At 42.6% G+C, this 144179-nt stretch overlaps 3 protein-coding genes across 6 annotated transcripts; 2 read left to right on the forward strand and 1 right to left on the reverse strand.

Moving 5' to 3' along the window:
- Positions 1-810: 810 nt before the first annotated feature.
- Positions 811-36499, reverse strand: CHST10 (carbohydrate sulfotransferase 10). 4 transcript variants are annotated; one of them, XM_027621040.2, is made up of 8 exons: positions 36481-36499; positions 28645-28717; positions 19809-19902; positions 19121-19252; positions 12285-12376; positions 6568-6802; positions 4163-4268; positions 811-2683 (listed from the first exon to the last, which is right to left on the reverse strand). In XM_027621040.2, the coding sequence occupies exons 3-8, from the start codon at positions 19879-19881 to the stop codon at positions 2146-2148; spliced, it is 1176 nt and encodes a 391-aa protein (XP_027476841.2). In that variant the 5' UTR covers positions 19882-19902; positions 28645-28717; positions 36481-36499; the 3' UTR covers positions 811-2145. The 4 variants fall into 4 exon arrangements, with proteins under 4 accessions (XP_027476841.2, XP_027476840.2, XP_027476842.2 ...); XM_027621039.2 differs by lacking the exon at positions 36481-36499 and adding an exon at positions 30655-30857; XM_027621041.2 differs by lacking the exons at positions 19809-19902; positions 36481-36499 and adding an exon at positions 30655-30858.
- On the forward strand, positions 30592-76908 carry NMS (neuromedin S). Its single transcript, XM_027623861.2, has 12 exons — positions 30592-30994; positions 31202-31325; positions 65164-65279; positions 67495-67553; positions 67860-67898; positions 71305-71328; positions 71420-71473; positions 72783-72917; positions 74112-74147; positions 74710-74751; positions 75851-75900; positions 76760-76908. Exons 1-11 carry the CDS (start codon positions 30592-30594, stop codon positions 75887-75889), a joined length of 1071 nt encoding a protein of 356 aa, XP_027479662.2. The 3' UTR covers positions 75890-75900; positions 76760-76908.
- A 36816-nt stretch (positions 76909-113724) lies between these two features.
- PDCL3 (phosducin like 3) lies at positions 113725-123316 on the forward strand. Its single transcript, XM_027623986.1, has 6 exons — positions 113725-113879; positions 115962-116091; positions 118176-118266; positions 118528-118671; positions 119457-119665; positions 122166-123316. Exons 1-6 carry the CDS (start codon positions 113874-113876, stop codon positions 122306-122308), a joined length of 723 nt encoding a protein of 240 aa, XP_027479787.1. The 5' UTR covers positions 113725-113873; the 3' UTR covers positions 122309-123316.
- The last annotated feature ends 20863 nt before the right edge of the window (positions 123317-144179 follow it).

The raw sequence follows: 144179 nt of genomic DNA on the forward strand, positions 1-144179 counted from the left end.
GCTGCCAGTAAGGACACCAGGAAGGACGCAGCCAGGTTTGCTCCAGGTTGCTTCCGTAAAGCTCCCCCTGAGGAGCAGAGTGTGGTAAAAAAACTTCTTCAGGAGACAGAGGCATGGACACCTGCTCACGCCCAGAAGGGAGGCAGTGAGTTCTGGAAGTGGAAGGAAGTCAGATGACCTCGGTAGGAGGTAAGGGGCCGCATGATTCCAGGGGGCCGCCATGCAGGGTCAGGAGCCCTGGTGGGTAGGGATGGCTGTGGGAACACAGGTTTTGGACACACTGCGGAATGCCCAGATGTTGTGGTGGCAGTCTCCACTCATTTGGCAAAATGTTAGGAAAACGAACCAAATGCTAGAGAAAAATGACCTAAATCTAAATGCCAGAAGCAGTGGGCAGGGAGGGTGGGGGCTGGCACCCCAGTGTCCAATCTTTTGTTTCTGAAAGTGCTATCTTTTTAAATTAGGACTAACTTTAAGGCCTTAAATTCACATACATTATTCAGACTATTACGTTTCAAATAGAGAAGAGGTAATCAGCTAGGTAGGAAATGATTTTAACAAGACTTTGCTAAAACTTTATAGAAAAATAACTCGTTACATCCTTTGTGTGTCAGCTGAGGATGAAAGGCTACCACACTGGCCGCCCTTCGTCATCGCTGCCAACCATCACATTTGAGCCTTGCTTCGCCTCTGCAGTCCTGGCACCAGCAGCCAGCTAAGCAGGCCTGGGCCGCCCCTCCCTGTCACCGGGCCTCGGGGGGCCATGCGTGGCCACAGAGCACCTTCCCTGGAACTGCAGCACATGGCAGGTTTGGCACATATTTTTTATTTTCTTTTACTTTCACATTTACAAACTCAGGGAGCCATTTGGAGAACGGGGCGGTTGAGGCTGCTTAGAAGAAAAGCTGGGCTCGTGGGCACCGCGCAGTCGGGCACTTCGGACTTCTCACTGGGAAACCTGGCCTATATCTCAAGAGCCCTCACTGTCAGGCGACAACTGAAATAGTAGCTGTGGCCTGTTCCTCTGTGCCTGGAAGATGCCTCCGCCCAGGATTTTATTGCTGGTGAACATGATTATCCAACTTAGAGACCAGGATGATGGCATTACCAGAAATGGATCCAGCGGTGAGCATTTTGCGGAGATGAAAGGAAACTGTCATGAGTACACCACACTGATCCTGCTGGGCCGGCCTGTGAGGCCCGAGCTTGCCTCTGGCTGTGGGGGTGGGCCCCAGAGATGGGCCCCAAGATGGGCGTTGTCCATCCCGATGGGACAAAGAGGTGAACAATCATGAGTGGACGTGCTCAAACCCACAGCAGCTGGCGCGCCAGAACCCAACCAGCTCTCCCTTTCCCCATGCTACATGTCCCTTTAAGACCCCCCAAGATGTTCCCTCTCTCAGGTGGAAAGAAATGTACACTCCCCTCTTTCCAAAGTTGCATCTCTTGGACTGAGGGAGACAACTGTTTGGCAGGCGGTTCAGAAATATGGACTAGAGGCACCTAGGCAGAGATCCTGGAACGATGGACTGCCGAAAAGTACCCTCGGGTTACCTCTGAGTTTCACAAGAACAAAATCATCCTGGAAAGAATGGTTTGCCTCTGATCATAGCAGCGTCAAGATGAAAGCCAGAGGTATGATTTTATTACTCAGATCCTATGTTAGCCCTGTGCGATTTTTGCAGACCATTAGCTTCTCCATCTCTCCTCAAAGTGCTGGGTGCCATTCTTGCAATCCTCAGTGACAGGCGAGAACCCCCCCCCCCGCCCCCCGCCAGGGGAGCCGCCAGTGGATCTATCTCTTTGACAACTGAGGGAAATGACTCCTCCACCATGTAATTTTTCTTCGCGGACTATCAGACTACAAATGTTTAGTCCCTTTCCCCTTCTGAGGAGAGTGAAGGCCTAAAGGCATTGATAGAAATGGGACCAAGGAGGGATCTGCCAGGGCCCTCAGTGCACCTTATGTCCAAACTAAGTTGTAATGGTCAGGGTCCAGCTTCATAGGCCAAGGCATGTCCAGGTCCATGGGAGGCTGCGGAATCTCCAGAAAGAGTGGAATGGAGGACAGGTCATTTCTGTGCTCACATCTCCCACCTGGTTAGCCTCTGGTCTAACAGATATTTGAACTCACAGTTCTACACATTAGTTTAGCAAAAAATCTGGCTTCTGATACCCAAAGAGCTTAAAGTCCCCTTCAAAACGTGCATATAGGCGCCGGATGTCTCGTTTGCTGATGCCTAGAAAGTAGCGCTCCACCTTGGTTTTATTGTACATGGTAATGCCCGGAGGAATGGTGGGGTAGGACACCAGGTGGTCTATGCCGGCTTCCTTTAAGATGTAGGGGGCATCGTCCTCCAGGGTCTCATGGTGACCGATCACACTGTACTTTATCTCGCAGGGTGCGCACAATTCAACGTACGTCACCCAGTGAATAATGTGGTCCCCAAACTGAAGGTCCAGCCATCTGTGGTTTGGATCGCCCAGGTACCGTACAAAATCTTCGAACTGGATGCCCCTGGTCTCCGTGCGGTTCCGCCTGTATTTCCTAATGATGCCTGGGGCAATCTCATGCCTGTACCATGGCTCAAAGCGGGGATTGTGAACAAACTTATCCTTAAACGCAGAAATCAGTCTTTCGAAAGGATCTCTTACGATAAAAAACTTGAAGTATGTTTTCAAGCTAGGGAGAAAAATGAGGAGAAACAAGCAGTTAGGCCGATGCCCACCGGTGGCAACCTGGGTGAGGTGGTACAAGGGTAGAGTGCCTGCTGGAGCAGCAGCGGCCACGGCGGCTGGAACGCGCCCTCCTGGGAGGAGCGAGTTCCACGCACTTCTGAATCCATACAGCCGCCTCTGGAAGCAGAGTCTGTTACCAGCCCATCTCACAGGGAGGAAAGAGAGCCTCAGAAACCGTAAATGTCCCCGGCCACAGGACTCATCATCCCAGAGGGCCACCGTGAAGACACATACTTAGCTCAACAGATACTCAAACATTTCAAAACTTCAAGGGCATCTGAAAGTCTTGTTCTCGGGCAGGAACTCTGAGCAAGGTAGAAGTGGAGGCCAGAGGAATTTACTTTAGGGGACCTCTGTATACATTCAGTTCGCAGTTGCCAGGGGAGGGCCAAGCCAGAGCAGGGGGCAGGTAAGAGAAAAGGGGGGCGAGGTTGCAGCTCCAGCTGGTGGGACGGTGGCCTGGGGGAGCTGCCAGCAGTGGCAGGGGTGGCGCAGTGACAGCCACGTGACCAGCCGGTAACGGTGCTGACAGAACAATGGTTACATGGGCCACCGTAATTCCGGGGCCTACTCCACGCCAGAAACCAGCTCAGGGCCCTGCACACCTGAACTTGTCTTCTCTCACAAAAGCCCCCATGAGATCAGTGCTCAGGTGGGCAGCAGGACCGCACTTGCCTGGGAGGCTCTCTGATCCCGCACCTAACACCTGCGTTCTACAGGTTTCGCACAAACTGGGAAGACTAGTTAACCAGCACCAGAAGTAATGAGAGAATCAAATGGCTGAAAAGCAAGGGAGGTCAAAGTTCATCTGGTGCGCTGACATCTACTTGATGCTCATGCCTTCGGATTCCTTCTGAGCCTTGTTCTGCAGGGTAACTTCACAGCTAATAGAAAAGAATTTTCAATTTACTAGCTAAGTCATTCTTAACATGCCCAGGGGCCACCCTTGCTGTGATCAGTGAGGTCTGACTCTGCCTATGTTAGGTCCAGTCCCCACCACCTCTCCCCCCAGGCAGCTACCATGAAAGAAGGTGTAAGGCCTCTGGAAGAAAATAAAAAACTAAGTGGGGTTTCCCTGTAATCCACATCCCTTTCCTATGACCTAAAGGTCATATTCAGTAAGGAATCCATAAAACTTAACAGAACCAAAGCAGAACAAAAATGACTACTCATTTCTATTAAGAAAATTATGTAACCTTTGTTTTAATGGACTGAATGAAGGTAAGGGTGAAGACGTTCTGAAATTCTCATAAAGGTTTGTGAATTTAAATGCACTGAACACTGGGCGTATGCTTGGCTGCGTCTTGCCAATGTAAATCCAAAGCCCCCAGTAGTCTTTGCAGCAATTTGAGACGGATGGTAAGGACAGAACTGAGCCCTGGGTTTTACCAAAATTCCCCTCCCCTTAGGAACCTACTCCTACCGCTTCTGTATTTCTGCATCGCTGAAGGAAGAGAGACGAGGGAGGCCATTCTTCTCATGGTCATGAACCACATTTTCAGGGATCTCTTCAATGGAAGGAAAAGCCCCTGGGAAGGAAACAAGGGAGGACAGGTTGGCTGCCTCAATGCTACCCTTAAAGGAAGATGCCTGGTCTCTTAACTTGGGCCCTAAGTTCCCCACAAGCCCATCCCTTAAATCCCAGTTTAGGTCTTTGAATTCCAACTGCTTCTGCCAGCAGGATGAGAGAGTGAAGAAAAGCTTCTGGTAATCCATAAGCCAACTAGAGGAAACTGACGAGCAGGGAACAAGGGGGAGAAACACTGCCAATACCTACCCTGGCAACACACTTAAATTGGTGAAATCTGACATTTCAAAAAAGATCCCTGCATGCAGAAAGGATTCCTAAAATGAGCAATACTCATCCTACTCTGAAAATGGGGGAAAATGCTAGAGGAGCAGGACCGTGAAACATACTGCTGGCTGATGCCCCACTGGGGGCCCATCGCCCCCAGTGGGCTTGGCTCTCCCAGCTCCACATCCCTAAGCCTAAGGTGGTTCCTAGGCAACCTCACCACATCGCAGACTGGCAAGTGGCAAAGCCGACTGGTGCCGGGAAACCCTGGCGAATGCTGTGGGAACAGTGTGATATAGCTGAGGCAGGGGACAGGAGGACCAAGGTGTCTAGGAAGGCAGGGCAGGATCAATGCCACAGCACCCAAGTCGGGGCTGCTGAATAGAGCCTTGGGTGCACCCCATCCTCAGGCTGGTGGACTGGGCAGGTTTTTCATTCTCTTCTCAAGACAAATAGACACAAAGCATCATTACCCATGGAGGTTCTAGCCAAGACTCCGTAAACCTTCCCATCCATCATGGTGTTAATCCTGTCATGTTAGAGTCCGGCAGGGAAGGATCTCTGCTGGGCCATCTACTCAGTGGCCACTGGCTTGACTGTTTGATTTATCCCTTTCCCAAATGTAAGCACCAGTCCAGAACTCTGTGCTAAGTGCTGCGGATGGCCAGGAAATAAGCAAGATGAACATCTGCTCTCGAGGGGATATTGAAAGAACCAGCTCTGAAGATGTGTACCTGGACCTACTCAAGCACCTGTCCCCGTGCAGGTGTTTCTAGGGATGACTGAAGACAGCCACAAGGACCATCCTCTAGTCTACAGGCTGGTAAACCTGCCCCCATTTTTATCCTGCGCTTGTAAATTGGTGTTTACTTCTTTAAAGTCTGATGCTTTGTACTGTACAGATTTTTGCTATGTACAGATTCGTAAGACTTTTGTGTATTTATTGTTTTAGATTTGATTTGTGACCTCATTCTTTGATGTCAAAAATCCAACATACTGTCAGATTACTCAAGAAGCACATTAATTATACACCGTAAGATGAGGCAAGTGTCTCCTTTTTTTTTCCTCCAACCACGAAAAGGCCAAATGAAGCAACCGTGAAAAGGCCCATTGACCACCAACTCTGAGAACAGCAGTAGGAGTGGTGGGCTGGAGGACAGAGACCGCAGGGCCACCTCCCAGAGCTCTGAGGGCTGATTCCTGGTCCTGGAGTCACACTGCTGTTGACTGGAATTATGTTCCTTTTGAAGCTGAAGTTAACAGACAGAGCCCATAATTATCTTGGACCAATTCAGGGTAATTGGAGTTTAAACAAACAAACATGGGATCTGAAAAGAGCAGTGAGTAATCAAAACCTGTAGAGTATGAGGTCACTTTTCAATGATCTAATTTGTTCCCAAATAAACATCCGATTTCCTGAACCAAGTCAATTCAATCCTCTGAATATGGAAGCTCAGTGTAAAACAGGGATGCCTTCTTTCTAGCCAAGTGGCACAGAATACTTCATCTGTGGGTGAAGGGGCCCCCAGGCCCATCTGGCAGGGTTCCCCTCCCTGGCATGGGTGCAGGTGCTTCCCCTATAAAGGAGCAGCCAGGAGGCTAGTGACTGGAACCTCAACTTACCAGGACAGAGCTAACAACCAGGAAGACACAAGGCAATGCATCTGAAGAGAAGGAAAGGGATCAGCCCAGGGGTGGGGGGGGGGGGGCGAAGGGGAGGGCAGGCTGCCTGAGACAGGGATTCCGCTCTGGAAAGTGAGGAGAGGAGATTCTGACCACAGGTAGGGCCCTCTGAGAACCTCAGTATCTAATACTTTTAAGCTACCAGACTTTAAAGTATACCACCAACAGGGGAAACACAACAGAGAACAGTCTACAAGGTTACCAGCCCTTCCACCACAACTGTCCCTGCCTTTGGCTCCTCTCTGCTGCCTCTCTCCACCTCCCCTGCCCAGGCCACACCCGTCCCCCCAACCCCCAAGGCAAACCCTGCTGTCCACCGACCACAGACATCCACCAGGTGCTGCACGCACCATTTAACACGATCAGCACTTTCTTCCACTGGGTGTTGCCCACTTTAGGAGTCTGGCAGAAAAGAATCTTGTGCTTGTCACAGACAAATATCCGGTCCAGGACAAACTTGGAGACCGCAGTGTGCGAGAGATTCTTCAGGGCTTCATCCCTGCAGACGTTTCTGATGAGTTCCAGGCGCTCCATATAGACCAGGGGTTGAATAAGCCGGCTATCTGAAAGCACCTTCCCAGTAGGCTGCAAGTAACAAGGAGGCAGAAGGGGCACAAGGGCTTTGTCAAGAAAAAACAGGAGTGAGCCCCAAAGGAGCCACCCGGGGAGGCCCTGCCCCCTGACCCGGTGCTGCGTGCTGACACGCAGAGGGCGAGAACCAGAGCTGCCTCACAGGAAGGGCAGGACTCTGAGTGCACCATGCACCTTCAGGGGCCTGGGATTCATGCTACATGGATGGGCTGGACCAAAGCTCAGCCAGAGACGTGAGGATGTTTCTTCATCCTCAGCCGCTCAGACCAAGGTGACTGCCACTTTGCTGACAGAGGGCATTAGGGCCCAGAGCATCCTGGACACAGCAGGATGCTTTGTGTTCTGGGATTTTAGTGAAGGCCAGTTTCGGCCCCCTTCCTTCTCCCTAGCATTACCCTCCACATAATTCTGAGTGTACATATGTGGACGATACCTGAGGACCAGTCATCTAAACACGTGCTGTTCCAAAGATACTCTGGTATATGGGTAGAATGGTTTATTAACAAGAAAAACATACCTTAGGTCATTCAGTATGGGTTTTAAAAATGTCAAAGCCATTACTCCATCTCCTCAGTGACAAGCACGTGGTCACACTTCTCTGTCATGCAGTTTAAGGAGAGGGGAACGGGCGCTGCGTGGTAGTGGTGTCCGTCATGCTGGAAGTGTGGCCACTGTGGGAAAGCGCTGGAGCACGTCGGCGCTGGTTTCTGCCTGAGTCCTCCCACCAGGCGGGAAAGTCCACGTGAGCGCTGGGCAAAGGCTCTGATCCAGAAACCCCTGCCTGCCAGGAGAGTGGGCTCCCTGGAAGCGAGCAGACGAGGACCACGGAGGGCCCGGCCTCCAGCTGGTTTCTGAGGTTGGGGTGCAGGCTGCACAGGGACACCGCTGCGGCTGCTTTTACCCTGTGACGTCGCAGTTCTGAAGTGTTTGTTTCGATCACCTCCGAGTTATCTGGAACTGGTCTCTCAGTCGTTTTCCCCCTCAAAAACTGTGTAATTTCCAATGTGTGTGTAGCTACGACGGTTCCCGTAGCCTTCACCTATGGAATACGACTCAAGTGCGACTCGAGTCGTCGCTCTCCCTACGATGGCTCCAGCTGGCACGGAACATTGCGGAAAAGTCCACAGCCCTCCCACCCCCGCCCCAACTGCCATTCTTTGTAGGCAACTCATTTTTAATACCTGGGTGCTGGTCATTTTTTTCAGTCATGTTCCAGCACACTACAAATTTTGCCAGGGTAAGTTAGTGTGGGTTTTTCTGCTGATTTGCCTGGGAGGCAGGGAGCCCTTTCTACCTGCATCCTCGGCTCAGAAAATGTCCTTTTTCCTCAGGACACAGGCAGGGGTGGAGCTCATGTGCCACAGTGGGTGGAAGTCATTTGAGGTTAGGAGGTGGGCAGGGGTTTCTGGGTCAGAGCGCCCCGCGGCTCACATAGATTTTGCCACCTGGTGGGAGGACTCCCTAGAACAGAAACCAGCACCGATGTGCCCCAGCATTTGCTCACAGTGGCTACACTTACGTTCGACAGACACCACTATGAGGTAGAACCCGTCCCCTCTGCTTACAAATAGTTTAAGAGGCATAATTATGCGCTTACTCAGGAAATGGGAGTCTTATACCATCTATTTGTTATACCTCAGTGAATGTCTTTAAAAAAGGAAACATACAAAAGTTCTGACGGTGGTTGAAGAGAGTTATGGATTGCGATGGGCTGTAGTTGTTTTTTTCCTTTTAATGCTGGATATTTCTTTAAAATACACGAGTATATCTTCCTTCTTCATAAAAAACTTGATTTAAAAATATTGGCTGGTTGGGGGGGGGAGCACCTAGAAAGACTTCTAGAAAGTTCTAGAAAACTGTACCAAGTCCTCTGTGGATGATTTCTACCAAATCTGGGTACTTTCTATATGCAAAGGTGGCTCTGCAAACACAGCACATTTTTGTCTCTCTTCCTTCACAACTCTGCCAAAACCCTCTGAATTTCCTTCCAGGGCGCACCTGTCCCTTTCTTACCAGCCATGGGCCCCTTCTCATCTTTCCTTCCCCCCCTTTTCTACAGAGTGACAGCCACTATTTCCAGCCACTTCCTGAAGCAGCCTCAGGGCCTTTCCACTGCCCAATAAATCAGAAATGAGTCAGTATGGTTGGCAAGGAAAGTAGACACAAAATGGGTTCATCTGACTTTCCTTCCTACAAGAAAGTCGACTTAAAAAAACAAAAAAAGATGAAAAAGCTCAAGTTCCAAATCATGACACATAGTCTTTGGGACTGCTTTATAACCTAAAACAATGAAAAGAGCTTTTGTTAACACTCTATTCAAAATTCTACTGTCACTTGGCAGAATGAACTGTTTGACAAATATTTACCAAGTCTTTACTCTGTGCTTGGATACAGCTGCAAGTGTTCTGTGGGGACACCGAGAAAGCCTCAGCTGAGGAAGAATGTGTGTGGCACTGTCCATGTACGTGTGTGTGTGTCTGTGTACACGCAGAGGTGGGGGGGGTAGGAGGTGAGGGAGACAGAGCAGGCAGCAGGAGTCCTCAGTGACTTACTAACCCCTCCCTACTCACATCACGGTGGAATGTCTGCCCACAGAGATCTCCCGGCTTTCCAAGAAGCAACCCAAAAGGCAGTTCTGAATAAAGAGTCTGTTCCTCCAACCCCACTCCTTTGGCCAACTCTAGTTGTGGCCCTTTTCCTCAGCATTTTGAAATGTTTCTGCTGCTGTTTATTGTCTATTCATTCCCTTTAAGTTACACAGAACTTCTTCCCAAGAGTTCAAACCAGACAGTCCCCTAACTTAACTTTACAGAATGGACCACAATGCCCTTTTATCTGTTAAAATGCACCAGAGTTTCCAGGTAATCCATTTATGGGGCAATTGTAAAACCAGTCCTCCCACAGGGAATGGATCAGTTACAAAATGGGGAAAAGGATATGGCCTTCCAGAACACACGAGAACACGAACACTGGAAATACTGGGACGATAGAGGTTTCCACACCACCACTCAGCTCCCTGCTCTTCCCTCATGGATCTGCCATAACCAAACTCCCTGACACAACTTCTCACGTGTTTGACTGAATTTCCTGGGTTTCCCTGGTGAAGGGAAGTGTCTCGAGAATTCCTAAGGGCTACTTCCTGAGGTCAACATATTCTGGAAGTGAGAGTGGGCACCTGCAGACTTACTCAGCTCTGATCCTTCCTCCCCAGGAAGCATGAGCACAAGCCTGCCACACTGGCCCTTAAGCTTTTCTGCTTTCATAAATCGAGTCTAATTTAACCTCATTCCTTCCCTGACCCCAACTCTTGCTCACTTATCGACATGGTCTCTCTCTCCTCTCCTCACTCTACTCCAATTGCTTCAAACCTCAGATCTAACCTGGATTGCGGATGATACTCAAGAGGTGTGAATCACAGGGCAGTATCTACCTCCAAACAAGTTCTCTTGAGAGACTGCAGAAAAATCTCCCTCATTCTCAAACCTGTTTTTCTTCAAGCTTAAGCGCTGTATATAAAGAAAAACCATTTCTCATCTAATTGTGCATATGGACTGGCATGGCTTTGTTTTCTTCCTTTGCAAATATACTAAACCAATTTTAATGACTGATACTGTTTTCCATTATTTTCCATTCAAATATTCAGCTATATTATGTACAAAATAAACTTTCTTTTGCAGTTTTTAAAAACTGAAGTATAAGCAAAACATATTAGTTTCAGGTGTACAAACATATTGATTCAAGAGCTGCACAAAATAAACTTTAAAAGGTAAGCTACACAACCTGATCACATTTATAAGTCACCTTCCTTTTGGGAAGACAGATGCTGAGTTTAAACATCTAATGACTCCTGGTTTCAGAGAATCATGTCTGACCACTGTTTCCCACTCCCTTTATCTTGCATCTGAGTTTCATGAGCATCAAGGAGGCAGGGTAGCAAGAACAGGGGACAGAGGACATGTAATTGAAAGTCCCAGCCCACTACTTGCTGTCCCTGACATACTGGCTCTGTTCCTTGAGCCTCACACTTTCCAAATGCAAAATGAGAGTAAAAATACTTACAGCTCAGAGGGCTGTTTTTGAGGACCAGTAAGATTAAAACCCAGCAAAGTCTTCTGTAGACCGCAAGGCATGTTCTGGTGCAGTATTTCCAACCATGATTACTCCCGCAGGCCCATGGTGTTGGCGGGAAGAGTGCTCCTCCGTCCCTCAAGAGTGCCCCCTGGGATGGTCACTTTTGTTCCTCCCGAGTCTTGGCATTCTAGCAGCACCCTGGTCTCAGAGCAGTGCATTCCTCTTACAAAACTCTCCCCCCACCTCCGTGGTATTCCTGATCCCAGTAACATATATTTCCTTACCTCCTTCTAGTAAGGCCACCCTCCTACTTCCTACAGGTTTTTCTGGTTTCCTGTCTCTGGGGTCCATCCACTCTCTTTCCTTGCCCCGGAAAGCCTCAACCTAAAAGCAACATTCCAGGCCTGCTTCAGGGAGTTCTGCAGACTTGACCCATCAATCAGTGTCTTGCAACCTGTAAACTCCAAGAGCACTTCACTCTGACCAGGTGCACACTTTCTAGACTTTGTTGGGTTCTAATCTGTTGTCCTTACCCTGCAAATCAAGGACAGGAACTGTCTCTTTCTCTATGGCTTAATGCTGGGCTGATAAATGTCTTACAGCTTGGTCTATCCATTTCATTCCTGTAGGCATACCTGCAACCCAAACTTTCCAGACCCAGAATGGGGGTTAGCAAGTGAGAGGGGGAATCTCAAGAGTGTGCCCCCATCACGGCTGGGGAGCGATTAGGAATTTTTGTGTAAAAGGAACCTGAGGAGAAAAAGTCAGAACATCAAGGAAGGTGAGCACCAGGTAAAAGTCGGCAGCCTTGGGCCCTGCCACTAACTCCCACACGATTTGGGATGATTAGCCTTTTCCCTAAACTCTGTTCTCTCATCCATGCCATCCAGAGGTGAGATTAGCTGCTCTTCTGTCCAAGAACCCTTCTAACTTTAAAAGTCCATGATTCTGGGTCACAGACCTTTCCCCACCCCCTTAGTTTTCTCCTGACCTAGCCCAACATCCTTCATTCCCCTGGCAAGGCTCCTTCTCCGCGGGTCAGGAATCCAACACAATCAACATTTACAGAGGATCCATGATGTACAAAGCGCTGTGAGGAACATAAAAATCGATGTGACCATGTCACCTCCAAAGAGAAGCTAAAAAGATGGCGGAAATGTGCCGAAGTGACACAAGCCACAACTCACAGCAGCAGAATGGGATGGTCAGAGGACACCAGCTGATATGAGCACAGACAGAAGGGAGGCTAGTTCCATGGGATGGGGGTACCCACTGGGGCCAGAGGGGGTGGGGAGGGGCCACCACAGCTCAATCGGGAAGCAGCAGCTCTGCTCCCTGCCCCGCCCCCACGCCCCGCAGCTGACCGTGTCACAGGGGACAGTGCCCTCTGCCTTGCCGGGCCCACCTTCAGTTCCTCAGGAAAGTGCTTCTCTCCGGGCAACTTCCCCGCATCTGGCACGGCTGTCAGGAACAGGAACTCCTGTTTGGCGCTGTATGCTAGGAGACAGAGAGGTTAAAGCGTCTCCTCATGGAGGAACAGACACACAGATCAGCGGGACAGAACAGAGGCCCCAGAAATAAGCCCACACAAATATGCCAGACAGACATTTGACAAAGGTGCCAAATCAGTTCAGTGGAGGACAGTCTTTTCAACAAATGGTGCTCTAACAACTAGACATCTATAGAGAAAAAGAAAAAAGGAACCTTTACCTGACCTCACATTTTATTCAAGAACAAACTCAAAATGGATCGGCACTTCAATGTAATAAAACTTTAAAAAACATAGGAGAAAACCTTTGGAAAATATTTCCTTGTTTTCCTGACTAATCAAAATTTAAAACTTTTTACTCTGCAAAAGACCCTATGAAGAGGATGGAAAGACAAGCTACATGCTGGGGGAAAATATTTGCAAATCAAATATCTGACAAAGGACTAGTACCTAGAATATGTAAAGAATTCTCAAAACTTTACAGGAAAAAGAAAAAAAAAACCAATCCATTTAGAAAATGGGTAAGACATGAACTTACATTTCACCAAAGAGGATCTACAGATGGCAAATAAACACATGAAAAGATATTCAATGTCATTAGTCATCAGGCAAATACAAACGAAAACCACAATGAGATACCACTACACACAAAATAGCTAAAATAAAATATAGTGAAAACTCCAAATGCTAATGAGGACGCAGAGAAACTGAAGAACTTACACGGCTGGTGGGAATGCAAAATGGAATGGCCACTCTAGAAAATGGTTTAGTAGTTTCTTCAAAAACTAAGCATTTAACTACCATATGGACGTAGTAATTGCATTCCTGGGCATTTATCCAAGGAAAATGAAAATTTATATCCACACAAAAACCTATACACAAATGTTTATAGCAACTTCATTTGTAATAGCCCTAAACTGGAAAAAAAACCCAGATGTCCTTCAACAGGTGAATGGATAAACACCACTGGGCCATCCATATGATGGAATACTACTCAGCAATAAAAAGGAACAAAGTATTGATACGCACAGTAATAGCTAGATGAATCTCGAGGAAATTATGTTGAATAAACAAAGCCAAGGCCAAAAGGTCATATACTGTATATAATATTCTTAAAAAAAAATTATGGAGAGAACAGCTTAGTGGTTTCCAAGGGGGGTAGGTAGGGGCCAGGGAGGGGAGGTAGGTGTGGCTATGGGGCACCTGGGTGGCTTAGTCGGTTGGGTGTCTGCCTTCGGCTTGGGTCATGGTCCCAGAGTCCTGGGATCAGGCCCTGTATTGGCTCCCTGCTCAGCAGGAGTCTGCTCCTGCCTCTCCCTCTGCCTCCCTCCTCATGCTGTCTCTCAAATAAACAAATAAATATTAAAAAAAAAAAAAAAAGGCAACCCAGGGCTCCTTGTGGTGATGGAGATGTTCTGCATCTTAACTTTATCAATGTCAATATTGTGATTCCAACTCTGCATTATAGTTCTGGAACATGTTACTATTGGGGTAAACTGAGTAAAGGGTACATAGAAATCTGCATTCTCACAACTGCATATGATTCTACAGTGATCTCAAAATTAAAGGTGTAATTTTAAAAAACCAAGTTAGGGGCGCCTGGGTGCCTTAGTCAGTTAAGTGTCTGACTCTTGGTTTTGGCTCAGGTCATGATCTCAGAGTTGTGAGATGCGCTCATCGCAGAGTCTGCCTGAGATTCTCTTCCTCTGCCCCTCCCCCACTCCTCCCTCTCTCTCTCTCCCGCTCTCTTGCTCAAATAAATAAAATCTAAAACAACCACAACAAAAAACCCAAGTTAGCAGTCAAGTTAGTATTTACACATTAGCTTAAAAATTCATGGGAAGTGAGATGAGACCAGACCAATCTTACAAAATGCTAGTCCAGAGTAATAATTTACAAAAAACTGCTTTGGGAGAAACCCTTGGGTAGAATTTGAAGATAATTTTCAGATCTCTAAGATCAAAGAAACATTTACTTTCAAAATTCTGCAAAGTCTAAAAACATAATTAGAAAAAGTAGATAGCAAAAAAAGCATAAAAATCAGCATAATGAAGCATAAACAAAGGCACATTTATTTCATTTAAAAAACAATCAAAACCTCCTCTTGGATCAAGAATAGCAACAGCACACACACTGGACTGCAGCCTTTCACCTACACAGGTTTGCTACACGCTGCCCGCCCCCCCCTCCCCGCCCCGCCGCCCGGGCCCAGCCGGCATGCTGTTAGTGCGCACCATGGCCTGGTGTCCTCCAAGTACAGACGACACTAATAATCCCATCTCCCCATCTGTTATACACTTTTGAGTTATCGGACTCCAATATAAACCTCTTTGCCACACACCTTTAGTAATGCCACTGAAATCTTTGGTCCAGTCTATGTGTGATTTAAAACGCCATCCTAACCAAAGCTGTGCGCAAGAGCTGTTCTGTACTTGCAACAAGGTCAGAGAGCCCTGTCTACAGTATGAAACAAAGCATCAGTGCCCTTGGCCCCAGAGCTCTTGAATACACTCTGAGGACTCCAAGAGACCACCCCCTGCCCATCCTCCTCCTCTGTAACTGTCACCTTTGAGCACTCACATGCTAACAAGAAAATGCACATTCTATGCTTGTCTGGTCACCTCGTGTTCTGACGGTGTCTTCTAAGATGAGCACTGCAATGCTTAGCTCTGCCCCAGGCTGAATGGGTTTTGCAGAATTCTAAGCTTCCTTAATAACATTTTAGATGGGACAATGTATCCTGAATTCTAAACAGCTGCCTTACCAATGAATTTCTGAAGCAACCTGTTTCCCATATTCAGAAGCACAGAGAACAGGCTTTGGCAGCCATGAAACATCTCATCTTCCAACACGACACACATCAGACAGTCATCCACCAATTTTTATCATTTTTATGATTTTAAACTTCTTGGTATTTGCTTCCCCCCATCCCCTGGGCCCTAATTCAAGTAGCTTCAAGTAAAACTGGTAACACAGTTTACGTTTGGTTTTCTTTTTTTTCTGTTGCTCTGCTGACAACCATTTATTTTCAGCAGATGTTATTACCCCCACTATGATCAAAGCACAGTCTCTTTCCCCACCCAGACCCTTTAGGAGCAAGCCTCCAGCCCCAGGATCAAGGATTCTGAGCCTATAGGTATCAGATCACTTTTGTTACAGGCATCGCTATATTTACAGTGCTTTATAAAACGTCTTTACATTTGCCAAGTGATGTACCACCTTGTTCTTCTAGAAGCGAACACATCCGCGAATCTCCCTGACCACACTGTGCATCAGTCCCCAATGCCAGTCACCTCCCCATCACACGCTAGGCATAAGGCAGGCAAAGACATTCAAGGCATGGGCTCTGCCCTCAAGTAGCTTACAGCCAAGGTGAGGGGCTGAGTGGAGGCAAAAGTTTGGAAGAGGAAGCTGAACTAAGCCGAGATGAAAAATCAGTGTCTACACATACATACCGGATTCACAAGGATGTCGTTTTTCATTTCTATTCTCACCATACTATGCCATCAAATTCCCATCACTGAATGGGCTTTATTTCCCTGTGATACAGTCTAGTTATAACACCTGAACCTGGTTCCACATGACACTGAGGTTTGTTAACCAAGGATGAGTCACTGCTACAAATATCTCTATGGCTTCATTGCTGAGCTGAAGACAGACCATAACACTACTTAAAGAAAAAAAAAAAGGTAAGTGAGGTTTCAAACAGCATTTCAAGACAAATCTCTTCCTGTCAGTGTAAGTGGCAGGGAAATCATTAGGAACAGGTAGGTGAAAAGAAAACACACACGCCCAGCGACAGACTGGAACAGAGCTCTGCTTCCCAGAGGTCAGAGCCGGAAGGAGCAGCCCCACAGACACTGGAGTTACAATCGGCTCCCTGAACGCTGAGACCAACGATCTGCCATCTGCTTTACAGGAAATGGAACTTCATCTTTAGGAGACCGCTGTGTTGTCAGTTACTTCTTTGTGATGACACTTCATACTGGGCTTTTGGTTCAAAAACCAAAACACTGTGAACATGAGTGAAATAAATCTCAGCACCTGAGAAAAATCTCTTCCAGCCACATGTTTACAAACCTCTTTCAGTTTCCTGTACAGCTCCAAGATCCACCAGGGGGGTTTAAATGCATTCCTAGACAAAGGGGGCCCCCTAAGGCTAAGTGACTGTAGCCACCAAACCACAGCCCTAGAGGGGCAGGCAATGCCCTCTCGGACGGCCTCCTCGAAGGCTGTGTGTTTAACTTCTCATGGGTGCTCCATCCCTGCTCTGTCACCCAGATTGGCAAGACACCCTGCATGGGAGCTTGTTTCCTTCATTCAGAACTCAGCCAGTGAACATCCATCTTCGTGATCCCAACCAAGAACTTAGGGACAATTAGATACTTTCTGTGTGCTCAAGAAAGGCTGGGTTACATTTGAGCCTGACAATAAAGGGTTCTCACTCTAAGTTTCCTGCACAGTGTGGGACTGACACTGTCCTCACCGGTGGCTCCCACTTCCTGGAGGTAGGAGAGGGGCAGTGGGGCCAAGCGTGCTCTGAGGTTCCCACCAGAAGTTGTCTGCACCACTGTGCTCCCATTCACTAACCACAGCAACCACACCAAACATCCAAGAGTGTAAGAGCTATTTGGTGAGCAGCACCTAAGACGACCACAGATCTTTCCGCCAGGTTTAAAATCGTAAAGCTTTTCATCTTTCCCTGTAGGTTTCATCCTCTATCCCTTTTAACTGTTTGCTCCACACTTCACAAAACCCTCTAGAGCTTCTACACTTCCCCAAAAGTGTTCAGCTTAAAACTTGCCACAACCTAGCAGAATGACACGTTGCTTATCAGATACCACTGAGGAATGCCATGCTCTTCAGAGGCTATTCTGCCAGAGAACACTACAATTCAAAGGGCACACATCTCAATTATTTTTGGTGGAAGTCTTGTAAAATACATTAGCTATACTCCTAGTTTTTGAAAGAAAGTAAACCATTAACCATTTAACCTCATGACTTGCCTTTGAAGTGCCTTCCTTACCAGGAGGTGACATTTAAGGGAAGCATGAGTAAAACGTGTGGACTTGTTGTAACAACAGATTCATATTCTCAGCAGCTGCAGCTCTTTCTATGTTTCTGGTTCTCTAGAGGTGCGCTCCTAGAGATTCTAACTCACTTGGTCTCTGGTCGGGCCAGCAGAGAAAGGTTTACAAAGTCCCACAGATAGTTCTAGAGTGCCACAGGGTGAGAACCACTGCTCTTACTCTTGAGGAGGGACCTCCATCAGAGGTAAGTGGAACTGGACTGGAGCAGCTGGAGAAACAGCTAAATGGTCAAGCGGAAATCACAGACTCCAACGACCCCCTAGATTCGGTGCCTGCTGTCCTGACAGAGGTCCCAGTGCCTGGTGGGAGCCAGGTGGGAGCCATGATTGTCTGTGATTACCCACAGTGCTCTGTGATGCTCCTGCAGTTAATGCCGCCATCCCGAGGCTGTAAGAACCCCTCAGGTCCTCATAAGAGCTCCTGGAAGGTGGGGGTGGTACCTGTAATGACGGCCTGTTGGGCCCGAGCATGGAGGAGCTGAGTTACTGAGTGGAAACCCTGGAGCTGAGAACTAGCTCTTGGGGTTCATTTCAGGGCCTCCCTCTTTGGCCTGCACATCTGCCTTCCAGCCTTGTTGTTCCTCTACAGACAGCATGGAGGAGGGAGAGAGAATGAACGGAGCATTCGGCCCCCAGGGTGGGGTGCTGCACAGCCTGACAGCAGGGAGTATCTGGGCTGCAGTGGAGCCCAGAGCCTGCTGGCCACTCACAGGGCACCGTTCATGCAGCTGCTGGGAGAAAGTGGGGAAAACTCCTGGAACGGATGGACACTCTCCTGATCCCCCCTTCCTAAGGGCCGCTGCCTGCAGGAGAATGTGTGAAGGGTTGTACAGAGTTAAGATGCTGTGCACACCCACATTCACAAGCATCCTATTAGGCAGACGTCGTCAGGCCAACCTGAAGCTGCTCATGAGCCTTTTCAATATCTCCCGTTTGTCTTGCCTCACTTTGCCATGGAAGGAGTTGCCTCAGGGTTCCAGGTGCACCTCCTTACATACGCCAGCAACCTCACAGATCAGAGACCCTCACTGTACTCAGGTCAATCTTGGAGCTGTCAGAGCATGTCTCTCTTGCAGGAAAAAAACCACTAACGCGTAGGTAAGCAAAGGTCAAGGGCATAAACTAAAATAAGTTCTTCTGAATCTGGGTTTGGTGCTCTTTGTACATCTTCATCTGAACACCTACATCATCAAGTCAAGGGGAGTTACCTCAAAGACTACCAGACACAATATTTAAATCACCTTCCTCCCGGTGAACCGAAGGTGACTTTCAAACGCACGGCTAACAGCATGCAGCACCAACTAGAACACAGGGATGCTGGTCAATCATGGCAGCGTCTCATGATGACACCAAGCAGGGCAAAATCCCAAGCCTGGAGCCTAGGAGATGACCTAGCAAATAGTATTGCTGGTAAGAGGCCACCAAAGAAGCCCACAGAGAAAGCACGCTCCACCCGCCCCCAAGGGAGATGCAGGGAAGACACCTTTGTCCTTTCCCACCTCCCCTTCTGCACCTCTGTAACATGAAGGAATTGGACGCCATAACCTTCGAGGTTAATGTTCCTTCGAATGTGTGACAAAGGTCATCCGTGCATATACCCAGAAACAATACCACAGCATTGTCTGGATTAGCTGAAATCCATTCCACAAGGAAGCATACCTACCATCGGGGTCTTTAAAGGTCAACGTGATAAATTTGCTAGCCACCATGAACATGAAAATCACCCAAAAGCATGCGGCCAACAGAAGCCACTGGTGGTGCATGTTGTCAAATGTCAGCCATTCAGTAATTCTTCCTGGAAAACAAAAGTGAGATGCCCCTGGCACTTATAAATACATCAATTAAACATAAAGTAATAAAAAGAACAGGTGGTTTTAGTTAACAGCAACAATATGAATATTTGAAAAAAATTTTCTATTGATACAGGGGTTTGTTGACTTAGTACTTAAATTTTATTCTTAATTAATAATATGAAGTTGTCAATCTGGTAATTCAAACAGATTTAAAACACTCTAATGGAGAGGAGACATTTCTGTTTGTTTTGGGAATACACGATAAGATTTTGCTTTTGTAGATTTGCCTCATAACTCCTTTCTGGCCCAAGCGAACATCAAAACATACTCCTGGTACCCAGCAATAGCCAGTGCCTGGAAGCAGGAGGGCAGAAGGAGTCCGCCAAGGGTCAGACCTTGGCTGTGGTAATTTGTGGAGGGCAGAAGCCATATTGAGGCAATTACAAGCAGGCCTTGCGTAAAATCCTGACATGCTGACAAGATAGATGTAGCCACACCTACAGAATCTCTAAAACAGGACAAATGAACACCAGGGCTTCTCTGTCTCCATTCACTTGCCTGCAAGAGTCTGCGCAGAACCTTGGGGGTGGGTGTTTTTCATGCTGTCACTGCCCGGAGTGATGCAGGGCATGTCAGTCCTCAGCAGGTCATGCTGCAGGGGACACATAAAGAGCCAGGAAGTCACAGTCAGTTCTTGGCAAGTGAGACAAAAAAAGAGTGTGTTTCATTTCACCTTTAACAAAGTGCTTCTTCAAGCCAAACCAAACCACTTAAAGAGGCCATGCTGGGCTGGGTTGGTTTCCACTAGCTGACTGAGGCCATCCATCACTCCTGGGCAGCAGGGAGAACTGGTCCCCTCAACGAGGTGCTGATGACATATGATTTCAGACAGCTTCTGAATGCTGGATGGGACAGAGCTCAGCGGGGACCCAGGTAATCAACTTTCCTCCTTGTCTCAACAACAATTACCTCCTAGAATCTCAATGGAACCAGGCATCTGAAACCTGAATTCCCTCCACCAAGTGGTTATCCAGCCTATACTTAAATCTATCCTTTAATGGGGAGATGCAGCCTGTGCATTTACTGGGTGGTTTGGGAACTACCCTCGGTCACCTCATGTGCTCACCCATTAGACCCAGTGTGTTTCCTGGGGTCTTCAAACAGGGTTGCCAGATTAACTAAATAAAAATGTAGGACACCCAGTTATATTTGAATTTCAGATAAACAATACAGTAGTCTCCCTTATCCACTGGGGATCCTTTCCAAGACTCCCAGTAGGTGCCTGAAACCACAGATAGTACCGAACCCTGTAGACTGTGCTTTTTCCTATACATACTATGGGAAAGTTTAATTTATAAATTAGGCACAGTAAGAGATTAACAATGATAACTAATAATAAAATAGAACCATTGTAACAACATACCATAACAAAAGTTATGTAAATGTGGACTCTCTCTCTTATTGTGCTGTACTTACCCTTCCTGTGATGATGTGAGATGGGAAACTGCTTATGAGATGAGCTGCAGGGAGGGCAATGACATGGGCACAGTGGCATAGCATTAGGCTACTACCAACCTTCTGACCATTCGTCAGAAGGAGGATCATCTGCTTCCGGACCGCGGCTGACCGCGGGTAACTGAAACTATGGAGAGTGAAATCGCAGATAAGGGGGGACTACTGTGAATGATGTCTTAGTAGAAGTATGTCCCAAATATTATAAGGCACATACTTACACTTTAAAGAGTGATTTGTTGTTTCTGAGTTTCAAATGTCACTGGGAGTCCTGTATTCTCTCTGGCCGCACTGCCCAACACGGGGCATACGCACTCCTCTCGAGCTGCCTGAAGCTGGCCTGAGTTGAGTCTTCCTTTCTCCCTCAGTCCTGCTCGTCTGAGGCAGCACGGCACAAAGGAGAGCACCGAGACGGCCCCACCACTCACCAGCTCTGTGACTCAGCACGTCACTTAACCTCCCTAAACCTTGATTTCCCAACACTGAGACAAGGCCCTCCTCCTTCCAGGGTGGTTTCGAGGATTAAAGGGCCTGTAGCCGTGACCCTATAAACATAAACCGACCCTCTCTGACTTTCCAGTTTGATCTGCAAATAGCCTTCTAAGTCTAGTGGCCAGAAATGAATGCGACAGCATGGTCTGCCCCAAGAAGAGGGGAAACGAAAGGCAGACTCATCCCAGGGGGCTCAAGTTCCTAATTCTTGTCTTCCAGAGACAAGTGAGGCAAGACTGTGCCTGGCAGCATAGGGATACTGAGAGACAGTGATACTCAGAGGGGGTCCATCCCCATGGGTCACAGTGGGAGCACTCCACTGAGAAACCCCAACTGCAGGCCTTTTCTAGCAGAAGGGCAGAAGGGCAGAGGTACCAGTGTGGGCAGGGGAGGGAGTAAAGAGAAAGGAGACAAGTACCAGGCAGGAGGTACGCAGCCAGAAGAGAGGGGTATTTGTTCCTTTGGACCAGTTTTCAGGAAGCCTTAGAGGCTGAGGAACACTCTGGGTGCTGAGTGGCCTGGGTCTTGCAACCCGTGCTTTGCTAAGAGAAGTGCTGTGGACAAGCGAATACGGATGAGGGGAGCCACCTGAGGCTGCCTCCCTCACACATGCTTATTCTGCAGAGCCAGAAAACCTCTCGGCGCTGCTTGCTCACGGTGCCCTGCTCTGCTCAGACCTAGGCTTCCAGCCCCTAAGCACCCTCCTGGGCATCAAGGTGGCACTTGGGAGGGTTTTATGGCTTAAGAATCTAATCTTTACAGTGGGAACTAGTCTTCTGAAGGGATCTAATTTGAGTGTGCCCACTGAGCTCACCTCTACATAAAAGTAGGGAGATGATGAATAAACAGCCTTAACATGAAAATGAAGGGTTGTATCATCTGCTCTTCAGGAAGCCAAGTGGCTCAGGGATAGGATTTCTGCATCTGGGCTCGTTGAGATGTGAGAGCTGCATTATCCTGAGGCCATGCCTGCCTTCCTAAGGCTTGGATTTTAATTCCAAGCCAGGAATGCTTTACTTTTTCACCCAGGCCTGGGGTCAGGGGGTGGGGGTCTAATTCTCTTCTCCCAGAAAATCTTCCCAATTTTCACATCTGTAAGGATAAAACCACCACTGCATACCTACCAGTGTGTTGTGAGGTCCCCGTGAGACAGAGCCTGCCAAAGTACCTCCTCTACAACTTACAATCCACCAGCCAATGTCTTCTTTCCGATGGGGAATTTTACTTCAAACACGTTCAACTTGGAAGTGACTTCAATTAAACCCCTATTGAACTAGGACATCTAGAGTGCCCCTTCCTGCTCGGAGCCTGGCCGCTGCACTAAGTCGCGAGAAGGGAGGTCTGCAAGGCCCCTACCTCCCTCTCATCCCCGTCACAGCCCACCTGGACTGGGCAGGGACAGCCCAAGACACCTGGGGACCCTGATGAGGGCTGCAGATGTGGAAAGGTTCATGTGCGTAAGCCCTAGGCCCTGCTAAAAATGTTCTCTCGAGGAGTATAAAGTCACAGACCTCACCAGTGTCTTGGGTAGAGCCGCCCAGACTAGACTGAGGTCTGACAATGACCCTGTGCCCTGCTGCAGGTCCCTTTGCGGCCACAGAGCCTAAGAGAGGTCACTGTGAAAGGCAGCTCGGGAGGGAGCGCTCTCTGCCGGCCATTGGGCTTCTGTAAATGGGAGGTAAGCAGAGCTGGCTTCCCTCCCATGCACAGCAGAGGAAGAGTCAGCTCTCCCTGATGCCCACTCTGTTGGAAACCCCCAAAGCCTCTGTCCATCACCCCACCTAGTTTCATATCCTGCACTGCAACTACCACAGCCTGTTTTCACTCATTCACCATCTGCCCCCCTAGTAGAATGTAAGTGCCCTCGAGTACACCAAGGACTAGAATAGTGCCCGGCATTCAGTAAGACAACAACCATTATTTGCTGAATGCCTCCATCCACCTAGAAACTTATTAGGAAAACTCAGGAGAGATGAAAGGTACTTCTGAAGGTACCTGTCCCAACCTTCTACCCAAGAGTTCCCAAACTCTTTACAGGATGAGGCCCCCAATTTCAACAACCTCAAAATATTTCTCCAGTATCCACATGAGAGTAGTTATGTATTTGATACCTATTACCTGAGACTAGAAAACAATTAAAAGTTACTAGGACTTCAGTATTACTTGAAAATAAAATTATATTTTATAAATTACAGCACTTAACACGCATTTGAACAGATATACAACTTAAATATACTGACTCAGGGGGGTGGTTAAGAAATCTCACTGGAGTCCAAAAATTTTTTTTAAATTTTAAATAAAACTCTGTGCTGAAGGGCAAGCCAATTACAGAGATCCAAAATGTCAATTTATATCTGTAAACAAAAAGGGCAAGTTGCAAAATTGAATGTATGATCCTCTCTGTAAAAAAGTTATATATGTGAATGTACGTGATCATACATATATCCAAACACATACATGCATGTAATGCACAGACTACAATCTTGAGATGATGAAAGCAGTTATTTTTTGCTTTGTACACTTACATATTAAAAAAACTTTTGCAAGTTTTTTTATAGTAAAAACTAATTTTATACCATTTTATAGTAAAAACTAATAAAATATAAAAGATGCCACTTACTTACATGCCCCCTGGTGGTATTTATTTCTGTTTATTTTTTCTACCTGACCACTACTGATTGCAGTTTCCTTACCACTTGGCAAAGTGTGGGAAAGGATGGTAAATACTTTTCTAGCCGGGAAAAAATGGTTAAGTGACAAAATCAACATGTATCTGAATATTTAATAAATACACCTCTGTCTTCATTTGTTTTAGTTTTTTTTTTAAGATTTTATTTATTTGAGAGAGAGAGAGAGAGAGAGCGGGAGAGGACGTGCGGGGTGAGGGGCGGAGGGAGAAGCAGACTCCCCGCCGAGCAGGGAACCCGATGTGGGGCTTGATCCCCAGGATCATGACCTGAGCTGAAGGCAGATGCTTAACCGACTGAGCCACCCAGGCGCCCCTGTCTACATTAGTTTTTATTTAGCTTTTAAAAATGATTTAATATTTAAAACAAAGTGCAGAGACTAATATAAGAAAGATTCTTGGCTCTAATAGTTTTGCTGTACTTACTTGAGTGTTTTTAAAGGAAAGGAAGTGTTAGAAAAATAAGGCTGGAGCCCCTCTCTGCCCCCACCTGGCTCTAATGGCCCTGCACCCCAGACTTATTCCTCCATCAGGGAGGAGTCTTCTGACAGAAGTGGCAGCAGCGGTTTGGAAGGCGGTCTTCCCTGCACAGAGGAAGGCAGGGCCAGCTGCAGAAGAAGGTGGGAAAGCATGTTCACCCAGGGCCTGAAAGGAAACAGTGCATTACATATGGGTGCTTTCTAGGGAGGCCCCTGCTGGGCAGGGAAAGCCTGGGGTGGAGAGATGCACTATTTTTAAGCGCCTACCTTTTTTTCCTCGTGGTCTGTAGTGAAGAAATTCACAAATTACACACAGACTTAGGAGAAAAAAGCTGTTGAGGTGAAAATTTAGATAAACCAGGACTTGTTCTCTGAGTCGTGCTATGTGTGCCAACCAGAACCAGTAAGACTAAAGCTTGGTCCCTCTCAAGTACCCCTCCCCTCAGGCCCAGTATCTCTACAGTTCATAACATATGACACACAAACACAAGTAGATGTATATCAGCATATACTTTTAAGGACACAAAAACCTAAAAATAATTATTTGCCAACTTCATCACGAAAAGGTATATTCATCCATCCAACAAAATAGGTGCCAGGGATACGACCCTGAGTCCCAAACCAAACACATATGCACAGTTTATGTCCTCATAGAGCTTGCCATCTAACCCACATGCATCAAAGAGTCTATCCCAGAAGTGGTGTGAGGTGGAGACAAGGCTCTATGAGAGGAAAATACAAAAGGACAGAACCTGGGTGGAGAGGTCAGGGACAGCAGTTATGTAAGGAGGTCCCCGGGGCCAGGGAACCAGCAGGGAATGGAGGCCCCGGGGGTTAGGCAGGAGAAGTCAGGGGCCCTTGAGTAACTAAAGGAAGCCCCAGTGGCTGGAGTTTCCAGATCAACGTTAGAGATGAGCAAAAGCAGCTATGGTCAGAGAACACTGCATCTTATAGAGCATTTATGGAATTTAGCTTCACCTTGTCAGCAATGGAAAGCCACTAAAGAGAGTTTTCCATGAGAAGAGAGGTAGCAGTGTCATGATTTGATTTAAATTTTGAAGCTATTCTTCCGACAGCACAGTCAAAGATGTAAAGCACTATCCACTTGGCAATTCCCCAGCCTCGACATCATTTCCACAAGTGCAGCAGGAATGTTCTAACACAACTAAGTGTTCTGCATCACCACCTAGACCTACCCTCCTAGATGATGACGACCACCACCGCCACCATAATCATCATCTCCATTAAGGAGATCTAAAAACCAGCACATAAATGCGTAAGATCCACAATATCTGACAGGTTGGGTTTTCACGAAAACTGAAGATGAGGGGTTCCAGTTAGCCATAGCATAGCATGCTTCTGCTTTGGAAGTTCATGCACTCTGAATCTAGGTATGCACCTAATGATGGCTGACTTTACGTTTAGGGCGGTGCTTCCACCCCTGGGTGTACATTAGAATCACCTGGGGCGCTTTTAAAAAATACAGCAATGCCCTGGGCCCCAAGAACACTGAACCCAAGACAACACATATCGCTGGAGATGGATCCAGGGCTTGCTCTAAAAGCTCTGCACAGGATTCTCATGAGCAGCCAGGGCTAAGAACTGTTGGTCCAAGCCCCCAGCCCTTTAAAATGCAGATTCTAGGCATGCTGACATAGTAGCCATTCTCCTACCACCTCCTTCCATTAAAGAATGAAAACTAGCAGCAAAAAACTGTCAATGAGCATCCACTGATGCTTTGAAAAATCAGCTTAAAGAGGTTTAATTAGAATCAAAGACCTCCAGCATTGCTCCCACTTACTCTTCTTTCCAGCCTTCCTACCTATAGGTAATTAGACTCTGTAGAATTAGGATTTGGTCTGACCTTGGAAAAATTACAGTAATTTGCCCTATTTGTTTAAACAAAATGAAAGGCATTCCAAATTCCCTTAGGCCCAGGTCCTCTAAGCCCACCCCACTATCTGCACTGTTTCCCTGAATATACCAATTCTCCACGGGGTTTGCCTCCTGTACAAGGATGACACCCTCAAGGCTCACGACTTCTGTGTGCAAAGAGACTGGGGCCTGAAATCAACAGTCCTTCCTCCATGGCTCTGCCAAGGGCCACTGCTCTCTCCCTGTAGCCCGGTGACAAATGGCCTTTAAAAAGCCTGACATTTTCTGTAATTAACTCTCCTTTGTTCAAGGAGCCAAGGCAACTTCCCAAGTTGCCTCTTGCAGCTAATGGTGGCAAATCTGAGTGTGCCCCAGGCCCCCGGTGGTCACGGTATGCTGCCCTGAAGTGAGCCCCTGGGCCCCCAGGAGTCAGCATACTCATTTTCAGAGCTTTCCTATTTCCAGTCATTAAAGGAGATTTTCACTTGCAGATGTCAGGTTCTGAAACCAAGCCAGAGTTGAACTCTTAGAAAACCCACAAATCAGAACTGGTGGTTAAGGTGACTTCCCTTCTTATGGGGAAAGCAGGGTTAGGAAAGCAAAAACACAGCTGAATCTACCAGAAACCTCAGTCTTTTTTATTTTTTTTTTCCTCTAAACTAAAAGAAAGACAGCACACATTTTACATGTTTGTAATGACTAACAATGGGTTTGGTATTATTACCATCTTCTGGTACAAATTCTCTCTCCCCTGCGTTTTCAGAAAGATGCTCGTAAATCCATTTTGGTCAGCTGCCAATAATATTCCTGCCAGTGGCTTTTCCCTGTGTTTAAGCTGTCCTCCAAAAGCACAAAACCTTTCTGGGTTTGTGTGGAAGAGCTTGACTTCCACCTGCCTTGTTCTACTTTTGCTATGCATACTGACTTATTAAAGGTTCTGAAAAGTCCTGTGGTAAATAAGCCCCTTTAACTCTGTTTAAATAGCTTTTTTCCAAATGTCTTTCATTCATTCAGCAATACTGACCAAGTGCCCACTTTGAGCCAGGACAAATAGAGCTATTAATATATATGATAATACCAAGTGTGAAGGGCCACGGTTAATAACAAAGAAGGGTAAGGGGAATCTTGAGAAGAAACAGAACAGAGTGAGGGAAATCATGCAGCACCTGAGCCAACAGCTCAGGCGTCCCAGTGTCCCAAAAGCAGTGTCCCAAAAGGTGTCGGTGTCCCAGTGTCCCAAAAGCAGCAAGAAGACAGTGTCCCTCATGCTGAGTGAGCTAGAGGTCTAGGAAGTAGCCCAGATAAAGAATCCTTTCAAGGGTCCTTTATGGAGCTGGAAACTCCTGGATCCCCCACCCCCATCACATACATACCCCAGAGAAAGGACATGTCCAGTGTTCAGTTTTTAACATTCATTCAAAACATAGCCAGGCACTAAAGGAAACTTCACAAAAAAAAGACTGGTAATGCACAAGGAGCTGGTAGCCCTGGGGGGGATTAAGAGGAAGAAGGGAAACTCTGTAGCTAAGGGCTGGAGCAACCGGAGACATTCTACAATCAAACCTTCCATATCTTTGGATTTTGAACTAAAATGTTATCACCTAATCAGTAAAATTACTAAGTTACAACGTAATAAAATATTGCACACAAATTTATAATATATATAAAGTGCCATGACAGTCACGGTGATTTTTAAATTCACAGGGTTTCTCTCAATCTAAGTTCAGAAACGTCCTTTGTCTACTTGGTCATAATCATTACAATTTGCTGTCTTAGAATGACTGATCATCCTTAGTTACCAGCATGAAAACACACTCCTTACTCTGTCCAACTGAAGAATGTATCTGAGGTTAAGACAGATTCTCATGGGGGCGCCTGGGTGGCTCAGTCGGTTGAGCATTTGCTTTCAGCTCAGGTCATGATCTCAGGATCCTGGGCTCAAGCCCCATATCAGGATCCCTGCTCAGCGGGGAGTCTCCTTGTCCCTCTCCTTCTACCCCTCTCCCCAACTTGTGTTCTCTCTTTCTGCTCTCTCTCTCAAATGAATAAATAAAATCTTAAAAAAAAAAACCAGATTCTCACTAGTAACAATAATGAACAGCAAACACCTGCCTAGGGTTATCTACATGTCAGGCACTGCTCTTAGCAAACCAAACTCACCTAATCCCCAGCCTGGGAGGGTTCTTCTACCATTATATTTAAGAAAACATCTCTAAGTATAAGTGTACACACTCCTATTTAAGAGTTTTAAATTTCATTAAATCTCCATACGAGCAAGAGAAGAGACAATGAGATTAGTAAATGACATGAATCTCAAGTAACTAGTGAGCTCACACTCTCCTTCACATACCTTCTGAGGCCTGGGATCCACACTTGCTTGCAGCAGTATTTGCTTTGCCTGAGATTCTTGGTTCCTCCTATCACTGTACAGGATAATTAAAAAAACAATAAGCACCATTAGAAGTGACAAAATCGACTTATTTAGTACAAATTGGTTTATACTTGGGAAATAGTTAACCACTTTCATTATTCAAGTACATTTTGCACAACAGGTCTCTTACAGAGGTGGGTATATTTGGAATTCCTGGCAAATGAATAAGTATTCTAAATGTGCCAAAAAAGGTAGCTGTTTAAAAGACTGTTCCCTGTAACTTCAAAGGAAAAATGAAGTTTTGTAGCAAAAAGAATCAAATCCTATTATACCTATTTTATATGTTTGACATTGGGTAAAGGATTCCTGCAGAGGATGATGAAATGATGAAATCTTCCAATGCAAGATCTTCTCTGGATTTTGCATTTCTTTAGGCTTTAACACCCTGGCAAATTCTAGCCAAATGACACATCATGAATGAATAACTGGAAACAAGCCGAACTCGTGGAATTAGAGAGATTACAGATTTAATAGTGTTGGCTGGCAAAATAAACATACAACTCATTTAACACATAATATAGCCCAAACTGCCTGGGATGCATATAGCACACTCTAGCTGTGTTTCCTTTTACTCTGAAGAGCTCAACGTTAAAACTAAAAGCAATTTGATGTTATACAGATGGAAAGATTAAGCTTTATGTACTCACATCCAGATTCTTCCAGACCTGTATCAGAAGAAAACAGACTTCGTTTCTGCAATCTTGAAGGTCCTGAATCCACCTCTCTCCCATTTCTATTTCTGGCTCTCTCCCACCTTTTTATTGTCTAACCTCAAGCATTTGAACATTGATCTGACTATACCTGCAAATTGCCTGGGATATTTCCTGATTCTTTCCCTCCTTTGTTCAGTTTTGCAAACACTCCAGTTTTCATTTTGGGAAAGGAAAGAATTTTTCTCTCAGGTATTTCGTTGAGATTCTATTCTTCAGGGTGAAAAGCAAAGGAAAGATTTTTCTTTCCATCTTGAAATTCCAATTTTGAGCCAAGATGGACTCATCATTACGATGGTAGAAAAGGGAGACTATTTTCTCTCTTTCTGTCTTTTCTTTTTCACCCTGTCACTGAAAATTTCAGTGTGAATAGGTACTGGAGATCAGCAAGCCGGTCGGACCCAAGCTGAGCTGCCTAATTTTAAGACTGTCTGAGACATTTCTCACCCTGGCAGTTAAAACTGACCAATACCCAACTCTTTACAGCCCAAAGGCCCAGACTCTGGGTGTTTCAGAGAAAAAAAGCCCTTTATGAGTCCTCCCCCTTAGCTAACCAGACAGAACCTGGCTGCACTGCTTTCTATTCACTGACTGGCCCTTTCCTGCCTTTAGAGACTTGGAAAACAAAAACGACAGCTTTTGGAAAACCTGGTTCATCTTCCCAGCCAGAAGTGCAGAAATTTATACTTCAAGCTCCAACTTCTGACCGGCCTCTCCACTGTCAAAATCAGGGCTGAGCGCACTCTGCAGCCTATCAGGCAGGAAACATGCATTTCCAACCATCCTTTCCCCTCTCACCCACCAAAGATATACTTAACTGTGCACTTAGGAAAGGGTGCACATGTTCCTTCTTCCCTGCCCTCTCTCTCTGCATGTTCCCTGCACCCAAGTTGGAACATTTTCTTTCTCTTTGCACCCAATCACAAATGCAAATTCTCAGCCAAAGATGAAAGAAGTAAATTATAGATCACCAAGTATCAATCATTCCACTGGTCACACCATCCCGCAGCAAGGACGCCGCCTTATTGCATAATTAACGTGATGGAGGTTCTTCTCATTAATCCCACCAACTAGAGAGGTCCTCAAGTCACCAAAACACCCTAGGATGGTGCTCACAAAGAAACACCGGTTCGCCCCGTCTTCCCATCCACCCGGGATGGGGGTGGGGGTCGGGGCCCCGGGGTCTACGAAACCCACACCCGCCGGTCCCAGAGCTCACCCACTGTGCAGCCGGAGCTCGCCGGGGTCCTCGGGCCCTTCCGAGCCGCTGGCGACTAAGCTCAGCCTCGCGGGCCTGGGGGCGAAGCGCGCGGAGTCCCCGCGTGCCGGGAGCGCGGGAGGCCCGCCCCGCCCGGAGGCCTCGGCGCCGCCACCGGCGGCCTCCGCGCCGCGGCCCGCCCGGCCCGGAATGTGGCGGCGGCGCGCCGGAAGAAGAAAGCCGGGCGCGCGAGGCCCTCTCCGGGGGGCGAGCCCGCCGCCGCCCCACGCGGCCCCCGCCCGTCCCCGCGCGCCGCCTGGCCGGCTGTGCGCGCACCCGCTGCCGTCCCGCGCGCGGGGCGGTGCGGGGCGGTGCGGGGCGGTGCGGGGCGGCGCGGGGCGGCGCGGGGCGGCGCGGGGCGGCGCGGGGCGGGGCGGCGCGGGGCGGCGCGGCGCGGCGCGGCGCGGGGCGGGGCGGCGCGGGGCGGGGCGGGGCGGGGCGGGGCGGCCGAGGGGCCCCAGGACCTGGTCTACCCCGGCGCGTCGCCGCGGTCTGATCCGGCGCGCAGACTTTGCGCCTCCCGTCTCTTCCCCCCGCCCCCCCCCCTCCCCCCGGGAAAGAAACTCCATCCCAGGAAATTACAGAGACTTGCGGCCGAACCAGATCCCGCCAGCTCTCCATCCAGAAAACAGGTATGATGTTTGAGAAGGGGGAAAGAAAAAAACGCCCAAACTTGGAAAAAAATGAAGAAAAAAAAATCCAAACTTGGAAAAAGGCAAAACCGGTTGAGTTTGGGGTACCGCCCAGCATTTTCTGATCACCCTTCCTAGTAAAAGCAGGACCTTCTGTTCTTTGCAGAGCCCTCTCGGCTGACAGTCTGGGGGATGTAACTTTGTTGTCTTAGGTGTAGCTGATTAATGCACAACTGATGGAAGCCACAACAGTTTACTGCCCTATAGCCCTGTGCCTTCTTAACCTGCAGAAGTGAGTAAGACGTTGGGGTTTTAGAGCCTGGTAGAGAAGTCAGTCCCAAAGCTGTTGGGGAGTTTATTACCCTGGAAAAGGTAAACTAGTTTTGTTTTGATCTAACCTACATGCTTGTTAAGTACCTAGCTGTATCTGTATCTCTTTAGCAAACAAAGTAATATAGATACGTGTGCACACACATGCATACACATGCACACATAAAACTTAAGCTTTCAAGGAACCAGGGGTTTTTGTTTTGTTTTGTTTGTTTTTTGTTTTTTGGGTTTTTTGTTTGTTTGTTTTTGCTTACCCTGTTGGTTCCCTTAAGGAGTTAAACATAATATGGATGGGGCTGGCCATTTCAGAATTTCACTTTTAACATGATTACTAACCCTTGTGGCTTCAAGATGGCAAGGTGGTTTACTTGGTCTTTTGGTCACTCATCCTGATATTTATTAAGCCCTTTCTTTGGGCACTATGGTTGACATGAGACCATCTCCTTTGTCCTTGAGGATTTGAATGGATACACAGACACGGGAGCAACACAATTAGTAAATTTGGACCTCAGATGAGACATAGAACATAATGCAGGGTTGAAGGGTCCAAGCTCTGGGAATTAGGCCTTGCAGGTTCAAATCTTTACTGCACCACATACAGCTTGTGACCCTGTCAAATTCTTTTATTGTTCTGTGCCCCATTTTCTTCATCTTTAAAATGAGGATATGGTATTAGAGAATATTGGAGATAATGCATTTAAAATGCATAGCACAATTCTCCCCCAGTGGTAAATATTATGATAAACTCCTTTCATTGTTATTATTTATTAATTGCATTCCTAAGTTGCTGTTCAAATATTAAAAAATATAGTTCTTTTTAGGGGCTTACACATTGGTGACTAAAGTGAGTATTTTTCTTTATTTTTTCTTTCTTTTTTTTTTTAAGATTTTATTTATTTGACACAGAGAGAGAGAGCAAGCACAAGCAGGGGGAGCAGCAGGCAGGCTCCCTGCTGAGCAAGGAGCTCAATGCCGGGCTTGATCCCAGGACCCTGGGATCATGACCTGAGCCAAACGCAGCCGCTTAACCAACTGAGCCACCCAGGCGCCCCTAACTGAGTATTCTTCTTAGGGTATTTCCCAAATTATTCTAGTTCTTTTTGTTTCTATAAATGGACTTCAGGAAAGTATTAATGTTTAGTCTTTATAACAGGAGGATAGTTTGAAATGTAGTGGTTCTCAAAGTGTGATCCTTGGACCCCTACGTTTGTAATGTCAAGACTGTTTTCCCAGTAATGCTAGGACATTGGTTATCTTTATTTGTCCTGATGGCACAAAAGTAATGGTGGGTAAAATTGATGACACTTAGCATGAATCTAGGCAGTGGAGTAAAACGGGATTGGTGGGCATTGCGTATGTCACCATGTCACCACCAAAAACTTGCAGTAAAAACAAACCAAAAATGTCACTGAAGAATGTCCTCCATTTAGCAGTCATACCATTTGGAATGGTATGGGAAGTGCACACAAGGCCTCTTGCTGTATACCAAAAGTATGGCCATTGTCTGGAGGCAAAGCTCTTGGGTGATGATTTGTGATGCTTTTTTTTTTCATGGAACAACACCATTTTTACTTGAAAGAAGAAATGACAGACAAACTGTGGTTACACAGACTTGGGTATTTGGCAGACATTTTCTCCAAAATGAATGAAATGAGCCTGTCACTTCAGCAAAACAACTGATGGTATCTTTTGCCAATGATAAAATTCAGGCTTTCAAGTGAAAATTCAAACTTTTGGAAAACCTGTGTCTGCCACTAGGAATTTGACAGCATCCCAATATTTAAAAATTCTTCTGATGAAATCAGTGGTGTTGCTAACAACCTTTTCTTTCATTCTGTTTTTCTTTCTTTCTTGGTATATGCTGATAGATTGTGGCTCAATAAGAAATATATATATATATTTAATATATATTTGGCCTTTTCCCGGGTTCCTGACGCAGAGCTTCTAAAACCTTGGTAATTTCCTGAATGATAGGGGTGAAAGGAGAATCTTTTGTTCTAATAGGTAGCTTTTGTTTCTGGTTCCTGACACAAAGCTGCTAAAACCTTTGGAATTTCCTGGGTGATACGAGCATCTTTTGTTCTAATGAGGCAACTCTAGCTAGCTTCAGATGGAGACGGGTCACTGCAAAGACCAAACTTTGATTAGAAGCCTAGGACTTTCAGCCCTACATCCCCCAACCTCTGGGAAGAGATGAGGGGCTGGAGAATGAGTTAATAATCGATCCTGCTGACGTGATGAAACCTCCATAAAAACAGTCGGTTAAGCAGCTGCCTTCGGCCCGGGTCATGATCCCGGGGTCCTGGGATCGAGTCCCACATCGGGCTCCTTGCTCAGCGGGGAGCCTGCTTCTCCCTTTCTCTCCCTCTGCTTGTGCTCTCTCTGTCAAATAAATAAAATCTTAAAAAAAAAAAAAACACTTAAATGACAGAGTTTGGAGAGCTTCCACATTGGTAAGCTCACTGAGGTGCTGAAAGGGTGGCCATGTAGAAAGGGCATGGAAGCTCTGTGCGCACAGCCCCCCGTAACTTGGCCTAGGAATCTCTTCCATTTGACTGTTCTGAGTTGTGTCCTTTATAATAAATCAGGAATAATAAGTAAGCTGTTTCCCTGTGTTTTGTGAGCCATTCTAGTATAATCAAAACCGAGGAGAGGGCGTCGTGGGAACCTCTGATTTGTAGCCATGTCAGACAGAGTGTAGGTAACTTGGGGACCCAATATTTGTGACTGGCGTCTGAAGTGGGAGCTCCTTGTGGGACTGAGCCCTTAATCCTGTGGAGTTTGACGCTAACTCCAGGGAGTGTCAAAATAAAATTGAATTGTAGGACATTCAGTTAGTGTCTGGAGAATCAGAGAATTGGTTTTTGTTGTTAGAAAACACCTAGGCTGATGAATTTTAATGTCACAGAGTATGAAAGTTCATTGACAGGGTTTTAGATTCCACACTGTACTAAACTTTAAGAAACTACAACTTACTGAGTTCGGGTTTAGTATTAAAGAAAAACACCCAAAATTATCTGAAAAGATTATTAAAATACTTCTTCCTTTTCTACTTCTCTGCATGAAGAAGGATGTTCTTCATATTCTCTGACCAAAATAATATTGCAACAGATTGATGCAGAAACAAGTATATGAATCCAGCTATCTTCTATTAAGCGAGACATTAAAGAGATTGGCAAAAAGATAAACAATGCTAAATTTTTGTTTTAGAAAATATAGCTATTTTTCTTTAAAATATGTTATCTATGGTACCAAATAATGGGATTGTTATTATTTTCAAGTGAATTAATAAATACATGTTTTAAATTTCTCAGTTTTCATTACTGAATCTGTACGTTTAGGTAGATATCCAGATTAACAAAAGCTCTTTGCATTCCTTGATAATTTTTAAGAGTGTAAATGAATCCTTAGACCAAAATGTTTGAGAACTCCTGTTCTAAAAGAAACCCAAATTCTTAATGGTAAAAGAAAAATGTACCAGATTCTTTCACCTTCCACAACTGCCAGGTGTATATCTTTAAAGTCAAGGCCGGAGAGGATACTATGAAACAATGAAAGTTAACCACTGACCCAAAATAGTGCCATCTGTTTGAACCAAACCAGTGGAATAAGCAAATAGATACATCTAGAGAAACCTAGGTGCCCTTATGGGGATACGGGTTATATATGAAGAACCATCCTATGAGAGTAAGCATTTGCCAGTTCCTCTGAGCATTCTATGGTAATAAGATTTTATAAATTTCTCTCCAGTACTTCGTTTTGACCTAAGCACAAGTGGACTTGGGGGTCCAAGTGTCAGATACCTTGTTTTTCTTCTTGCCACTTCCGGGTCTCCTCACTATGCCACATGCATTCTCCATGTCAGCCCAGGCAGGAGACAATTCCCACAATACTCGCTATCCCATTCCTGAACTCTCATCTCTGTCTTCACAATTGACACCAGCCACTCACAGACTTCTTTGGGCTTTCTTTAAAAGAATGTGGACTGTATTTTTTCTCAGCCACCCTGGACTGTAAAGGCAATGGGAAATTGCATACAGAGAGCACATATCCCAGTTCCTTTTCCCGAGCCCACTGAAAAATTGCACTTGGCTCTCTTGGTGGATATATGAAGAGAGTCGAAATGAGATTTTTTAAACAGAGTCGAAGTGAGATTTTTGTCCCCCAGGTTGAGGCTTTAGAAGAGCTATAGTGGCCACAACCAGGCATCTCTATGTAGTCTTAGAACTGTGAAATGTTCAGTTACTTAGAGGGTTCTTCTCAGTAGACATGTTGTAGAGAGGTAGGGATTATACAGATGCACACAAGCTGATGTCCCTTTCCAATTTATAGATGGCCCTGTGATTCAAAGGTTTTTCATTCGTTTGTTTGTTTACCAGGAGACAGTGGAGTGAAATAGGCTGGATTCCATGCTCTGACCCTCAGAAAACCTCCAATGAGTTTATTACGATCTTCATGGGGGGTTGTTTTGTTTTGTTAATAACTTCTCCTAAATTAGCTAAAATATGATAGGGCTTCACATTAGGAAAAATTCGCCAAGAGGATTTATTTCGTATTTTAATTCTGAGGCATTTTTAAGACCCACATTTTGAATTGTTGAAAATATATTTTAAATATGATTAAAATGAGGAAAGCCAAAGAGGTGCTGGGCTCTTGAGATGGGAAGGCACACCCCACTGTCAGGTTAGAATACATTCTCCATGTAATTGACTAAAGGATAGAAAATTATATTGGAAGTAAGGTGGCCACACAGAGTAGGTTTGGGCCATGTGACTAGGCCAATGGGATGTACACAGAAGTGATCTAAGCCATGCATAGGGCTCACCATTAAGAATATGCCAGATGATCCTGAAGTTTTCTTCCCCTAACATGTGCCCTGGAAGGCAGGCACACAAAATAGAAGCAGCTGTGATCCCTGAGTCACCATTTGGAGGAGAGTTGCAGTACCTGAATAGAATAAGATGAGCACAAAATCAGTATTCATTGTGGTAAGCCAAGAATAGCTCAGGGTGTATGCCTTATGTAGCACAGCCTATCCTAATATAATATTCTAGTTATGTGACAAGAACATTGAACTGAAAGGAGACTTAAGTTGTGTGAGGCTGAACTATATGAAATTGCTAATTGTTAGTTTTTGATGTTCAAGAATGGCAGTTTCACATGATTCACCCTAGTATTTCCACTTCTGTGATCAGATAGGTATGCAACATTGAGTAATCCACTAATCCCTTCTGTATCTCATTTTTCTCATCAAACATCAGACCTCATAGACATCTCTGAAACACTCCACCCAATAACCGCAGAATACACATTTGTCTCAAGGAACACAGAACATTCTCCAGGATATATATGCTATATGCTAAGCTATAAAATAATCCTCAATAAATTTAAAAGGGTTAAATTTATACAAAGAAAGTTCTCTAACCACAATGGAATTAAATTAGAAGTCAATAACAGGAGGAAATTTGAGAAATACACAAAATTAAATAACTCAATTACCACTGGGTCAAAGAAGAAATCAGAAAATACTTTCAAATGAATGAAAATAAAAGCACAGCATATCCAAACTTATGGAATACACTGAAAGCAGTACACAGAAATTTATAACTATAAATGAGAACATGAAAAAAGAAAAAAAGATCTCAAATTTAACCTTTCACCTGATGAAACTAGCAAAAGAACAGCAAACTAAACCCAAAGCAAGAAAAAGGAAGGGAATAATAAATATTAAAATGAAAATAAATGAAAGAGAAAATAGAAAAACAATGGAGAGAATAACAAAACAAAAAATTGGTTTCTTTGAAAAGATCAACAAAATTGATACACCTTTTTCTTGACTGACCAAGAAAAAAGGAGAGAGGAATAAAATTACTAAAATTAGGAATGAGAGGGGGAACATTACTATAAAACTTAGAGAAATATAAAGGATTATAAGTGAATACTTGAACAGTTGTAGGTCAACAAATTAGATAACCTCACGTAATGGACAGATTCCTAAAGAGACACAAACTACCTAAAATTGACTCAAGAAGAAAATCTGAATGGACCTATGACAAGTAAGAGATTGAATTAGTAGTTTTAAAACTTCTACAAAGAAAAATCCACGCCCAGGTGATTTTACTGTTGAATTCTACATTTAAAGAAGAATTAATGCCAATCCTTCATAATTTCTTCCAAAAAATAGAAGAGGATGGAATACATCTCAACTCATTCTCAGGCCAGTATTACCCTGATACCAAAACTAGACATAGGCATCACAAGAAAACTACAGACCAATATCTCTTACAACTATAGACACACAAATCCTCAACAAAATACAAGCAAACTGAATCCAGCAACGTATATAAAGGATTGTACACCATGACCAAGTGGGATATAGCTTAGGAATGCAAGATCACCTTAACATCTGAAAGTGAATCAATGTAAGACACCGTGTCAATAGAATAAAGACAAATCACATGACTAACTAGAAGCAGAAAAAGCATTTGACAAAATTCAACTCCGTTTATGAGAAATGCATGCAATAAATTAGGGAGAGAAAGGAACTTCTTTAGCCTGATAAATGGCATCTACAAAACCCCACAGATAGCATCATACTTAATGGTGAAAGACTGAAAGCTTTCCCCCAAGATCAGGAACAAGACAAGATGTCTGCTTTTATTTCTACTCAATATTTTGCTGGAGGTTTTGGGTAGGACAGCTAGGCAAGAAGAAGACATAGATCTATCTGTATTGGAAAGGGATAAGCAAAGCTATTTCTATTTTAGGTGACCTATCTTGCATGCAGAAAATCCTAAGGATTTCACTAAACTATTAGAACTAATAAATGAGTTGAACAGAGTTACAGTGTATAAGACCAACCTACACAAATCAATTGTATTTTTATAGACTAGCAATGAGCAACCCAAAAATGAAATCAAGAAAATTCCATTTGTAATAGCATCTAAAGTAATATAAGTCTTAGGGTTAAATTTAACAAAAGAGGTATAAAACTTAAACTCTGAAAACTGTGAACATTTCTGAAAGGAATTAAAGAAGACCTAAGTAAGTATAGAGACATCCCATGTTCATGTATCAGAAGATTTAATACAGTTAAGATGGCAATACTCTCCAAGTTGACCTACAGATTCATTGCAATCCTCATCAAAATTCCAGCTGGCTTCTTTGCAAAAATTGCCAGTGTGACCCTAAAATTCTCATGGGAATTCAAGAAATTCAGAGTAGCCAAAACAATCTTGAAAAATAAAATCAAAGTCAGAGGAATCACTTCGCAATATTAAAACTTACTACAAAGCTACAGTAATCAAGAGAGTGTGGTACCAGCTTAAGAAGAGACATAAAGATCAATGGAGTAGAATTGAGAGTCCAGAAATAAACCCTCACATTTATGGTCAATAGATTTATGACAAAGTTGCTAAGAAAATTAACACAGAATTTTCTTTTCTACCAATGGTGTCAGGATGACTGGATATCCATATGGAAAAGAATGGATTTAAACACCTCCATCATAACATATTCAGAAATTAACTCAAAATGGACCATAGACCTAACTGCAAGAGCTAAAACTAAAAAACAAGCAGAAAAATAGGCATAAATCTTTGTAACTGTGAGTTAGACGATGATTTCTTAGGTATGACACCAAGAGCCCAAGGTCAAAAAAAGAATAGCTAAGTTGCATTTCATCGAAAGTGAAAAGTGTTGTGCTTTAAAGAACACTATCAAGAAAGTGAAAAGACAATCCATAGAATGGGAAAAATTTTTGCAAATCATGTATCTGATTAGGGACTAGTATTTAGAATATATACAGAACTTCTACAATTCCATAACAAAAAGACAAAAAACTCAATAAAAATGGGCAAAGGATCTGAATAGATATCACTCCAAGAAGATATGCAAATGGCCAATAAGCACATGAAAAGGTTCTCCATATCACTAATCAGTAGGGAAATGAAAATCAAAGTCATAAGGAGACACCACTTTATACCAACTAGAATGGCTAAAATCAAAAAAGATGAAAACAAAGAGTTGTGGAGAAATGCAACACTCATACATTGCTGGTAAGAATATAAAATGGTGTTGTTGTTTCAGAAAACTTGGCAGTTCCTCAAATGTTAGACAGGCTTACCATATAATCTACCAATTTCATTCCGAGGTGTATACCTGAGAGAAATGAAGACTTAAGTGTCCACAAAAACTTATATGTAAATGTTCACATCACTATTTATAATAGCCTAAGAGTGGAAACAAATGTCCATCAAATGATGAATGAATAAACAAAATGTGGTATATCCATACAGTGGAATATGACTTAGGAAAAAAAAAAAGGAATGACATGGATGAACATTGAAAACATTATGCTAATTGAAAGAAGTCAGATACAAAGGACCACATACCCTATGACTCTATATGAAATGTCCAAAATAAGCAAGTCTATAGTGACAGAAAGTAAAATAGTAAAATAGTGGTTGCCTGGAGGCTGGAGTAGAGGTCAGGAATTGGGAGTGACTATTAATAGATACAGGTGATGAAAATATTCCGAAATTAGATTGTGGTGATTGCTGCACAACTCTGTGAACATACTAAAAGCCATTGAAGTTTAAATGGGTGAGTTTTGGGGTATGTGAATTATATCTCAATAAAAGTGTTAATTAAAAATGTGGATGTGTAGTGATTTAGAAAAATACCCTCACATGTATTGTGGTTCACTTCATTGTATGTATCTGTTGAACAGAATGGTAGGTAGAAAAATGCTCCACTAATACTTAGGAGATGTGATTTCCAATCTGACTTTCGTGTAAAGTCTGGTAAATCACTTTACTTCTGAGCCCCAATTTTCTAATAGGAAATCAATATGTTACTTTGAATGACTTCTCTGTTCCCCTCCAGCTCTAATAGCCATTTATTCTATGGAAGCTAGATCTGAATCTGTGCAGAGTTGTTGTGGGGGATGTACATTTACATCTGGGTTTAAGTCCTATAATGAAAATAGCAAAGTGTGGAAGGAAAAATTTCAGAAACATTGATCTAAGAAGAAAATAATATGGAGAAATAAGGAGAAGAAAAAAACAAGTAAGTAAATTTTTTGTGTATGCGGCATACGGTTACATAATTAACTATCCATTCAGCTGGTTGAAAATATAATTACTATTTTCTTTTCAATCATGGCAAGATGGGACCTACTTTTACGTCTCTTACTTATGATAAGAAAACTGCCCATTAAAATAAAGTTACTATTATCTTTTTTCATACAGGCAGTGAGTCTCAGAAGGCAACATGGTTAAGTAATGTAGTGCTAGGGTGGCCCTTTGAAAAATTGGCCCTCACTTCTGATATTGAGTTCACAAAGCATGGAAAATGTATTCTTCTCAGATAAGATGTGTTAATAACAAAGCGTGAATAGACTGTAAGTATCAAGTGATGATACTTATGACTAAAGATCGTTTTAGGATTGTTATCACAAAAACTCTACACCAGGTGGAAAGTTGGAAATTCACCACACATATGCTTTATTTTCATTACCATCCAAATCTTCCATAAGTAAGAAGTTAGAGAGGTATGTTGATTGATTCTTCAGACCAGGAGAGTACTACTTGGTTCCCATCTACAATTGATTCTCAAATCTGGCTGATCATCAGGGAAATGTGTAAAGATAATGCAGATTCGTGGCTCTGTTCCCTAGAGATTCTTTCTCAATAGGTCCAGGTAAAGCCTGGAGACCCTAATTTTAAAAGCTCCTCAGATGACTATGATTTTTTTCCTGTTAATCTGTGTCAAGTCAACTTGATTCTTAGTCCAGGTAGAAGGGTCTTGAAGGGCAGAGGAAATTCTTCCTCCTCAACAACAGTAAGAATTGTTTCATAAAACTTTTATTTCATATACATATACACTCACACATCTATGCCCATATAAATACATATCAAATGTATTTCCTATTGTTTTGGTCAAAACGGTTTAAAAGCCACTCGTCTAGAACATTATTACTAGAAGCATTAATATGCATTACTTATGGATTCAATTTTTAAACAGATATATATAAGCCTATTCAGAATTTTTATTTTCTTTTATGTAAGTTGGGTTGGTTATCTTTTGGTTGGTTTAGTTTTGTGGGGGGAATTTTCCATTTCATCTAAGTTTTCAAATTTATTTGCTTGAAGTTATCCATAGTATCTTATCTTGTTTTAATATCTGTGGAATCTACATTAATGTCTCCCTTTTCATTCCTGATACTGGTCATTTGTGTTTTCTTTTTTTTCTTGCCCAGTTTTGCTAATGTTTATAATTTATTATTAATTTCTAAAAATGTATTGATTTAGTGATATTGATTTCCTCTGTTGCATGTCTGCTTTCTATTTTATTGATTTCTGCTTTTATCTTTTTTCTTATCTTTTTATTTATTTGCTGTTCTTTTGAAGATAGAAGCTTAGATCATTTATTTTCAACCTTTCTCTTTTCTAATATTTACATTTAAAGCTGTAAATATCCCTCTAAGTACAACTTTGGTTACATTCTAAAAGTTTGTAGGTATTCCCAGTCATAATGAGACAGAGAAACTGAAGGACTCCTGCTTTTTCCTCCTTTTCCTGCTTCTATTCTTGCTGGGACCTGCACCCCCACTTTACACATGCCTCATAATGCAAATAGTGTATGTTCTCTTTGTAAGGGACAAGGAGTTAATGATTTCTATAGAATAGATAACATCTAAGGAGGGCCAGGTGAGAATGACTGGACAAAGCCATCATATGTGTATTCTAGACTACTGAATGTGTATTCAGTGCCAAGACTCCCTGTCTCCAAAGAGTAACACCCGGGCCCCTGTTTTTGTTCTAACCAGCTCCTGGATGCCTGAGAGGACACCTAAACCAGTCTATAGTCCTCAATAAAAAGTCCCAGACCCCAAACAAAGATCAGACTCATGCTCCTTTCCTTTCCAAATCTCCTGGATGCTCCATCTATATCTGCTCTCTTTATGTGTTCAATTAACTCTACTCTCACTTCCTGCTTGCTTGTGTTTGATTTCCACCCTCTGTGAAGCCAAGGACCCTCTTGGCTGGTCCTGCAGGATCCCCTCTGACCTGGCCTGCTGGCATCAATAACTCAATGCTTGTTCTGTTTGATTTGTTCTATTTAATTTCTTTCATCTTGGGGAGTATGGCAGCATAATTTTGTGACCATCAGAACAATATTCACACAATTTCCCAAATCATTTTTTACTGAAAATATATCTAACAAAACATGTTTGGCATTGAATCTTAGGAAATGGCTTTGATCGGGAGAGTGTGGGGTGACCCAATTGAGTGGAGGCCAGTAGCATGGGCAGTGAAAGAATTCACCCAAAGCAGAACAAAGGATATAGGAGTTTATTGAATACACTGTAAGGGAGCAGGGGGCAGGACAGCAAAGAAGAGACTCTCCCAGGAAGCAGTGGTGGAGGGGCTGTATTATGGGAGGGAGTGAGGAGTTATGGGAACCTATGGAATTTTACGTTTTTGGTAACTATGCCCAGTTGTAAGTAACCCATTGGTCAGCTAGGACCTGTGGCTATTTTGAGGTGGGTCACCTAATGAACCTGTTTGCATTCAGCTTAGTGGTCACTGGGGACCCTATTAGGTTTCCACTGCTCAAGCCTGCTGCCTAAAAGTAGCCTCTACAAAGAGCACATTTTGATTCTTCCCTGCTTCTATAAAATCTATGAGAAATAGCATCTCAAAACTTTTTTAAAAATATGAACTATTAAGTGTTGCTTCTTCTTAACCTCTTAGGGCAAATAAGGACATGACAATGATCCTCTTTTGTCTGAATTAATCAAACCCAATGTATTTAAACTTCCCAGAAAATGGAAATGCTAAATATTATAGTCAGGGCAAAACATTATTAAGATAACCCATTGGAATTACATACTTTTTGATATAAAAGCTTACTCTCATGGTAACAATTTCTGAAGTCCAGTTACATCTGTAAGAACAGCTTCTTTTTAAGATTTATTTATTTGAGAGAGGGAGTGTGCACGCATGAGTAGGGGGAAGGGCAGAGGGAGAGAGAATCCTTACGCAGACTCCCTGCTGAGCGCAGGGCCTGCCATGGGGCTGAATCCTAGGACCCTGAGATTATGATCTGAGCCAAAATCAAGAGTCAGATACTTAACCAATTGAGCCACCCAAGCGCCCCTGTCAGAACAGTTTTATTATGCAAAACAATCTGTTTATCCAGAGGTGGGAGACAAATAAGATGCTTTCTTCTTTTCTTCCTGCAATGTCTCTCACCCACCGCTAGAAGGACCTGCATTCTCAAGGCTAAACACTGGAATTACATTAGTACTGAGAAAAAGGCAAGCCCTGGAGACTCAAAATTTAAAATATGAAAAGAGGGCAGAATAGAATTATTAGCAAATGGAATGTGGAGCTGGTTTGTTTTGCGTCTATAATTCTAAGTCATTATTTCACATATGGAACGTCCCGTAAAGAATAATTTTACCTCTAATAAGGATACTGGAGGATAGTCAGAAAAAAGGCTGGCAGGGGCAAGGGGCGCCCTGTCCTAAGAGGAAACTACCTTTAAAAGGAAAAAGACCCCATCCTATTAGCCTGCACCACCCTGAAAGAAGCCCTCCACCCTTTCCCACGTGAACAACTACCTCATAGGTAAATGAGCGCGTGGACAAAAATCTGATTGGGTGACAGCCGATGGAGGGTTAATCAGATTAAAACAGGCCATCAGCAATCTCATAAAAACCCTAGACTTAGAAACTCTAACCCATTCGAGTCCCCTCCCTCTTCTGGAGCCTTCTATCACTCAATAAACTTTGCATTGCTTCCTACCACTCTTCGTCTGGTCTACCTCTTCATTCTTCAAAGCGGCGTGACCAAGAACCGCGGGCACCAAAGGAAATACTGAAACAACAGACATTACTTGACTCAAGGAACCAGTGGGATAAAAACTGGCCCAGTTAACTGAAGTACAAAGTCTTTAGGAAGGAGCAGGACATGGTTTTGGTTGTTGGAAGTCAGAAAATTTGCTTCAGAAGATAACATTTTGCAGTCCCTTGATTCAGCAATTCCATATCTAGGGATTTGGTCTAAGGAAATAACTATTTATGTGTGTGAAGATTTAGCTATAAGGATGTCCATGATAATGTTGCTTAGAATTCTATAAGAACTGCAAAAAGTCTAGGTATTCTCAATTAGGTAAGAGAAGTTCATTATATTGGAATATGACAAAGCCAAAAATGATGCTTCTGATGAACATTTCATGATATATAAAACATTCATACTATATTTTAAAGAGAAAAATATATATGATGTAATTCATTTTTTATTATTTTAAATATATGGTATATTATATACTCTAGGCATTGATAAAATACCAGAAGGGATAAATACCCAATGTTGACAGTGGTTATCTCTTAGACTGGGTACTATAGCGGATTATATTTTCTTTTGGCTTCTCCGCAGCTTAAAATAACTTAAAAAGTCCATGCTTTATGTTTGTGATATTGAAAAACAGAAGCTATTGCTTTATAAATTGCTTTAGAGCAACTGAAAAATAAATGAATATGGACCCTTGCTGTGAGAATTTCCAGATATCTGACATTGAGTGACATTTAAAAAAGTGTTTAATTCCTTCTTTTTTTTTCTTTTAGAGAGAGAGAGCATACACGAATGGGTGGGGTGTGGGGCAGAGGAGCAGAGAGGGAATCCCAAGCGGACTCTGCACTGAGCACAGAGCCTGATGCAGGGCTCAATCTCATGACCTTGAGATCATGACCTGAGCTGAAACCAAGAGTCGACCCTTAACTGACTGAGCACCTAGGCACCCCAAGCATTCAATTCTTTTTGAATTACCTCATCTGTAGGCCTAGATAGGAAGGTATTTGACAGAATGTTAACCATGATTATGGTTATGAAAGGTGGAAAAATCTGGGTATTTCCATCAGAATTCAATCAGAGCAGCACACCAGGAGGAGCAATAGAGAATATGGGATTTATTATAGGAATTTGGCCTTACACAATTGTGGGAACTATTTAAACAGCTTATATACAGAGGTTGCCTCTGTATCCGGAGCTGGGCCTCATGTTAGTAGGGAAGGCCACCAGGAAAGAAAGGGCATGAAATGAGAGAGAGCAGGGACAAACTGGAACCTGCAAGAATGAACTAAAACCCGTATCAGCCTCTCACTGCCTTCATTCCTCTGACTTCAGTGATGACCTGAAGAAGATACTTGTGCCTGTTGTCACAAAGCTGATGGGCACCTGGCAGGAGGTAGAAGGCCTGGAAGCCTGAGGAGGAATGCAGCTAGAGCTGGAAGAGTTGTGGGTCTGGCTGCTGCCTCACACCAAGGTGGGGCCCGATCCACAGTCTCAGTCATGGTCTGCAACCACACTGGCCTCTCTACAAACCGGGTAGAGACACACAGTTGACCCTTGAACAACATGAGTTTGAACCGCATGGATCCACCTACATGTGGATTCTTTTACAGTACAGAACTGTAAATGTATTTTCTCTTCCTTATGAGTTTCTTAATAACATTTTCTTTTGTCTAGCTTCCTTTATTATAAGAATACAGTATGTAATACACATAACATACAAAATATGTGTTAAACAATGGTTTATGTTATCAGTAATGCTTCTGGTCAACAGTAGGCTATTAGTAGTTAAGTTTTGGGGGAGTCAAAAGTTATATGCAGATTTTTGACCACATGGGATGTAGGAGGGAGTATTAGTGCCCCTGATCCCTGTGTTGTTCAAGGGTCAACTGGTATACCCAAATGGAGTAGATGTATACTTCTGCATATAAATAGGCATGGCTTCTGCTTTACTTCAAGCCCACACAAGACTGTCCTGTGCCACACAGGAAAGGGAAGTCTAGCCACATAGCTGAACTAAGTTGATATAGTACAGGCTACTGTGGCCTCTATTTGCTACTAACCCACTGGAGGACCATGAACAAGTTAGCTGTCCTGTGTGGCTCTCCAAACCTCTCCAAGATAATAATGATAATAATAATAAAACAGCACTAGCCCCTTTTTGCTTTGTGTGTGTGTATGTGTATATATATATATGTATATACATATATATATATAGATATATATAGGGGGAGAAAGACTAAACTTATAAAATTATTGGGTGAATGTTAGGATTAATTTTGTATCATCATTAAGTTGTTTTATGTTCACTGTTCTCTGACATAGACCTTCCTATGGATGTACTGCTTACTGTTAAGCCAACTATTAAAACACATAAAATATTAAGATTCAGTAGACAGAAGCACATGTATGTAAGCTGAGAATAGCTCATAAGGGTATGTCAATATTCCTGACAAGCAAATGAATACCTTGAGGTTTTCTCTTTCCAGTGGGAAAGAAGGATAATATGTCTCTTAACTGTGTACTAAAACAATAACTCACAACTCTCTCCTCCACTGACTGCAAATATATAGCAAGCAGACTGTCTTTTATAGTAATGCTGCCCACTGAGCCTAAATACTACCTGTTGTCATGTATTGAGTCACTACTATGTGTCATGCCCTGCCCCTTTAATACATAATATTTAATTTTCTCACTAACTCTGCAAGATAAGTATTCACATTTCTATTTTACAGATGAGAAAATGGAGCCTCAGAAAAGTTAAGTGATTTCCCCAAGGCCACAAAACTCGTAAGTTGTATAGCTAGAATCTGGACAGTTCTGTCTGGGGCCCAAACCTCGGCTTTATCTTCAGGACTCAAGTGTGGTCCACACACCAGCAGCACCAGCATCCAAGAGCTGTTGGAAATGTGGAATCTTAGGTCCTACCCAGACCTACTGGATCAAAATCTACAATTCAACAAGATCAGCAAGTAATCTGCATGCGCCTTAAAGTTTGAGAAGCACTGTTACACAGACATTGCTATTCTCCACAAAATGGTGTTGGGAGATCAAATACTCTTATACTCAGTATTGAAACTAGTCATTTGCTAGGCTTGATAGGAAGGTGGCTTTGTTGATTTTCAGTGATTAACCTAAGCTTCCAGAACAGCATCTCTTTCCCCTGGGTGCTCTGAATAGCATACCTATAACACAAATTTATGTTGAGTTTACATGATTGAAGATTCCACAGACATAAGCAACGCAGTGATTGAATTTCCTTTTAGAGAGCTGTCTGTGATCTTTTTCTTACCTATTAATATGATGGATTATCGAAGAACTTGCAAATGGAACAGGTCACTGTGGAAAAGAATTGGTCAAAGAAGATAAAGCCTCACTCAAGAAATTATTTAACCCACCATCCCTCCAATCCCAAACTCCTGAGGGTGTTTGCATTTTAAAAGAGGAGCTGGGAAATCAAATGAATTTATAACAGGTTGATTATTTGCTGCAGCATATATTTTTTGAGAAGATGGATACATATTCTTTGTGTCCTTAGCTTGCCTCCATTAGCTCCAGGCTCCACATTTTATCTGCCATTAGAGCAATAGGATCAGCGACTGGCACCTCTCTTCTCAAAGTTTAAGAGTAGCCTAAGAGTAGAAGGTCCGTTTAGTTTGCTACTGTGGAATAGTTACCAAAGGAAGTTATTTTCATATATAACCAGCCTAGGTCATGCCAACTTTAACACAAGGAGCACATTGCTAACTCCTATCTGTACAGTCCTCCGGGCTCTGGCTCCACCCCATCTTTCCAGCCTCACTTCCTTGGTTTGGCATTTCCTTGTCATTTTCCTTTTTCATCCTGGCTGCACCAGCCCACATGAACCCTCTACGCTGTCCTAATTCCAAGGTTTGCTTCTGATTCTCTTTCCGTCTGAAATGTCCTCTCCCACATTTCCTCTTGCCCCAAACCTACTCATTCTTCATGTCAAATGTCAGCCATGACACAACATCTTTCTTGGCACAGGTTTGCTAGAAACTCTAAACCCCAAAGGGTTTATTTTCTCTCTAGTGGGACCCTTACCACTTTCTATCTTTACGTAGAAAATCTTTATTTGAGACTTTCCCTGCCCTGGTGGACTGTGAAGACCCTGAAAGAAGGATCCTTGTCCTAGTATCTGAGCATTCCCCACAGATGCCTCATACAATACCTGCCACATCAGTCCTCAGTAAACAGTTCCTTTCTTCCTTCTGGCTGATGATGTTAAACACCTTTCATGTGCTTGATTGGCATCTGTATACTTCTTCACTGAAATGACTCTTCAAATCTTTTGCCCATTTTCTAACTGAATTTTTTTATTGTTGAGTTTTGCGTGTCCTATATATATGTTAGATCTTTTGTTATAGTCTCACAGATCCCTGAGGCTCTGCTCATTTTTTTTTTCAGCCTGTTTTCTTTCTGTTGTTCTGATTGGGTAATTTCTATTGTTATATTTTTCAGTTCACTGATTCTTTCCTTTTTCCCCTCCATCCATTGAGTTTTCAATTTTGGTTATCACATTTTTCAGTTCTAAAATTTCTATTTACCTCCTGTATATATCTTCTATTTCTCTTTTGAGACTTCCTATTTCTTACTTGAGATTCTGTTTTTTTTCATTTGTTTTAAGTGTGTTAACTATTATTAATTCATAACATATATATTAATTTGTATTTGGATATAAATTCCCATCTGTTCTGTTATAAATATGTTCTCTCTGACATGGCTTATCTTTAAACTTAACTTACAAGTTTATAAATCTCCTGACCAGGAGATCATGACCTGAGTCAAAACCACAAGTCGGATGCTCAACTGACTGAGCCAGCCAGGCACCTCATCTGCAGTCATTATAAAGAAATCATCTTTCTCTCAAATAACAAAATGTTAAGACATACTTTCTTCCAGCTGTTTTAAAATTTTGAATTTCACATTTAGATATTTAACCTCCCTGGAGTTTATTTTGTTATGGTGTCAGGAAGTATACATCTAATTTGTTTCCATGTAGAAAGCTGAGTGAGGCCAGACCACAAGTGCTGGTATAGGACTGGTGAGAGTGGTGACCTCACTTAGCTTGGGTTACTTTCTCTCTTGTTTACTACTGAGCCAGTCAACAACCAGGACAAAGGAACACAGGAGGTTAAGGGCATGCTTTCGAGGAAACAGCTCTCCAAAATCTCCTTTGTCGGTGTGGAAGTGCGTCTGAATATTTGGGGTTCTCAGCAGCCTGTGGGGAGAGAAAAGTGCCAGAGGCTGCAGAATCAAGGCAGCCTGCCTTTTACATAAGCGTGGAGGTTGAGAAGGCTTTGGTGGGGCGTGTCACATCAACACTTAAGGATGACCCTGTGATCTCATACAGATACTGGTACAACGCACACCTATTCCTTATCTAACTGGGCCTCCTTGAGCTTTCCATGCCATGAGACCACACCCAGCTTCATTTATTGACCAGTCCTTCCCCATGACTGGTAACATTTCCCACACCAAATACCCCTAAAAGCTAATGTCTCTCCATGAATACAATAGCTATATAATAGCTAATATACTAGTATAATACAATAGCTAATGTTTATGTAAAACAGACAACTTCAAATGTTGGCCGTCTTGATTGTGGTTTGTGGATTCTAAATGTTCAAAGTCCAAATGCTTCAGAGCTGGAGTGAAAGAAAACTAAATCCTCATTTTCCTTTTGATGACACATTCCAGTTTTTAAAGATTCATGACACCATCCAGAGCCTTTTTATACAGATGCCTAATGGTATGACATGGGCTCAGGACTTGGATTTGTGCCTTCTGATAAATACGGTGGTGTCAGATATTATAGCTGGGTAATTATAATTGCAATAATTGTGTAGCCTTCCCACAGTAGGGAACTAAGTCAGTCCATGAATTGGTTAGCAAACTCTCCCCATAGAAAATTATTAACATGAGAAGTGGAGGAATAAATGTGTGGTTATAGTGCAGTTTAATTTCCTGTGAACCGACTGCCTCCTTGGTAGAGGTCAATATGTGCCTCAATGCCTTCTGGGAAGCATGCTGCTATGGTGTCATGATGGATAATAAAAACACAGAATCCTGAGGAAGAACATCACTACACGGTATTAAAATATGGCTCTGGGATGAAAAAAAAATGAGCTTGTGACATCTGACTAATAGGGAGATGGAGCATAGTGAGAATTATTCATAGTGGGTCATAAAATGGAAAGGCCAGGATGCCCACCAAGCGGAGCAGCCAGCAATACTCAGGTGTTTGCATACTGCTTCTCTCAATGACAAATTGTAGTCATCAAAGGCTTCTTGAAACTTTCCATTCACCAGGGCTGCTTAGGCAAGTGCACAAATGATATTTTTACATGTACAGATGGCTGTGCACAGATCATATGGACGCCAGCAGCTGTGGCAGGGCCGGGCTGTGGCACCGATCACCCAAGACAGTCCATGTGGCTCCCAGGGAGTCCTCTCTATGACTCATTTATTTGGGGCATAAGGTTTATCTTCGTAAGTGTTTCTCAGGGACCAATATACAAATACCTTTGCATGTCCTGAGCATCTCTAAGGTGATGGAGAGAGGAGAGTCCAGGTTCATGCTGGCTAGAGACAATGCAGAAAGAGCCCAAAATGGGCTGAGAATGAGCTCTTGAGCAAACGAGAAAATACCTAGTTCTGCTGAACTGAGATTCTCAACCTAGAGTCTGAACCCGCAGGCAGGAGTTCTCAAACTCAAACTCAGAATCCCCAGGGAAGTTTTTTACAATGCAGATTCCTATGTCCCACACCCAGGGATTCAGATTCAGAGAGTCTGGAATGGGATCTAGAAACCTGTGCATCCCAGGTGCTTCTGAAATATGTGGTCTGAAGACTATATTCTACTGCTCGTGGGTGGTTGGTTGTGGGGGTTCATGAAAAAGGACTATGGAAAAGAATCATGCACCCAGACCCCCCAAAATGCTATGCAACTTGGGCATCTAGATATGCCTGTGCATTTTTCAGAGATGAAAATCCATACCTTTCCTCACATATTTGGAAGGATTCCTGTCCCCTCAGAAGTTACAAACCATGATAGCATACAGTGTCCACAAAGCTAACGATTGGATCTCTATTTCCACAGAAGGTATTTAACTTCTCTCTACCTCCAGCCTCAGATAACTCCCCCAAACCCATCCAGCATCTCACAGAATTATGAACATACTTGGCCCTCAGAGGGTTCTGGTCAGAGAGAATGGCCGGGTCCCTGTGATTCTGTTGTCACTATTGGGAAAGTGACTCAAAGGGGCATCCTACGGAGAGGGATAAGCAGCTTGTCTCTGCAAACAAAGATAGTTCAGTTCTGTGCACCAGACCGCCTTGCTAATGGCTTCTAAAGATAGCCAGAGGAGCATGGAGCTCCCCCAGGAGCTGGTTCTCCTCAGTCAGGGCCTGGGAAAAGACCCTCAGAGTCAAAGGTCTGATTAGAAAGAGGTCTTTCCAGTCCTCTGGCTTCAGTTCCAGAACCCCCTCCACAGCTCCGTGAGCTTCCAGAACCTTCCTCTCCTGTCCCTCAGGCTATGTAAAACTGCAAAGAACAGCCCACAGTTACACAGGGGCTCCCCATTGACCATGCTAACCTTAACTCTGCCCTTAGACTTTTTTTTTCATTTACCACATGACTTCTCAAGCATTTATTACTGTTAATTTACATGAATTATTCTTTCGAACTCTGTTTAAACAAGATAAAAGAATCAGTTAGTTTTATTATTATTATTATTGTTATTTTCTTACCTTTGCACAAATGAGAGATGAGAGGAGTGTCCATAACCCTCTTCTGACTTAGGAGACTCACAAATATGTATGCCTTTCAGAAAAACGTGTCTCAAATGGAACATTACCAGAACCACACGTTTTTAAACAAGACCAATGAGGATCACCACCTTCCTGGAAGCTAGTTACATCTATCTACAAGCCATAGCAACAACCTCTGAAATTCAGATGTTTTATTACTCCTGAGTTAGAAATAACATTGACAAGTGTAAAGACGTCAAAGAATATGTCTCTGCGTTTTCATTTTGTTTGTTTCAGCTAGAAGATATATTTTCTTCTTAACTAGCTGAGATTTCTCTCACCCGCAATTAGAAGGGTCTGTTATTTCAGGACTTAAGATTTCCTTTACTTAGCACTGTGAGAAATAATGCAGACCTGCTTTATTAATATATTTAAAAACTTAAAATACAGGGGCACCTGGGTGGCTCAGTCATTTAAGCGTCTGCCTTCGGCTCAGGTCATGATCTCAGGGTCCTGGGATGGAGTCCCCCATCAGGCTCTCGGCTCAGCAGGAAGTCTGCTTCTCCCTCTGCCCCTCCCCCGGCTCATGCTCGCTCTCGCGCGCTCTCTCTCTCAAATAAATAAATAAAATCTTAAAAAAAAACCTTAAAATATAGGGCAGGAAAAAGTACAATGAGAATTCAACAAACTGGATATGAAGCATGTGAGTTTTAGCAGCTAGCTTACCCTTTCCGGCTCCCTGCTTCTTCCCGCCAGCCTCCAACTAGGTAATGTAGCCTCTTCTTTACATAGAAAGGAGAAGTTCCCCGTCATGTGACCTGCTCAAATTCTTTCCTACCACCTCCAGATCTGAGTGTGTCTTTACCTCCCTCCCTCCTGTTTCAGGGGTAGAAGACTCATTCTTCCTCTTGGCTTGTCATTATATCCCTCTCGATTACTCCATGACTTTGGTTCCTCAGTTTCCTTTCTCTTCCCTGTCTCCCCCACTTCCTCTCCTTTGCCTATCTACACGTTCACATCTCCCTCACCCTGCATTTATTATAAAGCCTCTCTCGTTCCCAAGCCCTTCACCTTCTGTCCTTCCAGAAGGAATGGAGGAACATAAGGAAAAATGGTGTTCACAGAGCCCAGGTTCCTTGGCCACTAAGACTAATGGGGTCTCTATTAGAACTGCTGTTTCAATTATCACCTCCGCTTCTCCCCAGGAAGCCAGGAGCATGCACTCTCATTACACCACAGGACTTGGGGAGTGTGAAGTCATGTGTAAGTGTTGCTGTTTGTGGAGTGCTCGTGGAGCCCAGGAGAGCTGCCTCTGCTGGACGTACCACCCAAAGCGGGGAAAAACAACAACAACATTTGCAAATGACATATCAGATAAAGGGCTGGTATCTGCCTCCTCTGCACACCCTCAACCAGGCCCCTACCAAAGCTGCTCACCAGTGACAACCTCGCCGCTAAACCTACTCCTCTCCTGCAGGGCGCTTTCCCTGACAATTTGCTCCTGGCTTCCTCTGCTCAAGCCTTGATATTCACCAGGGTGTCCTATTCTTTCACTCTCTGCATTTTCCCAAAGCGATCTCATCTTCTCTAGTGATGTCAGCCACCACACATGTGTTCCTGATGATTAAATCTATACACGTGACTTCAGTTTCCTTCTTAAGCACGAGCCACTCATCTCCAGCTACATCCTGGACACCTCCATTTGTGTCCTCCACAGGCACATGTCCCACACATCAACCCGCTGCTTTCTCCCCGTTTTCAGTCTTGTGAAGACGGTCACTCTCTGCTCTTGCATCACGGGCCAGACCCTTGGAGGCCTCTCTGGCTCCTTCCTTTCCTTTAGCCTCCGGATACTCATCCCCAATTCTTGCCAGTTCTCCGGTTAAAATGTCTGAGTCCTCCCCCGCCTTTCTGTTCCAGCTGACAGTACCTTGGGTCTGGTCCTCACTATTTTTCACTTGCAGATGCTCCCTGGTAGATTTCCATGTAAGCTTTCTCACATAACCGTCTCTCTGTAGCCACAGCTGGGTTAGATCCCAACACCCCCTGCTTTTAATCCTTGATGACTTCCTGATACCTACACAATACATCCGACTCCTGAAATGGCATATCAGGCTCTCCAGTACAGCATTCCATGTCTCTAACCAGTGTGATTCTCTCCTTCTCGCTTCCCTTCCCCATCAGAAGGGAGGCCAAGTTCTAATATCAGAGGTACCCAGCTGGTGGTAGGCACTCCATTTGCAGATGGGGAGAGTAAGCTTATAAAAATGACACCATTCATTTCCTTTTCTCTCTACAAGTCTGCAACTTGACAGCCTGCTTCTATTTCACCCTTCCTTCTGTTTCCCTTAATATCTTTGTCATTGTTGTAAGATCCTCCCTAAAGATGCCACAACTATCTCTCCTCCCACTCCAGCCATCAATCATGCTTCGGTCCCAGCCTCTGGAAACACCAAACTTCACTTTTGTCTGATATTTTCCCACCTGTGTGCCTTTCATATGGCTACTGCCTCTCTTCTGCCCGCTCTGCTTGGCAAACTCACTTGGTCTCTAAACCCCCTGTCGAAGCCAGCTCCACTGTAGAGTCTTCCCTGTCTCCCCTGTAATGGATACCCTTCTGTGCTCTCGTAGGGAATTATAGGTGTGTTTCCCTTTCCTGCTACACCACGAACTCCTTGAGCTCAGAGATTCTTTCTTTTCTTTTCTTTTCTTTTTAGATTTTATTTATTTATTTGACAGAGAGAGAGACAGCGAGAGAGGGAACACAAGCAGGGGGAGTGGGAGAGGGAGAAGCAGTCTTCCCACTGAGCAGGGAGCCCGATGTGGGGCTCGACCCCAGGACCCTGGGATCATGACCTGAACCAAAGGCAGACGCTCAACGACTGAGCCATCCAGGTGCCCCAGAGATTCTTTCTTACTCATCTTCCTATCCCTGGTGACTGGCATATAGTTGGAGCTCAGTAAATGTATGAAGAAATGAATGAATAAGTGAGTTAGTGAGTGAGTGAATGACTATCATTGTTTCAGGTGCCAGGGACAGACAAAGCAGTGGAATTAACTAATAAATGGTGAGGTTGAGAGGAGTAGGCACTGTTTCAGGTTGCTCCACGTTCCAAGCAAGAGTCATCTCTTCTTTCCCACTCTGGTAGTCCCCCCTTCTCCTACAGCTCCTGAAATCAGGCTAGATGGTCCCGTGTACCTGCCCACAGCAAATTAACTCATCCCACCCACCCTCTCCAGTCACCTGTCCAGACGGCACAGGCTTGGAGGACCACTAGAGCCAGTGCCTATGTCACGGTCAGATCCACTGTTCTGATCTCCTGAGGCTGCCCTGGGGCATGTGGGCTGATTGTTTCTGTTTTCTTGTGTTCAGTTATTTTAATTGGCCCCCATGAAACCCCTCCTTCTTATTCAAATCTGTCCTTATGTAGAACTCCACTCAACATAAGCCATTATCTTTTTTATTGATTGCCATTCTTATTTACTCTTTCTTGCTTGCTAAATTACTGATTCTCATCTCTACTCTTCCATTATTTAGTCTCCATTTCCAAACACTAGCAATTTACTCTTCTCTGTTAAATGTTTCCCATCCAGGGCGCCTGGGTGGCTCAGTCGTTGGGCATCTGCCTTAGGCTCCGGTCATGATCCCGGGGTCCTGGAATCGAGCCCCGCATCGGGCTCCCTGCTCAGCAGGAAGCCTGTTTCTCCCTCTCCCACTCCCCCTGCTTGTGTTCCCTCTCTCTCTGTCAAATAAATAAATAAAATCTTTTAAAAAAATGTTTCCCATCCAATACCTCTGAACCTTCCCCCTATGTGTTTGCTAGAGATTCTTTCTTGCTTCCCTCCTGTGCCTACACTTCAAAGAGATCCTTTATATTCTCATTTCATCCTAGTCTCTGCCTGCTGAGACATGAGTCTTGATTTTTCATCCTTTCATAACCCTGAGAGCTTTCCTCTCAATAAGTTATTCATTCATTCATTCATTCATTTAATACATATTGAATGTTCAGTCACTAAATTTTTGTGTTGAATCAGCATCCAACTAGAAAAAAAAGAAATCATTCTAGGTATTGTAAACAGAGGAATTTAATTTAGAGAATTGGTTACAAAAATGTTGGAAAGAGTAGAATGGCTAAAGTTAAAAACATTAACCATATCAACTGTTGACAAGGATATAGAGCAATTGGAATTCTCATGTACTGCTGGTGGGAATGTAAAATAATACTATGGAAAATTACTTTGCTCGCTCTTTCTTTCCTTTTTTATTTTTACTTTGCTGTTTCTTTTTTTTTAATTTTTTTATTGTTATGTTAATCACCGTACATCACATCATTTGTGTTTGATGTAGTGTTCCATGATTCATTGTTTGTGCATAACACCCAGTGCTCCACGTAGAATGTGCCCTCTTTAATACCCATCACCAGGCTAACCCATCCCCCCACGCTCCTCCCCTCTAGAACCCTCAGTTTGTTTTTCAGAGTCCATCATCTCTCATGGTTCGTCTCCCCCTCCAACTTACTCCCCTTCATTCTTCCCCTCCTGCTATCTTCTTCTTTTTCTTTTTTCTTAACATATGTTGCATTATTTGTCTCAGAAGTACAGATCTGTGATTCAACAGTCTTGCACAATTCACAGCACTCGCCATAGCACATACCCTCCCCAATGTCTATCACCCAGCCACCCCATCCCTCCCACCCCCCACCACTCCAGCAACACTCAGTTTGTTTCCTGAGATTAAGAATTCCTCATATCAGGGAGGTCATATGATACATGTCTTTCTCTGATTGACTTATTTCACTCAGCATAACACCCTCCAGTTCCATCCACGTCGTTGCAAATGGCAAGATCTCATTCCTTTTGATGGCTGCATAATATTCCATTGTGTATATATACCACATCTTCTTTATCCATTCATCTGTTGATGGACATCTTGGCTCTTTCCACAGTTTGGCTATTGTGGACATTGCTGCTATAAACATGGGGGTGCACGTACCCCTTCGGATCCCTACATTTGTATCTTTGTGGTAAATACCCAGTAGTGCAATTGCTGGATCATACCTCTATTTTCAACTGTTTGAGGAACCTCCATACTGTTTTCCAGAGTGGTTGCACCAGCTTGCATTCCCACCAACAGTGTAGGAGGGTTCCCCTTTCTCCACATCCCTGCCAACATCTGTCGTTTCCTGACTTGTTAATTTTAGCCATTCTGACTGGTGTGAGGTAGTATCTCATTGAGGTTTTGATTTGGATTTCCCTGATGCTGAGCAATGTGGAGCACTTTTTCATGTGTCTGTTGGTCATTTGGTATCTTCTTTGGAAAAATGTCTGTTCATGTCTTCTGCCCATTTCTCGATTGGATTATTTGTTCTTTGGGTGTTGAGTTTGATAAGTTCTTTATAGATTTTGGATGCCAGCCCTTTATCTGATATGTCATTTGCAAATATTTTCTCCCATTCTGTCGGTTGTCTTTTGGTTTTGTTACTTTGCTGTTTCTTAAAAAGTGAGACTTACTACTACCCTATAATCCAGTCATTTCACACTTAGGTGTTTCCCTAAGAGAACTGAAATCAGATATTCATCCACAGACTTTTACACAAATGATCATAGCTGCTTTATTTGTAATAGCTCAAAACTGGAAACAAAAGTCCATCAAAAGGTGAATGAAGGGGTGCCTGGATGGCTCAGTCCGTTGAGTGTCCATTGATTTCTGCTCAGGTGATGATCTCAGGGTCATGAGATCGAGTCCCATGCGGAGCTCCATGCTGGGTATGGAGCCTGCTTAAGATTTTCTCTCTCCCTCTCCCTCTGCCCCCACCCCTGCAGGTACATGCTCTCTCTCTATCTATTAAAAAAAAAATTGGCGAATGAAAACACAAACTGTGATATATATATACAACTGAATACTATCAGCAACAAAAAAGGAATGAATGATTAAAATATGCAATGTGGGTCAGTTCAATTATGCTGATTAAAAGAATTTAAATAAAAAAAGAAGTACATACTCTATGAATCCATTCATATAAAATTCTAGAAAACACAAGCTATGATGACAGCAGATCTGTGGTGGGGGAAGAAGAGGGAGAGATTACAAAGGAGCATGAGAAACTTTGGGGGCATGAGAAATAACATGTGTTATTTTTATTGTGATGATGGTATCACAGCATATATTTATATTAAAGTTTATCAGATTATATAGTTTAAATACATGTGATATATCTCAACAAAACTGTATATAAATAATCTCAAAAGGAGACTGGAATTGAAAAGTGGTGACATTACCCAGAGATTAGCAACTGCAGAGAGCCCCCATCTACCCCTAGCATTGGAGGAACATAAGGAAAAATGGTGTTCACAGAGCCCATGTTCCTTGGCCACTAAGACTAATGGGGTCTCTATTAGAACTGCTGTTTCAATTATCACCTCCACTTCTCCCCAGGAAGCCAGGAGCACACACTCTCATTACACCACAGGACTTGGGGAGTGTGAAGTCATGTGTAAGTGTTGCTGTTTGTGGAGTGCTCGTGGAGCCCAGGAGAGCTGCCTCTGCTGGACGTACCACCCAAAGCGGGGAAAAACAACAACAACAAAAAAATGGCTCTCACTTCCATCTTCCAAACTCTTTCCATCCTCTTCTCTCATTGACAGAAACTACTGGGAAGCCAGTTGGGAAGAGAGTTTATTTTGTAGGTTTCTAGTTCTTCATGATCAGAGGGGAATAATAAGGAAAGGCATTTATGGAGCTGAAGGCCAATGGACAAGTAACTGGCCCAACTGTCTGATATACTACTCTGGGCAAAGGAAAATATACACTAAGTAAAGCCACAGTTCTTAATTTAATGGATATCGTCTATTAGCATATCCTGGTTCTCCTGAGATTACACAGCTCTCCCATCCTCTGCCTCCACTAAGTAGCCCACCATAAGAGCAGATGTAAAGGCCAAGAGAAAAGCACAGGATACAGGCTCAGAAGCTGGGAGGATAAGAGAAGGTATATTCAGGTGAAGGGGCGACAGTGATAGCAGATGTGGGAAGCTGGCCTTTTCTGTCACCAAACAGCTTTTTGGGGATTTAACAGCCTGCCTCTCCAATAAACCTGTCACTACTTTCTGTGAAACCCTGCTAGGGATAGAAGCCCTCAAACATTAATCTGCATACCTGCATCTTCACTTGCTGTAGACTCAGAGCATTCTTGAAGGACTTTGGGATGCCACTGAAAAACTCAGAAAGTTGTGCTTTGAATACAGAAACTTATAATCAATTTTGAAATTACATTTTTTAAATGTCTTATAGATTAAAGTCCAGTTCCTTAAAAGTCTGTTGAGTTTTTTTGTAATAACCACTTAGAAAGCGGGAGCTAATTTGATGTGGGAAGGAGGAGGAATTTTTAGTGTAATTATCAGCATTCAGTTCTGTTTCAAATGGTGTGGGAGCTCCACAGGGTGAGTTCATGTATTTAAAAAAAAAAGATATCTAATTAAATTGGCTTGGCACTGACAAATCCACTGGTCACAACCTTTTCAATAATGCCTAACAAAGGAAACACTTTGGAAAAATAAATGTAATGGAATAAAGAAGTTGCTCTTTCATACATGTAAGTTCAGATGTTTAAATATGAACCCATATACTCATAATTGTGTTTGGAGTTTATTACATTTTTAAAATTAAGTTTTACTTATACAGGTAATTCATAGGTAGCCAATGTGATAATTCAAAAGTCCAGATAATATAAAAGATTTTTATGACCCCCTCACAATCCTGTTTCTCTAGAACCACCGTTATTTGTGTATCTGTGTGACATCCTAACCTTTTTTCTTTGTGTTACCTACGTATGCACTCGTGGATTGCATTGGCTATTTTGAAAAAACTTGTACAGAAATGGATATCCATAGATAGCAAAATTGGCTGTATACTTTTCACCTACTTTCATTGAGAGATGGAGGTTTTTTTCCCACCCCTTGACTCCAGCTAGCCTTGTGACTTGCTTTGACCAATATAATGCAGAAGTGATGTTGTGTCAGTTCCAAACCTAGAGGCCTCCTAGCTTCTAGTCTCACTGCCTTGGAACTCTGAAACCAGCATGGGAACAAACCTAGACCAGCCATCTGGAGACCGGAAGACCACATGGGAAGTGGTCCCACCCCAGTCTATTTACCAGATGAATGTAAATGTCTAAGCGAGCCTACCTGAGACTAGCTGAGCCCCGCCTAAACCATAAGAATTACCCAGTTGAGTCCAGCCTGAATTACTGACCTGCATAATTTTGAGCTAAATAAATGGTTGTTTTAAACAACTAAGTGTGGGGACTGGTTGTATTATGAGCAAAAGCAAACTGATACTAGACCATATAGTATGTAGTTCTATAACTTTTCTTTCTTTACTATGTTACAAAGCATTTGACTTGTCAATGCATAAAGATCCATCTTATTCTTTTTAAGAGTTACATGAGGGGCGCCTGGGTGGCTCAGTCATTAAGCGTCTGCCTTCGGCTCAGGTCATGATCCTGGGGTCCTCAGATCGAGTCCCCGCATCAGGCTCCCTGCTCGGCAGAAGACTGCCTCTCCCTCTCCCACTCCCCCTGCTTGTGTTCCCTCTCTTGCTGTGTCTCTCTCTGTCAAATAAATAAAATCTTAAAAAAAAAAAGAGTTAAATGAATTTCCATATTATGGATATTCTACAGTTTAATATTTTCTCTATGCCAGACATTTAGGTTGTGCCTACCTGCCTCTGTCCTTCTCTCCATCTCCTGTATTATAAGTATCTCTATAGTTTCTGTATACTTCCCCTACTCTGTCTTTTCTCTGCTAATATGGGTTATCTTTTTCATAGACATTTTAAAAAATATAATAAAATGTATCGATCTTTCCCTTAGTGGCTTTCCTATTCTAAATTTTGCTCAAGAGCAATTTTCCAACCATATATATACTCTATTTCTTTCTAATACAGAATTTTATGTAAGTGCCTATGTGTATGTGTGGGTGTGTTAGATTTAACTCATCAATCCTCTGAAATTTATTTGAATTTATGGTGTGAAATAGTGAATATTTTTGTCAACTGGATAGCCAAATGTTCTAAACACCATTTAGAGTAGTTCAATCATTTGCAGTGATTTGAAATACCATCTCCACTCTGCGTTTAGATTATCTGCTTCAAGACTCTAATCTGTTCCATTGATCTATTTATTTGCTTGTTACCAGATCAGTGACAAAATGACCACTGCAATATAACAATAACTACTGCTTTATAGGACGTTTTGACACTGGCAAAGTATCTTTTCTTTCTTTCAAAAATGTCTTGAATATTCTTCAATATTTTCTCTTTCAAAATAATTTGAGTCAGTTTTAAAAATCCATGAAAAAGTCATTTTGGAATTTTAATAAGGCTTACATTAACTTTGTAGATTAATTTGCCATCAGTTGAACTTTTAACAACCTTGAATTTTGTTGTCAATGATCATGATATGCCTTTTCACTTATTTCCTATGTCCTTTGGTAAAATTTTATAGTTTTCTTTTTTAATATATTACATGCTTATTCTTTGGTTTAGTTCTCAGAATTACATGTTTTTTTAAGCTATTTACATTTTCTAACACATTTTAAAATTCATTTTTGCTCATGTTTGAGAAAATTTTCCCTGAAAATAGTTTTCTTTAAATTTGACCATTTTGGTAAACTCATTCATTCTAAGAATTTGTCACTTGATTCCTTTGGATTTTCTGGGTAGATAATCATATAATTTAAAATGATGAGAGTTCCTAACTTTTATTTTACCTTTCATTTCATTATTTTACTTTTTTTTTTCCTGGTCCTGAATTGGCTAAAACCCTCTGTGTGTTCGTATTAGTCAGCTCAGGCTGTCATAACTGAAGAGTAGAGTCTGGGTGACTTAAACAACAAAAATTTATTTTTTCACAGTTTAGAGTCTGGAAGTCCCAGATGAAGGTGCCAGCAAGATGGTTTCTGATGAGACCTCACTCCTCAGCTTACAGACAGTGCCTTCTCGCTGTGTCCTCTCCAGCCCTTTCTTTGTGTGCGCTCATAGAGGGAGCTCTGGGGTCTCTTTTCCTCTTCTTGGAAAGACACCAATCCTCACAGATTGGGGCCCCATCCTTATGCTTCATTTAACCTTCATTATCTCCTTAAAGGCCAAATCTCCAAACACAGTCACACTGGGGATCAGATCTTCAACATATTCCATTTCTGGGATATCAATATAATCCCATTTCTGAATTAGCATTAAAAATAATATTTTTAGGGGTGACTGGCCAGCTCAGTGGGTGGTGAGGCATGTGACTCTTGATCTTGGGGTTGTGAGTTTGAGCTCCATGTTGGATGTAGAGATTATTTAGAAATAAAATCTTTTTTAAAAAATGTCTTAAAAAATAATACTTCTATTTTCTATTCTGAATATCTGAGAAATAATGTGTGCAAAATGTGCAAAAGAAACAAAACCAAATTGATACAGAGTTATCACATAGGTTTATTTGAAAAATGTATGTTTGTGCATAGAGCACCTAGTTCATGGTGGAGACAGAACAAATGTTTAAAAAATATTTATTGACTGACAGTAGAACTGCCACAAACCTTTGCTATTATGTGTGTGTTGTGTCTAAAATATCCATAAGTAATTGTGTTTAATACTGTATAGATAGGTGGTTTATGTTCAAAAAACAATCATTCATTTTTTCCTATTCATTTAGTAAAGACTTGGAGTTGGACAGTGGGTGCATTTCAACACAAAGACATCATCTCTTCCTGGTGTTTGAAGACCTTAGGTTATTCTCCTTGAACTAAAGTGGTAAATACTGTAATAAATAGAAATCTCTATTTCTTGCTATCTCAAGGAAGTCAACAAAATATTATGGTGATCCAGTAATCTATAATTCCCAGTCCCTTATGAATTAGAATTTTTTTGGCAAAATATCACATTTTAAGTAATAAATAAATAGTCTATTCTGAGCAACTCCCACCCAAAATTATTTTTAAAACTTTCATTCATTGAAAAAAAAAGACATAAGATGACTTAGGTAAAGGATTAATATGTTTTAAGCACGTTGTAAACTTTTATTTTTTGTATAGATTTTATTTATTTATTTGACAGAGACAAAGCGAGAGAAGGGAACACAAGCAGGGGGAGTAGGAGAGGGAGAAGCAGGCTTCCTGCTGAGCAGGGAGCCCGATGCAGGGCTCAATCCCAGGACCCTGGGATCATGACCTGAGCCGAAGGCCAACACTTAACGACTGAGACACGCAGGCGCCCCTAAGCACATTGTAAATTTTCAACAATTGTTAGTTACCTCCTAATCCTTAAAAGAGCAAAAATTAAAGATATGCATGATGATAAAAGGATATTTATTTGATATATGCCTTATATAGGTTACCCTTTCTGCAAGACAGAAGACTTCATTCTTTCTCCTTTCTATTCCATATCTAATCTCAAGGAGGCTCTTTAACATTTTTTTTATTATTGAAGTAGAGTTGACACACAATATTATATTAGTTTCAGGTGTACAACATAGTGATTTGACAACTTTATACCTTACACAATGTTCACCATGGTACAATCTGTCACCATATGACATTATTACAATATTATTCCCTGTATTCCTTATGCTATACTTTTCATCCTATGACTTACTTGTTTTGTAACTGGAAGTTTGTGCCTCTTAATTCCCTTTACCTGTTTCTCCCATTCCTTAACCCTCCCCGCTTCTGGCAACCACCAGTTTGTTCTCTGTATTTATGGTATTTATGAGTCTATCTCTTTCTGGGTTTTGTTGTCGTTGTTGTTTGTTTGTTTTGTTTTATAGATTTCACATATAAGTGAAATTATATAGTCTTTGTCTTTGTCTGACTTATTTCACTTAGCATAATATCCTATTGTTAAAATGTCCATACCATGCAAAGCAATCTACAGATTGAATGAATTCCCTATCAAGGAGGGTCTTTTTACAAAAAAATGAACATATTGACTAAAAATCCCACACTTTTACAGACATGACTGGGCTCAGATACCCTTAAGTATCCAAATCCCTGCTCTGCATCCATTATGGCTTGGTGACCTTGGCAAGTTCCTTATTCTCTCTCATCCTCAATTTTCCCATTCATAAAATTAGGATAATAATTTAGGAATAATAATGATAATAAGTTAGGAATAATAATATATTCCTTATGGATTTTCTGTGAGAAGTACTTGAATTAGCTTATGTGAAATCCTAAATAGGAGCTCAGTAGATGAAATATTATTATTATTAATAAACACTCATATTTTCTTGCATCCTGATTTAATTTGAAATATTTAACTTGTTCATGGAAATGAGTGTGGAGAAACCTTAAGGAGTCTAATTTCCAACCATGATTTTAAAAAAATCTACTTGAATTTCTGAGTTTCTTGTAATATTATATCTAGGACTCCAAATTTTGTTCTCAGATGCATCAAAGACTATAAAACGTCCTTTGTTAATGGTGGAAAATAAACAGCTTCTTAGGAAATAAGACTTCATCATGCAAGAATATATAGATTTATGTCCAGTTCTTTGATTAGAAAAAGAGAAAAAGCCTTTCCAGAGTCAGAAATGTTTCTCAAACCACTATAGAATAACAATTATGAGTCTCCACTTTTTATTTTTATTGCTGGATTGAAAAAGATGACTCTCTACAATGCCTACACCAGGAGGATATTATTCTACAAGTAAGGGCCCAGCGTGACATTTATGAGAAAGCCAGGGTTCTTCTGCACAAAACTGATTGGTGCTCAGCCAATGGGCTCTGGGGCATTGCAAATAACGGTACGTTCTCCACTGGGCCTGATCAGAAGCTGGGCGGAGTGTTGCCTCTGCCTGTGGAACTTCAGGAAATGCTCAACTCCTGTCCTAGCAGACTACATCTGTGGCCAGCAAAGAGAAACTGGGCTTTGAAGATGAAACACCTTGTTCCTCAATTCCCTTCCGTCTTGGCCATCTATTGCTTCTGCATGCTACAGATTCCCTCTTCAGGTAAGGTGACCCCTTCATCAGACCCCCAGCTAGCCTGAGCTCTAAGGAAGACTGAGACAGACCTTGATCCTTCAGGGTAGTTCTGGAGGGAGTCAAATTTAATCCCTTCACCTACCCCCATTTCCACCCTTTTGAAATGGCTTCCCATTTGCCTCTAACATTTAAGAGAAGGTGGACAGAATTAGATGCTGCAGCCTTTTACCAAAGGAGGCGACTTTCCCTTGTGGAACTCTCTTTAAACAATTCTGGACTCAGGGCTGTCCCAAAGATGTGCCGCTAAAACTGTGAGAGATATGAGTTGAGGACCCCAGTGTCTTAGCCATCTGTACTCCGGGAACTCTGAAGAGAAGAGAACAGAGACGGTGAAACTGAGTTTACAGACCCAAAGACCGAGGATTGAGGGACAGTTGGAAAGGGGCGGGGAGGGAGCAGAAACAGGAAGAAGGGAATATTTTCATAGCCTTTCTGTGGGGTCGCAGGAGGCAGGATCCCAGACAGACCTGCGGGGCAACCCCCGCCCGAGTCTTCCTGGGCTTGGGCGCTGTCCGAGGTGCTGACTGGACGCGGGTGTCTCTTCACTAACTTCTAAGAACCCGCAAGATTGCAGGGAACCAGGGGTGGGGTATAGGGTCAGTAGTCAGAATGCGTTACCCATTTCAAGGTAGTTGCCAAATGATGCAGGGAAGCATGTGGTGGTAGCTCCAATTGAAAGCAGGGACTATTTCAAAATTTCAGATTTTGCCATTAGAATTTTGATCTCGGGGTGTAGAAAATCTTTGAAAATATATTCAAACAGAAAATATATTTCAAATAGTGTCTTTGTTTTGCTATGTCCTGTAGTGTAATCACAAAACCTAGGCATTGCAAGGAACCTTGAAAGTCATCTAACCTTTCATGGAGAGCAGGGATCTATGATTTCCCTATTTGATTACTTTCAGTGACACCCAACTCAATACCAGCTTAAGAGAGCCAGTAGCTGCCTCTTCTGGGCTCCAACAGCATCTGTTTGTGTTACACTTTTGGGACTTTGTTATTACTTTTTATCTGTCTATATATTTATATCCACCTCCCCCTTTCCCTCTTTGATTTTATGTTTCCTGAGGGTAGGTCCCTATGGTCTTTATCATTGTACTGTTAACACAGAACCTCTTAATAAATCCTTATAGGATTGGTTCAAATTACTTTGCATTTTTGAATGGCTCCAATCATCAAAATTTTCTTTACACTAAACTGAAATCTGATCACATGTAACTTCTAACCATAACGAGCCCTACTTCTATCCTTTGGGAATACAGAATAGGACTAATATCTCTTATGACAGTTCTCAAAATAATTGAAGGCAGTTAGCATACACTTCCTAATTTTCCTCTTTGCCAAAGAAAACTATTCTTAGTACCTCTAACTCAACTACATATTCTATCATTTCAAGTAGGATTATTACCTTTCAAGGCTTGGGCACTATTATTTCTGTATAGCACAAGATTGCCTTAGCTTTTTCTTGGCTCATAGAGAGATTACAGGAAGCAAAATATCAGTATTTAAATATATATATATATATATATATATATATATATATATATATATATACTATTCTTGAGCCAGATATTCCCCGTCCTACATTTAAAAAATCTAAGTTCAGGGTTTTACATTCATCCCATTTAATTTCATCTATCCAATTGGTTCCTTCAATTGCTGTATTAGCTATTCTCCCAAGTATTGTATCACGCCCAAATGAGATGAAGACTTCATTTAGGCCAGCTAAAGATTGACTGACATAGGGTGCCACCACATGCTGGTAACAACCTTGCCTAGAACCCACCCCTGAAGAGTCTGATGAGGCACAGAGATGAGTATCTGAATTTCTTAAAATTTCCAAGAGTGATTTTGATGCACATACTTTTTTGACACCATTTCCTGATATCCTATCTTCATAAATTCCATCAAAATACAAATTGAGTTGTTACCCGGGTATCATTTCCCTCTTTCTTGAGTTACTAACTCTTATACTGCTAACTCCTTGTAAATAAAAAAACACTGTTTTTAACTAATTTTGGTACAAATCTCAACTTACTGTTGGTAGGTAGAAGTGTGTTTTCTTTGTAAATCCTTTTAAAAATATTGTATTTCTAGAATCTCTGTATGTTTTTCATGGTAAAGATTTAAAAGTTAATGCTATGACCTTCCCCCCCAATTATTTTTATGGTTTCTTTCACAGTAGGATTTCCTCGACCTCTAGCTGATCCCCCAGATGGCTTGGATGTCATGCAGCTTGAGGTACACTGCTGTTCAGTAATGTGAGATTTTTATTTAGTCTTGGCCTTGAAAATATCATGTGAATAATGTTCACTTGAAACTATTTTAAGATCTGATTCTTGGCTGCAGCAGGAATTCATGTTGCCATTTTCATGGCCTCATTTAAGGCATCCTGAGAGTTGTGTTGAAATTCACTGCCACTGTGTGAGAAGATAATGCAAGGTTCATAAATGGCACAATTTTATAATTTTATATGTGTGTTAATAGATTGCTATTGACTAAGGAATTTATTCTGATCTTTGATTCATTTTTCATATTTTTCTTTAGCGTCTGGCATATTGGGCAACTCTTTCTAGGCAACTTAAGGTAAAAAAAGTATATATACAATAATTCTTTTATTTTTATCTTTATTTTTTTCAAGATTAATTTATTTATTTGAGAGAGAGAGAGAGTCAGCGCACCTGTGCGTGGGGGGAGGCGCAGAGGGAGAGAATCTCAAGCAGACTCCCCATTGAGCCTGGAGCCTGACTGCAGGGCTCCATCTCACAACCCTGAGATCATGACCTGAGCTGAAATTAAGAGTCAGGCACTTAACTGACTGAACCACCCAGGCACCCCCGTATAATAATTCTTTTAGTTATAAGTGCACATGTTTATACCATAATGGATATCTGTAATAAGCTACCTACAGGAGAAGTCTATGTGAACATCTAAGTCCATGGTTAAGAATGTAGTTTTAGGAAATAACAGGTGAACCTCTCAAATATAAAATACCATAAAATATTGGTAGTTCATGTATATTCTTAGAATTATCATAATAATGTATACATGTGTAATTACATTAATTATGTATGTTATGATATATCATGACATACATTACAATTGATATACTATAATATAATAGTTCTTCAAAACAACAGATCTGGTGTAAAGGACCTAACACTGATAGCACTGATAGTAACCACAACAGAAATGTTTCAGTGGATACAAAGTAAATGCTGATTCAATCAAGAGTGCAAGAGGGTGGTATTACGGTGGAGTCTGTGATTCTTAAGCATAAACTGAATGTTTTCATGTTTAACGTGTTTTCATCTTGAGCTATATCTTTTCTTCCACCTTCCCCTCTCCCAAGCCACAGCATACTGCGTCCTGGCTACATTGAACTTCTCATTATTCCCCAAAAGCATCAGGCCCTTATATCTTTGCACAGGTGTTTTCTTAGCCAAAAGTGCCTTTGCAGGCTGTGTTAACAGCTCAGACTCTAAAACCAAAGTACCTGGGTTCAAAAACTAGATCTCCTTAACTTGGGCAAATCTCTTAATCTCTCTGTGTCTTGGTTTCCCCATCTATAATACGGAAATGATAGTTATACTAGCCTCATAATGTTATTGTGAGGATTGAGTGCTTGAATCCTTGTGAAGTGTTTTCAACAGTGTCTAGAACACAGTAAATGACAGCTAATTAAGTACCATCTGCTACCATTGTCCCTGATGCAACCAATGGCCATTCCTCAAGACTCAAACATTACTTTCTCTTTTTTTAATTTTTTTTAAAGATTTTATTTATTTATTTGAGAGAGAGTAAGAGAGCACAATCAGGGGGAACAGCAGAGGGAAAGGAAGAAGCAGGCTGCCCGCTGAGCAGGGAGCCCGATGCGGCACTCTATCCCAGGACCCTGGGACCATAACCTGAGCCAAAGGCAGATGCTTAATGGACTGAACCACCCAGGCGCCCTTACTTTCTATCTTAAACTTCACAAATATATCATGCCTATTTCTCCTTATTTTCAGTTTATCCTTATGCACATGTCTGAAGACAATTGTCCTCCCTGATTTTTAGAACTAATCTTTACAGCCTTGCTACCCAGAGCAAAAATTCAGGGCGAAAATTCAAAGTTTTCCATCTCCTTGCCACTGCCTCTTCACTTCACACAGAATGGGCTTCCCTGTACCCCACATGAAGGCTGTGAGGGTGTCCCCTGAAGGGGCAGAAGTGGAGTGGAGCTGTCACATGGGCCACCTACAGTAGTTAATTGGGTTGTGGGTTTCCCCGAGAGCAAGGGCCCACCTGGAATGAATTTCTGTCCACTTTCTCCATTTTCCCAAAGCTGATCCTCTTCACCATTTCCAGTCATAGAAGAGCAAAGGGTTGTTCAGTGAACAAAACTATCACTATTTTAAATCTATTAACAGAGACACTGTGGCTCTTCCTGGTCTTGCCGCTGCATTAAAATAGGACCTTTGGCATGTCACCTCCTCTCCTGGGGCTCTGGTTCCCTCAACTATCCCATGTCCGGATGAGCCACCTGGGCTCTAAGTCCACTACCAGTTCTGGTCTCCAGAAAAGCCAGCTCTCTGTCTCCAGGGCACTTTTATCTTTAAGCAATTCAGAAAGCAGAGTTACATTCTACAAATAATGACACCTGCAAAAAGTCTTCCTGTTTTGTGTTCCTGGTGAGAGCAGAAGTTTAGATAGGAAAGGGGGCAATAGATTCTTGTGAACACATTTCTACTATTCATCCATTCAAAAAATATATATTTATTGAGAGCATGCCATGTGTTAAGTGCTAAAGATGCAGTAGTGATCAAAACAGACAAAACTACCTGCTCTCATGAAACTTCAGTTCTAGTTGGGGAAATAAATAATAAGTTAGATAGGTAAGTATATTTTTTTCTGTAAAAAGAAAAAATTGAAGCAAAGAAGGTGCATATGAAAGGTTGAGAGTGGTGTTTGAGCACCTGGAAAAGCATCTTCATATTCCTTGTTATGTTTTGGCTTGAAACATAATAGTATAAAGCTGATGAATACGGTACATAAAATCAATTGTTTGACCAATGCGTGCCCAGGAAACACACATACACTCACACATACACGACAGGGCAAGTGTGTGTGTGTGTGTGTGCACGTGTGTGTAGTATACATAAGCATGGGCTGCTTCCCATTAGAAACTCTTCACAGTTTGTAGGAAGATGTACTTGTATCAACAGCAACAAATTAAAAGTGTTATTAACAACTTTCATTTCTGTCTTGATTGAAGTTTGAGCTGATTCAAAAAGGTTTCAGTGTGATTGAGATGTGAATGAGCAATATTACCCAGATCAGCAGATTTAAAATATCATTCACAGTAATTATTTCAAGCAATTTTATAAAATGCAGACATGGAAAACTTATTTATTATTTTATAAGATGTCTTTTTCATAACAAGATCCTGAAGTGGAATATGCTGCAAATACAACCATCCCCACCTGTCATCCATGTAAACAAGGGCAAGGTGGTGCTCTAACAAGGATTTAGAAATGAAATTTGGGCTTTCTGCAAGAGTGGAGATTCATGTAGAAAGCTTTTTGCGGGGGCGGGAGGGAGAGTTTGGTCTATTTGAAACAACCCCCCAAAAAAGTGAATTCTAGAGTACACCCAGGAAAAAATTAAAAGTTGCAATCATTAATTTTATTCCAATTCTTTGATGGTTATCTGGGAATTAATTAGAGGATTGCTTTTTTGCACCAGAGAGCATGTTTTTCTCCCCAAGATTGGAAAGGTAAAATGAGATTCAGTCTTAAAATAATGACGTATTGCTGGCAACTTGCTTTTTTGTAAGACTCTTCATCAACTATAGTCTTATTAAGTTTGGATTTCTTTTTAGACTGCCAATTTATTTCATAATATTCAGATAAATTCAATAAGGTCCATGGTGTAACTTATACTGAAAATCTCATCAATTGCCTACCCCAGTAAAATTCTATGTAACTTACCCTCACAACTCTCTTTCTAGGATAATCAAGACATATACAAAAGGGTGAGTACCACCCAGTCAGCAATGCAGGCATGTAAATTTCACATTTATACCAAGTGACGCTTGTACTAAACTCGACTTTTTTTTTATTCAGTTTTTATTTCACTACTCCAGAACTCAGAAGCTGACACAGCCAGTTAAAAGTGGGGTCAGTATTTTACCATACTCATCTTTCTGTAAAAGTGACTCTCCTCTGCTTGTCTTTTACCCCGTCCTAATTAATATGTGCAGATAAGTGGAAAAGCAGGGAGCCTGCAGACACTGTGTAATAGCTTTCTAAGAGCTTTTTCCTGTGGCTTCAGGGATTCTCTGTCCCAGTCTGGGCTGGGGTGGTAGGAGGCTGACAAGTCTGAAAAGTTAGAGACTATATTCTAGAAAAGGAAAAATAAGTGAGGAGTAACTCTTTATTATGCACTTCAACAGACGTTTGAAAAAGACCTGATAAATACTGAGCTCAATTTACATTTATCATATTACCTTTTTTTTTTTTAATTTTAAAAAGTGCTTCGTGAAGTGTAAAGTGCCATATCCCCAATAGTGATCCATGCAGGTGCACCTTCTATAAGCATCACTGTGTATATGTGCTATGGGAATAACATGCATCACCTCTAACTTTGTTATTAGAAACTTGAGTTACCCTCAGAAGCAGGTTGTGTAAGTGTATTTCTGCAGAGCATGATTTGAGGAATTTAGGAAGGTCATAGCATAAAATTTTTAATTCAGGGGTTCTGTTATAGTAACTGAAATTCTACCATTAGAAAGTCACTTACTTATATAATCAAGACTTCCCACGTCTTCAAGAAAAATACCTTAAAAAAATACCCAGTGAAGTGTTTTTTCCCTAAGAGGCAAAGACTCATCTGTAGTATAGGTTTAGGAATGAGGATCAGGTGAGGTTAAGGATAGTATCAGGAAGGGCCAAGGGCACTACAAAGGGGAAAAAGACAATGGAAGGAGAAAGATGAACTCTGGGACACGAATGAACCTTTACTCTAAGCCAAAATACTCAGGGAGGATTCACAAAGACTAGGTATAAGACACGGGTATGTATGTCTGAGTGTGTGCCCCAGCCACAGACAAGAAGTTCAGGAAAATCAAACGCATTAGGGAGAGGGGACTGAAACTCCTGTTCCATGGATGGAAACTCTGTCCTTCCACCTCCTCCACTGGACTAGGAGAGGCACCTAGAGCGAAAAAGGACCATGCACTCCACCCTAAGAAGACAGAACGCCTGGGGATAAGGCAGAGAAAAGTCTGATTTACCCTAAGGGAATAGTTATAAGTGAGGTGTTGGAATTGTAACCTGCTATAAAGGCAAGCAGTTCTTTATTGAAAACCTAAGGCGTGGACATGGATTTTATTCTGGAGAGGGAGTGGAGAGGACAGCGTAGCCTGGGCTGCGTCCCGGCGGTTGTCCGAACCGCCCCCACCCCCCGCCCCCGCGCCCTCTGTTGCAGATTCCTCCCGTGCACCCGTTAATGCGCCTGGCCGCGCAGCTCGCAGACCGGAGGGTGGAAAGATTTCCGCAACAGCGCGTAGGTGCTTTTCTCTTGGGCCCTCTTTTTATGCCACCCCAAGTTCACTTAACCGTGGTAAATGCGTGTGGTCGCTGGGGGGATGAGGGGACTAGGGGGAAGGGGAGGCTCATTTGCATGCTATCTTTGAATCTCAGCCTCCACCTTGGGAAGGAGAGCTGGCCCTACCTTGCGCCACAGTCCCCTTCCTTGAACCGCACAGCGTGGCTGCAGGGCCCGGGCACGCCCGGAGGGCAAAGCCGTCCCCTTCCGCTCTCCTTCCTATGTTTCCTTTTAGTTTCCGTGCTGTTTTTACACTTTCCCGACCCTTCCTCTTCCTCCTGACATGGACATTGCCTTGGTGATCCCCTGGGCTCCCCGTTGTTGCTCCACCTGCCCTTTTGTCCTATCTCAGAACTTTGTTTCTTTAAACATAGTTTTTGTTTTGTTTTGTTTTTTGGGTTTAGAAATTACTAGCTTCAGTAATAGGTATAGTTGTTCGAAATGCTAATTGAAGTTTTATTACATGGTAGCGAAAGAAAGAAGAAAGAGAGAGAGAGAAGGAAAGAAAGAAAGAGAGAGAGAGAGAAAGAGAGAGAGAGAGAGAGAGAAAGAAAGAAAGAAAGAAAGAAAGAAAGAAAGAAAGAAAGAAAGAAAGAAAGAAAGAAAGAGAAAGAAAGAAAGAAAGAAAGAAAGAAAGAAAGAAAGAAAGAAAGAAAGAAAGAAAGAAAGAAAGAAAGAAAGAAAACATTTTCTTTCGAATGCTGAATTTCATCCTGGTTTGCCCAGGACGTTCCTGGTTTTAGCTCTGAAAATCCCAAGAGCCCCAGGAAGCTGCTCAGTTCCTGGGAAATGGGTTGGTCATCTTAAGCACTGGCAGCAGTGTGTCTTGTCTGATCCCGCTGCTCCCCAAAGCCTTCCAGATTGAGTCTGATCTGTTGTTAGGCCAGACCCACAAGCAAAGACAAGCTGAAGAAGCTGCCAGGGCATACCCTTGGATGGGGGTCAATTTCAAGTTGACGCCATTGGGAAGAGCAAGCCAATTTAACATTGTTCTGGACACAAATGGTACCTCAATCAAGAACATGCCTATCTTCTGGAACAGGCAATTATAATTGGTTACATAGTTGGCCCTTCCCCTAAACTGCTTTTTTGTCCCCGATTTCTGGTACCTGAGGATGGAGCCAGGGAGGCACAGGGTCACAGTGGAATGACTGCAAGCCTGGGGGATGCGGTTCTTGTTACGTTAACCTGTGCCTCGTTCCCTCCCAGGATTCAGGGACTGCCACAGTGGATTTCACCAAGAAGGTATGGAAGCTCTGTGGAGAAGTGCTTGGAGATGGGCAATCTTGTCACCTCTTTAGATCATTTCTGGAAAGAACTGGTCTCACAGTATGCCCCTAAAATCTTCTCTGAGGCTGAGCATTTAATTTCAGGTTTTCCTGAGCTTGTCCTGAGGCAGAGAGGACTCCCAGAGCAATGCTTCTGGCTGTTTATATTTCATCTCCAGCCTTGCAGATGAGTCACCTGGACCCATCTGTTCCTGAGGATTTGCTTGATGTGGCTCAGGGGCCCACGTGGCAGTTGTACAAACTTGGGGAGAGGTACTGTGAGTGCATAAGCCCCGTATACCAGCTCTTCTCCAAGTTGACCATGAGTCATCCATACCTTGGGATGTTGTTAAGATTCAGATGGCTAGGCCCCAACTCCAGGTAGTCAGTGGGGACCTGAGAATTTGCATTTCTAACCAAGTCTCAGGTGTCGTTGATGCTTTTGGTCTGGGGACCACACTTTGAAAACTGCGGTCATAGACATCGTCAGACCTTTGGCACAAACTGGTTGCATAATAGTTTGTGTTTTTATGTTGCAGGATCACATTGCCACCCGGGGACGACCATTTTTCCTTTTCAGGGTATAGCATTTCTTTTTCTCTGTTTTTAACCGCAGTTCCCTCCTGCCACACAATTATGGATTCTCCAGAATAAGCACAGCCCAGCACCCCATGGCAAACTAGTGAATAATTATGGGGACTCTCTCATCCTTTCCTGAGGGGTGAATTTCAAAGTCTCCTCCTAGAAACCTGATGTTTATAAAAGAAAGGGTGCCGAAGGACATAGGCTGAGAGAACCAGAGCTCTAGGAGCGTGGGTGGGAGGCAGGAATGCTGCTCATGGACACCCACGGGGGCCAGCCAGAATTGGCATCTGTGTCCCTGGGCATGGAGGTCCAGGATACATGCCCCCAAATAGTGTAGGCGCCATCCCCTCCTCCTTCCCTGGGGTCTCCGAGCCTCCTGCAAAGGTCACAGAATCAGAAACTCTTAGTTTGTGATCCGCCACTCACTAGCTATGCTTCATCCCCTCGATCCTCAAGGGTTTGCATCCAAAATATCAGACCATGAATCAGACAGATTCCTGCCCCTCAAACTATTCTGTGGGTCACTGGTGCAAAGATCAGACAAGCTTGGGAAACACTGCACCCAACACTCTCGAAGGTTCACAGTGCACACCGGCATGTCCTGCAGGAACTATATAAGAAAGCTGTGGGAAACATAGTTTCCACCGTGTTTGATCATGGAAGTTCTTCCACTCCATGCTGCCTGTATGACCTATTAGTGGTTGTTCTCTAGAAAGTACTTTGAGAAACAGTGGGTCTCCATGATGTCTTCAGGGTGAGAAGTCCTTTGATAAATGGTTTGAAGACCGTCCTGCTGCATCCAGTGGAGACGGGGGTGGGGGAGGGTGGGGGGTGGGGTGGGGAGAGGAGGTGGGGAAGAGGAGGGGTCAGTGTCAGGGCTGGAGGAACAGCAAGGGTCCTGGGGCACTGCCACAGGGGATCTACATCCTTGCCCTGGGCGAGGGCTTCCCAGGTGAACTCCCAAGGAGGCCGCTGACATCCCAGCTAGAACGAGGCCTTAGGGCCCAGGTGGGGAAGGATCTGAAGCCCAGAAACAGGTTCCAGGCAGTTTTGTCTCAGTATCTGTAAGCTGCTTCTTTTTTTTTTTTTTCCCAGCCAAGGAACGGAAGAAACATGGACGATAACTCCCGGTAGGATACTCCAAGGTCAGTGCCATTGCAACTGTTCTCCTCTAAGCAAACGTTGTGTCTGACTGAGGGGGAGTGAGAGCCAGCCAGAGGGGTGGCAGTTCAAGAGCATGGGGGCCACCTGGAACCTCGGAGTGTCCTCCACCCCCTCCCTTCCCTGCTCTGCACACCACAGAGACCCCCACCCGGCACACAATGCAGCTTTTGCCCCCATGCTGGCTCTTTGCAAGCGTCTCCGGCAGGGGCTGTGAGGGAATGAGAGCCCCCCTTGGCCCAGCTGATCCTCAGGATTTCTCACCTGACCCTTCTGATGAGGGAAAAGCTCCTCCCGCCCCCCCCCCCCCCCCCCCCGGGCAGGCTTGGCACGAGAGGGGGAGCACTTGAGAGCGGGAACATCTCGGAGTACTGCCAGGCCAGCCCACTCCCTCCCATTCAACAGTGTTCTGAGACCCAGAGTTTAAATCCAAGGAGATTCCTTGGTCTTCAGGCCTGTGGAGGTGAAGTCCATGTACAAGGGCAGCTCTGGGCCTCCTCCGTCTCTCATGATGGTGTGCTCCCTGGGGCCTGATGCTGACCTGCTGACAGCAGCTGGGGCCTGGGCAGGCCAGGGTGCCAGAGAAAGCTGCCCAGATGCTGGGAGACAGAACGCCATGGGTGAAAGCCGGGGAAGAGGTTCCCTGAGGCCACAGCACTCACACAGCCTGAATGGCCCAATTAAATACTGCAAAAATAAATAAGTACCGATTTGGGGAATTTATGACTTGTCAAACTGAGGCGTAATTTTTAAAATACGTTGTGCAATAACATGCCCACAGGCCTTGTCTCGATTCTGATAATGATTTGATCCAAGCAGTGCATTTTTCTCTTCTTTTTTCAGAATTCGGTGGCAAAGAGAAACTGGATCAGATAAAGAAACCGAGCAATTATTTTGAACACGTGTCAACTTTCTTTCTGTGAACAATAAAAGATAATTCTCTTGCTCTATATTCACTAGAATATTCAGTTGCATAAAAAATAAAGCAGCATGGACACAATATTTTCATTTCTTATTGGGAAGTCTTGCAGGAGGGATTAGATATATTTTTAAAATAATAAGATTTTAAATAATAATGTGCTGGGTTTGGCATTGTTTTAGCCTGCCACAGATACCTTGTTATTATTGATAATCGAGGGCCCAGGCTAGGGAGAGACTGGCTGGCTTCATGTTCTGATTCTTTCACCTTTTAGCTGGGGGTCGGTGGGCCAGTCACTTCCCATCCCTGTGCCTCATTCTCCTCCATGGTAAAATAGGGTTGGTAATAATAGTACCTTCACAGAGTTTTTGTGAGAACGGAGGAGACCATCTATGAAAGGGCTTAGCATGGTTGTACATAGGGAATGCTTGATAAGCCTTGGCTCTGTGACACCTCAAAGATGATTTTCATGATGCAAATACTACCAGAGCGACTTGCCGTAACGACACTGCTTCTATCTCACTGACCGGGGACTTGAGGTTACAACACCAAGTTAACATATAACAATTCCAGGAAACCAGGATGCTTAGCCCTTTTACCTTCTCAGGCTCCTCCTCTGTAAACAGTATTTGACTTCCAGATCTCCCCAGATCATTCGAAGGAGTAGATGACGCAGAAGATGGGCAGTAACACAAGGAGGGACCCTAGTGATAGATGCAATGAACCTAAGCTGCATTGAAACATCCTTCTTTTAAGCTTCTCCTCAAATTTAAAAGTCCTCCTTTTAAGATATAACGTAGATGTCACACTTTGGGATTCGTTTTTATTTTTAGCATTTATACGCTCTTGGAATAAGTCTCAAGCCTATTCTCCCAAATAGGGTATTTTAAGCCCCCTCAGTAGATCTTACCTGCAGAGATGAGTAGAACAAACCTGACTCTGTGTGACATTTTGCTGAGCACAGGTTGCAGGTGGAGGGATCAAGGCACTGGTCTGAGACCCTGCAGTAGGTAGGAGACAGGGCAGGTTTGGCCTCCTGGTGCATCCCAAATCCTCGGAGCACAGGCCACGCTGACTCAACCTCATGCCTCTCTAATAGTGTGAGCAGAGCACAGCGGTGGTGCGTAATGCTCCAGTACAAGTCTGCAGGAACAGTCTCGACATTTTCAAGTGACCAAGGATGGCTGTTTCTGCCCCAAACCAAGCCCTAGAATCCTCCTCACTCAATCAGTGTTAATTGACTCCACCCCAGTGGAGGATCATACACTTGGCACAGGCCTGCCAAGGGCCAGCCAGGAAAACGATGTTTATGGGGGCGAGGGATGGGCAAAGAGGGCCACCGCTTCTAAGAAACACCGTTTGAGCTAAAAACTCTTCCTTTGCCCAAGCCAGTCTCTGATGATGGGAAGATAGACACAGACTCTGCAATCTCAGACATCACCTCACTCCTTTCCCCCACAGCAGTGACCAGTGATGCTCCACCAGTGCCAATAAATCCAGAGAGGAAGCAGACTGTGATTTAACCTTCAGCCTCCACACTGACAACTGGTTCTCCCTCTGTACGGTGCTGGGCAATTTGTAGCCTGGCGTCCTGTGAAAAGGAGCCTTATGATATGATTCTATCCAGGTGTCCCATCAAATAAGACCAAATCCTAGGCCCAATGTTGGTCTCTAGAGGGAGGATGCCTGCCTTCTTAGCCCTGATGGTCACTTCGTAGGGAGAGGCCATGCCTCAGCCCATTGTCCAGGCCCCTGAGAGCCTCAGGAAGATCAGGGGTCTGAGGCTAGCCAGAACAGAATTTGAAAGGAACTCTCAGAACGTTGGAGTGGGCAGAGGCCTCTGATCATTCAGGCCCACCTTCTCGCGGGCTGCTGAGGAAAGCACCCCAGAGAGGCCAAGTGACTTACTCACGGCCACAAGGCTACTGGCAAGCATGTCCAGAACAAAGCTCACATCTTTCAATTAACATCTAATTGCTGGGGCACCTGGGTGGCTCAGTTGGTTAAGCATCTGCCTCGGCTCAAATCATGATCCCAGGGTCCTGGGATCGAGCCCTGCGTTGGGCTCCCTGCTCAGCGGATTGTCTTCTTCTCCCTCTCCCTCTGCCACTCCCCCTGCTTGTGGTCTCTCTCTCTCTCAAATAAATAAATAAAATATATTAAAAAAAATAAAGCCTAATTACTTTCTTCACTCTGACTTTACTATCCCATATTAGTTTTCTAGGACGGCCATAACAAATTTTCTCAAGCTTATTGACTTCAAGCAACAGAAATGTATTCTCTTATTGTTCTAGAGGCCAAAAGTCCAACATAAGGGGATCATTAAGGCCATGCCCCGTCTGAAGACCTTAGTAGAGAATCCTTTCTTGCCTTTTCTAGCCTCTGGTGGCTCCAGATGTTCCTGTTGGTTGTGCAGCTTCACTCAAATCTCTGCCCCTATCATGTGGCCTGTCCCCTTTGTCTTCTCCCTTTCTCATCTCTTACACAGATACTTTCTAAACACTGATATTGACACACACTTTCTTACTCTTTTTTCTCCAATCACATTTATATTAGTTCTTTTCACTGCAAGCTATAGACCTCCCATATTGTTTTGTCAGTCTGGTGTACATTATGGATATTTTCTTTTGATCTATCTTCCAGTTCACTTAATCTCTATTCAGCTGTGTCTCTTATGTTATTAAAGCCACCACCTGAGTTCTTACTTTGGTTATTACATTTGTCAGTTCCAGATTTTCTATTTCCTAATTTCATTATTTTCTAGCTTTCTGATGAGATTCTCAATCTTGTCATTTTTCTCCTTTAACATAGTAAGAACAGATATTTTTAGAATCTTTCTAATGAGTAAATTATCTAGGTTCCCTTTATGTCTGTTTCACTGTTTGATATTTATCTCGATTTTTGCTTGTTATCCATCTTTGCTCTGACAGTATGGTTCTTTGGGGCCCTGATGAAATAGCTGAGAGTTTTTCATGGGCTCCTCCATTGCACACCCTAGACTCCGGTTTTTGTCCCCTGGTCCTTGGAGGGTGACAAAGACTGCTGCCCAGTTTTTCAGTCTCACAGTTGCCTTCCTGAAGCCTTGAGATATTCATATAAGAAACTAGCCACCAAGGCTTATTTTACCTTTCTGGGTTTACATCTTAATCAACTCTTGGCCCTATAAGTCTTAAACTGCCACGTTATCCTTCCTGATACCTATTTACCAGAGAAAGTCTTCAAAGTCCATGAGGACACAGATGTGAGTGTAGACATGGTTTCTTAGAGCAAAAGAATCGGAAAGAACCCAGGTGTCCCATTAACAAGAGAAGAAAGAAATATTACAATGTTCATATAAATGACATTTATATAGCAACAAAAAATGAATGAACCACTTGCATAAAATTAGAAGAGTCTTAAAATCATGATGTTGAGTGAAACAAGCAAGATGCTTTTTATAGCAAGATAACATTTATATAAGTTGAATACTATGGCAAGAACAAATACCAAATTTTGGAGACCAGTGATTCCTGAGGGTAGGAAGACTGACACAAACTAGGAGGGCCACAGTGGGACTTCAACTGTATTGGTAATCTTTATGTTGGGTATTTAAAAGAGTAAAATTAATAATTTATAAATGTATTTATGTGGAAGCACATAATTTATAAAATTTAAATTTTAGTAAAAAGTAATAATTTATAAATGAATTTATGTGGAAGCACAGAGAAGGAAGAGATTGTTTGTGTCCAGGAAAATCAAGGAGAGAGGTGGTTCTTGAATTGGTTCTTGAAGCATCTGTAGGATTGCTATAGATGGCAATGGAAAAGAACATCCCTGACCGAAAGAATAACAAACATAGGTGGGAAAGTGCATGTTCAAGGGACTGCAAGTAGCAGGATGGTATCTTCCTGCTCTCCCACCCCAGCCCACACACATGAACAACCTTCCTGTTAGGCTAGGTATCACTTGTTGAAACTGGGGTGAGGTGAGATTTCAAGCAACTGGGATGTCAGGATATGACCCATGTTGAGGAGCTATGACAAGCCATAGTTCAGTTATATGGGTGGTGTGCATGGCCTGGCAGCCGGACTGCCTGGGTTCAAATTCCACATTTGCCTCTCACTATTTGTGTATCTTTGTTCATTACCTCACCATGCTGTGCCTCAGTTTCTCTATCATCAATGTGAACACAATAATAGAACCTATCCTGTATGGTTGTTCTGAGTATTAAATGAGTTAATACTTGTAAAGAATTTAGAACAGTGAGTGCCTGATATCTCATAGGTATTCTGTTGGTATTTGTTATTTATCTTCATTGTTGTTATTACAGCACAAGCAAAGGAGACTGTCTGAGGCCTGTTGCCAGGGAAGTCACCCTGACTGGGCTCTAAAATCTCTCTCTCTCTCCTACATCAAATTAGTGATTAGCTTTTGTGTACCCTATAGATTTCTCCTTTCTGAATTTAAAAAAATAGAGTAACTGAGAACTGGGTTAAGGGCTCAGCTCTGTCATTGGCTACTCCCTGTGTATAATATCTTCTTACGGTCTTAGATAACTTACTTAACTTCTCAGAGCCTTAGTTTATTCATCTGTAAAATGGGACAAATGATAGAACCTACTATATAATAGTGCTGTTATGACTAAACATAAGAATGAACGTAAGGTCTCAGTAAGTGTGGTGCATGCACAATTTACAAACACGTATCTACATGCTAATGCTATATCATAGATACTGTGCAGTGTGTTTCCATTTGTGGAGACCTGAAATAGTTATATTTTCCGAGTATGCACTTTTTCAGGCATTATGGTGGGTAATTTATATTAATCTTCACAGTCCTGCAAAATAGTGTATTAGAGAAATGTTAGTTACTGCCACAGAAAAATCTTATACTCTTGCTGGCTTAATTCAGTAGAATTTCACTTCCAATTCTTAGCTAGTCCACTGCAGGTGCTCCTTATTATTGGACTCTTCCAGGTTTCTCCTCCACTATAGGCTCTGTCTAGGATGAGCTCAAGGGCCTCTAGGCCTATTCTGTGGGTAGATGGGGAAAGATAAGAGGCTTTCAGGGGGGAGGATTTTTAGAGGCCAGAGCACTCCTTTTAGTAGAACTCAGTCATGTGACCATGCCTGACTGGAAAGGAGCCTGGAAATGTAATCTAGCTTAGTGGCCTGGAAGACGGAGAGACAGATTTGGTAAACAGCTGCTCAGTTTCTGCTGTAGTAAAAGCATTATCTCTAGGGCATGAGAAAACTGATACTCATAGATATTAAATACTTGCCCAAGGTCTTTGACTCAATGGCAGAGTCAGAATTCAAACCCAGGTATAACTAGCTCCAATATCCATAGCTCATGACTCACCATTGCTGGCTGTCTCTCAGGGACACAGTATTAGACCTTGGCTGGGTGCAGGAGTGGGTGGGTTTAGGGTAGAGGGTTTAATTGTATATGAAGTTACAAAGTTATAATCGCTGCTACCTCAGTCTTTGACTTGCTAGGTAGAGATGATGTGCCTTGTGCAAGAATGGAGTGAAGCTAGAGTCCACCGTAGCCAAGGAATTCCAGGGCCATGTCTGATTAGGGGTTGAGAGAGGGATCTGGATGAATTGGGGGAGGTCGAGCAGGGACCTCCCCACCTCGTCTTGGGCTCTCAAATTCTTTCCCAATTCAAGATGTTTAGAGACTCTGGCTTTATTAGTCTATAAAGTTATTTTTCTTGTGTATCTCAATCCCTGAAAGAAACAGATGTGCCTGGCCCAAACAAACCCCTTAAGAGAGTTGGAAAAATTCCACTTCTGGACAATTTTATTTTTTTGTTCAATTCTCTCATCTCTTTGCTGACTCTTGGCATTTCAGTTTAATATTAAAACCATCAATTTGCCTCAAGAGATTAAGTCACAATCAATAGAAACCCTGAAGGAGAAGGTAATAGGATTTAACATTACTTATACTCTTAGTCTTTGTCTTCCAGACATTGGCGAAATGGAACTTAGGAAATTGCTGTAATAAAGCAGAGCCCAGGAGAAGAGGCTTGCACTGCAAAGCAGCTACAGGGATGCTGGAGCACGGGGCAGTGGGCTGCAGACTCAGAAAGAGAGGTGGCCAAAGGGAAAAGTTGCCACTTTTCACCATTTCCCAGGGAAAACTCACCATGACCTCAAGCAGTGGAAGAAGTGTGAGGAACATTTATGGGAAGGAGAGACTCAGGAGAGTAGATTTTATGCTTGATTGGTGCTTCAGCGATGGATAGCCCTGCAAAATTTACCTTTTTATCAGGGGATAGGGACCCCTCCCACTGAACTAGAATACAGGGACCTTTGGGTAATGAGACTTGTTTTACTTAGAGTGAGAGACCCAACAATACTGTGGTTTGAAGAGCAAGTAAGATTTTTCTCTCTAGCTTACCATCTCAAAGTGGATGACCCAGATCTGTGGAGCAGCTCTGTTCTGTGAGCCATTCAGAGATACAAGGCCCTGAAAATCACTGCCCCACTATCCCGTGCATTATCGAAGCTGAGTTGCCACCAGTCTGTGCTCCAGCTTGGTGAGGCGCATCACAATGTGTTAACAGCTAGGCCTGGAAATGACAAACACTGCTTCCCTCCCTTGGAGAGAAATCAGCAACAGAGCCTCCCTCAGGGGATGTAGTCCATACCTGGGTGGCCGTGTCCCACGGCAACCCTGCTACCTTAGATTTAGAAAAAGAGAAGAAGGGTGCCTGGTGGGCAAACCAGCTGACTAACACAGGACCCAATGTTGAGGAAAGGGAAGTGATTCTTTTAGCAAAGTACTAATACGTGAGGGGGGAAGACGAAGTTGATAGTGCAAAAGCCTGTCACGGGCTGGTAGATGCTCTACCAGCAGGACCCAACGTGTCTCTTCTCCACCTCACTGAGTGGAATTTGATGAACTTAATGGCTGTCTATGGAAATTGGAGGTCAAGGAGAAGAGGTGGGATTCTGCAGCCCAGACCACCCAGGAGAGGGAAGAGAGAGGATGTAAAGGGGAGGGGTCAGTGACCCAGTGGCTGCAAGAAGGGGTGGCTGTGTGGAGCTGCCCCAGAAGTGAAGTGAAAGCTGTGTCTGTTGAAGAGATACCTGGTGAGAGAAGGTAAGTTGAATGGTAAGAAGATTCTATCCCCAAACATTCCTGTGAATATTCTCCCAAAGGATGAGAAGGCATGACTGGAACCTGAAGTGAAAAATTGAAATCCTTCTGGACTCTGAGTGATTTATTTAGGGATGGACTGTTCCATTCTCTTCTACTGTGGTGGGGGTGGGGGGAGCAGGTGCGGGACTATGCCTCTCCAGCTTGGTGAGAAAGTTCTTTACAGGGACTCTGTTGGTCCACACAAGGCATATTTTCTTTGACATTCTCCTCTAGTAAGCTGTGCTTCACCCTTGAACCATTCATTACTCATAATTCCTGATTTAATGTGTGTTCTCATCCAGATATTAAAACACCATGAGGGCCCGAGGGGTGGGCATGGACCCCAACTGTTTAGGTCTATGCTATACATACAGTTCCTAATACATGTTCAACACATAGGAGGTGCTCAATTAATAACTGAACTGAGTTTCTTCCAGGCCCTATGGCTTGTTGCCAAACAGGGGAAGGGCTTGTAACAATATAAATGGAGGGACTACAGTTCAATGCAGTTGAGATCCCTCCCAGGGATTCAGAGCCACCTCTGGCATCTGCCTACATCAACCTCAGGACATTAAACAGGGTACTTGACCTACTGAGGCCTTGAGCACCCACCCAGGCCAGTTACCGCTAGCTGCTCATGACTGCTCAGCCCAGTTTCTCAGCCATTAGGATCTCTCAGAGCAGCCCAACCCAATGGACCCATTCACTCCCCACATACGTGGTCTCTGCACATGCTGCCATTTGCCTTCACAGAGGAGGAGACAAGCATCACGCTGCCCTGGATTTTCTCCCAGCCATCTCCCCATTGCCTCCCTGTCTCCCAGGGCCACCACTCCCTCTGGGCTCTTTGGACCTTTGCACCAGGATAAAAAGCCCTCTTAATCCACAATCTCTTCCCCAAATTCTGTACTTCCATTTCCTTTCTCTTCCTTGAGGACTTCCTGGGCAGGGGATGGGGTGGGAGAGGCTGCTCAGTGTCCAGCACCAGGTTTTCCAGGATGCCCCCAGGGGAGGTCCTCCTCACTACCTTAAGAATTCCAGACCAGTTGTCCTCCATCCTCCCCTAAAACTCAGCACTTCTTGGCAGCTCATTTGTTCCAGCGAAGCCAACCCGCCCCTCCTCAGTTCTGTCATCTACAGATATCCTGGCTGCACTTTTCTCTTCTCTTGAGGGATACAGGAATTTGTTCCTGGTCTCCCTCCCCACCTCTTGTCCTGTGTCGTCCTCAAAGCCCCTGTGAACATCTGACACTCAGGACTTGGATTTCTTGACCTCTTCCTCCACAGAGCTGATAATATTAGATCTTTGTGTGGGACTGTTACAAGAAAATACTATTGATAAGGGGAGGCAGAGGTAGGGTCTAATCTGAAATGTGATGAGAAGTCATCATGGACAATTTCAGTCCTCTGGCTTCCTTTCTGTGACCTGGGATCTAAAATTGGGAATGAAGTCAAATAAAACAAACAAACAAACATCACAGCACCCCCTCCCCCAAATACAGGGCCAAGCTTCCATTAAAGCTTCATCAGACAAAGACCTCCAGGGACAAGCCAACGAAATCGGATTTATCGACGTGAGGCAGTGAAGGAGGAAATTCAAAGGAGCTGTGAAGTCTGCTCAATAGGAGGGGTGAGGTTTATAAGGTCAAGACTCTTGCTGGAGAGTCTAAAGGAAGTGGGGAGCATGTCTGTGCTGGTTGTGGTTTCTGAGGCAGAATTAGGAGAAAGTAGAATTAAGCAGGGGTTGGGTACCATGGTGAGCAAAGATGGCTTGGTGTCTGGATGTCCCTAGTAAAAGATGGGGGTAATAAAGCAAATTGGGGGGCATCGCTGGTAAGAAAGCAGTGGCCATTCAAAGCAAGGGTTGTTATGGCATTTTACAGCTACAGCCAAACTTTGGAAGAAATGTGGTTTTCTGTGAACTTTGCATTTGGCTTTATCTGGGTCTGATATGCCAGCCTGGAGAACAACAGAGCTGCTTTTCCATTTTTTCAGCCTGAGCTTATCTTCATTCTTTTAGGCCTGGATATGTTTTAACTCTTTCAGTTAATTGGATTTTGCTCATTGAAATATTCTCTTTTAAATCATGCTAAAGTCAGATATCCACATTTCCCTCTGCCACGATGACCACCAACCACACACAGGATCAAAGGCCCCGCAAAGCCTGATGTGGCCATGTGCAGGGCAATTGCAGGATGCTTCATTAAAACAAGTGGAGTCAAATAAAACTCAGGTTCAAATCAGAGGAGACTTATTCCCAGCAAAAAAGGGAGCGAGCTATCTACTTGCTGTAGCACAATCAATTTCCCTTGACTGGTATCAGGGAACAGTTATTTCTAATAAGGCCCTAAAGCATTTGCTCAGAGAAAGTGTTTATTAGCTCATTATCTCCCACTTCTTTTAAGAAAAAAAAAAGGGGGAAAAAAGGAAAACCACTTAGAATCTGGACACAAGAGGAGCCCAGCTATCGTGGCTGATGAAAAACAACTCATATTCCAGTGGTCCTTAGACTTTAATATGCTTCAGAAACATCTGTGGGCTTGCTGAAACCCAGACTGTGTAGATTCTGATTCAATAGGGCCCAAGAATTCACGTTGTTAACAGGCTCCCAGGTGATACTGATGGTGCTGGTGCAGGGACCACATTTGAGAAGCACTTCTCTCCCCTAGAGCTTCCTTAGTACTTCAACCTTCCACACGTTTGCACTTTCTGTTCTTCCTGCTTGAAATGCTTTCCTGCTCTCCATCTAACTGATTGCTTGTCTTGATTTGTTATACCTCTTTCTTGGCCATCGTTATCAGTTATCTATTGCTGCGTGACAAATGACCCCCGTGAGGACCTCTGGAATGGTAGGATGAGGTGTTTAGGGCAACCATTCCCTGACAGAGACCCTTACTAAGCTAGTCAAAATTAATACAGGCAAACTCTCTGGAGATGGAGGGGTTTACAACAAATGGAGAAACATTAATTCAACAACATCTGTGGAAACTTAGCAGGAACAGTAGAAATCCATGGTATGTAGGCCCATCTTCCCACAGCTCTGCCTTATGGAAGAAGTGTTCCAGTGAGCGCAGCAATCACATGGCAGTTCATGTCTCCCCCCGCTCTCTGGGTTGGAACAGCTATTCCCAGTGCTTTTGGCAGATAATGAACATGGGCAGATTCCATTTTCTATATTTCTATGCTTTTGAAGGCCTATAGCAAGTGAGTGGTGGCAGTTAGGTGGCATCCATTTCCTTACTCTAACTTCTACTACATAGAGAAGATCCTGGCAGGGAAGCTACTGAAGATAAAACCCGCCTTGGGACGGCTGGGTGGCTCAGTTGATTAAGTATCTGCCTTTGGCTCAGGTAATGATCCCAGGGTCCTGGGATCGAGTCCCATATTGGGCTCCCTGCTCAGTAGGGAGTCTGCTTCTCCCTCTGCCTGCCATTTCCCCACTTCTGCTTGCTCTCTCACACTCTCTCTCTGACAAAAAAAAAAAAAAAAAAAAAAAAAAAAATCTTAAAAGAAAAAAAGAGTAAGACCTGCCTTTCCAACATAGCTCTATGTTGCAGAAGAGATGCTTTGGTGGGCTCAGCAGATGCATGATAGTTCCCATCTTCCTTAGCTTCCCAGGGCTGAAGACCTATTCTGGGTAGATTTGGCAACCAGTAAATTTCAGATCTCGTCCTCTTTGGACCTGTGTTGCAGGAAATCCACACTGGGGACAAACGTGGGAATGGCAGCAGCCTAGCATGGGACCACTTTCCAGCATTCACTCCCCACTGTCAGGAAACACAGCTCCTGCTCCATAAGGAGGGTCCAGGTGGAGCAGTCAGTCAAGAGTGAGTTCCCCAATAACAAGACCTGAAATACCTTTTTTAATTGCCCATAGAATATTCACCAAGATTGACCATATCCTGGATCATAAAACAAACCTTAACAAATTTTAAAAATCTGAAATTATACAGAGTATATTCTATCCATAGTGGAATCAAACTAAAAATAAATAATAAAAAGACACTTGAAAATCTCCAAACACTTGAAAAATTAACAGCACGTGTTTACCAAACTCAAACTTAATCTGTGCACCTGATGTAAGTAAGGCAATGTCTGAGATACCGGTTTTGAAGCAGAGAAAGATTTACTATCAGAAGAGCAGCCCAGTGAGAAGGCAGGGAATCGTCCCCAAAGCTGCCTTGCCCTGTTGAGCCTATGCACAGCTTATATACATGAGAGAAAGGTAAGGGATTTCTTGAAACTGGGGACGAGGGGAGCAGTTTGAAAGAGTCTGGAGGTAAACATTCTTTTGGACAATGGGGCACAATTTAGGACCTGGTACAATCAGGTATGTCAAGACAAATGATACCATCCTGTTCCCATTAGCTTTCTACAACTACTGGGTACATGAGTAGGGGTAATGATTGATCAAACATGAGGTTAAGAGGTGCATAGAACATAATTAAGTAGGGAACAAAACAGAATGTGGAGCTAAGTTACTAATGCAACTAATATAGCCATAGTTCTGATTATGCTTTCAAAACAGGTCCAGGAACCAAGTTTCTGACCTCAGCACTTCTTAATAATCAATGGTGGTGTGTCTGGTTGGCTCAGTCAGTGCAGCATACAACTCAGGATTTCAGAGTCATGAGTTCAGGCCCCACATTGGGCATGTAGCCTACTTAAAAAAAATCATCAATGGGTCAAAGAAGAAGTTTCAAAAGAAATAAAAAGGTAAATAGAACCGAATGACAATGAAAACATATCAAAATTTCTTAAGATGCATTTAAGCAAGGCTAACAAGAAAATTTATAGCACTAAATGCTTAGATTAGAAGAGAGAAATGCCTCAAGTCAATAATTTAAGTTTCTACTTTAAGAAAGTCAGAAAATTAGTGAAAGAAGAGAAAAATAAGCCCAAATCAAGCAGAAAGAAGAAAATGATAAAGGATAGGTGTCATGGAATTGAAAACAGAAAAACAGAGAAAATTAATGAAACAAAAAGCTGTCTCTTTAAAAAAAAAAAAAAAAGCGTTGCCATTGATGAACTTCTAAAATCACTGAAAAAAATCTAGTCTGGGAATTGGAATTTTTTAAAAATTTCCCAGGGAAGTCAATGTGCACCCAGGGTTGAAAACCACAGGTAAAGGAGTTCAGATCAGCTTCTGTTGGCTGTTCGGAGTGATGAAAGCAGAGATCAGGGTGCAGAGAAAACACTCTACATATCCAACAGGTCCACCCTTGCTAAAATACGGAGCCTTCTCCGTGACCATGACACCAGTTAAATCTGAGATATGCTTACAGTTCATTCCTCTCTGGGCCTCCATTCCCTTCCTGTAAAATGGAGATAATCATCCTTATCTTGAAGGACTATTGTGAGGCTTAAATTATATGATGTGTACAAAGTATCCAGTCCAGTGCTTGACAGATAAACATTTTTGGCTGTCAAGTAGCAGAAAACCTAACACAAGGACATTTATTGTCTCACAGAAGAGCAGTCCTAAAGGTTAACCTGAAGGACCCAGGATCTTTGGGTTCTTCCATCCTTAGTGTGTTGAGACTTACCTTTTGGGTTTACAAGATGGCATCAAAAGCAGATAGGACAATGTTGAGCTGAAGAACAGTCTTTCCTCCCCTGTGTTGTCAAGACCAAAACCCTACCCCAAACCACCCAGCTCTTTGTGTCTCGTGGGTCAGAATGGAATCCTACCTTGTGTCCAAATCAATGCCTGGGAAGGGAGATGACATCACCATAAACAGCTTAGAAGAGGGGCAGATTTAAAAACAGAAACAGAAAAAGGATATGCAGGTCCTACTCCCAGAGGTTGAGTAAATTGACTGGGGATGAGCCTGAACACAGGTGGATTTTCAATGCTCTGAGGTGACTTCAGTGTGCAGTCATTCCTGAGAATCACTGGCTTCGACTCCCCTGTGAATAATGTCATCATTCCTTTGGCGAGACACTGCAGTGAAGAGCCCACACTGGTTGCCATAGTCACTTTGTGTTAGATCCTCCACTCCTGAAGGAGTGGAGATCGGCTCTGCAGTCAGAGTTTGCATTTTAACACCATCCCCAAGTAAGTCTCATGACCTTTTAAGTGTGAGAAGTGCTAGTATAAAAGACACTTCTGCATGATCTTCCTGTCTGAAACCTGCAGCTACATCTCCAAATCTTTCTACAGTCTTACCTCCAGCTCCTCCCTGGGTTCATGTAAGTATGACTTCCAATGCCTTACTACCGGGGGACAGACAGCTCCTGTCTCGCTTTGCCAGATAGACTGAGTCTTTAGAGAATCTGGGGTGAGACTCCAACAGGTGATAGACTGCAGGTGAGAATAATGTTGTTATTGTCTTGATAAACATGTGACACTTCCTTCCACAGGTCAAGGCCCTTCCAGGGTGCTTTGAGGAGTCAGAATTGAATAATGCATGGCCTTTCTCACCAAGCTTGCCAAGTAGAAGGGCCAAATAACAAAGCACAACAACAACAAATGCACTTACAGAACTTTAAACCTACAAGATGCCTTTACATCTATATGTTCCTTGCAAAAACAGGCTTAAAGAAGTTACCTGGTTGTTCAAGCCCATACATCTAGGTGAGTGGTAAGTTTGGCTCTGAGAACTAGGACTTTTGACTCCAAACCAGGATTGCCAGGTAAAATACAGGACACTCAGTTAAATTTTAACTTCAGTGGATAATTTTTAGTGTAAGTATGTCAAGTGCAATGTTTGAGACACACTTATTCCAAAAAAATATTTATTATATCTGAAATTAAAATATAAGTGAGCATCCTATATTTTTATCTGGAAACCTTATTTCACAACCCTCTTTCCTCTATGTAGCAGAATGTGATGGGTGCTAGTTACTTTCATCTACTAAATTCCTTTCCTTCCTCCATGATCCTAGTACTCAGCAAAGCCATTATAGTATATTATAGAAGTGGCTGAGGCATGAAGTAGCTGCCATTACCAGCCTGAAGCTGTGAAATGGAAAGTCTGTAGAGCCTTTCAATGTGACACCCCTCCTCTCTGTCCTTGGGGCATCACCATGAGGAAGGTCCCCAAGATTTGGGGACCACATTGGGCTTTCACTGATGCTCCAGACCCAGGCCTACAAAACAGTCAAGAGCATGATGCTTCCTGTTGAGGGAGCATGGGTCAACATATACATTTCTCTATTTCCCTCATAAGTTCTGAACCAATTGAGAGAAAGACAGACACAGAAGTTAAGCAGGTAGAGGTCAAAATAATCATCTTGAACACACACTTAGCATTTGCCATTCTGTGTTCAGATGGGGGATACTGAAGGTGTGAATCCAAGGGACTGATTTCTGAAACAATCTACTGTGGACCTGACATTTTAACTTTTTTTTTTAAAGATTTTTATTTTATTTATTTGAGAGAGAGAGAGAGAGAGAGCACAGGAGGGGGTAGAGTCAGAGGAAGAAGCAGACTCCCTGCCAAGCAAGGAGCCTGATGTCGGACTCGATTCCAGGACTCCGGGATCATGACCTGAGCTGAAGGCAGTCGTTTAACCAACTGAGCCACCCAGGCGCCCCTGACATTTTAACTTTATAACCAAACCCTTTAGAAGTTATTTTGTGCCTCAACCATCTCTTAGGATTATCATGCTCCCTAGTTCATCAGCGGTGGTTTTACTCTATTTTAGACTGTAGTCCAAACTCCCTGATCTCTCTTCCTACCTACTCTGCACCCGGCTGTCAGCCTCATCTGCTTTAAGCCTTGTTTCAGTAATACCACTTCCCATCTCAAAAACCTTCAATGGATCCCTGTTTTCAATTCTTCACATCTCAGTTCTGCCTGCCCCTTCAAATCTCCCCATCATCTGTTCTAGTCCCACACCTGACTCCCTCTCCCCTCCATGCCCCTCTGCTCTGCATTCTCATTCACTGAACTCACCCCCACCTTAAACCCACTCTACTTATACTTCTCCTCCCTTGGACAGCCTCTTCTCTCGAACTTCCACACTTTCCCTGTCTCCGAAAACTCAGCTCCAGTCCATTGATTTCCTTCTGCTTTAAACCCAAATGGCAAGTTTTCATTTTGAGAAACATATCAGCCCCTTTGTGCCATCATTTATCACTCACTGTTTCCTTTCTCCCCCAGTAAATCTCCCAGAGTAGAGACCACCTCTTCTGAAACTTCTATATCCCCCATTGCACAAGCCCATTGTGGAGAGCTCCTAGAGATCCCTAACTTGCTTGGTTGATTATCCAAAAACTTATCTCTCTAAGCTCAGGATTAGGATTTGATGAACACACCTAGATTCTCCCTATTCCTTGCTTCCCGATATGTAAACATTTGTCTCAACATCATACAGTTTTAATGAAAGCTGTTATCATTTATTTGTGTCAACTATGTACTAGAATCATGCTGGGCACTCTATATTTATTGATTCCTCAGGACACACTGCTATTAAGCAACAGAATCTGACCTGAATCCAGATATACCTGCCCCAAAGGCCATGATTTTAACCATGATGTATATTTGCAGTCATTATTACAGTGTGAAGAGACTAGTCTCTTTGATGCATCATTTCTCAAAGTGTAACTTTTGGAGTCCTAATAGATTTTTATGTGAAACCAAGATTCCACTGCTAAATCAATTTGGCAAGTACTGCATAGAACAAGAGTGGTTTCTTTTATTGAAGAGGAGCTTGGCACTTTTAATGGACTGAAATACATTATGAATAGTCAGAAAAAGAATATGGCCCACAGGGTTCCAAATGTATTTGACTTGGGATTTTTTTCATACAACATCTCAAGGGCCCAGTGCATTCTGGAATGTGTTTTGGAAATATGGCTTGACAGCATGCTTACATGTCAGCTTATTTCCCTTTTCTGGATTTACTTCATTTCCATGATGTTTCTCTGAAGGGGAGTACCCAGCACCCCATTAAGCATTTTTATTATTAAGGTTTTTGACCAAGGTAGGATGACAATTATCTCTGATTTTTAATATCTTTCTGGGTGATAGACATAGTGTCAATTATTGACCTGTTGGGGAAAGTTGCACACTTGGGATCAAAGTCATTGGACAACATGAATCTCCAGCTACCACTCCCAGTCATCCCTGGTGCCCTATACTCATTTTCCCCTGAGTGCTATGTACCTAAAGGAGCTGGGGGCCTGGATGTGCAAGGGGACACAATGTCTGCTGCAGAGCAGCAGAAGACAGACAGCAGATCAATCTGCCTGTGATGAGCAGTGAGATAGGGTGAACAAATTGCTGGGAAAGGAAACTAGAAAGGCTTTAAGGGCAAGATCAACATTTATTTATTCTAAATCAATTAAGTTATTCTTGCCCCAGTTGGACCTCCTTGGATAACTTCATGTGCACGCACTCATTCTCAGTTTTTCCTAGAAGAACAGCTGGAGCACAGGACCCTAATTGTTTCCCTGGGACTCAGTTCCTGAGAAGACATATCTTCAGAGCCTTAGATTGCCCCTGCCCCATTTGTCCTGCAGGTCAGGCAGTTTCCCATCCAGAAATAAAATTTCTGTTTTTATTCTGTTGATTCCTTCTTGACTGACATTGTTGAATGAGCTTTGATGTTTAGCTTTGGAATAGACTTACTCATGTATTTAGTCATTTGTTCAAAATATTTACTGAACACCTATTCGATGCCAAGCTCTATGCTTTGTGTTTGAAGAACAAACAGGAGCCCAGTCTTATCCCAAATTAATTCCCATTGCAGTTTGGGAGACAGATACATACTGTATTGCAATGATGCAGAGATAAGATGTACACACAAAGCACAGTCTCAACTTGAGTGGAAGCTTCTGGAAGAGTGGGCCAGTTGGAAAGGAGTTGACCAAGCAAAGGTGGAGAAGGTGAGCAGCAGGGTATTTGGGAGCTGAGGAAGGGATTCCTGATAGCAAGGTCAAAATGAGCCTAGTGTGGAGGTGAAAAGTAGAACAGACTCATTCAGCTTTAGTAAATCATTTACAGCTCCCACTCACATACACATTTTTAAGGAAAGCCTGGAAGTAGAGAGATGGGCTCCCAGCATTGCATTATCTTCTGTTGCCCCTATCTCTTTTCTGGGTCTTAACTATCAAGACATAATCACAGGGTCCCCAGTGATCTTGCAGTTTTCTCAGGTTCCATGATGGATTTTTTTTCCTCCTCCACTCACAGATTAATGCAGCCTCAGAGCTGAGTTCAGACCATGTCTGTGGTTAATGCTGGGGAGAAGGTCTCATTTCAGCAGATAAGAACAACAGTGTCATTTTTCAGGGCCATGTGCTTGAGGTGAATCAAAGTGCCTCCATTAATAAAGTAAGTCCCAGCAGCCTAAAAAATGCTCTACCACTTCAAGAAACGCTGGACAATGAAATATACCTGCTGTGGTAGTCAAGGCAAGTTAATACATTTATTTCTTTTTTTCAGATGTTAAATGGTAGGCACTAGGCCCATGTTTTCACCAAGGCTCTTAAGAAGGAATAACTCTTCCACAGTAAAGTCAAGTTGCTTCTTGAAAATCATATTCTTTTTCTTTGATGTTAATAGAATTACAATTCTTACCACAATCCTGAGAAATTTCTAGACACAATGTAGATTGGAGTATATGTGTTGCAAAAACAGAAATAAAACATAGCTAATGATAGCCCCAAATCCTGTGATCTATCATTTTAAACAGTGTTAGAGGTGATGAGAAGTCCTTTCTGATAAACATGAATTAAATTAACATATTTATGGACCCCTAGCATGTTTAGGTACCAAAGGAAAGGTGGGATGGTAGAATGGCAAAGGCCCATATTTTTTGTTGTATGTGTTCCCAGCTTTATTGAGACATAATTGATAGATAATGCTGTGTAAGTGTAAGGTGTTCAATGTGATGATTTAGTACATGCATATATTGTGAAATGTTTACCACAATAAGGTTAGGTAACATACTTCACCTGACAGAATTGCTCTTTTGTTGTTGTTATGGTGAGAACATTAAAACAATACTCTCCTAGCAACTTTAAAATATAAAACACCATATTGTCAACTATAGTCATCATGCAGTACATTAGGTCCCCGGAACTTATTCATCTTTTTTTTTTTTTTAAAGATTTTATTTATTTGACAGAGAGAGACAGTGAGAGAAGGAACACAGCAGGGGGAGCGGGAGAGGGAGAAGCAGGCCTTTCGCTGAGCAGGGAGCCCAACGCAGGGCTCGATCCCAGGACCCCGGGATCATGACCTGAGCCAAAGGCAGATGCTTAATGACTGAGCCACCCAGGCACCCCTGGAACTTATTCATCTTAAAGCTAAAAGTTTATACCCTTTGACCAATATCTCCCTGTTTCCCGCACCCCCCATCCCCTGGCAACCACCATTCTACCCTGCTTCTATGAGTTCTATGCTTTTAGATCCCACATGTGAGATCATACAGTATTTGTCTTTTGTCATCAGACTTATTTCACTTAGCATAATGTCCTCAAGGTCCATCCATGTTGTTGCAAATGGCAGGACTTTTTTATGGCTGAATAATATTCCATTATTTTTATCACATTTCCTTTAGCCACTCATTTGTTGATAGACACTTATGTTGTTTCCATGTCTTGGCTATCGCGAATAATGCTGCGATGAATATGAGGGTATAGATATCTCTTTCAGATAGTGATTTCATTAAGTGGGATTAATGACGTGGGACAAAGGAACCCATGTTTTAACCTCAGAAAACATGGACTGGAACACAGATCTGCTTAGCCATGGTGTGACCTAAGGATGTCATTTGACCTCTCTGTGCCTCAGTTTCTCCATAGGCAAAGGAAAGATAAGATCACCTGTTTTTGTACAATAACTTTGATAGTTTAAAGATATGTGTAAAAACACATAGAATGATACTTGACAGATATTCATTCTTAAATAAGGAGCAGCTCATTCCTAAATTAAGATTGCATCCCTAAGTATCTAAAGTATGTAATTCCTTTTAGTTGACTTGTGAAATGGCTCTGCCACCCACTCATTCCAGTGTATTTAGGATATGAGCTCTGAACTTTTACTTTACCTGTAGCTGCAGCTAATTCCCTACGGTGTCTTCCACAATAAATAGGTTGATTTATTTTAATTCCTAGGAGGTTTTTACCCAGGTTCTCTGTACATTAAGACAAAATGAATCTTCATTCCTCATTCATTTTAGAGAATAAAATGACCTTACTAAGGTTGTAGGATGGAAGATGAAAATAAATGATACATGAATTTGACCAGCCATTGAGCAACTTGCAGAAGCTGTCTCTCCAAGCATAATGCTGAGCAGTTCTTTCCAAGTTATGTCATGCTCTTTTGAGTTTAGGAGCTTTAATATTCTGGAGAAGAAGCACAAGGAGCTCAACCATTGCTCCTTTAACATGATTTTCTAATTCTGCTTTATGTATCCCTGGGGCACCTCAGGCAGAGTTCTCCATATGCCTCTTGGTGGATGGATATTGCTATGGTCTAATTTCTTCCAGAAATGGATGGCATCTCAGCCTCATTCCTAGGTTTGCTGGGGGCAGAGGGGACCTTGGATTAAAGCTTTGCCCCTAAAAATGTAAATGCCCCTGGGAGATAATTAGCCTTATCCTTCACATATAACTTAGTAAAAGAGATTTTATTTGGGACAGGAGTGCAAATATGAAAACATAAAGGCCCTGGAAGAAAGGTCATCATGAAGGGACTGAAGGGATGTTCCAAAGGACCAGAATTAGAGGAAGTAAACTCACCCCACTGTGAATATTTATGTGGCTGGGGAAAATGTAATTATGTTCTGAATCCCTCGTCTTCTACCTAGCTGTTACCACAAAGAGGCTCCTTAGTTAACCGTCCTAAGGAGAGTCCTGCCTTGCTCAACTTATTCTTTTGTTTTTTGGATACGGAATTGGAAGGAAATGGGGATGAAAAAGACAAAAGTCTAAAAGTGAGGCTGGGTGGGGTGTTTTCCATGCTACTTTGAAAAGAGAGCTGTGGGTGCAGCTACAAAAGTATAGCAGTCACTGGGATAGAAAATGAGGTTTTTATAAGTCTCCCTGTGGTCAAAAGGGCAAGACAAAAAAGGGCAAAGTCATTTTGGATTTCCTTTTTGGTATATTGACTCTGTTTCTTGGATTTTGACACTTCTCCAAGACTGGACCAACTTGGGTGATGACTTTATAATAGTGACTAAAGACCAAGTATTTTACTGTAGAAGTAGCAGGATTTGGGACAGGAGGCTAGTCTTGACTGTGTCATTCTTAGTTGCATGAAGGAGGAAAGAATCCCCTCCACTCATTCAGCCATTTTTGCAACAATGGCAGAAACCTCCTCTCTTTGTTCTATTGTAGGCTGAGAAGTCAGCTAATCAATCGGTTGCTTCCTAATTCAAAATCTAAAGGTCTGGGCTTTTGGGAAACATGGCATTTTGAACATGTTTGTTTAGTGCCCCTTCCTCTAAGTACTGTGATGGTAAAGGACTAATAAATAGGGATAAACCACAAGGAAAGAGGAAAGATTGAGCATCATATGTAGAGAAATGGAGTGACCCAGAAGGGATAAAAAAACGAAAGTCAAATATCTGGGGATGAAAACTACAATACCTAAGGAGAAAACCACACTGGATGAGGTTAATAAGAGATCAGTGTTGCAGAATAAAAGATGAGTAAATCTTTTTTTTTGTTTTAAAGATTTTATTTATTTATTTGAGAAAGAGAGAATGAGAGATAGAGAGCACGAGAGGGAAGAGGGTCAGAGGGAGAAGCAGACTCCCTGCCGAGCAGGGAGCCCGATGCGGGACTCGATCCCGGGACTCCAGGATCATGACCTGAGCCGAAGGCAGTCGCTTAACCAACTGAGCCACCCAGGCAACCCAGAAGATGAGTAAATCTTAAGACATAGGGAGGAGAGAAACTATCCAAAGTGTAACAGAGGAAAAGATGAGACCAAGTATTTTCCAAAATGAATGACAGATCTGGGAAGCTCAGAGAACAGTACACAGGTTACACACACACACACACACACACACACACACACACACACACACACACACACACACACAAAGTTCTGATTATGTAGCAAAAAACTGGTTTTCTCTAGCATAGTGAATAGATTTGTCAAATCACTATATTGTATACCTGAAACTAATGTAATACTGTGTCAGCTATACTTCAATAAAAGCATACTTTCAAAAAATACATACTTTCAATAAAAACTAAAAAAAAAACTCCTGCGGTTTTCCCACAAAATGATCATCTCTACAAAGGCCATCATATATCTGTAGTCATCAGCACCAAGAAAGTCAAGGATAAAGTCAGTCACTTACAAGATAATATTCAAGGTGTAATCTCTTTGGGGGACTGGTGCTTGTAAGGTGATGTGGGTAGTTTATTTCCGGACACAGAGCCTTTTCTCTGTGATATGCAGTTGTGGGAGCTGATGACGGGGATAGGTCAGCTGCTTCCTCACCTACCTGCAGACCCACTGACCCAAAGACTCAGACTTTGAGGGCCAGGGTCAGCCCTCAAAGCAGACAAGAGAAAAAAGAGGGCACCATCCAAGAACCCCAGATATTGTTCTGCTGGTCCTCTCACCTGGCATCTCCAACACCTGAACCAGCCCAGGGTGGACATTTGGGCCCTCTCAAAAGGGGACTGGCAGAGAGCACAGACCCAGTTTCCCCACAAGTTTTAAAGAAAGCAGCGTTTGCTTCAGTTCACAGGAGAAGCCAGACTTGAAACGGGGAATGAACAGTCCAAACACAGTGGGGGGCTTGAAAAAACTCAAACTACTGCATGTCAATTACTGATTTTAACTGTGCTCTTTCAAATTCCCCTTCCCTATCTCTTGGGCAAATACACTTTTTCTAGATATATCAAGTTATTTAAATCCAGCCTGGTTAAACTCTTGCCCCTCCAATTTAGATCTCATGGCCTCTGTATGAGTTTACTCAGTCTGCTGTACCAAAGTACCACAGACAGAACAGCTTCAACCACAGAAATTTGCTCTCCCACAATCATGGAGGCTGGGAGTTTGAGCTCAACTGCTGGCAAGACTGGTTTCTTCTGGGGCTGCTCTCCTTGGCTTGTAGATGGTCATCTTCTCTCTGTGTCTTCATGTGGGCTTCCTTCTGTGTGTGTCTGTGTCCTAAGCTCCTCTTCTTTTAAGGATTGCAGTCATAGAGTATTAGGGCTCACCCTAATGGGTTCTTATTTGAACTTAATTACATCTTAGAAGATGCTGTGACCAAATACAGTCACATTCTGAGGTCCCGGGAATTAGGACTTCAACATATGAATTTGGGAGGGGGGGACACAGTGCAGCCTACAATACTTTTCTTTATTTTCCAAGCACAGGCATGAGGAGGTGCCTTGGGAAAGGGAAGAAGGTGGCCTGGTTCTGGGATACCACCTTTTCCTCATTAATAGCACCTAACTACTCTGGCATTGCGTTTGGGAATGACAATGGGGGAAGGGTGAACTTCTTTTTACCTAACAGCCAGCAGTTGGTGTCTTCTCATGCTTTTCCTGCCAGTATTCTCTGGCAGTCACAAAAGCCCCTCAGAGGTCTATGGTGAGCAGGCTTTCTGAACAGCTCCGTGAGAGCTGGCTCAACTTCTATCCCTACTGGTCTCTTTGCCCCAGCAGAAGCCCGGGCACCTCTTAAGTTCCAGAGACTCCTCAAGCAAGGATTTGAGCCTGGCTATTTCCAGTTCCCAGAAACTTTTGTTTCCTGGGCAACCAAACGATGGCCATACAGGCTTCTCTAATTCCCTGCTCAGAGTGGCCACAGGGACAAACATGGTTGTCTACAGTGTCAGCAGATATCTAGCTAGTTAACAAAATGCAAAGGCAGGTAACCCATATCTTAGAAAGTCCAAGGGAGATGCCTGGCCCCAACTGATCATCTCTTTAAACCAAGAGGAGTTTATTTCCCTCTGGTCTTTGTCTGGGCTTCAAGCACCAATCTCTAGACACCAGGAAAAGTCCCCCTCCACTTCTCCTTGCACTGAAAACATCACTGCCAGGGGAACAGCCAGAACCTAGCACGACTTATCCTTGCTATGAGGAAGTCTTCTTGGGGTCTAAAGAAGTGGGTTAACAAGGGATCAGTGCCAGCGACAAGTTCACTACGGTAAGATCTGAACTACATTTTTTTTAAATTTTATTTTATTATGTTATGTTAGTCACCATACATTACATCATTAGTTTTTGATGTAGTGATCCACGATTCATTGTTTTGGTATAACACCCAGTGCTCCATGATCTGAACTATATTTTGAGACTGAGTTACAGTAACAATCTCTGATTCTCTGCCTTCCTTCCATCTATCCTACCATATGACTCGTCTTGATATTTTAAGTTATAACAAAGCCTTTGCACTCAATTCCCAGGGCTCGATAATGGAATATTAAGCACTTGTGAGGCTTTGAGAATCATTTGACACAAAAAGGGGCTTGTGTATATTATTATAAAATGGATTCTAGATTCTCAAAGAACAACAACAACAACAAACCCAGACAAGTCCTGCCACTGTTCTTGTATAAATTTGAGCCAATAACAAATTTCACAGGAACTTTTGTGACAGAATCACATGGTGAGAATAGCCCTGGATTTAGTTTCAGAGGACCTTTATATATATATGTCTCCCCATTCCCCATCTTTTGTCCTCAACTGTGAGACATTGACCAGTAATGCAATAAAATGAAAATACCTCTTTTACATGGCTGCTGTGATGGTGTATCATATCATATTTACTATTTATTGAAAAAGCTTTAAAAGCCAAATTCCATACAAAATTGAAGAATGGTCACACATCCTCTAGCAGACAACGGTCAATGACCCAGACACACACGGCCTTCTGAGGCTTACAAAGTCCTTAAATTATCATATAATTTTTTACCATGAAGCAGCTTGAATCCAGAAAGTGGGGAAGGTCTCTTGTCTTCCAGTTCTACCTGCTTTCCATCATACCACACACCCAGATATGCACAAGCAATCGTTCAGTCAGTCACAAGTGACTGCAACAACACACCAAAATGACAATACCTTTCTTGGTTTTTATTTCACCTAACAGTAACATATTTTCCTTTATACTTTGTTCCTCAGTTACTGATCTACCTGAAAGAAGGCCAGTATGCCAGAAGTAGGTTCCTGTGCCTTCTGGTGTGAGTCTTTCCAAGCAGGATGATTGGGGAAGAGAATCTTGATAAAGCTATAGGAGGATGGTAGGCTCTGAGACAGTGGCTCCCAACCCTGGCTGCATATTGACCCCCCCCCCCCCGAGAAGTTTTAAAAATAATGCCAGGCTCCATTACTAACCCCCCTCTCTGCCCCCATCCAAGCTAATTAAAAGAAGCCCTCGGGCTAGATGCCAGCCATTGCATATATTCAACATTTCCAGGTGGATCTAATGGACAGCCAAGGTTGAGAAGTACTGACCTTGCCACTCAAAGTGTGGTCTGGAGAGCCGCAGTATGTCTCACCTGGGAGCTGATTGGAAATGCAGTTTTAAGCTCCACCCTTGACCTACTGAATCAAAATCTGTCTTTTAACATGATCCCCAGATGGTTTGCATGCACTTTAAAGCTTAAGAAGCCCTGCTAAAGAGAATAGAATTTGGCCCTAGAAGACAAAGAGGGTGAGGAAGACACTAGCAATTTAACTCTGATGAGAAAAAGGTGGTTGGATTCAGAGGCAGGTGCACCACTGGGCCTGAGATCCTTACTTCCCCGTTCCTCCCATCTAGTCTCCCAGCCCCCTCTCACATCCCCTTCCTTCCCAAACAGTCCCTTCTTGAACTCAAAGGTGGCCTGGAGGATGCAAGGATGATCTGACTCAGTAACAAGAAACCATGGAAAAGTTTTAAAAGGTGAGAAAGTTTTAAAGTTTTAAACAAGTGAGAAGGCTGAAGGCCGTCATTTTATTCTGTCAATGCAACCCCAAACTCTAAGTAGGTCTCACGATTTAATGATTTAAATGAATCAGATTTTAGTTTTATAAAACCCTGAACTAATAGTATTACATTACAAAATACCAGTAGTTTGATGTAACATAATAACACTTGATTAAACTTATTCATTTATATAACTGTCTATTCGATAGTGAGTACCTTGAGAGTAGGCATTGTGTTCTACCCATCTTTGGATTTTTAGCATCTACCACTGGGTATAACACATGGTAGGTAGAAGCTTGATAAATGTTGAGCTCAATAAATATTCATTATGTTCTTAAATGAAGGAACATAGAAATTTTCTAATCAATTAGCTATTGATTAGGTGATTTGTTATACAAAGATGAAAGACAACACTTAATGCTCCCTTTCTTTCTCCTAAATTTCTAGATTTTGTTTTCTACAAAAGAACTAAGAATTTGAAAGGGAATGGGCCTGAGTGAGTTTGGTTATGTCCGTCTATTCTGTTTGACCACCCTTGCTCTATGTCATTGGGTGCTCCAATGTCATCGGCCAGGGACATCACAGAAAAATCTGCAGCAGTCATTGGTGCATTTGGCTCAGGAAGAACCCTCCTCCACTTCCTGCAGATCCCTGGACCCTTCCCTAGTATCAGCTTCCTTCAGTTCACAAACTTTGACCTTGGCTCCGACCCCCCCTTTAAAGAGAACACCGCTGCAGTCCATAGCAACACAGGGTAGACTTGATGCAACAAGTTTCAACACCTGGTTCAAGGCCCTCCATACATCCATCAGGCTTCTGGCTGCTCAATCCAGTGGTCAGGATAGGGAGATGAACATCCTGGTTCTGACTCCCTTAATTTCACTCGCTTAAAGAGAAGTCAGAAGTGACAAACTCTTGCTTTGAAAATGAGCAAAATTTATTTTAATCCCTTAGAATAGCTTTATTTTGAGTAGTATGGAAATTTGCTTTAAGAATATTGAGAAAAGTTTCAAATTTTGATGTGATTAGTTCAAGTAGTTTTCTTCCTTCACAAAGGCAACTAAACACATTTCCTTATGGAATCTGCACAAATGCTACAACAAATGAATAAAAGACATTTAAGTAATTTTCCTAGTAAAATGGAATTGCAAAGCAGTGAACATGGCTTATTGTAAATTTTCTCAGTAAGTATGAGTTTCCATTGATTTAAAAGCCTTGTCTGAGATGACTGACACAGGAGGAAACAGCTAGGTTACTTTCATGTTCATCTCAAATAATAAATACATGTATCATTCAAAATAGTTTAGTAGTTAATTGCTTTTTCCTCAATTCCTCCCCTCATCCACCAGAGATCTCATAGTGTTCCTTGGCACAAATGCTTATACTGGCAACCACATATTGCACTTCTTCAATGAGCTTCCTTCTTTGCTGCCTTAATATTCACCCTTCCAACCAATGACACAGGTGTTAGGTGCCGGGTGACAAAGCCAAATGTCTTCCACCTGATTCAGGCTTTGGCTGGGCCAGGTATCAACTGCCGTTCCCTTCATAGGTCTCTCTAACATGGGTTTTGGTCCCAGCCTGTGATAGGCAGCACCCTGGGCTGTGCAGGACGCTGAGCTAAGTGCATGACAGGAATCATAACCTAGGAAGATGGCCATGGGGGTTTTAAAGTGTTTGTTAGGACTCTCATCTTTGATTTACAGATCCTTTTTCTCTAGTTGTTAACATATGTCTTCCACTGTCCTACCACTCAAGAAGGGAATCTTCCCATCCTCTACTTCTTCAGTGCAATAATAACACAGCATGTTTAAATGAAACTGTGCTGTCCAATCAAGTACCCACTAGTTGGGTGTGCTTATTTAAATTAAAAATTTTAGTTAAATAAAATTAAAAAATTCAGTTCCTCAGGCACATGAGCCATATTTCAGGTATTCAGTGGCCATCAGTGGCTATAACTACTGTAGAGGACATCACAGATACAGAATATTTCCATCACTGTAGAAAGTTCTATTGGATACCATTGTCCTAGATATTTCAATAAAATAAGGATTTCAAACAGGGAATTGGTTACAAAACAATTAGAAGGGAAAGGGAACCAAAGGGTAAGGGGGTATTACCGAGTGATCAGAAGCTGCTAACACCCCTGGGCTGGAGCCCCAGGTCCACACTTTTCACTGATGCTGCTGGAGGTAGTGCTGCCATCACTGAGTGGGAAACAGTGCCTCCAACACTGACAGAGGCACTACCAGAAGTAGAAGAGCTTCTCTATGCCTTCCATTTTAGATTGAGAGGATCTTCTTCAAACCTAGCTGGCAAGGGAGTTTGGGAAATGTGAAATGTAGTTTGCAGCCTTCCAGCCCCAGTGGTAAAGGTAAGATCATAAAAGGGTAGTTGGAGAGTCTGAGTATGAATACATAATAGCACATTTGTGTTGTGTAATTTTACTACAGTATCTCTGTGTGTGGATTTATCTTTATTTTTCCGGCTCAGGACTCCTTGTGCTTCTGAAATCCAAGGATTCTTATCTTTAATTTGGACAAATCACATCTCATCTTATGCACACTCCTTCTCCCCTATAATAAAAAGAGTCTGACTCCATTTTTTATGTTTGACTGTTAAGGGATTTAAACCACATCCATTCCTCTTCCCCTTCTGCATCTCACTTCTACAAGATGATAAGAAAGCCTGAATGCTCTCTTCTTTGGTACCAGCAGGCAGCTCAAACCACACAGTCCATAGCCTGCTCACTGGCACCTTCATCCCATCCCCTAGCCACCACAAAAATCCCAAGTCAACCAGATACTCAGCCTTGATGTGGAAGGAAGGAAAGGATTTCATTGTTAAAACCAAGCTTGAAAGCCACTGTCGCTTTGAATCCCCATACAACAGAGTGTGATGTGCCAAGTATTGTTTTAGGCTTCAGGGGCACAGTAAACAAGACAGATACGAGACACAGATAATCATTAGATCAATTACTCTAGAACATTGTGGCAGGTAAGCTCCACGAAGATGAGTAAAAGAGAGGTGTGATGGCGAGGAGGGAGGCTGCAATTGTAGAAAGAGTCACAGAGAAGTCTTCTCTAGGTTGATATCTGAGCAGAAAACTAAAAGAAGTGAGGAAGTGACCCACACAGAAATCTGGGGCCAGGTTTTCAGGAAGTAGAAACAGCAAATGCAAAAGTCCAGACAGAATCATGCTTGGCATGTACACAGACCAGCAAGAGGCCAGTGTGGCTGGAACATAAAGATGGGGAGAACGGTAGGCAAGTCAGGGAGGGCCAGAGGCCTGCGCATATTGGGACTCTGGACTTTATTCTAATTATGAGGCAGAGCCCAAGGAAGGTTGACAAAAGTAATATGATCTGATCTTATAACAGGACAGGTCCCTTTCTTCTCTGGGGAGAACTGACCATGGACTGAACGTAGGAGATGAGACATCCACTGGGACCTTGCAGTTTTCAGGAGAGCATGAAGGTGGCTTGATGGGAGTGAGAGGGGTGAAGGAAGGAGAGGGGGTGGCAGAACTTAAGGCTGGGTTACGTGTGAGATATGAGAGAAACTGAGGCATTAGGGCTGAGCCTAATGCTACCAGGATATGAACACTGGAGGGAGAAGGTTGGGGGTTGGGTACCCTGAATTCTGGGGCTGACTTGTTAAATTTGAGACACCCAACAGACATCCAGGTAGGCCATGGGTCTATGAGCCTGGGGTTCAGGGAAGAGATGGAGTGGGGAGTTCATTTCAGAAGCCTTCAGTATATAGATGGCATTTATATTTATAACCATGCACCAGTTGAGATCCCCCATTTCTATAGATAGAGAAGAGAGCTGAGGACAGGATCTTTGTGAAATCCCAGCTGAGAGTTTAGGAGGAAAAGAGGACCCAGCAAGGGGAGCAGCCAGTAAGTTAGGAGAGTCAAGAGAGCAGAAAGTTGGAGTAGCCAAGCGAAGAATGGGATTTATGGGAGAGTGAGCAACAGAGGCAAATCTACTGCAAGCTGAGGAAGAAGTGCAAAGAGAATGAGCTATTGGATTTTCCAACATGGAGGTCAAGGGTGACCTCAACAAAAGCCTATTAATGTGTGAACAAAAGCCTGACAAAAGTGAGTTGAGTAGGATGGGAGGGAGGGGGTGGACACAATGAACATAGTCTTCCAGGAGCTTTGCTGGAAAACTCTGTAGTTGGAGGGGAACATGGGGTCAAGGAAGGGTTTTTTTGTCTTTGACATTAGAAATGTTTCAGCATGTTCACGTGTTGACGTAATGAGCCACTAGACAGGATAAAATCCACTGTGGGCACAGGAGTGGGAGGGTGAATACTTGCTAGAACAAAGTCCAGCTCTGGGCATAAAGGGCTGGGGGTGGGGGTGCTTCCCTTTTTCAGTAGCATAGACAGGACAGTCACATGGAAGGACAGTAGGGTCAATGGGTTCAAGTGTATGTGGATGGATAGAGCTGCCAGCGGGAGCATGGGATTTTCTTTTCTGATTTCTTTTCTTATCCAGGTATGATAGATTCAAGATCATCTTTTGAGAATCAGAAGAGGAACAGGGCGATGGGATTTTGAGAAAAGAGAAGGTGTAAAATAGTTCTCTAAACAGGGCGTTAAAAAAAATGCAACCAAGTAAACTTGAAGATAATTGACTTTATTAAATGATTTATAAATTGGGCAGCGTCCCAAAAGCAAGTAGAGGGGAGCTTCTCTGAGCCAAATAAAAGAAAGGTTTTTAAAGACAGAGAGAGGACATAAAAAAGGAAAGGAATTTCTTAGCAAGGAATGCATTCTTTGGGCCAGGTTGTCCTCCAAGGGAGAACAGAAGGGATCTATCAGTAAATTTCCTATTATTGACCAGGAAATTCCACGTTAACTGGCTAAAGGTTCCATTTGTGGGAGGTGGAAACTGCAGTTAGGTTAGGTATTATCCTGGTTTACTGACTTGGAGCCTTAACCTAAGTGATGCCATTTTGGGCCTGTGGTTTCCTTTTTAACAAAAGGGAAAGTGAATAAACTAGAAAATGAAGTACTGGGAACTCACTGGGAGTGTGTGGTTATAAATGTAAAGCAAAGCAAATCGGATTGGTGGTGTGTGTTTCTACAGCTATGTTTGGGCCCCAAGTGGGCAAGGGATGGGATGTAACTAGTACTGGGGTGCAGTGTACAAGTTTGATAAAAGAGCAAGGGAGTCTAGAGTGATCAGAATGAAGGGTCACAAAACATGAATCTCCACTTCCCTCCTTGCAGCTTGAAGGGCCTGAGAAACAGCAAAAAGGTGATAGGTCAATGGATCCAAAATGGTTGGAGTGCAGATATCAGTCCCATAGTCCCAAAATGGCGTCACTTAGGCCTAGTCTCCAAACTGGGGCTTGGTACATAATCTAATTGCAGTTTCAACCTCCCCCAAAATGTAGTCTTAATAGGCCAGTCAGAAACCTTTTTGACAGGCACCAGTGAGTCTGCCACATGGACTCTCTTCATCTCCCAAAGAAAGATAAGGTAATCAGCTTGATAAGACCCTCTGTTCTTCCCCCTTAGGGAAAGTGACCTTGCCTGGAATAATTCTTCTGCTAATAATTTTCTTGCTCCATCCTCTAGAAAGACCTTCATTTTGTATGTTTCCTCAGAGCTCCCTCCTATTTGCTAGATGGGATGCTGTTGATACACAAATTGTTTAATAAAGCCAATTAGATCATCACATTTACTTGGTTGAATTTTTATTATTTAACAAAAGGGAAAGATAAAAGTTGGTATTCAGGGAGTGAAGCTCTCTGGGCCAACTTAGATCCTGCTTGAGTTTGGGGTGAGGTATGGGTGAGGGGGGCCATCTTACAAGGAGCAGGTGAAGCTCTATATATGTCCTTCAACCCTGTTAAACAATATAAAGCCAAGAGCATTCCATGAGATATTCCACTTCATGTTTAAGAAGTCCTCAACCTATTTTACTTGTAATGTAAGTCTTGTAGCAGGGATAATAAAAACAACAGTTAACACTGAGCACCTACCACATGCTGGGCATTTGCTTGAACCTGACTGATGCCATCTTGGACAAATCTGCCATGATGACCACTCTGTGACCTGAAGTGTTCTGGAGCACAGCTTCCCCTCCACTCTTCTATCTTTTTGTTTAATCACACCCTCAAGTACACCTTGGGAAAATAATGTCCTTGATCTACTCTGGAGATATGCCTATGATTCTCGAACATTTCTTCCCAGGAGTTTTCTTTGACTATTCCCCAGCCTCTGGGGCTATAAAAGCAGGTTTTATGAGAGGTGATGTTGTAGAGATCTACTGGTCTGACAGCTGCCCAAGACATGCTTCTGTGTATTGGTCCCTTTAATAAACCATTTCTCATCAAACTGGGCTTCCCTTTCCCTTCAGTCTTAGGGCTCCTTTGGTCTTTGGAGGTCATTTTGCACATCCTTTTCATGGAACAGCCCTGTTTTCAGTCTTTACATGTACTAAATCATTGAATCTTTACAACAACTCCATGAAGTTGTTGTCTTCATTTTGCAGTTGAGAAAACTGGTAAAAGAGATTAACTGACTTTTTCCATGTGTGAATTTTTACGAACAAGCCATGATCATTGTTTCTTGGAAGTAGTTTTATAGTATTGATATGGCACAAAAGTATCTCCTTGTATGTGGTAGAAAGGGGCTTATGGAAGGGGTAGGCTGTTCGTTTTGGGGAAAATTATACCAATAAGATAAGGATCCTGTGCTTTGGAAACACCATATCCTTCTCAGCATTTGTTTACATTTTAAGAAATGTCCTCTTTGTTGACCTTAGGATTAGTGAACTTGATTTTGAATATGTCAACTTGACAAGTTTGGGTTCTGGCAATGATTTCCAAGGAGGGCAGGGATAGCCCCTAGGAGACAGCTCAAAAATTACTGAGAATTTTTTGGTCACCTCAACGACTGAATAGGGAGAGTAATATTGCTGGCATCCATGGGGCTCAGGAAAGCTAGATGTTCTACGAGGCATAGGACTTTCCCATAGCTGTGAAAACTACTTAAATTTAAGCATATATTTTTGTCCAGTTTTAGCTGAATTTTTCTAGGAATACACCAAATTTACTAGGACGGCAATTCTTTTTTAAACTGAGGGAAGACTGTACTTTGTTTTGATTGGAATTTTACCAAGTCGTTCACTATTTTAAAAAATCCTCACTCTGCCTGTAGTATTTCAGTTACCAAGGCAACATATAGTATCAGGTTACACATGTACCAGTTGTATTCACAGTGACATCTCTTTGTCAGATGGTATTAGAGCAGTCCCACATATTTTGGGAATTTGGCTAAGGGAAAGTTGAATGGGGGATATAGTTACTGATATACATTTATGTACCTGCAGTTATTTCCACCCATGGTTACTGCTGGCCAACCAGGAGACAAATGACTTGCAGGAATACTGGACTCTCACCCAGTGATGTGACATGAAGTTCCAGGGCCAGTGAACATAATGTGATATAAATGTAGATGGAGTCTATCTTTGAATGAGGTATTTAGGTAGTTCTGGTAGAAACAGGGCTTAGTATTGTAGGGGCAAAGGGCAGGCTGCCCCCAAATGTGCCCCTTTGGCATACTGATTATTTTAAGTAAGAGTTACTTAGGAAACAGCCAGTACAAAGACACTCAGACCCTCCTTTGTCTCCCGGAAAGCAGGAAATAAATCTCCCATATGAAAAATACCCTCCCCAAGCTAAGAAGTAAAATGACATCCTTATCACCAGAGATAGGGAATTCAAAGCTGAGAAAGCTGTGGAAATAAACCTTGTTATTTTTTAAAAAAGATTATTTATTTACTTATTTATTTGAGAGAGAGACAGAGAGAGCTCAGGCAGGGGTAGGGGCAGAGGGAGAGACTCTCAAGAAGACTCTGGGCTGAGCACAGAGCCTGACACCCGGCTCCATGTGGGGCTCAATCTCATGACCCTGAGATCATGACCTGAGTTGAAATTAAGAGTCAGATGCTTAGCTGACTGAGCCACCCAGGTGCCCCAACCTTTTTTATTCTGACTACCTCAGCCCAATTTCTGCTTAGAATTCCTTACTAGTTAAACCTCCCAAGCATCTGTTTTCATTATCCTGTCAATTTCTTACAAACTTATTATCTGTTGGTCCATTATGTATAAAAACTGCTTGCCTTGGTCATTTCTTTAGGTCTCAATTTAATATTGGGCCTTCATGTGCACTTAATACAACTTTGGTTTTTTTCTTGTTAATCTGTCTCATACCAATTTAATTCCTAAACTAGGGAAAGTAACACTGGGAAGTAGGGTAGAGAAGGAAATTTCTCCCTCTCCAACAATATACACAAGCCAGAAGTTAATCTATGATATCATATACATGGGTCAAAATTAATTAATAGAAATATTATGTTATTTCTCTGGATTTTGTGATGTCTATGGTATTTGTCAGCTTTTTAAAATTGGTAATTTGTTACTATTTCTCCATTCTAAATAAATGTTTACTTTCATGCCCACTTTTATATTCATAATTTTGTATTTTTTAAACTTTCTATTTTTATTGGGTCAAACATCATCATAATATTTATACAGGCTAATCGCTACTCAACATAGAAATTATATTTCATTTCTTCCTTTCTTGTATGTTTACATTGTATTATGTAACAAATTATAAGGACAGGAAAGATAGCATAATAAACTCACTGTTCTTGCCATATCACAGTCAATGTCATTTTAAGAAACATTTGTTGAATGCTTGCCTATTCTGTGTAGACAGAATCTTTGCCCTTTGCCCCTACAATATTAAGCCCCGTTTCTACCAAAACTACCTATCTAGGAGATAATCTCACTTAATCCCTAAATGAAAATTTTCAAAATCTCTCAAATGGGGTCTCAGGACCCCTTTACACTCTTTTTTTCCCTATAATTTTTTCTAGTTTTATTGAAAAATAATTGACATGCATTATTATATAAGTTAAAGGCATACAATATGATGGTTTGATTTACATATGCCGTGAAATGATTCAGTGAACACCCATCTTCTCATATAGATACAACAAAATGAAAGAAAAAAAGAAAAAACTTTTCTCCTTATAAGAAAGATTGTATCTCTTTTTACTATGAATTTTTGCTTTTGTTTTTTTTTTTTAGATTCCACATATAAGTGATAGATTCTTAAAGAGATCCTCCAAAACTGAATGTTTCAGGCCCCACAAAACTTGCTTTCCCCTAAATAAAAGTTTATCAGAGGATTCTCACTCCTAATTTTCTGTTGCTACCACCTCATCTCCACCACTACCCCGCCTCACTGCCACAGTTAGCCATTTCATTAATTTCTGATTTCCTCTTTCTCTGATTCTTTTTGCAAAATTAAGCAAATATGAATATACATACATATGTATTCTTTTTCTTTTTTTTTCCTTTTAAAGAGAGAGAGAGCTCGAGCAGGGAGGCAGGGGCAGAGGGAGAGAGAATCTTAAGCAGGCTCCATGCTCAGCATAGAACCCAATATGGGGTTCAATCTCACCAACCCTGAGATCACAACCTGAGTGAAAATCAAGAGTCAGATGCTTAATTGACTAAGCCACCCAGGTGCCCCCATATGTATTCTTATTTAACCTTTTATTTTACACAAAAGGTGGCATGCTGGTGTTCATTATTCTTAAGCAGAAAAAAAAAATTTAAGTTGTCAAATCTATCATTATTTTCATTTGATTTTCTGGATTTTTAGTAATAGTCATCAAAGGCTTTTTCCACTTTTGGGTTATAAAGAAATTATCTCATTATTTCCTCTAGCACTTTTAGTTTTCAATTTTTAATCTGATATACACCAGGAAGTACATATCCAATTTTATCTGTTTTCAAACGGCTGTCCAACTGCCCCAACACCATTTATTAAAAGCTCCACCTCTCTCCCCATCAGGTTGAGATGTCATCCTAAGCATACACTAATATTGTATGTACTTTGCCTATTTGTAGATTAATTCTGAACATGCTGCTCCATTGATCTATTTGTCTGTTCACGCACCAATGCCACATTGTTTTAATATCTGGTAGAGGCTGGCTGTCCCCTCGGTCTGCCATTCTTGCTGTTTATTTCATCATAAAAACTTGAGAATCAACCTGTCTAGCCTCAGAAAATATTTGGGTTTTAAAATTAAGACTGTGTTAAATTTTATGCATGAACTTGGAGAAAATTGACACCTCTGTGATGTTGAGTCATCCTATCCAAAGAGGAGGGATTTCTTTGCATTTGTTCATGTCTACTTTTGTATTTTCAGAAATGTCTTATAATTTTCTCCATGTAGGTTTTTGTACACTTTTTGAGTTTATTCCTAAGTGCTTTTTTCTTTTCTGTTGTTATTGTAATTAATGTCCGTATCTTCTAGTTTGTCATTGTAAATACAAAGGCTATTTTTTGTATGTTAATTTTATATGCTGCTCCTATACAGAATTCTTATTGTAGTATGAATTTAAGACTTGATTCTTTCAGGTTTTCCAAGTATGCTATCATGTAGTATGACCTACAAACAGAAAATTATTTTCCAATTCTTTTCTTATGGCTCTAATTTTTTTCTCCTGAGCCCTAACTATTTTGTCCAGACCCAGGAGTGATGGATGGAATGATGGACAGAGGTCTCTAGGGAGGTGGGAGAGACTGTGATTTAGTATAATGGAAGAGTGACAGAAGTGGGAGAGGCACATTTCTGCAGAGGAGGTGGTAGAGTTTGAGACTTTGGCTTGTCACTCTTCTCTGGAGAGAGGGATCACGAGGTGGGGGTAGGTCTTGGGCTCCGGAAATAGCTAGGGCTGGGAATGAAGGAAGGATGTAACAGCACCCACTCTATTGCTCTGGAGGGGAGCAAAGCTTAGCATAGAGCCAAACCCACCCTGAACTAGTCTGGGTCCTGATTTTGGTAGTAAGACCAGGGACAATTCATTCACAGTTTGCTGCAGATAAATGAATAAACAAATGTTTCTGGAGACCTATAATTCTGTGGTAGGTAGTTAGGTAAATATTAAAAATCCTTGTAAATTATAAAATCAAAGTTCCTTGCCCTCAAGGAATCATTTTATTCACTCTGTATCAATGGTTTTGCATGTTAGCAACACCTGAGGATCTTTAAGACAATACCATTTCCAGGGTTCATCTCCAGGAATTTAATTTAACTGAGGTTGGAACCCCAGCATAACTGCAGTGTTTGGGGTCCCAGGTGGTTCTAACGCATTGCCAAAGTTGGGAGCCCTACACCTCCTCCACAGATGTGCGGATGTGTATTATCTGTGCCTGCTTCATTGCCGAGAGGCGGCAAGTTAGCCCAGGTGTCCCTGGAGGGATATTGCTTTCTTAACTCAAATCGGAGTGCCGTGTAGGCAGAAGCCTGGAGTCCAGCACCTGCATTTTACAATTCAGATTCTGCTTTTTTTTACTCATGTCTCCTGTGTGCCTGGATATACCTAAGCACTTCTGCAAATATGGACTGCCTGAGGCTTGACCAGGTGAAATGACTTTCTCCTTTCTGTTTTTGTCTGTTGTGACGACTGCAGTATCCGCAGAGCCTAGAATAGTACCTGGTACTTAGTAGGCTCTTGATAAATGTGTCTTATGAATTAATCGCCTTATCGGACTTTGAAATGATAGCGAGTGAATTCCGGACGACCCTGCATCATTTTTAATTGTAACACTGGATCACTGAAACACATTTCTATTTGACTTCTTGAGCCAAGCCCTCTTTTACCAAGATTGGGTCTGCGGCAGGAGATGACGCATAAAATCGAGGACCTCCTCCAACCAGCTCCACCTTTCCAAGCACCGAGCCCTGCCCTAATAAGGTAGCGCCAAGAACTGGCTCCGGGTCACGTGAAGCCAGCGACACCAACAGAGAGCGGGCAGCACCCCCTTGCCCATGCGCACAGCTTCTGCCCCGTTTCTTGAGGAGCGGGCGCAGACTCAGAGACCTCGCTTACTCCCTGGCTCCGCCCTGCTCACCCTTAGGGGCGGGGCGAAGGCCGGACTGGGAGAAGAGGTGGGGGTGGCGGGTGCGCGGAAGAGAGCTGAGGGGCGGGGGCGTCGCCGTGGCCTGGCTTGAGCGATTTTAGACAAGATGCAGGTAAAGAACCTGGGGGTCCGAGGCCTGGAATCTAACGCAGCTCGTTTGTCCCGCTGGGTCCGTGGCAGCGGCGGACCGTCCGGGTTGGGACTGTGGGAAGCGCCGGGCGCCACCGGCACGCCAAAGACCACGCGAGTCTAGGCCCAGCGCAGGCGCAGTACGACAGGGCGGGCGTGGTCTGGCCAGGATCCGCGGGTTCGGTCTACCCAACCCTGTGTGTCTCACCCCTCAAATCTCAGTCTTTTGGGGCCATCTCTCGTTAAGGTCTTATCCCGTGAAGTCTGTGAAGGACTCGCAGCATCCCACCTGACAGAGTTACTTCCTATTCCTTAATTCTCTTAGCTCCTGAGCTGGTGTATTATGGGCACGTTGTGTGGATATGGAAGCTGAGGCTCGAAGAAGGGAAGGGTCCCGCCTGGAGGTCTCATAACGTAGAACAGTGGCGGAACTTATGTTCCTGAGTCCACTTAGAGCTGGGTGAAGGTTTAGTTAACATCCATTTCCCCCCTAACGTTGATGTTCAGGTTGAGGTGCACTCCCTCCCGGATTCCATGGCTCCCAGAGCTCATCCCTAGGGTCCCTCTCCTTTGTTACTTTCTGTCTTAAAATAGATAAATACAAATCCCCTAGTTTTTTCCCCTTTTTTTGTATTAGGAATTGTCTAATAGGACTAAAAATGAAAGAAAATAAATGAAGACATGGGAATTAACAAAAATCTGTGACAACTAAATTCTGTCACTGTTGAAGGACCCTCTGTCAAAGGTCATTCTGCTGCTTCCCAGACCTCACTGTAGTCAGGAATTCAGGTTAAATCGTCTCTGGCTTAGTGGCCAATGAGAAATAGAGTCAGTATGGGTTTGGGACAGGAGGCCTTGGGAGCTGGAGAGGATAAGTATTTACAAATGCAGTCTGTCTGCCAGAAGCCAAACACTCTTAAATGTTGAAGAGGAAGCTCCCGGGCTGCCCTGGCCTCCTTTGTATTCTCTATCCTTCAGGACCCTGCTTTGAAATGTCATCTCTTCAGAGGCCTTCCCTGACCACCCTGTGGAAAGGATTCTGTTCGTTTTCTTTTGATACAGCCCAGCAAGACAGTGACATGGAGTTGGGGCTGGAGCCAGGCTTTGCTAGTGCCCTTTCAGCAGCGCTCATTGATTTCTTAATTCAAACCCGGTCCATTAGCAGTGTTCCTGCCAAGCCAAACAAAACCAGTGTTTGGCTAGCTGGCTTCAGGAAATAGAGCCCACTTTGACATTTATCCTTCTGACATTTGATCCTGGTAAATTTGACTTGTTCCAGCATGGCACTGTCTTCCTAAATGTCATGTCTCTCCTAGGCTTGTGAGGATTAGCTAAGTAGGTACAGGTAAAGGGCTTCACAGAGTGCCCAGCACCTAGTACTCAGTAAGTGTTAGGCATTGTGAGCTGTTCCTCAGGGTCTCAGTTCTCCCTCTCAGGTTTGGGCCGTTAGAGAATTTGTCAGCCTACCTTCAGGCTCTCCTCCTTCTGATTCTGCTGCAGCCACTTAGAACTTTGAGGTACTCCTATCTCTGCTCTTGGGCCCTTTGCACATGCTGGTCCCTCCGCCTGGAAAGTAAGTTCTTAAGTTCTCATTCCTCACGTCTGTTTCCTTCTCAACTTCCAGTGATGATTGAATGTCCACTTTGAGAGAATATCCCTGCCTATCCTGTGGAATGTAGACCTCTTATAACTCTCTAGGCCAACAGCCTGTTGATCATTGCACTTGCCACAAGTACTTAGTATCTGTTGAATGAATCACTCTGAGTCATTAATAAAAATTGAATAGGAGCCAGGTTAGGGCCTTGGTGTGAGCATTGATGCCGATCTACACATCATATCCTGATTTTTACCCAAGACTAGTTCCTGGGTATGTGTGTCTTGTGTGGGGAGGGTGAAGTAGAGTGGAAGACAGGAAAAGAATAGGGGCTGTGGATCTTTTGACACTTTCTCAGAGATAGGCCGTAGAATAATTTGACTTGAATCCCTCTTCCCACCACCTTTCCCCAACATGGCACCCCTTGTAATGGACTTTGCACTTATAGTATTCTTGGTCCACTTCCGCTAGGACCCCAATGCAGACACTGAGTGGAATGATATCTTACGCAAAAAGGGTATCTTGCCCTCAAAGGAAAGTTTGAAAGATTTGGAAAAGGAGGCAGAAGAAGAAGAACAGCGAGTCCTTCAGCAGTCAATTGGTGAGATTGTTTATATTCTTTATTTGTTTTGTCTCTCTTTGAGTTAAGAACTTTCTTAGCCTCTAACTACTTTGGTAGAGGGATGCTCTGAGCAGGAATTGGGAACCAGAGATTGGAGTGCTGGGATGGACTGTATTTCTGGGACCTCAAGGGAGGCACAGGCTGTCTCTAACCTTCAACTTTCTGGGCTATAGAATTTCCACATCTCCACAGTTTCTTGTCTGTGTCAGATGAGCACATGATAATCCTGGAGAAAATATTTCTGAGTCTTGACTTAATGCCCCACTGATCACAGGGGCTAGTACTTTTGTCTTCTTACATGTTAGAGCTAATTTAGAGATGGATTCACTAGAAAGCATTTATCTAGTGAATGTTTATTGAATGATGACTGTCTGCCAGATATTATTTTGAGCATTGGGGCTTTAGCTATGTACAGGCTGGACAAAAATCCCTGTCCTTATAGGACTTATATTCTAGTGGGAGAGACAGGCAATAAGCAATACATAAGTAAATATAGGAAAATAAGGCAGGGAAATAGCCTAGAAAGGGTTGTGGGAAGGGTGAGTATAATTCTAGATAGGGTCAGAGAGAGCCTTACTGGGAGTGACATTTGAGTAGATCTGAGGGATTTGAATTGAGCTATTTAAGTGAGTGAAGAACATGTTGGAGAACCAGCTAGGAAGTCACTATGACTAGGAAAGAGTAGTAAGTTGAGAGAGACAACTAGGGGTCAAACCATTGAGGACCTTGTTATCTTTTAACAAAGACTTTGGCTTTTATGTCTGGTCGGGTGGAAGTCACTGGAGGTTTGAACAGAGGATTGACATGCTGACAGCACCCTCCTGCTCCTGCCTTTCCAAGTATGGAAGTTGGGATCAAATCAGGAAGTAGGGAGATTAGTCTGGAAACCACTGCAGTAATTCAGGCAAGAAGTACTATTGGCTTAGACCTGCCCACATGGTGTTGGTGGAAGGGGTGGGGAGAAGTGGTCAGATCTGGAAATAATTTGAAGGTAGGGCCAATAGGATTTGCTGGTGGATCCTGTGAGGGCTGTGAGAAAAAGGAAGTGAAGGATGCCTGTTAGGCGTTGGGCTTGAGCAGCCTGAAGGATAGCATCACCACCAACCGAGATGAGGAAGGCTTGGTGAGCAACAGTTTGGAGCTAGGCTCAAGCGTTCTATTTAGGACATAGAAACATTGAAATTTTTATTAGTCAAATAGAGATGGCAAGTAGGCAGTTGGCTATGTTTTTCTCTAAATCAGAGAAATATGGGCTGGAGGCATAAAGCCATGAGATGCAATCACCAAGGGTGTAAGTATAGATAAAAAAGGAGTCAGATCAGCAAAGGTCCAGAGGAGGGGCAGTCGTAGAGATAGGAGGAGAGAAGACATCCTGGAAGCTAGAAGAGGACCATCTTTCAAAGAGGAGGCAATGGTGGGTCGGATCAGTGCTGCTCGTCAGTCAGGAAGTGGAGGTCATTGCTGACTTTGCTAAGAGCAGTTTGTATGGTGTTAGAGTTGGCCTTGGGGGACAAAAATTTGATTTGACATCAAGAAGCAAGAATGCTAATGGCAATAAAAATGAAATCAAGATTTTATAACAGTTGGTTAAAAGAGAGCTGCCTACCATTCACAAGAGAAGACCAAGACAATAATCCCTTTAACTCTAGGAAGGGTATGCTGGGGACACCCACTGGTATCCTCCCCTGCCCCCAGAGATAGAACTGTTGATGTGGCGGTCCATGGGTGTTACGTGCTTGAAGAGCAGGCCAGGTGAGTTCAGGCAAATAACAACTCTCTGGTTTTATAAACTTAGGCAACTTATCATTCATATCCTTACTATTGTGTGGAGGTAGGAGAGTCAGTCCTGCTGCATTTGTCAACATGGTTCTTTTTAAAACACCCTCAAGTTCTTATTTACTAGTGGAAGACCTTCAGTATTTTTTATTTTGGTTTTGGTGAATGAGTTTTACTTTGGCTTGGTGTTGCATGCACATCTTTAGGAGAAAAATAAAGGAGGGAAAACACTGCAAGTTTGTTCATCTTTTACATTTTTTGGTTTTTGCTAATTTAACTACATTCAGTGAAAACATACGAAGATATGACTTTGGAAGAGCTGGAGGATAATGAAGACGAATTTAATGAAGAAGATGAACGTGCTATTGAAATGTACAGGTTAGTGCCACCCAGAGGGACTGTTTGGTTTTTTGTGTGGCACTAAAATGTGTGTCTTTTGAAAAGTTAATTTTCTGATGGAGATAACTTTTGGAAAGGACTGTAATTAAGTAGTAATATTGCAGGTCTCAGTGAACTGATTTTAGACTTTTGCTGTGTGGCAAATAAACCTGGATCTTTATAAAGGTTGCTGTGTGAAAGGTGTGTGTGTATATGTGGGATATACGTATAAGATGTCTGTCTCCTCTTTGTGCTGTGCAGGCAGCAAAGACTGGCTGAGTGGAAAGCAACTCAACTGAAGAACACATTTGGAGAAGTTTTGGAGATCTCAGGAAAGGATTATGTTCAAGAAGTTACCAAAGCCGGTGGGGGCTTGTGGGTAATCTTGCACCTTTACAAACAAGGGTGAGCTGATCTTATGCACTGTCCTTAAATGTTAATTTGAATTTATGTCTTGGACATCTTGGGCTTAATCCACTTTGGGGGTTTATTGTTTTGTGTTGTTTGTTTTTTTTACTAGTGTTGTATATAGTTGCTGATGTGCCCAAACCTAATGCCTAATTTTTGTCTTCAGACTTTAAAATTAATATTTGTGACTAAAAAGAATGCCTTTGTTACATTGTAGCAATGAAGATTGCTTTTATTGAAAATGAATTCCTTATTTATCCTTCTAGAGAAACTCTACATTTCAAAATTCCATGTAGTGAATCCATTCTCATAGATGTTTGGGGTGACCTTTATAATAATTGTTCCAGGCAGGTGATGCAGTGGCCTTCCACTGTTTCTCAGCTCCAGCCGTATTCTACTGTACTTGTGTAGAAGTTTTTTTTAAAGCAGGAAATGCTTTCTCACGTTTTTCTCACCTTCTGAATCTTGAATGTTCTCTCATATAGATGGGCAAAACAGTTATCTTTTACATTGAAGCTGTTTTTCTGACTTACTGAGTCAAATTAAAATGGATTTTGGATTTTGAGTTCTTCATTTTCCCTGAACATATTAGAAGGTTTCTTCAAAAAAATGTTAATTCATCTTGGCTGGAGTAGCAGAGTCACTTGGAAAGCTATTATGAGGGTTTATTTAGGTAGAAGGGTAGTAGAGCTTTGCCCTGTATAAATGCAGAATCATAGTTGCTTCTATTTCTGTTTTATAGGGGTCCTCTCTCACCATTGTTTCTCATTTCTATTTCACAGGATTCCCCTCTGTGCCCTCATAAATCAGCACTTCAGTGGACTTGCCAGGAAGTTTCCTGATGTCAAATTTATCAAAGCCATTTCCACAACCTGCATACCCAATTATCCTGACAGGAATCTGCCTACAATATTTGTTTACCTTGAAGGAGATATCAAGGCTCAGTTTATTGGACCTCTGGTGTTTGGTGGCATGAACCTGACAATAGATGGTAAGGGCCTCTTTGAGATGGAGCAGGGCACGTGAGCAATGACCAGTGAGTGCGTGTTAGAGATGATGAGAGGATGGTTCTTTTGAAGAGACATGTGTCATGATGATTTGTCAAAGTCACCTTTGCTGCTGTGTGAGTGATTGCTAAAAGGGAAGAAACATGTTTGATCTCTCATTAAATGAGTCATTGGGGGCTCTAATAATTCTGTTAAAAGGGGGCACACTGGATTTTAAAGTATGTATATTTAATATTAATGTCTAATATGTTTTGTTTGTCCCTATAGTTGGATACATTTTAAGTATAGCTCAAGATCTCAACATTCATTTTTTGTTTAATTCACATTAACAGGGCGCCTGGGTGGCTCAGTTGGTTGAGCGTCTGCCTTCGAGGCTATCATCCTGGGGTCCCAGGATTGAGCCCCACATAGTGCTCCCTGCTCAGTGGGGAGTCTGCTTCTCCCTCTCCATCTGCCCCTCCCCCCAGCTCATGCCCCCCCCCCCCCCGCCAAATACATACATAAAATCTTAAAAAAAAAAAAGAAAAGAATGTGCTATGGTGAGTGCTGTGAAGTGTGCAAGACTGGTGAATCATAGATCTCTACCTCTGAAGCAAATAATACATTATATGTTAAAAAAAAAAAGCAGGAGGGGAAGAATGAAGGGGGGGATATTGGAGGGGGGGACGAACCATGAGAGACGATGGGCTCTGAAAAACAAACTGAGGGTTCTAGAGGGGAGGGGTGTGGGGGGATGGGTTAGCCTGGTGATGGGTATTAAAAGAGGGCACGTTCTGCGTGGAGCACTGGGTGTTATATGCAAACAATGAATCATGGGATACTACATCAAAAACTAATGATGTAATGTATGGTGATTAACATAACAATAAAAAAACAAGTTAGGTGCAGAAAAAGTTATAGTAGATGTTTCAAAAAAAAATCACATGAACAAGTTATTGATATTTATATGTGTGTGTGTATATATACATATATATGTATATAATACCTATGGGAATATTTTCTCATTTGAATATATTAGTGGCTTTTAAGTTAAATTAAAAGTTTATTGAGTTCTGCCTCTTAACTCCTGAAGAATGTATCCTTTTATTTCTGAAGGATTTTTTTTTTTATTCCTTTCTACCTGTTACATGAGGTGTCAAAATATGCATACACTTATAACATGAAAGAGAGAACCTGAGGCCCGAGGGCATCCTCCTAAGTCACTCATTACTGAAATAATATGTCCACCTGTGCTTTAAAAACATATGTTAAAATATGACTTTATATACTGTTTTATATAACTATATAAGATATTCAACTGGGATAAGTATTAACATCTGCACATACATACACACATGTTAACAACAGTTAGGCATTATGCCAGTGTTCAGAGGCATACTGCATTTCAAACTAAATATATGCTTGCATCTTACTTCTGGTCTTTTGAATGTACCATGAGGGGAAAGATGGGTGAAGGATAGGAGGTCCTGTCTTTATTTTTAGAAAAAGTATTATCTGAGGATTAGTGAACTTATAAAATATTGTGTGTAAGTGAACAATAACATTAATACCTACACCAATACATATGAATGGTGTATATATTCTTGAGTCAAGAATCAGAATTAAGGTTTTTCTTTTTCTTTTTTTTTTTTTTAAGAAATTTGTTGAATTTTCATAACATTCAACTGAGGTACCAAGAACTTTAAATACTGGTGTTATCAATCTTCATGGAGCACTTTAAATTAATATGACTTAAATAAAATTGGTTGTCACATTTTAATGGAGGTACCTAATTAGCAGAGTATCACTTAAACCAGTCTCTTTGCTGTAGAGTGTCTCATGTAGTCCCTTAGTTCTGCCTGGGGTCCTTTCTGCAGTGGAAAAGACATCCCTTGATTTCACTTCATAAGGTCTCAGACCCATGTGGACTTTCATTGATTATAAGAGAGTGACATACAGGAACCAAGGCTTTAGTCACTGGTTCTTTATTTTCTTGGTACTGTTTTTATTACTTGGAGCAAATGTATAAGTTCTGGGATGTCATCATACATTTATCCTTTGACTCTAATAGATTGAGATACTGGACATGGGGCCTAAAAATTTCCTTTTGTTGACTAAAATTAGATTGCCAGCAGGACTGTGAAAAGTATTTCCTTTAAATGTTTCATGCTGATTTCTTTCCTGGGAAATTGTGCAAGTCCAGAAACTGTAGTCATTAGAAGACAGGTTTAGTTTTTGTTTTTTATTTTAGTTACCATATAGATTCAAATATATATATAGTATCTCATTTGATCTCCTCTTCTGAAAAGGTGAAAGTATTTTGTTTTCCTTCTTAAAGGTCTGATTTTTTTTGCCTTCCTTCTAGGTACCATAAAATTACAGAACTAAAATTATTATCAAATGTTACTGTATAGTTTCTGCTTAGAGAAAACTGGCTTAATGGGCTTGAGGGTGAGGGTCCTATGCCAACTGCCTTAGGTAATTTGGTTTTTCTTTATCACATAGAGTTGGAGTGGAAACTGTCAGAGTCTGGAGCAATCAAGACAGACTTGGAGGAAAACCCTAAGAAACCAGTTGAAGATGCTTTGCTATCCTCAGTGAGGTGCTCCATCCCCACAAGAAGGGGTAGCGATTCTGAGGATGACTAAGACTATGGCCTTGTTAATGTGCCAGACTTCCTTGATGTGACAAATCATCTGGATTTTTTTAAAAAAGAAAAAGTAGAAATGCTCTTTGGCTTTTAGCCTTTTTATAATTACGTTTCAGATCTCATAGATCTCAGAAATCATCATTGCTGGGAATCCTATTACATTTCTTAGAACTCTCTTTTTAATTAATAACCTTTCCTTAAAAAAATAAAAACCAGCTATTGGTATGGCCGATGTCTATGTTTTCCTCACTTATATTTTAAGCTATAAAACTGTTCACCATTTGTCCACATATAACTACATAAGAGGGAATGTGGAGTGATTTTTTTAATAATGTGACTAAGTTATACAGTGGAAAAATTGCAAACTAAGTCTTGTTACATTATCATTTATTTTTTTATTTTATAAGGATAGCAACAGAATTATTAAAGGAATGATTGATAGGAAAAATCTTAGTATTTGTCATATTTAGAAGAAATAGGCAATAATTTTTATAAAACATTGTCTTTTCAAAGCAGTAACTGAAAGATTCCAGTTTATTGCCATTTTTGGTTAAATGGTTTTTTTTCTAGTTAAAATAGTTTTGTCTCAGACTGTTGAGATACAGTCAATACTGTAAAAGGCCACCTTAAATTCTTTTTTGTAAACAGATAATAAACACATAAACTGTCTCTCAATTAGTAAAAAGCATCAAGGTATTTTCTGAACTAGAATCCTCTTAGCATTTAACATTTCTTATCAAGTTGACGTTAACAGAAAAATTAGGGGAAATATTCTCTCATGTTCATGTTGAATGATGCGGTATTTAATGCGGGTTTGAATCTTAAAATCTTAAAAATATGAATTATAGAGGGCCTGGAATTCCTTCAGATTATATTACAAAAAATTCATTTTTTGCTGTACTTCAAAGAGTAACAAACAGCTGTGACCCATTTTGTCTGTCACCAGTGTCTATGTTAGTGAATATTTGTTTTTCTACACACATGTGAGCCAGTGCTGCTTTTAAAAATGTACCTTCCGTGTAACATTTTATTGAAAGATTTTTCATGAAATTTTAATTGCAGGCTGATAAAAGTGTGGTCAGTTCTATCACTTGCATGCTAGTTCCATGGGTTTTGTGGGAGAGCTGCCTTCTTTGATTTTCTGTTGTTAGCTGACATTAAAATGAAATGCTTTGGGAAGAATAAAGGTGAAAAGCTTGAGTGCTGCATTTCCCTGAGAACTGTAGTGCTCACAGCTCTCAAGAGAACAGTACTTGAGCATGGTGGGGGCAGTGTCCACTGTGATGGAAAACAGCAGGATTTATTCCACTGTGGAGCCCATGCAGGATGTAGTTCTAAATATTCACTATGCCACTTTGATCTATGTAAGTGTGAAAACTGCCTCATAATCTTGCCTTCATGCTGGGCTGAGGCTTGTAGTGTGAGCTCAACACTAGCTCGGGTGCCTCTGGACGTGGCTGATGAGTCCTGTCTGGCCACATGGCACCCAGGCCCCAGGCAGCTGTTTAGTCATGCTGACTGAACTTGATTTAAATAGAAACATCTCTCTCCTAAAATCAGTATTGTGATTTAGAACCTGACCTGCAAATTTCTGTAAGTTAGTTAATTTGGGGAGACTTTGCCATAATATTTACCACTAATGTTCTATTTCTTTCTTTTTTTTTTTTAAGATTTTATTTATTTATTTGACAGAGAGAGACACAGCGCGAGAGGGAACACAAGCAGGGGGAGTGGGAGAGGGAGAAGCAGGCTTTCCGTGGAGCAGGGAGCCCGATCGGGGGCTCCGTCCCAGGACCCTGGGATCATGACCTGAGCCTAAGGCAGACGCTTAACGACTGAGCCACCCAGGCGCCCCCACTAATTTTCTGTTTCATGTGGAGCATTTGTGATGTGTCCGAGGTGATACAATTCGATGCTTAAGTATTGAGTTCATCTAATTCCACAGCAGCAGCACACGGTGATCAGGGAAAGTGAACAAGAAGGATACCTAGGCTCTCTGTCTTCCATTGTTCGGAGGAAAGGATTATGGGGAAGGGGGTTAAGCAAATGCAAGGTAGCCCTTTCTTAAGTGATTGGTAAAAAATGGTTCTGGAAAGTTGGGATAATAATTGGGAGAAGTGAAGTGGAGTAAGACTGTATAATCAAATACAATTGGTTCTTCCTTATTTTCCTTATCTCCAGAGGAAGAAAAGGATGTAGATGGGTTGTATACGCCTATCTCATTGCAAGCCCAAATTTGTATCTTCACTCCCCAGGGTTGCAGAGCATTGGTTCAACAGGTGTCTGCCACAGAGCTTCCAAGGTGGGTGGCTCAGAAGTACTTGAGAAAAGTTGTACTGCGTACAAAAGGCACTTTAGGAGAGTTATGAAAGGAATGTTAAGGGTGTCCTCTGTCACCGGTGCCTAAATTTTTTTTGTCATTTGTTACCTCCAACTTTAGATTCAGTTTTCTTATGTAATGAGACTAGATTTTGACAGAGTGCTTTTCAAGTGTGACAGGCCAAATGTGTTGTGACTGTGTTGCCTACTTTAGAAACATGTTCCTATGAAATGATTTTGTCCTGCTTATGGAAACCAGTTGTTACTCATAAATATAACCTTTTTGACATGTGGCTTTCCCAACACGCATTTTTGATACTGTTTACACTCACACAGCAGATGGTCCAGGTTTCTGCCTTCTGCATGCAGACCCCCTCCCACCACAACTCAGTGACCTCCGCAGGAGACCTTGTCACTTGCATGCTGCGAGGAATCCCCTTGGCTTCTAGTCTTAACCACCACACACCTACACAGTGGTCTGTCTGCTCTTTCTGTTCCATTCAGTCTCCATTGAAGATGTGTCTGCACTCCAAGTTTAAACCCTCCCTCTGTGCTTTTGACCTTATTCTCTGCCACATTTCTTAGGACTTTCTTGTGGTAAATTATCATCTTGATTTCAGTCTTTCCCTCGATGAGGAGCCTCAGACAGTGAGAATGTTTAGGTAACTACTACTTGCCTATCAAGTATCCAGGATTCTCCAGTTCTATTCCCAACAGATATGGGATCAGCTAAAAGATAAGCTTCTAGCCTCCCTGGAGCTACGGATTGCCAGATAGAAGGTGGGCAAAAGTTGGCTGGGCAAGCTTCTTCAGAGGGACAGACAGCTGGCATGTGCCCTTTTTGGACTTAACCCCCTTCTACTTTCTGACAGAAGTGTAGATGTGATTGCAGCCTACTTGGGCCATGGGGTGTCTTTACAGAGGACAGCCAGAAGGATAATATTCCTGATGACATTGTGGAACCACTATAAGATGGCTCTTGACTGCCTTCTCTGGACTTCTGTTACTGGGAAGGAAGTAACTTCCATCCTGGTCTCTGTTAGTAGTAGCTGACACATTTCCTGATAAAGTCACCTGCCCATCGCCAAAGGAAACTTCAGCCACTCTGGCTTTCTACTCCTCACCACTTTCACATTGCTTGACAAAACAGAACAGTCTAGATTTCCTGCCTCCACTTCATCACTGTTGCCTTTCAGTAATGTCATGTATTAGACTTTAGGACTACACTTCCAATCTGTGAAGGACTAGATACTCTGAACAACTCTCCTGATAATAACTCAAAATGTTGGATAAAAGGTTTTTTTTAATGTTCTTAAATTGTCGCTAAACTGACAAGAAAGAAAAGCATTCTCAGAGGTCAGAAGCAATTTGGATTCTCATAGTATGTGTGGTCTAAAAACTCAAACCAATTTCTTAAAGTGGTCCTAAGTTGGTAATGCCCCTGAGCTTATGGCTAAAGTAGCTGCATATCCATGCTGTAAGAACACAACTTTTATTACTGAAACACTCCTTACAAATAAAGCTCCAAAGGAACGTGAGCTCATAGTCCTAAATCACAAACCCACGAAATCACAGGATGCCTCAAAATAAGGTATCCTGAAGGAAAGCCAGCGGAAAACAATACAGTCAGACTTGCAAAGACTTTGGATAGTGGAATTGTCAGCTATAAGATGAATACTTTTTTTTAAAGATTTTATTTATTAGAGCATGTGTGGGGGTAGGGGCAGAGGAGGAAGAAGGAGAAGCAGACTCCCTGCTGAGCATGGAGCCCAGTGCGGGGCTTGATCCCACGACCCTGGGATCATGACCTGAGCCGAAGGCAGATGCTTAACTGATTGAGCCACCCAGGCACCTCAAGATGAATACATTAGTACGTATTTAGTAAGAGTAAAGAAAACGAGTTCCTTACGTAAAAACAAATCCCGTGTCAAATAACCAGTGAAAGAGAATGAACTGGAAAGTGGAGCCAAATAATTACCCAGTAGAAAACACACAGAGATAAGTAGATAGAAATGTAAAAATTAGGAAAGAGATGTGGAGAGACTGAGAAGGTCTAACGTGTCTTAGAGTTTTAGAAGGAGAGAATTGGAAATTGGCAATATTTGAAAAGATAAAGACATTTTCTAGAACCAGTGAAAGATACCGACCTTCAGAAAGCTATGCAAATCCCAAGTGAGTTACATATGATAAATCTACACTTCTGTGTGTGTGTATGTATATAATAATATATATTGTTATATGTGTTATATATATTATATATATATGTAAAATTGCAGAATATCAGATTTGTACAAGCAGAACAGTCATATTTATTACCCACAACAGTGTAGCTGTAGGGTTTACTGACTTCTCAGCAGCAAGGAAAGCAAAAAAGGCTGGTAGTATCATCAGTGGGCTAAGAAAAAACAACAAAAACTACTAACCAAGAATTAATACCCAGCAAAGCTATATTTTGGGAATGAGGATGAAATTTCTGACAGAATGAGTAAGTTTGTCATCTATAGACTCTCACTAAAGGAATTTTAGAAGATGAAAGGTGCAGGGGCACCTGGATGGCTCAGTTGCTCGGGTCACAATCTCAGGATCGTAGGATCGAGCCCCATGTTGGGCCCTGAGCTCAACACAGATTCTGCTTTAGATTCTCTCTCCCTCTGCCTGCCCCTCCCTGTCCCCTGCACTTTCTGTCTAAAAAAAAAAGAAAAGATTCAGAAGGATGACCATCTGATGGAAGGTCTGAGTTTCAAGAAAGGGTGGTGACCAAAAAAATGTGGGTAAATCTGAACGAACATTGACATAAAAGAATACAAATAATGCGTTATTTGTGATATTAAGAGCAAGATGGAACTAAAAAATAGGACAAAATAGGGCACAAGATGAAGGCTTAATTAGAGTTCAAATGTTCTTAGACTTAAGCATTCAGGAGGTTGGCAAAGATAACCATGTAAAAAAATTTCAAGGTAACAGTAAAAAAATGAGTATGTAACTTTTAAAGTAGTGGGGGGTATGGGGGGGAGGGGGAACCTCAGTTAAATTAAAAGACCAAAAGAAAGAATAAAAAGAAAACAAGAACTGTAGGAAGTCCAAAATGCTGGAAATAAATCTAACATAGTAATTACAATAAATGTAAATGGATAATACTCCTACTAGTCTTACCATATGATCCAGAAGTCATGCCTGTAGCTATTTAACCAACTGATGTGAAACATATCCACACAAACACTTGCACACAAATATTGCTAGCAGCTTTATTTATAATTGCTAATACAACCAAAATGTCCGTCAATAGATAAGTGGTTAAACAAATTGTGGTACATTGACAGAATGGAATGTTGTATGACCATAAAAAGAAATGAGCTAATGGATGCTAAGTGAAATAAGCCAGTCTGAAAAAGCTGTATACTCTGTTATTCCCTTTATATGACATTCTGGAGAAGGCAGAACTATGGAGAAGCTAAAAGGGCAGAGGTTACCAGAGGATTGGGTAGGGTAGGAGGGTTGAATAGATAAAGCACATGGAATTTTTAGAGCAGTGAAACTATTCTGAATGATACAATAATGGTGGAGATATGAAAATATGCATTTACCAAAGCCCATAAAACTTTATAGCACAAAGAGTGAGTCTTAATGTATGCATATTTAAAAGTATCTGTTTAGAGAGGAGATCCCTGGGTGGAATGCAGGATGTGACAAAACTAACTACATTACAAATGTGTGAAACCACCTGATGGAAAGGCTTTCAGGGAGGGGCTCTGACATAACGTTGGAAATGAGTCTGTAAGATGAAACATAGAAGTATCTCTGCATAAGCACTGTATTCTAGCTGATAGTTTTTCTCACAGCAGTGTGGTTTAACAATTCTCATACTGCTAGAATATATACTAGAATTGAACAATTAAATATATGGATAACAGATGGTGAGAGCCGGGTTTCACTGTTAGAGTGTGAGTTTATAGATAGCAAGGAGAGGAGGTCAAAATGATCCTTGGGGTAATGGATTAGAGTTGGAGACATCAGTATAAACTCCTGTTTAGTTTAATATAGATACAGATGATTATACATTTAGGTAGTGAACATACACAGTCTAGTAAACATTTTTTTCATTGCTCCATCAGCTAACCAGGCCTAAAAGCAATGACCCCAGTAGCAAAGACCACACCTGACCCTCAGATACTGGTTTCTAATACCATTCTCCAAAAAGAAACTACGGTTCTTTAGAGACATGGCTGATTCTAAAACTGGAGCAGAAAATATGTAAGATTAGCCTGGAGCATCATGTAGCACCAGAAGTGTTAAAAACAAAATGGGGCCGCCTGGGTGGCTCAGTTGGTCAAGTGCTGCCTTGGCTCAGGTCCTGATCTCAGGGTCCTGGGATTGAGCCGTGAATTGAGCTCCCTGCTCAGCGGGGAATCTGCTGTTCCCTCTCCCTTTGACCCTCCCCCCACTCACGCTCTCGCTCACGCACTCTCAAATGAATAAATAAAAATTTGTAAAAAACAAACCCCACAATGATGAGAATATGTCAAAAGGATGAAGGAGCCAATTAAAAGGTCTAATGGCTAAAGCTGGAACCCTTTGAGCAACAAAATAAATGTTGGATTACAACCTAAAGTATAAAGTAATCCATGAGTCCGTGCTGATAGATGGTTGAAAAGGTAAGTGGGGGAGAAGAGACTGTCTCTCATGCAGAATGCTGAATAATTTATACAGATACTCTGGACTTAAGATATTCCATGGGTTGCATGTAATGATTGCCTTCCAAAGTTTATAATATGGAAAGGTGGGTGGGAAGAACAGCCTTACAGAGACAAACACTGTCTCAGGCAGGTGATCACAGTCAAAGTCAAGAGTGATGTCATTTATTATTATGGACCCTGGATATGATATGAAAATGCTACTTTACTTCTTTGGTCTTCTTTACAACATCTGACAAATCCCAACTGAGGAAGATTCTAACAAAACAGCTGACCAGAACTCCTCCAAACTATCAAGGTCATTAAGAACAAAAATCTGAAGAAGTGTGACAGGTAAGAGGTACCTAAGAAGACAGTACTACTAGATGTAATGTGGTGTCCTGGATGGGATCCTAGAACAGAAATGGAATAGAAGCTAAAAACAAAAGAATTCTGTATAAAATATGTACCTTATGAATGATTATGAATGATTATCAGTATTGATTTGGTAATTGTGACAAATGTACCATACTAATGTAATATGTAATGGAGAAACTGGGTATGGGTTATATGGGAAATCTGTACTATATTCTTAATTTCTCTCTAAAACTATACCCCAACATAAAGTGGTTTTTTTTTTTTTAAATATGGTGGCTCACGAGTCACAGCAAAATGGAAATTGAGACTACTCTTAAGGAAGGTGGTGTTCATTTCTTGATCGTCTGTAATAAAAGGCACAGGTCTTAGTTTGGATCTACCCAAATGCAAGAGCCTGAGCCAAGGATTTGAGGGAAGAGTTTGAGAGGAGATCCCAGGGTTCAGGAGGCAGGAGCTGAGAGAAAGAGAGAAGGAAGGGGAAAGGCCAGTATAAGGCTGAGAATCAGGTCAGTGATGCAGATAGGCAGTAGGAACTCAATCCCTTTAGGACCTCAAAGAAGCCCCCAGTTGTTCACCCACTGATAGGAGCCTGAGTTATTTATCTCTGAATCCTACCCACCCTTTGAAGCCTCTGCTTCTAGAGAAGTTAATTCCCCTGCATTTCTGGGCTGTGCATGCACAAGGACTGAGCACGTGTCTATGCCTGGGAGGCAAGCCTGGGCTGACAGACAACGGTTGGTGTGCCTTTTAGGTGGGATGCTGGTGGTACAAGATGAGTCTGAACGTGCATGGAAGTTAGTCCTATTTTATATATTTGAAAGAGCTTTCTTAGGCATTCAAACATAGATTCTTGTCACATATCACTCTTCTGCGTAGATAAAAAGGGAAATAGAAGCAAAACACATTGGGTAAGGCATTCCTAAAATGGCCTGAGTCCAGCTCTGACACCATGTTCTGCTAGGTTTGAGCTGGCACTTCTTGATGAAGCCAGAAGGTGGCGAGCAATAGCAACGTGATCACTGCTGCCACTTGCCTGGCCAACAGCGACTACAAGAGGCACCCTGACCTCAGGGATGTTAAAAATAAGGGGGAACATGTGCTTAGCATTGGGGAAATGAAGTTGTTATATCTCCCAGTGGATTATTTTAACTTGACCATTCTAGCTTTTACGTTTGAAAGCAGATCATTAACTCATTTCTGTTTATTGACATTTAAAATATTGAATATACAAACTTCCTAATAGGAAAAATGCTGCTACTCTTCCTTACATACTGATTAAAAAGAATACAGTTTTTTTTTCAATTAAAATCCAATACTGCTTTTGTAAGTCTCTCAGGTGATGACAAATTTTTAAAGAAACATTTAAAAATACATGTATATTTCATGAGGTGGTGGGGGACTAAATTGGTTGTGTCCAACTGTTGATTTTGGCTCAGGTCATGATCCCATTGTCATGGGATCGAGCTCCACGTCCAGCTCCGTGCTTAGCACAGAGTCTGCTTGTCCCTCTCCCCCTGCCCCTCCCCCGCTCATGCTCTCACTCTCGCTGTCTTTCTCTCAAATAAGTAAATAAAATCTTTAAAAAATACATATATATTTCATAAAAAGTTGTAGTTAGTAATAGTTAACAAATCAATCCTTTGCCTTTTAGCAAATGTTATAGAAGAGAATAAGTAACTTGCAACTTTTTGTTTTATCCTGGGATTTGAGATATCCAAGGGAAATAGTACAGTAAACACACACACTAACACAAGCTGTTACTGTACTGGACTCTGCTGTAATTGCAGTAACCAAATCAAAGAGTAGATCGGGCAGCCTCAGGTTATCCCCCATACTGACTCTGGGTCCCAAAGGCTTTCTGATTCTGTTTTGGTTTCCCAAGTCTACTGGGAAGAAAATGTGAGAAGTACAGTACACTTGGCAGTTACTTTCCATAGTGTAGATTAATGCAGTTCCCGAACTGCACTGAGCTGCCCCGGTTTCCCATAGCAAGTTCACAGGAATGGGATATTCCGTTTTCAAGGGAAGCACAGCAATGCTGCAATATATCAAACATCACAGGAAATACTAGCTCAAATAGCTCACATTAAGCATTAGCTTGTACTGCATTCCTTTTGATGATGTCATAGCTTTCCAAAGCAGGGTTTTTGGCAGTTGCTGTGATAAAAGCAGGTACAGCTCAAAAATCAACAAGGAGCAGGGATGAGGGTGACAAATTTCTGATCAAATTTCAAGGTTGGACAAAGCCCAGAGCCCAACAGGCACTCACATCGCGTTAATAAGAAATGAAGTAAGTATATTATTTTTTGTTCAATGTTCATATTTTTCCAAGTAGCTAAAAGTATTTAGAACATAAATGCTCATTAAGTTGTTTGTCCCTAACTACTTAATAAAAGGAATGGTTAGATATTTACTTTTTTTCTTAGGGGCACAGTGAAAAAATTACTGAGCCATCAACCAGTGGAAGTTTAGGAATCTCTAAGTTAATAAATTGGTATTCTGGTTTGTAATTAAATCTGAAATCATGTTGGCTGATTCCGATCCATCCGTGAGATGTGATTACCCCTAAGTCAACTCAACAAAGAATATTTTTGACTCTGTCAGGATGAGTACTGCACCCTGAAACCTGCGGTGACCCCAAATTACCCCCCAAAGTCCCATCTTCATGGAGCAGACAGCTTTCTCTTTATTACCACCTGCAGCTGAGCTGGTGGCTTGTCATGGTGTCTTGGGTTTTCTAATGTGCAACAAGCATCCAAGTAATATGGTTACCACGAGGATTAAATGAACTAAGATTTGTAAAGTACTTAGAACAGTTTGCTGATGTTTTATTGATGTTGATGTAGCAATAGTAGTAGTCCTCATTGACATCATCACGGTCATCCTCACCAGCATCCTATTTTTTTTTAAAGCATTCCTCAATGCTTTGGCATCCTGATAAATTCACTCATTTGAGACTGATTGCTGGGTCCTAACACTTGGAATTATAAATGACCCAGAAACTCTTAAGGTAAAATTTTTCAGTACAATTTGGGAAGAATCTGAAATTGTATCTTTTAACCTTCTTATTTGGGCAGCTTTGGGGCATTTTCTTCCCCTTTACATTTCCACTGTTACATAATCCTTCTTGTATAATCTACTTTTTTTCTGTGCTCTTTTACATTTTCTTAGTATGTTAAGAAATACCCATCTCTCTCTCTCTCTCTCTCTCTCTCTAAGTTATCCTTTATTTTCTTAGTATAACGCATTGGAGGATTTTATATTCTTACAGTGTGATATTTATCACTTTCCAAGACGGCTCTCCTCCATGTGGATGAAATGCTGTGTTTTTGCATTGACTTTTCTCTATCTAAAGTCTCCACTACATATTGGTTGATGGGGATGGCTCAGACTATTCATCAGTCCCCTGAATGGATGCACCCTCTAAACTACAGGAATGGCATTAACATGGAAAGAGGGGATCTGAGCCACATCAGGCCATAGTACTGGGCTATGTAGCATTTGGGCCATTCCTCTTCTCTTTGGGGATTCTAAAATGTGAATTCTTTTAGAATAATGTATAGCTCATAGCAGCTCATGATTGCATTCAGAGATGGTAGGATGATTGCTGGGGTTCAAGGCACATTTTCTGTTTTTCATTGTGTTACAATGAGCATGAGAGAGAAAATAGAATCAATCAGGAGCAGGACATGAAGCAGAGTGGAAGCTCTCCGAACTTGAGAACTCCCTCCAAGGCTTCTCATCTTATCACTCCCGGCTTTGACACAGCAGATCCTGCTGCTGATATTCCTGGCAGTGAGAGGTCTTGGGAGAATGTACTTGGAGTGTCAGTGGATATACGTTTGTATGCTTGTCAGTGAATAGTGGAGGGGTAGGGGTGGGGTCTCTTCAAAATGAATTCTGAATTGTACAGGATCTGCCTTTAATGAGTCTGTAGCATGTGGCTTATGTCAAATAGGTAACAGGTGTGATTCCCGCCTTCTCCCAGTGTTCACTGGTAGCTGTGACCTCCCATAGTTCTCACCCCCAAACCCAGTAGGCACAGAGTTTAAGGAAAAAAAAATGGAAGGGAGAGAGGTGAAGAGGAAGAGAGGGAAGGAGGGAAGGAAAGATGGAAAAGGAGAGAGGTGGAAGGGGAGGGAGGTTAGAGGAGAGAAGAGCCTGTAAAGTTGGTTGGCAATTACTTTTAAGTTTGCAAATAAAATAGTAGGTGGGCAAGGGAAGTTATTTATGTCCTTTTTATCCAAGGCTTTTATTTGTTTGGAAGGGATCAACCAAAGGGAGTGTTTTGTTCATTTTTGATTGATACCTAGAGTAGAGGAGACATCCGCACAGGAGTTTTGCCTGGGCTAATGGCATACAATCAGTTTGACCCTGTGGTTTTAGGAAAAACTTTTAAATGGCAGGAGTAGAGTTTAGGAAAGAGAGTTTCTGCTAAAAGACCACAAAGCATTATCCTTTATTGATCAGGATTTGCTCGCGGGGGTACATAAATGTTTACAGAAGCAAAGAAATCCAGTGCCTAAGAGCTCCAAAAGGCTCTTGAAGGCCACTGTCATGCAGTGTCCTCTTTTGGAGACAGCAGGCCTGCTGAGTAGGCACACAAGAACTTGAGGAACTCAACGTGTACCCAAATAAAATGACTACTAGCAAAGGGTTGCAGCTCCAAGAAGCAATCTCTGGCTGCATGCATGGCTGCAGCAATGTCAATTAGCCCCTGCCTGGGGCCTGTGAAACATCAGGTCAGGACCAGGCGTCACCATGAGGCTGGTCTGAAAGGTGCATAATGAACTTATCCTTTCCTCGGGACAAAGTATCTTTCTAGTGTCTTTCAAGTGTCTTCTCGAGATGTGCAAAATAGTTGGGTAAAATATAGGCAATAAGAGTATAGGCCTCACAGGGCTGTTATAAATGTTAATATTAAAATACAAATGAATATTTGTATCTTGCTTAGGACAGGGCCTCACACACAGTAAGCACTAGGTAAGTGTTTATTGCATGAACTCATACATCAGGATATGGAGTTCTGATTGCTCCTGCTTCCCACCAACACACCACAAATCTAGTGGCATAAACAACCACCCTTTTATTATGCTCACAAATTCCGTGGATCGTGACCACAATGGTGGTCACGGCTTGCCTTTGCTCCACAATGTTGGTCGGTGAAGAAGACTCAAGATGCTTGGAGGGACTTGGGTGGTTGGAGCTTCTTCGTTCACATGTCTGGGGCCAGGTGGGGGTGGCTTGAAGGCTGGGCTCAGCTGGAGCACCTACTCATGTCTTGGTCATATCCCGGTTTTGCACATCCTGATAGCTGGGTTCTGGGAGGAAGTGTCCGAATCTCTGGAGATCTCCGGGAGTCACTCCCATTACATCGTATTGGTTGAAGCTGTCACTCACCAGCTCAGAATTAAGGGGAGGTGATATAGATTCTACCTCTTTATGGTATATAATGGGACAGGAGAGCCTCAACAGCCCCATTAGCTTTGGTAGTTCCCACTGCATTGCTTGAGTGGGCAGAACTGTCACCCGGAATTCTTCCAAAAGAGCAAAAGCCCTGGGATGACTTTCATCACTCCCACTGGGTGGGCCTCACTTAATGGAATCTACAAATCAGTGCCCCTTTCCATAGGGATTGGGGTGCAGGACTTTCAAGTGACTTTCAAGGCCACAAAGCCAGGACCAGAATCTTGTTCTCCATTTACTGCCTTCTAGCACAGTGGCCGATATAGCTCACTACCTGAATTTGGTGCTGAGTTGCTATTGTTATCCCACTGAGGTTGCCTGTGCTCCATTGTTTTAATTACAGGCTGTTATTTCATTTAAAAAAATCAGTGATAGGATTAAGGGTACTGTCATTTTAAAAGCCAGACTCCTGGGCTGAAAACTCGTCAGTGAATCAGAGGACAAATGTTCCCATTGTGCTGGTTAAAAATAGGAGCTATGGAAAAAGTGACAGAATGAGATGAATGCCATTAAAGTGTAATTACATTTACTGTAAATGTGAGCCTTGGGATGAGTCTATTCTAGGCAGAGAAGCTCTACCAGATACTGGGGCGTGGAAAACCCAAGGCCTCTGCTGATACCTGCTTTTATGTTTTGAATATTTATAGTATATATCGTTACAGATTGTTCTTACTGTCCTGTTGGCCTTGTTAGGGGTATTAGAAAGTACTGTCACTCCCGAGGAAAATAAGAACCATAGAGCTCACCTTGAAACTCAGAATGTAGCTTTTCTGTTGTGCTCGCAAGGCAATGTTTCTATATATCTATCAATCTATATACCTGTGTGTTTCTATATATCTACCTCCTGCCTCAGCAGTCAGGTGTATTGGACATATTTGAAAGGCAGGTCTTAATTGTTTGTTCATGAAAATAGCTCGTGTTTTTCTGATTTTAAAACCATGCATGCTTTCCATATAAAATATTAAAAAGATACAAAGACAGTAAACTATTCTAAATACACAATAGATAAAGCACTGTTCACATTTTGATGAACATCCTTTCAAGTCACAGTGTTTTTGTGAATTTAGAGATAGTTCTAACATTTTTGTTGTTGTTGTTAAAGCTTAGCGATATATTCTGGACATATTTTATAAGATAGCATTACATCTTGATGTCTAGTGGCTAACTGGTATTCCATAGATTCAATATGCCATAGCTTATTTATTTAATGATGAAACTAGATGTCATAATGAGCCAAGTATTATTTTGGCCCATAGCTAAAAATTATTCCTTCACATAATTGAAAGAAAAATGATATCAAGTTTATATATATTTATTGTATTATGTTATGTTATATTATAAATATATATTTTAGAGTAAGAAGCACAACTCTATTTTTGCTTCCCAAATGGTTATCCAGTTGGGATTTATTTTTTAAAGCTTGGTGGGAGAAGTAGAGGGACAAAAGGGCTGAAGAAAACAGGGACGAAAAGGCAGGACTAGGTTATTTTTCTCAGTCTCCTTCCCCGGCATCCTTTCTCCACATAGGAGGATGTCTAAGGGAAGCCACGGCGGCTTAAGGTATTAACTTTTCAGGTATGTTCACGAAGCCAGAAATAATATTGGGACAATACCCTGAAACTTGGAGCCCAAATTAGCTTCAACGGGAATGATATACAGGATGATTTTACAAGGTAGCTCAGGTAATAGGGCTTCTACTTCCCTCAGAAGCTGCTCATCTCTACACTGAGTCCCTGGCCATTGGAGCTTGAGCATCTTCATTTGTCTCTACGATGGTGTAACATTAATGCCAATACTGACTCTCTGTGGTGGTGAGCAGCACTTGGTGCCTCTGGCCTAAAATCCCTCAAGAATAGATACTGGCCAGCACCTCTAAGTGTCCAGCACTCACATGGTCCCTGGCACCTAGCTGGCACTCAGAAGGCCTTTGCTGGAACAAAAGGAAATGCACTTAATGCGGATTCTGTTGGGTCTGCAATGGAGGCTAGTCACCACTAGGTGTCATAATGAGTCAAGCAAAATTTGGGCTCGTAGGTAAACATTAATGCTTTTACTGTATTCATTTTTATGCATGCGTGCATTCACTTTTTCAGCAACCATGTGTTGAGTGTCTGCTGCATGCCAGGCACCGTGCTGGGTATTGGAAATCATGCCCTCACTCAGCTCCTGGGCCTGGTTGGCAAGAAAACCCCAGTAGATGCTGAGACAGGGCCAAAAGCCCAGTGAAGACACACACGACAGGCACCTGATTATGCTTGAGTAATGTGACTGGCTTCTGAGAGAGGTGGCTTTGCAAATGAGTCTTGGAGGATAAGGACAGGTAAGAAGTTCAATTCATTTTTTCAAAAACATTTTCTCTTAGGGAATTCAAGGCAGAAGGGTGACCTGAAAGCTGGTCCAGGTTTTATTCCTATTGAGGACTGAACTTTTAAACTTGTCAGGAAGTTTTGGCAAAGGTTTGCTTCTAATTTCTTTTTTACTGTCTGCATGTAAGTTGCAGTTCAGAGTTTAGATTTCTAAGTTTTCACACTACCGATAAGACTACATTGAAGTTCCCCTCGTTGGGCCCTGATCACTATTAGGAAACAGTGAAAGTCGGCCAGGTTGGAGAGGATTGTGTGGTTAGCACTGGGCTAGCCCAGAAACCTGGTCAGAGTCCAATACCAGGTAATCTGCAGTGGGACTTACCGAAGGGCCTGGTCCTATCAGAGATCGACACGGTGGATGGATGTAAATGGAGTGTGCTTGGTAACAGTGAGGGCCCGAACCCTAAAGAAGTGAAGTTCACTCCTGGGGGGCCTGTGTCGTTGGGAGAGGGCAGTCTCCAGATCATCCCACCTTCCTCCAGGTGGATCTCTGCTATCCTGAGGCAGTTCCTCCCCAGGCGCCCTGGTTGTCTATGACGGGGTATAGCTCAGTCTGCCGGTGAGCTGCATCTACCTTTCCTAGATGGAGGCTGAGCCCTCTGCAATGGAGGGAGCCTGCTTTTATTCCATTCCCTGCAACTGAACTCCACACTGAGTTCCTGCGAACAGAGCTTTTGGCCAGAACCATGAGAGCTCTCAAGCTAGACTATTCCCAACAAGATCATTGCCCAGGCTCTGTGTGAACCTTCTCGGTAACAGGGAACTTGCCAAGACAGCCCATTCTAGTCAGTACACATAATTCATTTTTTTTAAATTGTGGTAAGATCTGCATAACATAAAATTTACTATTTTTTAAGTGTACAGTTCTGTGGAATTAAGTGCATTCACATTGTTGGGCAATCATCACCACAATCCATCTCCAGAACGTTTTTGTCTTCCCAAATTGGGACTCCGTGTCCATTAAACACTACCTCCACTTACCCCCTCCACCTAGCCCCTGGCAACCACCATTCTGCTTTGTGTCTCTATGCATTCGACTATTCTAGTACCTCAGGTAAGTAGAACCATACAGTGCTTGTTCTTTTGTGCCTGGCTTATTTCATCTAGCATAACGTCCTCAAGTCTCAGCCAAATCGTAGCATGGGTCAGAATTTCCTTACTTATTAACACTGAATAACATTTCATTGTATGTATAGACTACATTTTCTTTATCCATTCATTTGTCAATAGCTATGTGGGTTTCTTTCACTTTTGGCTACTGGGGATAATGCTATTATGAACATACATTGGTGTACAGGTATCTGAGTCTCCGTTTTCAATTCTTTGGGATATACACCCCAAAGTGGAATTGCAGGATTATATCATAATTATATGTTTAATTTTTTGAGGAAATGCTGTACCATTTTCCGCAATGGCTGCACCATTTTACATTCCCACCAGCAAGAAACAAGGATTACATTTTCTTCACATCCTCACCAACACTTGTTATTTTCAGTTGTACAGGTGGTTCTTTTAACTGAGCCAAATCCAGTACCTTCCACCTTCTCCTGCCATTGCTCCAGGTTGTGAACTACCCAGGCTAAATTTGGTCTTGATGCTGTAAGAAAGCCACGCATGTATTACTGGAAAGTGCTTCAGATGGTCTGTGTTCCTGGAAGGTCCCTCAGGACTAGGGACAGATAGCCCGATGTAATCTGATCCTCACAGAGTGAGGGAGGAGCACAGCTTCCTTTGTCCTGGGCCCTTTGTTTATGTTTCTACAAGGTTTGCATTTGTTTTGCCAACAGCCTGGCACGTGCTGGCTCATATGGAGCTGTGTCAATTAAGATCTCCGGGTCTTTTGAACAGGAGCTGTTGTGAGACCAGGTAACTCCCAACCCACCTCATACAATTTGATTCCTTGTACTTTATGAAGCAATATCTGACATGTACAGAGGTACATATATAACAGCTCTTACATTCATGTAAGTTATGAGGCATAGTGATCAAATGAATGCTCGTGAACTTGCCATCAATATAAGAACTAGAATATTACCAATATATTAGAAACTACCATGGGCTTCTCCCCTGTCCTACATCCATCTCACTCCCAGAGGTAACCACTCTCCTGGATTTTTTTTTCATTATTTTGCTCATTTAAAAATAGCTCCTCTATGTCTATATGTATCACTAAACATTGTATCATGTTGTTCTACTGGTTTTTAAGTTTTATAAGTATGTTGTCTATTGCAACTTCTTTTCCCACTCAACTTTATGTTTCTAAGGTTCGGCCATGTAATTGTGTGTGGCTAGAATTCACTCATTTTTACTGCAGTGTCCTATTCCTTTGTGTGTGTCTACCACATTTTGCTTACTTATCGTTTTTTATAGATGAGCATGAGGGTTATTTCCAGTCTGGGGCTGTTGCAGCAGTGCTGCAGCTAGGTACCCATTTATTGCTTCCCAACTCCAAATCCACGCTTCTCTGCCCTGCTTTGTGATGCTGGAGCTGGACATTGTAAACATTTTGTTGTTGTTGTTAGATTTGTCAATACAAGGTTCTGGAGAGGCATTGTAGAAAGAAAAGGCTTCTATTTTTGCTTGGTTGCAAGTGTTTCCCCCTTTCTGGCTCCTGTGGCATGGTTGCCAGCAGTGTGTGTGGCACCCACGGGCTCTTACCTTCCACCAAGATTTGCTGACACCGTGGGGAGGCTTCCTGCTCACCAGCCTTGGCTCAGGCTATGTACCAGAAATGGCTCAGAAAACCCCATGAACACCCTCTCCCTGAGCTCTGAGTCCCAGCCAAGTTGGCTCCTTTCTTGGAGCTCCCCCTTAGCCCTACAGTATTCCTTAGAGTTCTTTTATCCCTTCTCAGTAGTGAATCTCTTATTACTAATTAGTAGACTTCTATGTTACACTTTCCTGTTCAAATTACTGATGTGATTTCTATCTCCCGTTTGCACCCTGACTGATAGAATTCGCACATGGGTCCTTTGGTGCCTGAGGACTGAGGGAGGGAGACTGTAGTTGGAGGTGGCGGATGCAGGGGTCCCAGTGTACATGGTGTCAGACTGGCTCATCTCACTGCCTCTGTGCCCTTGGAGCTGGTGGCTGGCACCATCAGGCTGGCTTTGAGCTCCAAGCTCTCAAGAAATGCATACTTACTGTTGGTTTTAAATCTCAGTCATTACTGCAAAATGATCTCCCAAAGGGATCATTTTGAATGTCCAACTTTTAAAAATACCCTCATTTGTAGCTAATAGCTGAAATTCACTGGGATTCTGGAACCATCAGCAAGGGTGGTCCAGCCGTGCTCAGGTCCTATCATCTTTTGAACGGTGCTCTACTCAGTCTCACTGCCTGCCATGGTAGGGAGAGGACAGGACTCCCAAACAAACTTTTCTTTCAGGAAACTCTGGGAGATGATGTTCTGGACAGAAATTTCCTCTCACTTTGCTTGGGGTGGTGGAGCTCTGACGTCACCAGCTGCTCTTGAAATCTTCTTTCATCCAGAGTTTTTGTTCCTTGTCAGCTTCAGGACCTGGACAGTATACATATAGCCCAAAATCCTTTTAGACATTAGCTCCAGCACCAGGCTCTGATGTCTGACAGACCTGAAGTTGTATCCCAGCTCTGCCATTTACACCTGAACTGGTTGTTTTGCTCTCCAAGCTCTCTCTTCCCCAGAGCAGAGGCAATAACAGGGCAGACTTTCTAGATAAGGGTGAACGTACAAGACTACGAATGTAAAATGCTTGTGGGGCCTGGTGTCTGACTTAAGCACTGGTTTCACTGTGGAGTATGGGGCGGGAGGGTAGGTGTTGAGAGCCCAGTGTCCAGCATCTAGGAACAGAATTTGACTAGTTGGGCAGTCAGACCTACAGGTATAGTTCTGTTAATGAATTATTTCTACATTAACATTTTCATTGAAAAAAAGAAAGAAAGCAAAACTTCTCAACCCAGGCACATGCCCAGATTTGTTAAAAGTGGACAGTAAGGTCATTTTATTGTTCACTCTGCTTTTCCATATGTTTGTAATATTTTGTAATAATAGAATATAAACTTATCTGCCTAAAACAAAAGAAAAATTCATCTGAAATTTTCTAGTCCTTTTCATATTTTTTCATTTAGTGAAAACTGAATTTAATGCTTTTGCTTTTTAAAAAGCTGTGTATTAAAATGCCATTTTGCATAATTATTTCCAGAAATCTGTTCTTCTGCATATAGTTTTGGGGAACCTCTGGAATAGCATTCACATGCACACAAAATTTTTAAGTTATTTTTAGGTGGTGGGCTGTGGGGTAATTGCAACTTTCTATTTCTTCCCCTATTTTTTGAATAGTTTTCCAGAAATAAGGTGAAATTTAGTAAACACACAGGGAGAAATAGGAATAAAAAAGCCTTTTCCTTGTGGAGGCCAAGTCAGCTGGGGCAGCAGAATTTGAGAGGCCACAGGGTCCACGGTGAGGGGATTCTAGGGTAGGTGCTATTTGGACGTGGCCACGGGGAGCAGGGACATTGGGCAGTGGCTCGGAGGGCCTCAGGACCACCGAGTCTTGGGTTCACCCACCCCATGTTTCCCTGGACCTGTTCTGACATGTATTTTCTGCACTCACAGCCCAGACCCCAGGCGGAGCTGTCATGCAGGGAAGTGGCCAGTGAGGGTGTGCTCCACCTGGGGACTGTGCCTGCTCCCTCTGTGGGATGTTTCATCTTATAGCCACTCACCCTGTGGAAGAAGGGAGCAGTGGAGAGCTTCAGAGAAGCTGGGGATATGGCAGGAGCAGGGAGCAGCGTCGCAAGAGGCTTCTTCTCGCATCTTTTCCTGGCAGGTCTTGATACCCTGTGTCTTTTTTCACACGGATTGCGCTTGACTTGGTAGTCACCTGTAAACTTAATCTATTTAACAACAGTGTCCTACACTTATACAGCGCCTTAACCATCTGAAAGCACCTTCATGGCTGATACTACATTTAGCACAGCATTCCTATGACCCTGTAAGTATACCCCATTTCGCAAGAGAGGGAATTAAATTTCAGAAAGATTAAGCATTCCATGGAGTTAAGCAGAAGCAAGTCTAGAGCATAAATTACTTGACTCAAACAAATGGCAAAACGTTTCTCATGTTGAATTTAATCCTTTAAATCTTTTCTTTGCTCTGTTCCCTTTGCTTGGAATATTCCTCTTCCATTTGTCTACTAAATTTTGCCTTCTCAGAGCCCAACTCTTGTAGGCCAGTCTGTTCTCTCCCATCCCTCATGGGTTTAAGAATCTGATGAACCAGCTTGTGAATGTGGGTTCTGCCCCTTAGCTGTGGGGGTTCCCTGATTTCTCCAAGCTTCCATCTCCCCTGATGGAAAATGGGAATGATGAGCCAACCTGGGAGGGGGTTATGCTCAACAGAGTGGTCAGCTGGTGTGCTGTCTGGCCCCTACCAATCAGAACCTGCTGGGAGGCTTGGGGAGGCAACATCAGCCCAACCCTGTCCCTGCACAGAGCAGGTGGAGGGAACTAAACCACAAGGATGGACACCAGGAGGGTCAGGGACTCTTTGTCCCTCTCTGTACTGCTCAGGTCTTTATCTACCACTTGGCGTTGAAATCTATGTCATTGTCTCTCAAGCAGGTAATAAATGCCTGGATGTGAGGGGCTCTGCCTTTTCCCTCTCTGCTCCTCGGAACTTGGGAAAGTGATTTCCCATAGTAGAGTATGGTTGTCAAGCATTAGGTTTTGTTTGTTTCTTATCCTCTCTCCTAAGTTCACAAATAGGCAGCAAACCCTCAGAGTCCTTAGAACTGAACTTGGAGCCAAGGCCACAGTAAAACCTATTCAAGCGTCAAAGGGCCTTTCTTCCCTTACGCTGTTGGAGCAGAACAAAGCTCTGTCCTGTGCATTCTACCGGCCTTAGTATCACATCTGTCTAAATGCTGACAGTTCTTCCCAGCACCAGCTGGTCTGCTGATTCCCCTTCACCATGGCAACATCTCAGTGCCCTCCCTGGCATGGGAGGACTTTGTTACTCCTGGCTGCCATTATGCACTCTCAGCTTTGTTACCTCTGCATGTGGAACGAGGTGGGCGGCCCACCCCTGTGTGTGGCACCCCTGCACCCTGAGGAGGAGGACCCAGGCTGAGGCTCCTGCCACCAAGTCTTATGGTCTTGCTTGGACAGTAATACAGGCTCATGAGTTCTGGACAAAGGGCCTGAGAGATGCTCCCTTCAGCTTCACAGAGGCTCCTGGAAGACGGAAACACTTGGTGGGCTAGGAAAGGCCGCAGAGGGGAGGGTTTTGCCCATCCTCCAGGCATTTAGGAGGCACTGAGCTGCAGGGCCCACCCGCCTCTCTGGGCCAGCAGGGGCTCTATAGGGAAGGAGTGCTGGGGAAGGAGCCCGGGCCGCCCCACCAGGCACAGGGAACATCTTGCTGAAGCTGAAAGCAGTTGAGATTGCTCTTTCTGTTGGACCGGCTGGTTAGGAAAAGTGTGAGGGGGCTTGGGAGAGGGACTTTTCACCCCACAACCAGGAAGCTCTGATCATATCATGCCCTAGACGGGAGCACTCAGATACAGGTGTGAGAGCCAGTGAGCGCCCATGGCCCAGGCTCTGTGGATCCATGAGCTCCGGGACTTGCAGTATGCTAACACTGCAGGCCACTGAGGAAATCAGTAGAACAATCTAACCTCTAATGTTT

Source organism: Zalophus californianus, chromosome 8 (assembly GCF_009762305.2).
Source record: "Zalophus californianus isolate mZalCal1 chromosome 8, mZalCal1.pri.v2, whole genome shotgun sequence".
Classification (NCBI taxonomy): Eukaryota; Metazoa; Chordata; class Mammalia; order Carnivora; family Otariidae; genus Zalophus; species Zalophus californianus.

Excerpts from the sequence above, each read along its gene's own strand:
- CHST10 (XM_027621040.2), bottom strand. The coding sequence starts at position 19,881 with ATGCCCTGCATCACTCCGGGCAGTGACAGCATGAAAAACACCCACCCC. Across the intron at positions 6,803-12,284 it reads ACTTTCCTGAGGAACTGAAG|CCTACTGGGAAGGTGCTTTC; the intron begins GTGGGCCCGGCA and ends TGTTACTTGCAG. Across the intron at positions 2,684-4,162 it reads GATGCAGAAATACAGAAGCG|CTTGAAAACATACTTCAAGT; the intron begins GTAGGAGTAGGT and ends TTTTCTCCCTAG.
- NMS (XM_027623861.2), top strand. The coding sequence starts at position 30,592 with ATGGGGGTGGGGGTCGGGGCCCCGGGGTCTACGAAACCCACACCCGCC. Across the intron at positions 65,280-67,494 it reads GCTACAGATTCCCTCTTCAG|TAGGATTTCCTCGACCTCTA; the intron begins GTAAGGTGACCC and ends TTTCTTTCACAG. Across the intron at positions 74,148-74,709 it reads CAGTGGATTTCACCAAGAAG|GATCACATTGCCACCCGGGG; the intron begins GTATGGAAGCTC and ends TTTATGTTGCAG.
- PDCL3 (XM_027623986.1), top strand. Across the intron at positions 118,267-118,527 it reads CGTGCTATTGAAATGTACAG|GCAGCAAAGACTGGCTGAGT; the intron begins GTTAGTGCCACC and ends TGTGCTGTGCAG. Across the intron at positions 118,672-119,456 it reads TTGCACCTTTACAAACAAGG|GATTCCCCTCTGTGCCCTCA; the intron begins GTGAGCTGATCT and ends TCTATTTCACAG.